Here is a 144,179-nt window from a genome sequence, read left to right as displayed (position 1 = left end):
CTCAAACTATAGGTTCTTCAATAGATTTGAGAAATCATAATTTGATTTGTTTATATCAGGATCTACAACTTAGTCTTTCTGACACACAAAGAATTCTAAGAAAATCTTATTACTACAAAAGCTCAAAAACAAGCACACAAAAGAAGTGGTGTGTTTTTTCTTATATGCGAAGAAACTAAGAATGGTTAATCACTTAGATATATAATGGAACAAAAGCACAATGAATATTAGAAACTTAGATCATAAAAAAGATATGATGGACGCACAGCGTAGGGATTCGATCAACCCCGATAGATCTAACCGAAAGGTGTATCCTAATTATACTAACCAATGTTAGCTATACTTTACAAATGATCAAGTTTTTTTATGCAATGTTTAGCTAAAATTCTAGGATGCAAAACAAAAGTTAAACGTGAAGCAAAAGGCTTTCGCTCATAGTGGGTGAGTTAATCTTCCTTTTACTTTATGCAAAGGCAAAGGTTTTTCACTCACACCTAGTGGATTATGCAGTCTTTCCATGAAATTTTAAAGGTGACTGTCACAATTATCAGGCGGCTAATTTTCCATCTGTATGCAAAATGCAAACAACGTGTCAACTGCCTTATGGGGTATAATTGGGATATTCTTTTAGATTTTTTTATTTTGTATTTTTATTTTACTATGATAAGAACAAAACCACTTGAATTAAACGAATAGTTATGAATTCAAGCAGGATGCAATACAAATTAACAGTTCAAATAAATTTTAATGCTAATTAATTCATAAGAATGCTAAAGCAATTATGATAAATAGGTTCACTAAAACCCTAAGCTCGGATACCACTTGATGTGGGAAGATATGGAAGTGATTATTTTGACTCTCGGAAACTCAACCCAATTTACGCAATATAAAAACTTAACTATATTTTTTAACCCCTCCCTCTACTTGAATCTACAACAAAAAATATGACATGCAAAAACAAGAAGTAGGGAATAAAAATGAGGAGAAGAAAGAGGCCACAGACTTATTCGGTAAGTCGATCCCAACTCTTCAGCTCAACAAGATTTTGGAAAGCTTCCTAACTTTGAAGAAATTGAAGAAAAAAAACTAACACAAAGCTAAATCTAAAGAAAAGTTCAAAACTTGTTACAAAACTTATATTAATTAATTTAATTCCAAAGTTATTACAAAACTTGAACTTAATCCTTTATATCGCCTTTTATTTTCTATTTCTATTTAGAATAGGATTTAAGATTCCTATTTAAACTCTATGATTTAATTTAACTAGAAATCAAATGCATAATTAATAAAATAATTAATTCTTATCCTAATCCTAATTTAAATACATAAAATAATTAAAATAATATTTTCAACTCATCCAAATCTTCAAGGATCTTTATCTTCTTTGGTCTTCAATTTTGAGTAGAAATCCTCCTCTAATTTTTAAATATTAATCTCATGGGATGATTGTAGAAGCTTAGCAAACCTTGTAAACTTAGGAAAAGGGTTATTGCTGCAATTGCGAGCTTGTGCACGCGCGGAGTGGCATATGGGTGTTGCTGCACACACACCGCACACATTTGCCTTATGCAGGAAACATTCCCGCATGTGCCAGTGACATGATCCTACATGATCCCGCTTGGAGCAGGCTATGCGCGTGGGAAAGCTTAAGTTGTGCGCAACAGGCAACAAATGTGCAAAATTGTCACACACGCACAGAAGTAAACTGTATGGTTGGGGCACACCCATGCAGATTGATTCTATCACGCCCGTGCATTGCCACGTGCGCACCTAGAAGCTGTCGTGCCTACCTCATGCAAACAACACCTATTAAGTTTGTTTTGGACTCTTATTTCTTCTTCTTTTTACAATCTGATTCACATGCAGATTCCTACTCAAATTCAAGGACAAAAGAAGCATGCTAGCAGCAAATTTAATCCGAAAAGGAGTCTTCTTTTTCCTAATTCAACATGTAATTTTATGACAAAATTTTCAAGAAAAATTATTCGTCAACTTAAAATCCACATGGAGATTAAAGGCAAATGGAAAATATGGAGACAACGAAAAGATTTATCTAATATTATTTAATTAATATTTTTATTAATATTTTAATGCTAAGCTTTATCCATATGATTAACTAATTATTAGTCTAAAATTAGGATGAAGATTTAATTATTTAAATTAAATTTAGGATAATATTTAATTATTTTAATATTTATATATTTGTTCCCTAGTTAGAATAAATTCTAAAGTTTGGATAGGAATCCTAAATTTTATTCCAAGTAGAAGTAGTAAATTAAAAGCCTATATAAAGGCTTTAACTCAAGCATTATAAAGATAACAATTTAAGAATTAATAAATTAAAGCTTTTAGCTTTTTTTAAATTAGCTTTGTACTAATTTTTCTCTTCAAGTTCTTCGAAGCTAGGTGAGCCTTCTGAAGTCTTAATTGAGCCGAGAGGTTGGGATCGGCTTATTGGGTAAGTCCGTAACGTCTTTCTTTTCCTTTTTTTTTATTTTCCTAGTTTTTGTTTTTGCATTCCCGTTAGGAATTGTATATTCAATTAGAGGGAGGAGTTTAATTACGTGGTTAAGTTTCAATATTGTATGTACTGGGTTGAGGTTTCGAGAGTCAAAACAATCCTTCCCATACCCTCCTGCACCAGCAGGTGATCCTTCCTACACATGTGGCTGCCCGCACATGTGCCGAAGGGGTGTCACATATGTGGCACTTGGTGTCTGTCATTCTCCTCAAGGCTTATTGGCCTTTCTTGGGCCTTCTCTTGGGCTAAATGTTGCCTTAGTTAAGAAGGCCTTGAACCTGTCTCTTCTCTGGCCAAAGGTCGATTTTTTGTTTCTCTTGGCAATTCATTGAGCCCACAGGTTCTCTCATGGGCCTCAAGCCCATTCTTTTCCCTTGCTTTGGGTCTTCAAGCCTAGTTGGATTTAACTTGGACCTTTTTTTTAGCAACTATTGGGCCTCCAAGGTTGTCCCCTTTTTTACGCACATTTGGTCACAAGATTTGGATCTTTGGGCGCTCATTGGGTCGGGTACTTGACCCCATGCACAAGAGCTTTAAGTTCTTCTCTTTTGGGCACTTTGATTACATTTCAAGTCCTTCCTTAGATGAATTTAGGACCTGAGCCGCTACTAAACTACTTCGTAGGCCTAGATTCTAGCCCTATTCAAGGGTAGACTCGGCTTTGACTTTCAAGATTATTTTTGGCCTAATTGGGATCACATCAATTTCTTTTTTCCTTCCTTTCTTTTCCAAATGCCTAAATATATCATCATGTTGCAACTATAACCATTAAAAGATGTTTCATCAATAAATGTTTTTTTTTTCATTAACCAAGATTGTCTTTTTTACTTTTTCTTTTTTTTTTTGGTTAATGAGATGCAACCAAGTCTCATTGTAAAGAATTTGCTTCCCTTAATGGAGATAAAATCCTTGGTAAAAAATGACTAAAATTTTTCAATAACAAACAAAATAAGATTTCACAATTACTATGATGAATTAACTTATATACTAAGTACTCATGCATGAATTAAAATTCAATTTTTTATTTTTTATTTTTCAAACACAACAATTTTGGATTTCCTAAATGCTATTTTATTTTTTTATTGACAAAAATAATTTTGCTTTCTCCCTCCTTTGAAAAATCTACTTTGGAGAAAAACATTATTTTCCTTCCTTTTTTTTGTTAATGACCCATGTGTGGAAATGAATAAAGAAAACATATTTTCATTTTTAATTTTTAGAGAACTATTTTTTCAATGATAAAAACAAAAAAAAAACCAAATTTTTTAAACCATGGTCGCCATTTTATTTTTTCAAAATTAGTTTTTTAAATTCATTAAAAATAAAATCAACTAATGAATAAACTTTCCTAGTTTATTACTCAAAAAGAAGTAAATTACTTTTCTCATCCAATAAAAAGGCAATAGGGGAAAATGCTTTAAGTTTTTCCACCTTAGTTTGTTTGTTTGCTCCTTTCCTCTTAATCCAGCAAAAAAAATTATAAAATTTCTATGCTTTCTCTTTAATTCATACTAAAGAAACATTAATTTCATCCAAAAAGTTTTTTTTTTTAGTTATTTCCATCTCTTCCAAAACAAAACAAAAACAAAAACAAACAATTCCTCAAAATCTCTCTTTTAACTTTCTCTCTTATGCTTTTTACCAAGGGCAATATTTTGACTTATGTTTTTTTTACATCTCAAATACACCATGAGCAAATGTGTGTGTGTGTGTGTGTGTGTGTGAGAGAGAGAGAGAGAGAGAGAGAGAGAGAGTGAGTGATGTGGAGCTTAGGGTTAACATTGCAATAAAAAACTCCACATATAATATTAGCATATAGAAAACTTAAACTTTTAATAAACCATCCCTATTTAACCCACATTCAACCTAAGGTAATTGAGAATTAAGATGAAATAGAAAAGACGCCACGAGCATACCTTGATAACTTAATCAAATACCTTGGTTCAACAAGACGGTCAAAGGATCTCACTTAATTGAATACTCACTCACAATTAACAAAAGCTAAAAATAAATAAACTAATATTTTATTTATCTGAAAGTTAAAGTGATTATAATTGAAGAGTGGTGCCTTTATATAGGCATTCACCTTACATATTCGAAAGAACTTCAAAACTCAAATCCTAATTAAACTCTTAATTTAATTACAACCAAAATTGTATTAAAATATTAATTAAGAGAAAGCAAAACTAAACTGGATAATTTCTCTTCTCTCTTAGTTGATTATTAAGTCTTAATTGGCTACGAATGTCCTTCATCTTCTCGACTTGTTCTTCTCATTAATTAACTCATCAAATAGCAGAACTTGAGTTAAGAAGAATGAACAAAGTGCGGTCTTTGAGTATGAATCATGAAAGAGAATTCAACTAGGAGAGAAATTCTTAGTCGAATTCAACATGTGTTCTTTATCTCTCTTTCTTGAATTTGTATCATTTTAAAAGTGAAAATTCAAATCAGTGTAGATAACTCCACCTAGAAAAGAATAAAAAAATAAGAAAAATATGTGAAAAAGGGCAAGGAGTCGGAATCCCTCTCGGGTAGGACTCTCTTACGCAGACAAGAGTCTTATTCCCTTAGGATTTGTTCTCGCGTGAATTATTCTTGCTTTAAAATTCTTCTTCAGATTCCTCTTAATTGTATCTTCTTCTTGCCGTGTCTTTAAGTCCTAATCCTGTAACTGATCCAAAAGAGGAGAAGTGACGGATGAGGACTCTTCCTCACTAGTGGGAGAATCCTGTGTGTGAGGATCATTTTCCTTCATTTGTCCTTTTCTAGACATGTGAGGTAGGACACTTATATGTGCCACATGCCTTTGTTACAACCTTCCCATAGTTTTTGGGCTTTCTCTTGCTAGTTCTTGGGCTAACTCGAAACCTCCCTTCTCGCTAAGTAATCTCCAAGCTCGCGAGTTAGCACGTGTCCCAAGGTCACTCCCTTGAATCACTTTTGGGATTTTGAACAATTTTAGACCTCCATTACAATTAGGCTGAGTTAAGAAGCCCCCTTAGGTCAAAAACCAAGTCAACCTTGGAGTTGGACTCACGGCGAGAAGAGGATTCCTGTTGGGTTTTAAATTTACAATGTGAGCTTATATGTGTAAATTACTGTGCATAAAAGACTATCAGGTTAATTGGGCCTAGTTAGAAGTGATATGATACGATTAAGGGTGTATTAGGTCTTAATACATCAAATTAAAGTATGAACTTTTTTTATGTGTAGAGATCAAATATATAATTCTTAATTTTGTGATAGGTCAAATAAATAATATAGAAAATTTACATACAGGATTGCCTATAAATAAGCAGTTATGGTCCCCAAATATCACATAGAATTTTTCTCTTCTAATATCCTATCACCAAAAATAGAGAGTGTAAGAACTCAAAAGGTTATGTGCTTATTTGAAAGATCTACTATAGGACGTGCAGATTTCTTCCGCTATAAATTCAAGTACATTTTCATTACATATCTAATTTTTTGATTTGATATGAGTTTGGTTATTTAGATTTCATATTTACTTTTGAAATCCCTACAATTTTATTTTCTGGCAGGAAAGATCCCCCTTCCCACAGGCCCACATTCTCTCATATTGTGCATATGTGTACGTGCAGCTATGTCTACGTGTTGGCATGTGCACGTGCGACCTCCGTACTATTGTATGCATGTGGGGTGTTTGTGCTGCGCATGAACTATGCGTGTTTTATGTCCTTCCCGTATGGGTGAGTATCTGCGAGTAGCTTTCATGTAGGTTCCCGACTTTCCACAGGATTCTAGCTTCTTATGGAAAACTTGTATCTTCTAAAAATGTTTCCTTCAACTATCCTTACTCACATCATCCCCCCTTCTTTATTTTGTCTTTGAATCTTTACTTGTATCAAAAAGATTAAGATTAGCAATATTAATAGTAGAAGACACATCATATTTACCTGCTAAGTTTGTATTCTGAATCAGCCCATCTTGGTTAATAATTTCCTACAAAAAAAGACAAATAAAGGTTAAGAAAAACCTCCTTGTACTAAGGTGAAATTAAGCCTTTCTTCTTATGAAAACACTCTTTTATCTCAAAGTCTCTCTTTAGGCCATAATTATTTTTATTTTTGGCATCTTTTCCACTCAGTGGACTATTCTTTTTCTTTTCGGCCTTTTTTTCACTCATTAGGTAATTCCTTTTCTTTTTAGCCATTTTTTTTTCTTTTTCTTTTTTTTTTCTTTTCTTACAAATTCATCAAAAGACTTTTTAATTTTGATCTAGTCTTCGAATACCTCTTTTCGGGATAACAGTGTAAGAACATAATTCAATCTATTTAGATATAAGGAGTATTGATTGTTCCGTCCATCATGACTGACCTTCATGTCGTACTCTCATGGTCGCCCAAGTAGTATATGACCTGCATGCATAAGCACAACATCATAGCATACCGCATATTCGTACTTATCGATGGAGAATGGTATTTTAGCTTATTTTGTAACTTTAGTGTCTCACAGTCATTCAATCAGTGTAACTTATAGGAATTAGGGTGTTATGTGTAAATTAACCCTAACATGTCCACAAGTAATATACTTATAACATTATTGCAACTTCCTCCATTAATAATCATGTTACATACCTTCCCATTAACAAGACATCTAGTATAGAAGATGTTTTCCCTTTGGTCATTGTCTTCTGCTTTGATTTATATGTTCAGGGTTTTTTAGATAATAAATACATCTCGTTATACTAGTGGAGCAATGTTTTATTTACAATCTTCTAATAGTGGCATGCCATTATGGTCACTAGCACAATCACTTTCGCTCACCACCTCACCATTATCTCACATCAACATGGCTTTCTGATTAGGACACTGATATACAATATGTGTAATCCTACAACACTTAAAGCATTTAATAGTACTATGTGTTTGAGTAGAATAAGGTGTTTTAGAATTACCTTTCTAGTCAGTGAAGAGTGGTATGTCTTTTTTTTCTTCAAACTTCTTACCCCCATCATTCTTTGACCATCTAGAATTGAACTAATGGGTGGAATTGGTCGTTCCCTTAGGAGCCCCCTTGAACTTTAACTATTTCTCAATCTTTGTGGCCATATGCACCATATTTTCTAAGTCGATGTAGTGTTGTAATTCAACGATGTTGGCAATATCTCTATTCAGGCCACTCAAGAATCAAGCCACGGTGGCTTTAGGATTCTCATATATACCTGCCCTAATCATAGTTACCTCTATTTTTTTGTGGTAATCTTCCACTCACTTGAATACCTTAGTCAAGCATTGTAACTTTTAGTGCATATCCCTGTTATAATAAAAGAGTACAAATATTTTCTCATGATGATCCATCTCTCTCCAAGTTGAAATGGATTCATCTTTATCACGTTTATGATAACAGTCAACTGATCCCACCATACAAGTGCATAGTCTGTGAACTCAAGAGCTGCAAACTTTATCTTTTTTTCTTCACTCGAAGATGTGCTCTACCTTCCATTCCCATTTGAGGTAGGCCTCAGCATCATTCCTCTCTTGGAATGGTGGCATATGCATCTTGATGGAATTGATGTCTCCATCTTCTTTTCGGTAATCTCTCTTATCACCTTGATTATCACCACAAGATTCAGTATCTTTCTAGGCTGGTCGACACTTGGTTGGGCTATTGTTCCTTCTTTAGTCTCGTTCATCCATCTTGGCGGCTAGGTCTCAAATGGCTAGACTAAGCTGGGTGAACATATCCTCTATTTTTTCCTCCAAGGTGGCGAGTCTACTGTTCTCACTTAGTTGAGACATAGTGAGATATATATAAAGAAAAAGGTTAGTGAAAAAAATTCTCTCCATTGCCATTCACTCAGGTTTACATCAAAATCTCTTGACACTTAATCTTTTTTTCTTTATTTGAGTGTTTAGAACTAGATCATATTGAATCAAGATATGCACGTTAGTCTTAAGACTCTAAAAAGAATCTTAAAGGGGATCTTGTTTATAGAAGCTCAGAAATAAAACACATAGATGAAGAAGATGTGATGTGTTTTTATTATTACTATACTAAGTAACTAGAATGCCATAAGTTATTTAGAATGTGTTATAAAACAAAAGAACAATTGAAGGAATAAAACTTGGACTATAAGGAAACAAATCTAGACTTAAAGTGTAATGGATTTGATTAAGCCCAATTGATATGACCGGAATGCTATTCATAGTTATCATACCCGATGATGGTTATGCTCTACAAATGATTTAAGTTCCCTATGCAAATGCATATGCAAAATAATGAATCCAATGGTAAAAGAATATAATAAGGGGAATCGCGCACCTTATTATTTTTTTGTAGTGGATGGGCAAATTCAATCTGATAGGCAATTGCTCGATTTTATGGTGAATGACGTATCAAGCAATAACACAAACAAGTTTTTTCGATTTTTATGCTTTCTTTGAGTAATTAATTTTTTATTTTTTACGAGAATAAACACAAAATCACTTGAATAATAAGGATGAATGAAATTTTAAGTGATATGCAAACAAACAGATTAACACTTTATGTAACGAGTGCTAATTATGCAAAATAAAGATGTAAGACAGAAAATAAAAAGATAGTAGATTTATTTAGAGTCCAAACTCTAATACCAAATAATCCGGAACTCATAATCAACATTGCAATCAAAAATCTCACATATAACATTGGCATGCAAAAAATTTAAATACCTAATAAACCATTCCTACTTAACCCATATTCAACCTATGAATGCAAACTAAGGTAACCATGAATCAAGATGGAATAGAAAAGACGCCACGAGCTTACCTCTATAAATCAATCCAATTCCTTAGTTCAACAAGATGGTCAAAGAGCCTCACTTAAATTTAACACTCACTCACGATTAGTATAAGCTAAAAACAAATAAAAGGATATTCTATTTATCTAAAAATTAAAGTGAATATAACTGAAGGGTGGTACCTTTATGGCATTCATCTTACATATTTAAATAGAACTTGAAATCTAAAATCCTAATTAAACTTTTAATATTAATTAAAAGAAAGCAAAACTAAATTAGATAGTTTATCCTCTCTCTTGGTTGATTCTCGAGTCCTATTCGGCCATAAATGTCCTTCATCTTCTCGACTTGTTCTTCTTATTAACCAATTAACTAAGTAATAGAATTTGAGTTGAAGAAAAATAAATAAAGTGCAGTCTTTGGGTAGGAATCATGAAGGAGAATTCAGCTAAGAGAGAAATTCTTAGCCGTATTCAACATTTGTTCTTTATCTACATTTCTTTCTTGAATTTATATCCTTTCAGAAGTGAGACTTCAAATAAGTGTAAAACTCTTTTGGCAGAAAAATCCACCTAAAAAATTTATAGAAAAAATAAGAAAAATATGTGAAAAATGGAGGGAATCAGAATCCCCTTCGAGTAGGATTCTCTCGTACAAGCGAGACTTATTCCCTTTGGATTTGCTCTCCTGCAAGTTCTTCTTACTATAGAATTCTTCTTCAAATTTTGTTTAGCCTTATCTTTTTTTTCACGTCTTCAAGTCCTAAACGACTTTTGGAACTAATCCAAATGAGGAGTGACGAGTTAGGACTCTTCCTCATAAGTGGGAGTATCCCGTATATGCGGGATCCTTTTCTCTCTCGTCATTGCCCGCACATTTTAGGTAGGATGCTCACATGCTCGACATGCCTTTGCATCCTCACATGGACTTTGGGCCTTCTCTTACTAGTTTTTCAGCTAAGTCAAAGCCTTCCTTCTTGCCAAGTAATCTCACAAGCCTATGGGTTCGCACATGTCTCCTAAGCCCCTTCCCTTGAAAACTTTTGGGCTTTTGAATAATCTTGAACCTCTCTTGTAGTTGGGATGGGTTAGGAAGCCTCCTTAGGTCATAAACCAAATCAACCTTCGAGTTAGACTCGCATGAGTCCTTGTGGCAAAAGGATTCCTTCTTCTTGCGGGAAAAGTCACCTTCTCGCAGGAGCGTGTTCTCTCCTAATGCACCTGTGTCTGAGTGTGACTATGTCTGGATGCTAGTGTATACGCGTATGGCTTTCATACTACGTGCGCATGTGTTGTGCAGGTTACATGCCCTTCATGTTTGAGTGAATATCCACAGGTACCTTTCCTGCAGGTTCTCAACTATCTATGGGATTCCTAATTCTTACGGGAATCTTGTGTTTTTTGAAAATATTTTTTCAGTTATCCATGCTGACATCGGAAAAAGAGAAATAGTGATAGAGAAAGAGAGAGAGAGAGAGAGAATACGGGTAAAAAGAAAAAATAGAATAAAAAAATAAAATCAAATAGGAAAAGAATGTTGTATAAGAGACAAAAAGGGAGGCATAGCTCAAGTAGTAATTCCTATAAAAGTTAAGAGAGGCAACAAGGTTTGAGTGTTTGTTGGTCCAAAATTAAACTGAACTGAAAAAATAACCAAATAAAGGAAAACTTTCAAATCGAAGATCAAACCAAAATGAATTGAATTTATTTTTCTTAATTTTGAATTTTAATTTTAATTTTTAAATTTTTTTAAATAATTAATATTTTTTAGTTTCAGTCTACTTTAGTTGGGACTGAGACTAGATCAAAAGAAATGGGTCAATTATTTAGGTGCATCACGGGGTTGGTGCCCCACACTTTCCTATCTATTGTCATTCTTTGACTTAGAGTATCTAGAATTAAATAAGTGGATCTTAATGTTTAATCTCTCTTCTAATAAGAATGGTGACAACTCTAAATTTTTTAAATTAATATTTTTATAAAGATTTTATTTTTATTACCGTATGGCAAACTTAAAGAGACCATGTTATTCTTCAAAATATATAAACCGAAAAGGATGGATTCAAAATACATATGATTCTATGTTTTTGTGGTAATGTTCATTGTGGATTCATGGCTACTCGTCTGAATATTAGATTTATTTTAATTATCTATAATTTTGATCTAATTTTGGGTTATTTGTTTTGTTGTTGTTAGGAGGCTCATTGATTGCAACTTTGTTAATTTATCTGTTTTGAAAAGGATTTTGAGCTTTGATTACATTTTTTTTATGGCTATTTAGCTTTATTTGTGTTTGCTATCTTGATGATTGTTACATTAGGATGAACTTATCATGGATCAATCTCAAATTATTAGACATTGAAAAAGCAAAGAGGTTATGCAACTTGTAGTTTGGTTTTAATTTTGAGGGTTGCGTGGTCCATTAATTTCTCTTCTTTTTTAGTGTTGTATATTATTATTATTTGCTTTATTTGTTTTGGTTTGTTAGAAGTATATGTTGGATATTAAATCAATCTTAAGCACAAGACACAAGCATAAAAAAATATAGCACAATAATACTCTCCTCAGACAATGTAAAAGAATAGAAAAGTGTGAAATTCATGTCCAAAGCTAGAGAGCAAGAGAAAAAGAATTTGATGAACTAAATTTCCATCATATTTTAATTTAAAGCTACAGCTATAAGTTAATGAGTTCATAATATGAATGTTGAAATTAGACAATAAATATAAAACATACTTAATCAATCTTTTAAAAGTGTCATACAACCATTACCATAAATAAGTCAAATGAATATGAAAATAAGTAACCTAAAAAAAAATGTTAGCAGGAGTTATCTGAACATCAACAGCAAACTAATTGATTCATAAGATGCAAAAAACTTGATTAAGATTATAAATCAAACATATACAAAAATATTTTTAGCACTTCAATTTAAGATTTAAATGGCTGAAATATTAATCATGAGCTAAAATTTAATTTATGCATGCCAAAATGGAATATTTAAAGCTACATTCATTCATTTACCTATATATATATATATATATATATATATATATTGAGTCATTATATTCCCACCATCTATCTCTTCCTCAATAGAACAAGCATGTTATCATCTATTAAATTGAAAAACTAAACATAGCATATTTAAAGCCTCGTTTTGTTGTGTCCTTCTCTTGTTTGCCCTCATCTGTTTAACAAATTTCATTTGCATCAGAAAGTTTCTAAAGTGTTTATTTTATTAATTAAAGGAAGTCAAGTCTGATCAAGATAAGTAAAGCAAATTCGGCCACAACACTTGAAGGATAAAGCCACCACTCCAATAGAGAAGAATTACGTTTATGTTAAATTATAAGTCTTTATTTTATTAGAGTTCTAAATAAGATTTTTAAAATGAGTATTACTAGAATTTAGTTTTCTATCCCTATTTTAATTCTAAGTTCTGTGACTGTAAAAAGTTCACACACCTTCCTTTGGTTGTAATCAACTTAAGTTTTCATCAACAAAATTCAACTCCTCAAACTTTTAGCTTTTGGTTTTTGAGTACTCTTTTGAAAGGTTGCTTCAACCGTCTTATTGAGTGAAGAATTGATTATACTTATCATGGTAACTCTTGTAACATTTTACTATTTTTTATTTTTTATTTTAATTACCTTAGTTGTCAATTATATGTTGATCGTGGGTTAAGTATGGTGGATGTATTTAGAAATTAAATTTTGTATGCTAAATATTATGTGGGTTTTTTATCGGATTAGTTGATCCTGGGTTCCACATCGTATACACAACTTATAGTTTGGTTTTAATTTTGAGGGTTTTGCAGTCCATTAATTTCTCTGCTTCTACAGTTTTGTTGCGTATTTTTTTAATATTATTATTTTTTTGCTTTAGTTATTTTGGTTTATTAGAAGTGTATGTTGAATATCAAATCAATCTTAAGCACAAGACACAAACATAAAAAATATAGCAGGAAAATAATCTCCTAAGCAATGTAAAAGAAGAGGAAAGTGTGAAGCTAGAGAACAAGAGAAAAAGAAATTAATGAACAAAATATTTTAATTTAAAGCTAAAGCTAGAAGTTAATGGGTTAATAACATGAATGTTGAAATTAGAGAATAACTATAAAACAGACTTAATCAATTTTCCACAAGTGTTATACAGGCATTACCCATGAATGTGTCAAAGGAATATGAAAATAATTAACCTAAAAAAATGTTATCCAAACATCAACAGCGAACTAATTGATTTGTAAGATGCCAAAAACTTGCTGAACAGTGTAAATTAAACATACACTGAAATCATTTTAAGCGCTTCAATTTAAGATGTACATCTCCCAATAATAATAATTATAGAAATAATAATAATAATTGTGAGAAATGAAATTACTGTTAAATTGAATTTGGGTTAATTTTTAAATATTAGACTATGTTATTACCTTTATTACAATCATTATTATTTTATTATTATGACTGTTCGTATTCTAATAGAAAAATTGACAGAAAGGAAGCAGAGCAAAATGAACCTAAGAGTGAGAAAAATGTTTTTATTCAATTCATACGTTTGCAGCTTACACAATATATATAGCCATCAGCAATGGCACCATAACAGAAGAAACAAAAATAAAACAGAATGCAGGGCATAGAGGTACCATAACAGAAGAAAACAAAAATGCAGGAAAACATACCGAAGCAGAAAAACGTACCTGGGTAATGGACAAAAAATAATAATAATAATAAAAACGGTTACAATTAAATATATTAATTATTCTTAATATATTCTCTCATCATTACTTTTATTATTATCAAATTATTATTATTCCGAATGGAATATAAACATCTCATTGAAAGGGTGAACCTGCATATTGAAAAAGAGAAATACACAGACTATAGATGGTAAAATAACACTTAAAGATGATAAGTTGAGTTTAGAGCAGATTTCACAAAAACTGAAATTGATTTTGGAACCCATATTATACATTTAAACATAATATAATAAATCAAATTAAACACTGTTATTATTCTAATTAAACTTAATGTCAAACTTGAACCTAACTACATGCAGTTGAAAAAAATAATAATAATTTGATCTGATTGGATGCCTCTAGTTTTTCTGTGGCAATAAATTATGTGGGCTTTGGTGGATTATGTTGAGTCCACCATATTTCCTTCTGGTTTTGCCATCGCTAACGACACCTAACAGATCATATATAAGAGCAACGTTAGAAGGAGAAATTATTGTAGAAGAAGAAAAAAGAGGAGAGATGTTCATCCGCTTCGAGTGCACGATATCGTAAATATATGATTATGATCAGACCGATGAGTCAATCAATTTTATCCGAAGAGCATTTAATAATTTTGGGTAAAAACAAAGCTTTCAAAAAAAAATCAAAATCAAAGGAGAAATGGGAACTTTTCTTTTGAGTTAATTTTCTTCTCTGGAGAATCATTGTTAGGGAGTAAAAGAAAGAAGACACTTGAAAAGAGAGAAGTAAATAGATTTTAAGAATAAGGTTTACATTTTCCTTTTTGGTTCATCATGAAGAAAATTTAATAGTGAAAAAATAGTGAGATATTTGTGATCTTATGGAAAACAGGCAGAGATTGTGAAAAATACTATGAGAAAGACTTCGATTATTGCCTTACGATCCATTCTCCAATTAGTGAAAAAATATACCTACTAATTTTTTCATTCATGTAATTATGAACTTTTTTAATATTATGGATGATAATCTTCTTATTTCCATGATGCTAATTAGTCCTCTCTTCTTTATTTCCAAAAAAAAAAAAAAAAAAAAAAAAAAGTCATCTCTTCTCATAAATGTTCATATTATAGTTCTTTTACTAAATTAATACGTCAATCAACTAACTAGTCGTTGTTCAATACATGTAATATGTTTAATGGTCTTTGTTACATTTTAAGATTGATTTGTTTTAAATCATCGCTATTTGTTTTTGGCTTACCAAATTTTTAATAAGAGGCATAAAAGGTATTGTTCACTTTTTATACTTCTATCCACCCTCAAGCTTAAATCAATCATTTTTATGTAAAGTAGTTATTTACTTATATTATATACACTTATTCTCATAATATTTTCACTATACTCCTTGAGAGATATTTGTCTGATAACTCTATAATTAAAAGTTAGGATATAAATTTAAATAAAAAATTTTAATATCATATAATAATTGATGGTTGAAAGATTTTAAATTCTTTATATAGGCTAAATTGGGAGAAATTCATATTGAAGATTAATAAATGAACGAGATGGTACTTTCATTTATTAAAAATTATTCAATGACTTGTTGGTGACTACATGCTTGATGAAAGACATGAAGGAATTTTTCTAGTAATCATGGTTAAATTCTTAACTATCATTTAATAACTAGAGATGTTCATAATACGAACCAAACAAGATGAAAAGACTGAATGTTTTAATATAAAAAAGAAGTTTTTGTCATTTTTTTATAGTGAAAAAGGCATTAATACTTATCTTGCCAAAAATCTTAAATAATGAACACCAAAACTGAGACATGTTCGAGAGCGTAAAGTGTTTAAATTTAGTCAACATATACAGATCTTTAAATTACTAAGATAAGACTATGATATAGTATATGAAAAAAAGAAAAAAAAAACCATTTAACAGATGTACTTTCAATGATTTAAGAAGTTGAATTGTTCACTCTCTTAATATCTTTAAAGAACACATAATGGTTAAAAGGATCCATGATATTTTGGATTGTGATTCATATGTATAGCTTACTGTTTCATATATAAATAGATGTTTCCACCCACTTCTATTATTCCTAACATAAATTCTTTAAGTGTAAGGACAAATTGATGGTAGGTAATGACACTTCCCTCAAAAGAGATGTCTTCTTTTAGTGCCAAACTAATCAAGTTAGTAGATATTTAAGTGTGTAAAGAATTATCAAAAAGGTTACCAATTTTATGTCGTAAAAAGTTTTAAAAGATATTAGAAACTTCATTAAACTTATTATAATTGTCTTGAAGAGAATACGTTTATTAAGGCCTATGCCAACACCACAATATTTGTTTTTTTTAAGTTCATATGTTAATGTATTTCATAAAAGGCCCCCCTCTATCTCAAAGTGAAATTAGTTATTCTTATGGCGATGGGTAAGTTAAAAAAAATAAACACACCTTATAGTCTCAGTCACAAGCAATAGCCTAAACATTTCTTACAAGAGTGTACAACCTCTAAAGAAATCCAATATCACTATATTTGATCATTTTATAGTGTTAGTAAATTTTGGAAGAAATTATTTTCCTTATAGGGAGTTGAGATTCATATTTTCTTAGCTTAGGATCCCTAAACAGACATACTAAAGGAATAAAGAAGAAAACAAGAAGGATATTTACCAATTATCATTTTTTATATTTACATTCTTATCCACTCGTTTCCTTCGCTACTTTTAAAAATCCAATTTATATCATTCTTAAATTTAAAAATAAAATAAAGCAAAGCCTCAAATTAATATTTTCGTACTTTTCTATTGAGTATATCAACAACACTAATAAGGAGTAATTACTTTTTTGTATTCGAATTTTACTTCTCTACTTTGTCTTTTTTGTTTTTTTGTCTAACCAGGACATTCTTCCTTTAACTCACAATTTCTTAATAATTTCTTCCACTCAAACTGTCTTGTTTCATCTCACTATTGCCCAAAAAATCTAAAAAAAAATGATACTTATAAAGTAAGAAGGAGAAGGCGTTGGATGATAAGAATTGAGAAAACACAAGGGTGAGTCTCATAAAGGAAAACATAAGAACCTAAAAAGAAAATTCATGGGCAAAATATAAAATATGAGCATTGCCTATGTACATGTGGGTGTTCATAAAGAAATAATGATTTTCTAATTGTTAATGAACTTCAATCATGTCTTTGTAATTTTTCTCATTTTTATTATTGCCATTATATGTATACATATACATATATGTCTATAGTAAATATTGATTATCGAATACCACATACATATGTGTATATTGTTACTATTATTAATAACAAGACCAGAAAAAGAAGACAACCAAATATAGTTGGGTGTGCATATGGCATATGCATTTCTTAAAAAGTAAAATGTAAAAAACATTCAATCTTAAATGTTACATGAAGATTGATATGGATTTTTTACATTACATTGAAACACCTTATAATTTCCATTAATCCCTACCTAAACGACAATTACTAAAATGGCTCAATGTTGTAATAAAACTCCAAACTTTGAAGTATTTGATGATCTAATTATAAACAATAAACGAAATATAAATCTTGCAATTTGATTAATTCATAATAACTAGACTACATACTTTTTCATCAATAAACTAACATCATACTTGGAATGTTCTCCGTAGATCATACCATCCCTTCTTAAAGAATCCGACGAATTTCCATCCACGTTTTGAGAGAGCTCTGGCAACTTTTTTATTGTCATTCTTATGCTGATTAGTGTGATTGTGATTATCATTATTTCTAGAATTATATAGTTCCTCTACTTCTCCCATTGAGAAATTGAGATTGTAAAATAGATGCTAAATCAACGTAGCAACTCCATTGATCATTGGTGTCTTTGAGCTTTTTTTTATATATGTATATATACATATATAAAATTAACATTGTCAAGTTCATTGCTCCATTAATTCTACCTGTAAAGTCACGGTATTTGGTAGATTTTCTATTAATAGAGTAAGACTCTCCTAAAATACATTTAGTTATAGAGTTGTTACATCAATTACTACTTTGTTGGAAAGATGCTAATAAATTTGTAGTTTGAATATTGATGCTTAAAATTTTAGAAATTTTGTTTTTTGGTTTTCAAATAAAATAACTAACCAAAATTTAGCCGGTTAAACAACTATTAGTTATTAGTTAATAATAAACAAAAAATCAATAAATAATTATTCATTGGTAACAAATAGTAAATAACTAACTAATTCTCAGGGTAGAGATTATAGAATGTGCTTTTACAATAACATTAATATATATATATATATATATATATATAAAAGACGCCAATAAGTAGTTACTCCTTAGGAACAAATAGCAAGTGAATAGTTGGCTCTAAGGATGAGGGATGTAGAGTGTGCTTTTACAATAACATTAGTGTGTATATTTTGGCTTATGTCAAAATCATTTTTGGTTTAGTTTCTATTTCATTTTCAATATAAATTATACATCAGTTTTTTCATATTATTGTATATACATTTAACCTTATCCCAATTCTTTTTTAAATTCTTATGAATGCATTCAAGGGTAGGAAGTTAATTTCTATGCCTAAAAATTTTAAGTTGAAAGCAATGGAAGAGAGGAAATGTATGATTTAGTCTAATTCTAAATACTAATAGTAATATATAAAAAGTAAAGATGAAAAAATAAGTAAAAAATAAAACAAAAAATTGAATACTTCACTTTCTAGTTCTATATAAGATGAAAAGAGAATGCAATACAAATAAATTAAAATTTTGAGTAGAAATATTACTCCAATTTCAAATTAATTATACCAAATAAAATTTATATATTTTTCTGATTCATTTTTTTTAAAATATGATAATACAAAATTTATAATCATATAATTGAAGATATAGATGAAATTACTCAAAATAAAAGAAGACGAACTTTAAAAAAACCTGAGCTACACGGGCACAGTTTTTGTTCCATCTTATCTATGGATCTTCTAAAATCACATTGAACCTTCAACTTCGTAGAACAATTCTCCCTCTACCCACAACATAATGGATCCTTTCATTTAACTACATTCTTTTTAGATACAAAAGTGTTGTGGCTATATTAAATCAAGTGAGTAGTCCACATCTTCTACTTGTAAGCTATTTGGAAAGAGTAAACTTTATGTTAGATATTGGACTTTTTTAATGTGATTAGCAAAGTTCCAAATTTAGTAGAGATATATTCACCACAAGAAAAAGAAGGGAAACCCTTTATTTTAATATAATCATGCATTAATATATATATGTATATTATGACTATCTTATATATATATATGTATATTAAATAATTGAATTTTAAAAAATTAAATGAAAACAAAACATATTTGAAGCAAACACAACATGTCTATATCATAATACATGTTAAAAATTAACGCAATTGTCTTTATTCAATTATAATTATCACCTTTTTTACTAGTTAAAGGTATTATGGAAATAATTTTTAATAAAATTAATAAATATTTTAGTCTATATATATTGTGAATCGTACTGATAGCATAGTTTTAAGTATTATTTGTTTAAAATTATAAAGAATAATTTATATGAGATAAAAATCTATGTTATATTGTGAAATAATAGTTAAAATATTTTGCAATAACATAATAACTAATCGATTATTTATCCTAACAAAAAATATACACTAATTGTTATATTTATTGAAAAGAATAGTTGTAATTAAAGAAAAAAATACTAAAATGTTAATAATTTTATAGTAAATTCATCATGAACCTTAAAAAATTAAAAAAAAAATTATTATTTTAAAACTTAAACAGTTATATATTCATTCTTTAGAAGAGAAAAATCCGTCCATTTATAATCAATTCTTTGTATGTTTTTGGCTAGCTTATGTACACCTCTTTTGTGTTTGCAGGTGTAATAGTATGGTGATACATATTGTCTTTATTATGACTCTTTTGTCTCTTTTTTCTCATTTAATTATTTGTTTTCTTATCTTTTGTTCGTATATCAAGTCTCCTTAATTCATATCTTCGAGTTTCTCGCATATAAAATGCTTACTTATAATTTTTTTTTCATATCTCTCTCTTTCTTTTATCTTCTATCAAAATTTCTAACAATCTCTAAATATATATTTTGTTTTTGCAACTTTTATTTTTAGAATTTATTTAAAGCTATAGTGAAATTAGCACAAATAAAATTAGTATAAATAGTTTAAAATTTTTTTAACCAAAATAGACATGTTCACAATCGGTTCTTTATTTGAAATTTTAAAAAGTAAAATTTTTGTTTCTTTTTATTATAGGTATAGCTTTATGAAAAGATGCAACAATGATAGTCCTAACTATTCTCATTTTATTATTGGTTATTATGTTAAAATATATTTTTCATCATTATACTTAGATTGCTCTTAAATTCTCTTATGAGAACTTCACCTCAATTAAACATTATCATTGACTAGATTTGGTACCAATAAGTTTACTATGGTTTTCCTTTTGATAATATCCAAATTCAATGCATAATATTAATTATCTAATAATACTTCACATAGATACTTATGTTAATCCATTGCATATACTTATATGATATAATAAGACTAAAAGTAATATCATGATTTTTTGTAACCATGTCATTATCAAATAAGTGTTCCACATTTTATTGTATTTTAACTCATATTCTTATAACTTTTTATTAAAGCAATAGATGATGTGTTTTGTATGTGTAACTCCTCTGGCTTCCTCTTTAATTGTTAGGTATAGGACCAAAGGGTTCTCAAGTTTTGAGCATCTTAATAATATTGGATTCACCAAATATGTTTTAATCTTTTCAAGAACTTTTAGCACTGCTCGTTTCAAATGATTAGTTAATGTTTTATTAATAACTTAAAAATAAGTGAATAAACTAATTAAACTAAGTTATGAATTGGCTAATATATTAAAGTTTACCTAGAAACTCTAGTTTTTTTTTTTTTTTTTCATTTTGGTTTATAGTTATTCTTTAAACATCGTAATCTTATATAGATATACACATATATCTTTTCTTTCTCTCATGCAAATAGTGATTATATGACTTAAAACTTTTTTAAACTTGTCTCAAATATATATTTTTGGGAATTTATCATAAGTTGTGTTTCTCTATTAGTCTTAAAAATTTATTTAAAGATTTAATATAATTTTTCGTATTTTCTAACTTGACCAACATGTAATGAATATATATCTTGATTTTTTTAATAATATTTTATCCTCAAGATATTTAAAATATTTATAGATGAGAGTATATAAATAGAAATAAAAAAATTACAATTTTAAAATATTACAAATGCTAAATACAAGAAAGTTGTAATTAAATTATGAATTTTGTAATACTAAAATGTAAGAATACATTTTGAAAAAAATATATATATATTCATGTCAAAAGTAATCAAATTTTATTTGTGTTATTTATTTATTTTCTCGACTTTTTAACTTGTAATTTTTAAAATTATTTAATTATGTAAAATTTATAAATTAAATATATATTAATTTATAAATAAAATTGTTAGTAAACTAAAAAGATAACCAAAGGAAATAAACACAAAATACCCGTCAAAATTAAAATGAAACAGAACGAAGACCATTGTCATCACCAATTGTAACCGTCACCGTCAAAGTTCAAACTAAAATTGTGGTGGCCCCCACTATATAGAAACATACAGACAAATATCTTATTTTTAATTTTTAATTTTTAAATTTTAATTTTATTTAAATATAGTTGGAATAATTTTGCCAGATGAACGAAACGGAAAGACTTCGAAGCTTGTGCAGGATGGACAAGTGTCAACTGCCATTCAAAAACTAAAGAAGAAAGATCGTATCATTTCTTCAGGTACTCGTCCCCACAAACCCTCTTCATGGACCTCGAGGTGGATGATTTAATCTCATCGTAACCCTCGCTCACTATTAAGGGTTCTTTTTTTTTCGTATATAATTTGTGTTCTTTTGCTTCGATCTTCACTTTCTCTGTCAATAACCGCACAACTAGGTTCATCCTCTTCACCTCCGCCCATGGATAGGGATTCTTCACCCAATGCTGCCTCACCATCATCCTCAATGGTGTCTTCCTCTTCTTCTTCTCCGCAGGTTTGCGAGCAGGATGGCTACCAACGGTTCGATCATCAACAGCATGCTAATGATGGTTATGATCGTGATTATCAGCCTCCGACCCCGTACCGACCAATTGGTGTTTCTTATGGAGGGAACTTCGCGGCGTTGGGTGATGCGTCCGATGACTCCTGGTCTTGCGTCACCGGCGTCATTACTTTCTGGTTCTTCGGTTTGTGCTCTTTTTAGTACCCTTTATTTCCTCTCCTTTAAAAAAAAATGAATGAGCATTTCTGGTTAAATGGTGTACGTTTTTCTACGTATCTGAGATCATTAATTTGAACGAGAGTCTAGAGGATTGGGAATTAGATCGGATTTTGGATAATTCTTGTTAATTATATTGTTTTATGTATATACATTGATCGTATCTGTATTTGAATGTCACAGTTTCGATGATTCTGATGTTGGGGTTTTATGGTTCTATGAATTTGCGGCTGGCACCAAATACTTCGATTCTCCTTCAACCTAATCCCCTCTTTGTGGAGAGTCTACAGGTGATGATAACCTTCCTTGTAATCTTGACTTTGTATTGACTATTATGTCATTTCAAACCTCTCGAATTGTGTTGATGCTTTATGGTAGGTTCAAGAGTTAGGCGATGCAAAGCCTGGGCTCGTACTGTATGGGTTTTATAAATCTCCATCTCTTAATGTTGTTTCTACCTGGTCTGAAACACATCGTCTCTCTATCCCGCCAGACTCTCACAAGGCAAGTAGATTTTTTTTTTCATTTTCAAAATATTTTCCTTTATTTTTCTTGTTACTTTTTTGTTTTGGAAGTTGCTTGTTGTTCTTTTGTTCTCATCACTCAGGTGGCATTTGCTGTGTTTCATTTTATATCCAGGAATGGCTGAAATATCTCAATAAGGGGTCTGTAATTAACATTTCATACAGACTCAAATCTGCAAACTCCTCTATTGTCCTCGCTATCGCCCAAGGTACACTCAAATCCTTGTTCAATGTAGATAATGTTTATTGTAGTTATCTCATCATCCTCTTTTCTTTCATCAGAATCTCTTTTTATGGAGAGGCTGTTGAGGTGCTTCCAAACAGTAGTGAATTCATGAAAACTGAATATGTCAATTGTATGGGCAGCATAAAATCATCTCTATGAAAAACCCATATAGGCCTTCAGGACAGTTGATTGTATTGTTGTCTAGTTTCACGCAATACCTTTCAAAAAAATGTAGTTTCATGCAACATAACCATTTTAAAGTAAAAGCAAGACACAGAAAAGGGAAGAAATGTTATTCATGTAGGTTCACAGCATGTCTGTTTAACTACAGCCAGGGAACCACCTGCATGTTCTCTTTTCCAAAGGCTTACGACAACTAGGGTTTTTTTCTTTTTCTTTGATAGTAAGAGTATAAAACCATCCATAATAAAAACTGCACTGCCTGGCGCTCTTTGTATTAAGTACTTTGAAATATGAGTCAGACCCAACAATTATATAAGTGGAATCCTTTTGCACCTTAAAAAAAAGAATTTATACGGACCTCATAGCATTATATTACCTTCCATATAGTAGCTTTTTCTGTGATTAAGGGATTCATGTCATAAATGCTACATTGCAGAACAGGAAGACATTAAGGAAGGATCCTTGGGAGCAACTTGCTTAATGTAGCAACATTTTGTAAAGCTAAATAGTTGCTCAATGAAGGGGCAACTGTATTAAGAATGTGTTTATTCCATCAGTTAAAAGCAACCTCAATATAAAAGATTGTACTAAATTTGTAATTATCTGATGATTTTTCTGGTATGTGCCTTAGACCATTAGCCAAGAAAAATTCAAAAGAGAACAGAAAGGAAACATAGGTTCTTATCATTGCTTGATCAGTTGCAGTTTGACCTTTATTTGCTCTATCTGTAGCGTGTTCTTTTCATCATACTTCGCTGCTCATATTAGGAAGTTATGATGGCACATTGCAGGGGATGATGACCTTGCCCGATGGCTTCTGGACCCTAAATATCCTAACACCACTTTGTCATGGAATGTCATTTATGGTAAAATGGAAGTGCACAATTAACATTTTGATTGTATAAAATGATAGGATAGTAACAACATCTTCTTGACAGGAAATGGCGTGATCGAGCAAGAACTATATAAATCTTCAACTTACTATATTGCAGTGGGTAACCTGAACTCAAAAGAAGTTGAGGTAATTGTGAACATTTAATGTCTTCTTGTTTAACTTGTTTCTTAGGTTTTTTCATAGGATCTTAGCGAAACTTCTAAGATAATTATCCGAAACTCCACTTTTTCTTTTCGTATCAACTTTGTCTTTAGCCTGTTGAAGATGATAGCAAGATAACAGAGGACTAGCACCAAATTATTTGTTCTTGCATTTAATTTGGTAATATTTGCATCTCTCGTTCTCTCTCATTAAGGTGTGTGAGTAGTTAGTTAGCTTAGGAGATTTTGAAGACTAGGTTTGGTTGTTTTGATACTTTCAGCTTTTGTTACCATGTTTTGTTTGCTGGAGTATTCTTTTAAACTGATTTAACAAAATCTTTTGGCATACACCTGAAAACAGTAATACTTTGTCATGGTTATTTGGCAAAGATTGTTCTTGGGTTATCTTTATGTAAATTACTTTAGGATACCCCACTAGGCGAGAAGGGCTTTAGTATTTTGCAAATATAAGTTACCATATTGAACCGAACATGCACACAGGCACATGCCATGTAGTACAAATAGTTTCTTATTATGTTGCGTGTATAAAGTTATCACTCTAAACGCTCAAATGACGTGTACATGCATGCATGTATGCATGCACATGGACACACACAGACACGTGCTACATTTGCACGAAGGGTTTCTCATTCTTTTGGTAATATAAAGAATCACTTTCACACATAGACATGAAATAGAACCTGTTAAGAGTATAAATGGAAAAACTGGTTATCTCAAAAGAAAAAATAAATGGAAAAACTGGGTTATTTCATATTGGTTTCAAGTTTTTTGGGTAATAGGTTTTGCAATCAATTATTAGCATGGCACTGAAGTAGCTCCTTTACAAAGATGGTTTTTGTTCTCACATATTTAAATTCCTTATTCTGCTTGTATATGGGGGAGAATTTAGAATATAAAAAGTGAAGTTGTGCTCTTTTTAACAGTTTAACCTTTTCATAATAAGTTTACTAAACAACTGAGAATTAAGTTGGACGAACTATAATATAAGAAGATTTTAATTGATAAAAAAAGGTTCAATTCCTCGTGCGTAAATCCACTCTGGCTGAAAGGATTGGAAAGCATAAGATACTATACCTTGAGGTGAAATTTAAATAGGATAGTCAAGATTAAAACTCTTAATTTCTGGCTACGATACTAAGTACAATTTTTAGATGATTGGTTGTCTCAAAAACTTGAAGCTAATAAGAAAGAACCTACTTTTATAGTTTATATTCTAGTATATTTCTTTGGGATAATTGACAATTCAACCAGTTATCAACAGAACTCAACAATTCAACCAGTTATCAACAGAACTCAACAGCTAGTAATTTAATGAACGTTTGTACACATCTTTCTGCATTTGTTTCTTTCTTCTTTCTTCTATTGAGGTAATTATTTTGTGAAAAGAAGGTTCAAATGCCCGTTCACTTGATAACATGCATTATTCCAAAGTATTTAAGGCTGATGTTTAATGTCTCTGAAAATTGAAAGATTGATGATGATGATGATGATGATGATGATGATGATGATGATGACACTTGTAGAAGCTGAATGAATTAAAATTATTATTATTATTTTTTTCATCACCATTTATTATACCGTTTCTTTTGTTTACTGTTCGCTGTACAGGTGAAACTGAATATCAGAATTAGGGGTATCTTGTATAATACTTCGGAAGCTTACTACAAGTGTACATTCATTAATGGCCGTTGTGGTTTGGGTGTTTTGTTACCCAAGGGAAATCCAGTTGTCTTAGCCTCATCTGCTCCAGAAAAGGCAAGTATTTGCTTTTTCTTGACAGCTATTCTCACCTCAAGTATCTGAAATTTTACCATGTTCCCTAATGAGAATAACCAAGAGAGGAAGAACTTTAAGCCACTAAAATCTACTCTACTTATCTGTCTAGATAGCCAGTATCCCCAAAGCTTTGCAAGAGGCAAGTTAGATAAAAAATAATAGCTGCATATTTTCATTCAAAGAAACCATCATGGATTACTCTGCTCATTGTTTCTAAACCGATTGTTGCTGACCACAAACTTGGTTAAATATAGAACCTAACTTTCCCTTCTCAGTCAAATGGCTTTTGATCCTTATGATTTCAGAATATGTCCAGTGAGTGGTATATCAGATTGTCATATGAGCCAAGGTGGACCACATATATCATTGGCATAGGTAACCTTCTTCCTCTTATTTTTTGTCCTGCAACCTTAATAAAAGATATTTATGCTTTACTTTCTTTGCTTGTAGGTGGATTGACTATTCTCATGTTGGTGGCCTTCCACTTGATAAAACAGTTCCGATCTAACCATGAAGATGAAGCTGCAGCTCAACATGGGGAAATGGGACCTGAAAGAGCTCCCCTGCTTTCAAACAAAGATGATGATAGCGCAAGTCAAGGTTCATCTTATGATTGTGCCTCGAATGACGACAACGATCTAGACAATCATCTGGTAGCAGGTTCCATTGATGGAAAGTTGGTACAAGATTGTGAAAATAGCAATAATACTCGACCTCTCTGTGCAATATGCTTTGATGCTCCCAGAGATTGCTTCTTTCTTCCTTGTGGGCATTGTGTGGCTTGTTTTAAATGTGGAACAAGGTAAAGTAACTAATCTCCAACATCTTATTCTTATGAATCACTTTTTTAAAAATAACATATTCTTATGAATCATGGTTTGTGAGATTGCTTGTTCACATTCGTTCTTGTGTGTTGGTTCTTCCATTGCGTAAAGTTAATTACAATTTATACATTATATAAATGAATAAAGTTTTTAAATATTTTCAGTTCTACAACCATAAATTCTGTGTTCGTGCTTGTTAAGGAAAGAATAACAAAAGCATCTAACTCGATTTGGACACGAAATTGCCTTGGATTTAAATTTTCTATTTTCTTGCAAGTTTGTATTTCATTTATATTGTATTTACCATTCCTATTTTATGGACTTGAAATTTGAACCAACTCAACCTTTCTCCTGGCTAAATCCTCTTAGTTTGTACATAAACAAAAGCTCTTATTCTACCTTAATGACCCCAGCATTCTTGGTCCTAGTTCGGCATTTTTGTCAACTTGACCCATAGGAAACTATTCAAAATTTGTACTAATACGATGCATGTTTTGATATAATCTGTGCAGGATAGCAGAGGCTGCTGGTACTTGTCCTATTTGTCGTAGGAAGATGAAGAAGGTTAGGAAGATTTTCACAGTTTGAGAATAACAGCTTTGTGCACCTTTGGTTTATAGTGCGGGATGTAGATTTTGTCTGCATCATTGCTTTGGTGCCCATGGATAGTTAATCATGTAAATTGCAGATCAATAATGAGCATCGGTTTACTTACTTTTTTGGGAGAACATATATCAGCATAGTTGTTAAAAGTAGAAGAATCAAAACCGTAGTCTTTTTGCATTTGGCCGTCTGCCATGCCATATACTCACAGAGTAGGACTCACAGGGCTGTACTATAAAGGTTTAAGGGTAATATTTTTCTGAGTTTATCTTCTTTAAGACGAGTATTTGGACTCTTAATTTGTTTAACTCCCTTCAATAGATTATTTGTTGATATTGATATTCCGTGGCCCATTTTGGTAGAATGCAGCATATGAATTCATAGGATAGTAGTATGTTAATTCCCTTCACGCTTCTTGCCTTCTGCATTATTGATAATCTGCTGTTGCATTGAGGATTCAGTGAATTTGACAGCTGATGATAGCGTGATAAATTAGCTGAGTTTTCTCAATGACTCCACCGTTCCTAGAAGAGTGAATTGAGAATGAGCTCCTTTGTTCTTGGAAGAGGACTTGCAAGGTATATGATGCAAAACCCATGATCAACTAATGTGATAAAAAATTCTGCATATAATGATGTAGAATTCGAGATCAAAATATGCAATCCAAAATCCTACATATAATATTAGTATGCAGAAACTTATCCCTAAATAAATTCTTCCTACTTGACCTGCATTCAACAGAAGAGTGAAAACCAAGATAATAAAAATAATTGAATTAATTAGAACACCACAAGGAAAACTTTAATAAGTTAAAATAAATTCAATGAAGAGATTGATGAAAATATCATAAATTACTTTAATAAGTAGACATCAATTACTCACTCAATAAAAAAGTTGAAGATACTTCCCTAAAGAGTAATTAGCCGACGACTAACTAAAACTAAAAGTTTAATTTTTATTAATCTCAAATTTCATTATTATAACTAGGAATTGATGACATATTTATAATGTAGGCAATGTGAATAATAAGAAAAAATAATCTTCTAAATTAATGGCAAAATAACATAAGAAAATAAAATAAGAAACTTGCAACAATTAAAAGAATTGCTTTTAAAATGTGATAGATATGATATTGCTTTTTAATTAGAGAATATCTTAATTAATTATGGAGATAATTGAGGGAAGAATTAAGGAAGATTATGATAAGTTTAGAAATGATCAATTGCTCCTATCCTCTCCCAAAATCCACGAGATTCAATCTCCTATTAAGCCATGAGATTTTTTTTTTCTCTTTCTCTTATTTCTCAGGCAATTTAGGGAGGAAATTTACTCTTTACCTAATTCTCCCTTTAAGAAGAAATTATTTTCCTTTTTCTTGCTCACATCAACCTCCCTAAGGAGCAACTTAGCCAACGACTAATCAAAATTAAAAGCTTAATTTTTATTGATCTCAATTTTTTTATTATTACAAGTTGAATGTCAGAATTGAATTTTTCTCGAATCAAGGTAATCAAGCTTTGTTTATGAACTTTAAATAATCCTAGGAAAGACAGTGGTGAACCAATTCTAGAAGTAGCGAGTTCAAATACATAAATGAAGATAATGTGTATTTTATGTAAAATACATGACACTAAGTAAGTAGAATGCAAATTAGCTACTTAAAGATGTAATGGAACAAAAACACAATAAAAGAAAGAAACTTAAAGGATAAAAAAGACAATACATATATGATTTTTTTTTTGTTTTTTTTTTTGTAAAAAATGATACAATGTATGTTTTTTTTAATATGAAGAATAAAAAAATATACAAGATAGTAAAATTTATTTTGAGTCTAAGTTTTGATACCAAATTATGCAGAACTCGTGATCAATTAACATGATAAAAAATCTTGTCTATAATGATGTGGAACCCGAGATCAAAATATGTAATTCAAAATCTCACATATAATATTAGCATGTAGAAATTTATCCCTAAATGAATCATCTCTATTTGACCCATACTCAACAAGGAAGTAAAAAGAAACTAGTATGGATAATTGAATTAATTAAAACGCCACAAAGAAAACCTTGATAAGTTAAAATTAACTCAAGAAAGAGATTGATGAAAACGTCACTAGTTAACTTGATAAGTAAATATCAATTCCCCACTCAATAAGAAAGTTGAAGACACCTCCCTAAGAGCAACTTAACCAACGGCTAATCAAAACTAAAAGCTTAATTTTTATTGATATCAATTTTTTATTATTACAACTAGAAATTGATGACCTATTTATAGTGTAGGCCATGTGAATAATAAAGAAAAATAATATCCTAAATTAATGGCAAAATTACATAAGAAAATAAATTTAAAATAGAATAAGAAAGTTGCAACAATTAAAAGAATTATTTTCTAAAATATGATAAATATGATCTTTTTTTTCAATTAGAGAAAATTTTAATTAATTGTGAAGATGATTGAGGGAAGAATTAAGGAAGATCATGATAGTTTGGGAAGGATTAATTAATCCCATAATCTACCAAAATTCATGAGATTCAATCTCCCATTAAAGCATGAGATTTTTTTCTTCTTTCTCTCGATTTCTCATGCAGTTTAGGAAGAAAATTTGTTCCTTAGCTGATTCTCCCTTTAAGAATAATTTTTTTCCCTTTCCTTGCTCACATAAGTATAAGTATGTTATGGGCTCTAATAGTTCATCTAGTGGAGAATTTATTGTTTAGGATCATAAATTTTGGTAGGATAGGGTGTTGGGTTATTTGGGTTGAGCAACCCAACTTTTAACATTAACCAATAGAAGTTTTAATGTGATTCCTTCTTAAAATTATTATTAAATTACTTGTTTAGAAAATCAAAGTTGATTTTCTCGAAAACTAAGAATGAAAATTAAAGGATGAATCAACTAGGTCAAACTTAAGATGTAGATGTAATAGTCCGAAACTTAAAAGGAAATAAATTATAAATTAAGTGCAGAAGCGAAATAACAGCGTTAAGGTTTATATTTCTTACACAATAATTCAGAATATCCAATAGGTTTATGGGAATGACCATTCTAAAAGAATAACTAATAATTAAAGAAATAATGAAAAGTAAACAAACTGAATATTCTATTCGCAACCCTCTTGTAGATTGGGATCTGGACCTTGGTCCTTTTGATCTGAAATGATTAATGAAAGAGTGAGCTACACTAACCCAGTAAGAATGTCACACTACTCACCGATACAGAAATGAAGGTTGGTAAAAGTCATAAAAATAACTAATGGACCTCTTATTTTAAATGAATTCATTTATCATAAGTAAAATTATTTATTATATACTTACCATAGTGAAATTTCTAAAACTGACTTATAGAGGTAATGGCACAAACAATCTCATAATCTCATGTACAATAAACCAAAACAACAAACTTTGCTTTTTATTTGCCTATTGGTATCTATGGGGGTCCATAAGGATGTTTCTACTACGCGTGAACCCTTATTCAACATTTTCAATTAACTGCCCGTCTTCATACTTCGTTTAGTATGAGCACCAAAAATTTCATCCTTCAATATCCCGTTTGGTATGAGGGTGAAACGGGTCGTCCCTATACCCCGTCCAGTATGAGTGTCAAATACCAATCCTCCATACCCCGTCCGGTATGAGGCAGCGTTCATGGTAGGGTTCCTTATGTACTTTGTCAATCCACTATCTCCTATGGTAGGGTTCCTTATGTACTTTGTCCATCCACTATCTCGTAGGATATCCAGTAAGACTACCATTCATTCACTTACTTAATCAAACAATTTTTTCGTTTACATTTAATTTCTAGTTTCATAATTTAACTGTAAATTACGCAAAACAAGCAATACATGCATCAAAGAAATACAACTAAATTATCTTATCAACTCCAGTGTATTATCATGCATTAAAAACTGTAAAATCAATCAAACAGGATAAACAGTGAATAATAACTAGTTTTGCCTCCATTAGTAAACTATGATTAATTATCGAGATTTTCTAAATTGTATAAAATACTAAATTATTTATAATTAAACTTCAATTCTATAATAAAAAATAGGGTGAGTGATTCTTACCCAAATTGGTGTCCAAATGTTAAACTTTTAGCTGCGCCTACTAGCAGTCCCCGAGTTCCCTGAATTTTTCTTCAGAGCTTAAAGTACGTTCTAAGTACCTAGAAATACCTCAAAAATCTAAAATCGATGTTATAAACACTTTCTAACCAATTTTGAGATTCTGGCATGGCAGCGCCACCATGCTCCAGGGATGGCACCGTCGCCGCAGGCGGTGGTTTGCCTCAGGCTGGCTGTTTTCAGCCAGTTTTGCCCAATCTCATCTGGTTTTACACTCATCCCTGCGAGAAAACACGTTAAGGGGCCTCGGTTAGTCAAAAAAATCAAAAAACAAAAGTTTATCGACTGCAGGTTTTCCGGTGCGACGGCTCTGCTGACTCACCTTCACAGTTGGATATTTTTCTTCGGTCAACCTATGGAAAACAAAATTGTGAATACAATGGTGGAAAATTTGCATAAAACGGGAATCAGAAATGGTCTCATCGGAAACATTTTTTTTTTCTTGTGGCGGTGCCGTTGGACTTTACCTGCGATTTTCGGCTCATCCGCCGGTCCTTTTGCGCCAATTTGGCTATGGTGGTGTTCAAAATTGAATTTCGAGCGAATAAATTTTTTTTTACCTCTTTTGGCGGTTAGAGGTGGCTTCGGCACGGCGGCGGGCGGCAGTCAGCTACCTTCCGGCAACTGGTTCTTCTTCTCTAGCTGAGGGGGTCTGGCGGCTAGGGTTAGGGTTTGGTGTGAAGTAAGACATTTATATCCGTCTCTTTTAATCTGGATTGTTTATCGCGTTCGATCTGAACCGTTCTATCGCGTTTAAATAGGAAATGAATTTGAACTGTTCATCACGATTTGGTATGGACCGTACGATCACGTTTAAAGAGGGAACGAATCCGGACTGTCCACACGTGCAAGAATCAATCCGGACCGTCCGATTGCAAGCATGCGGATTGCCAGTGTGGCCTCTTGCAAGACACTGCGCCAACATGTCTTGCCACGCGGCGGATTCTGCTTCGTCGGGACTGTTGACTGAGCAGTCCTACGTGGTACATTTTTTTTAAATTGCGTTTTGATCTTTATTTTCTGATTTTTAAAAAAAAAATATCTTCAGAATCTAAATTTTCATTTTTTTAAAAAAAAAATTATTTTTAATTTCATCATTCATATGTTTTTATTAAATAAAAATTTAAAAATTATATATTATATATTAATTTTAAGTATATTAAAATTAATTATTGGGTATTACATTAAGAAATAGAAGATGGTGAACAAGGACAAGGAAGATGCTACACCCTCCTCCCTGTGTGATTCAAACTTGAGTCAACAAAACTTTAGTCGGGTCAAAGGCAACGAGCATATATATATATATATATATATATATATAAATATTCAAGTAGAGAAGAGAAGAAAGATTTGTCTGGATTAAGGAAAGTGAAGGGAGTATAATAAACTTTACACTTCTGAAGCACATCCGCCAGCAAAGCCGATCGATCAAAAGAAGAGAAGTCCAATTCCAACACGGTTTTCCTTCACCACCGGAAATGAAAATTATTATTTATTCAGATTGGGAATGAGAGGTGCTCTTTTCTTCCTTCATTTCAGCCTCTTATATTATATTATATCTTTTTAATTGATTTTTTAATAACATAATTATTACACATAAATCCTACCACTCTCATCATGCACCGCATAATTTGCATTTTATAAAAAAAGAAATTATATTTTAATTAATATGATTGAACAAATATAAAAATTTAAATTCAATTACCCTAACAAAATATTTGTAAAACATTGGAATTAGTCAAATCCCATTATTATCTCTTTGCATAAATGGTGATTGTCTTTTTTTTTTTTTTTAGTATTCGGAATTTATCTTAATTTACTATCACTCACTCAGCTGCTATAATTCAATATATTTTTTTAAAAATAATAATAATAATAAATAAACTAACTATTGTTTTTTTTTGCTCTTGATCACAACCTCAATCTGCTGATTGTTCGGTATCACTCGGTTTGTACTTTTACTGATTAGTGGGATTATTTTAATCTCTAAAAACCCTAAAGGCCATGGCACAGTCCACAAACTTTCCTCTGACGCAGACCGCTGGAATCCTGTGTTGCCACGTAGCCAACTCCCCGCAAATCAATGCTCAATAAAGCTAGTCTGTAACTGAATCTACACTAATCAACCCAGACTCTTTTCTCGACCGTTGGATCAACTTACCAGATTCAGACATGAGCCAATCACAACCAGATCCACACCCTGCAATTCCGAGGGTTTCAACCACTTTCCTCTACTTAAATCCCCTCCTCGCCGCCTCTCTCTCGCCACCACTCCTCCTTCTTCCTCTATCTCTTCAACCTCGCATCTCTCACGTTTTGCCTATTCCTCTCTCCTTCTCTCTCTTTCTCTCGATACTAGCAAATGGCAGGAACTGGAGTAGTAGCAGTCTACGGAAATGGAGCCATAACCGAGACCAAGAAGTCCCCCTTCTCCGTCAAGGTCGGCCTCGCTCAGATGCTCCGTGGCGGTGTCATAATGGACGTCGTCACGCCGGAGCAGGCTCGCATCGCCGAGGAGGCTGGTGCCTGTGCCGTCATGGCGCTCGAGCGGGTCCCTGCGGATATCCGAGCTCAGGGGGGAGTGGCTCGTATGAGCGATCCTCAGCTAATCAAGGAGATCAAACAAGCCGTTACAATCCCTGTAATGGCCAAGGCTCGTATTGGCCACTTCGTTGAGGCTCAAATCCTCGAGGCCATCGGCATCGACTACGTCGACGAGAGCGAGGTCCTCACTCCCGCCGACGAGGAGAACCACATCAACAAGCATAACTTCCGAATCCCCTTCGTTTGTGGCTGCCGCAACCTCGGCGAGGCACTCCGGAGGATCCGGGAGGGCGCCGCCATGATTAGGACCAAGGGGGAGGCTGGTACCGGCAACGTCATCGAGGCCGTGAGGCACGTGAGGTCCGTCATGGGGGACATTAGGGTTCTGAGGAACATGGACGATGACGAGGTGTTCTCCTTCGCGAAGAAGATCGCTGCCCCGTACGACCTCGTGATGCAGACCAAGCAGCTGGGGAGGTTGCCCGTCGTGCAGTTCGCAGCCGGAGGGGTGGCTACTCCTGCCGATGCGGCGCTGATGATGCAGCTGGGCTGCGACGGCGTCTTCGTTGGTTCCGGGGTGTTCAAAAGCGGAGACCCAGAGAGGCGAGCCCGAGCCATCGTGCAAGCGGTGACTCATTACAGCGACCCGGACATGCTAGCGGAAGTGAGCTGCGGATTGGGCGAGGCCATGGTGGGTCTTAATTTGAAGGACGAGAAGGTAGAGAGGTTTGCGAGTCGATCGGATTAATAAGGGCATTTTATTTTGTCTGGTGTTGGTGTCTGTTTTCTGATTTGTTTTTGTAGTTTTGGGTTTTTTGTTTTAGTAGTGATGATGGTAGTGGTGGTCTTTTAGGATGTGAAAGGAATTCAATTATACACCCTTGTCCTGTGTAATATAAAACTCGTTGCTTACCACCAAAAATAAAATAAAATGAAATAAATTTTTTCTTCTATATTAGTATGAAGAATATGTTGCTCTTTGTCAAGATGGGTAATTTTGTTGTGTTTCAGTATCTTGTTTATTGTAATACTGCAATGGCTCAATGGGTTGCCTTCATGCTTGTTGCAGTTGAAAGAAATTGGTATCTGATGATTGATCTCTGATAATTGATTTATAGATTAGAGAATAGCCTCTGTTAGAAGAGGTTGGACAGTGTTGATCTGTTATTAATACTATGATTAGAAGGAATGAAATGTTCATGAGTTAGGTGTTAATGTAGGATTTGATCATCTTAGATCCCATGACTTGGGCAAAGTTTCCTTTGTAAGGTGAAATGTTATGTGGTATGAAGTTGATGAAGTGAAATTTTTAATGATGGCTGACGGAGTAACATTGCTAGTGTTGTTTTTTGTTCTTGGTCCGCACTAGAACCTCTGTAATCTCCAGGTAAGGGAGATTGAGAAATATCAAAGGCCATTTCTGGAGTAACAGCTACTAGAAGGAATGAAATGCTTATGAGTTAGGTGTTGATGTAGGATTTGATCTTCTTAGAGATATTATTCTTGCTTCCTGAAAGATCCCATGGGGTGGGTGATGGAGTAACTGGAATTTGTAATGTTGTTAGAATGCATTGTTTATTTTGCTTGGCGTACGGAGTAACATTTTTTTTTTTTTTTAGGTAAAAAGTGTATTAAGTATACGGCGCCACTCGTGTACAAATATTTACATTTTGATTAATACATCGCAGATCTTCCCAAAATCATCCCAGCCATTAAGGTCATGACTCAAAATTAGAGATCCAAAAACATTAACCCACCTATCTCTAATTCTGTCCATATCCACAACACACTCATCAAATGTTCTATTGTTCCTTTCTTTTCAGACCACCCAAAAAGTAGTAAGATGAATAAACTGTATTATTTTTGGCTTCTTACAAATCACACCCCACACCCATGGTTCATCCTTAACTGAACCAGCAATCACCCAACATATGCCCAGTAGACTATATACTACGGACAAAATATTATAAACATGAAAGGAGAATATGATTACAAGATTCAGCCGCCTTCAAGCATAAATAGCAATCATTCAACATGATGAGTAACATTATCACTGTTCTTTTTTCTTCTTGATCCACACTAGAAACTCTATGATCTTCAGATATGAAAGGCCATTTGTGGAGTAACTGCCACTAGTTATATATGTTTGAGATATTGGATTCGTTTCTGAAATTTGCCTGGAAATAAAAGGTAGAAAAATATATTATTCTGATAAAATGATTCAGTTGCAGAATTGGTGAATCAAGTCAAGTAGTTTTTGCAGGTTTTATTTGCGCAAAAACAGTGATGGGCTTTCTTGATGGAAGTCTTTAACACTGTAATGATTTTTTCAGTATGTTAGACTTCATACTTCTTGGGTGATGCCAGAAGATGATTGCATTTGATCAAAACCTGGAATTGAAATATAGTAACCCAAATAGACAAAATTGTACACAAAGAAAATGCAAAATTTGTAATTATACACTCGGAAATTCTAGACAAAATTTTCAAACCCCAAATTGGTTCAAAATTTTATGGGAGCCGACAGAATAGTTAACTAGCTTTGTTATAAACACCTCGTAGCAAGATGAGCGAGCGAAGGTAGTAAGTAGTATGAGAGAGCCTCCAGTAGTAGCAGATTGTAGCTTTTAATTTCTCTTCAACCTCTAAAAAAATTACCATCCGCATGGAAGAGTTGGTTGACAAAGAGTGGCATGTGTTTTAAGACTACAGACATCACCTGCTAGTTAACTATATTTTTGGGGGGTGAAAACGAGTGAGTTGGATTCTCTTTATTATTTCGGAGTTAAATCTGTAAAATTGATAAACCTCAATTGTCATTTGCATAATCTTCTTCTTCTATTACTTTAGATTGTTTCACAAATGTATATACATACATGATTTTTTAAAAATAAAATAAAATATTAAATACTTTTATCTGCCAAAAGAAATTCAATAAGACAGTATGCAATCTCAAAAGAACAAGTAAATCAAAATTTTAAAGTGCGTACATTGTGAATGAATTTAAGCTTCCAAACCTATAACACCCATATTTTTATTGCTGACATAAATTAACTTTATGCTAAAAAGTTGATTCATGGTACTTGAGAAGAAAAATAATAATAATAATAATAATGTGATGGTAAATTTCATTTTACATTTTATTTTATTTTTTGTAATCCATGATATTATTCAAATTAGTTGATTTCCTCGGTGGTAAAAATAAAAAACTACGCGACAACTCCTCAACTACACACACACACATATATATATATATATATATATATATATATATACACCAAAAATTAAAAACTAAAGAAAATAATTAATTAAAATTAAAAATAAATTAAGATTAAGATTAAAATAAGAGAAAGAAGATGATTTTGTTTTCTTTAGATTTTCATTTAATCTCTCTTCCCTTAACAATAGATTCTTCAAAAACGCAACAAGATCTCACTTAACTACACACATATACATACACGTAAATAACTAATCAATAGATTCTTCAAAAAAAAAAAAAAAAAAAAAAAAAAAAAAAAAAAAAACGCAACAAGATCTCCTTCTCTCTTCCCTTGGAAAAAATGGTGCTTCTTAGATTTCTTCTTCTCTTTTTTTTATTTGTATAAATGATGATACAATAAGTGTTATTTATTACCCAAGTTTTCTTAAAAACATAATTAAAGATGACAACAATATTTCAACTCAGAATTTCAGAGCATCATGATGTATGTTTTAATCCATAATCAAGAATAATATGAATGCTTATTATTTGATCCTTACCAAAAAAAGTTGAATTGATATAATCAAAAAACAAAAAGACAAACCATAATGCATTGAACAAGAATTATATTTTGCAATATAAACTCTTTGAAAATTTAAATTTCAGATTCATCTAGTTTTTATTATTTTTAATATTAGTTGAAGTGTTAATTTTGATGATTTTTTTTAGACTTTTAGTTCATACTTGATAGCATAATTTGATTTTCTTTTATATTGTTTTTATTCTCAATTTGAAAATTTTATATTTTAATTTTTTTATTTGGTCTAATATGATCCGATTCGATTTATTTTGAATAAATATTCATAAAAATTAGTATGAATAAATTATGAATTGAAGAGTAACGATTAGACAATTCAGTTGGATGGTACCAACGAAATCAACTGCTAACTCTTATTTCTTATTGAATTAACCGATTAACTTACTAATGAAGATTCTTTTATATTTGAGAAATTTTATAACAAATTTTGGCATATTATTATTATATTAGAAAATAATCAAGTTAGAGCTGTAGCTATGAGTGTTACTGTAAAGACTCAAAATTTAAGAAAATAGAAATATTGAATTATACCAACTATAAGCGAAAACAATTTAAAATTTAGGATTTACATTTCTTACACAGTAAATTAGAATACTTAAAAAGAATACGACAATGTCCCTTTATATAAGTTCAAAGTAACAGAATAAAAGTCCTATAAGGTTAACATCTGGGTAACTCTGATGTAGTTCAGGAAGTATATTTATTCACAACTCTCTTACTATTTAGGATCTGGATCTTGATCTTTCTGATATGAAATTGTTAAATAGGGAAATAAATTATACTAATCTAGTAAAAATATCACATTTAACACCGATACGGAAAATCAAATGTTGGTAAAAAAATCATAAAACAACCAATGCAGCCATTATTTTTTTATAAATTCATTTAACTCAAAAAGTATTATGTCATACTTACCTTTATGAGTTTCTAAACTAACTTATGAAGACAATAACCCAAATAATATTGTGATTTCATATTCAAATATGTAATAACAAAAAACTTACCCATTTACCAGTATCCCTGAGAGTACATAGGGATATCCCCTTACACGTGAACCCTATATCCAATTTATTAATCAATAGATCGTTCCCATACTCTGTCCGACAATGGGCGCCAAACGTGCCACCGCCTCAATACCCTATCCGGTACGAGGGTGAACTATACCTCCCAACCTCTTCCGGTATAAAACTTCTCAGCCCCGTTCGACTAAGATAATGTCTACGGTAAGGTTTTTCTTATGTACTTAGTCCGTCCATCCTTTCCTAGGGTACCTAGTAAGTCTTTCATACATAAATCTACATCGTCAACCAATTACCAATCATATACCAACATCTCATTTTTTTACCAATCAACAGTAAGTCATGCAAATAGACAACATGTAAATCAAAAAAATATGATAATGACATTTATTCTAGACCAATCAATAAATAGGGATATAACGGTTATGTAAACTAATAATTGAAAAGACAACTTCAATCAATAAATAAAAGCACCCGATACAACAATAAGCGATTAAGACAATATAAAAACCAATAGACAACATAGATAAACTATATACCAACCAGTTCTAGCTCTACTGGTGACCTGTAATAATTTTTAAGATTTTTCTAATTTTTACAAAACACAATGTTATTAATTATTAAGCTTCAATTTACCATAATAAGAAAAATGGCAAAGGATTCTTATCCCGGATCGGTGTTCGAAATATTGTACTTTTCACTGTGTTTCCTGGCAATCCACAGATTTCCTGAATTTTTCATGTGAAAATTAAAAATATGTGTCACGTATTCAAAAATATCTCAAAAGCCAAAATAGGTGTTTTTAAACTTTTCCGGCAAATTTAAGGCTCCGGCATGGCAGTCCCACCGTGCTCCGGCGTTGGCTCCGCCGCCCACAGCAACGGTTCTTCTCAACTAGCTAGTTTTGGCCGGTTTTGCATGAAAACCCGCAAAAAACCAAGTTAAGGGGCTTCTGTTGATTAAAAAATGGGAAAACCGAAAGCCTACCGGTGGAAGGGTTTTCGGGTGTGGTAGCTTCGCCATTCCTCCTTCGCGGTCGGGGTTTTCCTTATGCTCACTTGCACCAAAAAAGGACGAAGAATAAAATGGTAAAAAAATCGAGGGGAACAGGAAACAAGAAGGGGGTCATCAAAGAGGTTTTCAAGTTACGACCGCGGCGGCTCAGCTGAGCTCTACTCATGTTTTTCTACTCATCGACTGCCCTTTTTGCTTCGATATGAGTGTAGGGTGGCTCAGAATTCAATTTCGAGTGGAAGGGAAAATTTTTACCTCTTTCGGCATCAGTGGTGGCTCTAGTGCAGCAGCAATGGTGTCCCTCCGGCAGTTGGTCTTCCATCCGACCGTCCTCCTTCTTCTTCTTTGGCCAGGATCGTCGGCTAGGGTTTTGGGGCCGACTGAAAAGAGGTTTAAATACCTCTCTTCCCTCTGATCCTAGCCATTCGTTAGTGTCGACATGGAGCAAGGTGAACCGTCCGATTATTGCCTATTTAGGCCAATCACCTGTGCGAATCTGGGTCATCCATCATGATCAATCTCATATATTCGATCACATCTAAAGAGGAAATGCATTTGGCCCGTCTGCGCACGCTGGATGCGATTTCGCACGCTGGATGCGATTTAGATCGTTGGATTCGTTGGTACGCGGATCGCTTACATGGCCTCTCGCGTGGAATTGATGTTAGCGTGTCCGCCACGCAGCATGTTCTGACTCGCCAACGTTGCTAACGTGGTCGTCCCACGTGGCTGTATTTTTTCTTTTTATGATTTCACCCCATGTTTTAAATTTTTCTTTCAAAAATACCCCATATTCACAGTTTCACCACTTTTTCCAAAATTATTTTCAATTTCATCCCTAAATCCATTTTTGTCTCAACTATTTCATAAAAATAAAATGAAATAAAAAATTAAATTACTTTAATACATTACTTTTTTAATATGAAATTATCCATGGCCAAAGTTTTGGGCCCGGATGTTACAGCTACAGATGGTCTAACAAGAGGAATAGACCTAATTGATACGGGAGCTTCTTTAAGTGTTCCAGTCGGCGGAGCAACTCTAGGATGAATTTTTAACGTGCTTGGACAGCCAGTTGATAATTTAGGCCTATAGATACTTGCACAATATCTTATGTTCATAAAATTGTGTCTACCTTTATATAATTAGATACAAAATGATCTATTTTTGAAACAGGAATTAAAGTAATAGATCTTTTAGCCCCTTATCATCATGGAGGAAAGATTAGACTATTCGAAGAAGCTAGAGTCTTAATAAACAATAGGTTAAGATTAGAAAAAAAATTAATAAGCTTCCAGTTTTATTATTATTTTTTATTTACGTGCTTCATTAGTATTTTTGATAATCCAAACTTGGTTTGAAGTGAGTATAAGAAACTAATATACCTTTATTTTTATTTTATTTCATACATTTACACTATTTTGATAATATTAGAAAACAAATGAATGTGTATCCATTTTTTTTGCATTTTACCTATTTTCATAATATGAGAAAATGAGTAATGTCTTTATTTCATTTTCTTTACATATTTTCACTATTTTGAGAATAATTTTTTTTTTCTAGATTGAAGATAAGAAATTAACATGCATTTTTTTCCCTATGCATGTTCACTATTTTCTAGTGAAATTTTTTATTTGTAGTAAATGAAGATGGCTTCCAAGGAAGGCAATATTTATTTGGGAAAAACTAATTAACATAAAAATGAACATTTTTTTAACGTAACCAACAAATAAATAGAGTATTGACTTAATAATGAAACTTTTTAAAATGTAAAAAAAAAATAGAGAAAAGATGTTTATAGTTACTCTTTAAAATCAACAACCAATCACATAACAAAATGAACTTTTACAATGCACTTCTTTAAAAAAATATAAAATAAATAATAGTTATAGCGACGGTTGATAGTGATTATATTAATAATAATAGTAATGGTGTCATTAATGTTGGCAATAATAATAGTGACAATAGTGAGAATAGTAATGACAATGTTGGCAATAATAATATAACGATGATAATGATGATGATATAAGTTAATAGATGATATAGTTACATGGTATAAGTTAAAAGCAACAACATTAGAGGAGGTGGCAATGTGTGCAGCAACAACATAGGCGACAACGACAAGGAGTGATAATATTAGTTAATAGCAATAACAACAATGACAATGTTTATGCTGGTGATAGTGAAACATTTAGGGAATAAAACATATCTAAAATAAATCTGAATAAAACCAACATTCTCATATCAAACTAAAGGGATCTAGAACTGAAATGGAAGCGTGTCTAAACCTATATCGGAAGAAAATTGTACGTCATGCGGTAGATATTCTAAATTAGTACATAGTCCTTTGGAGTTATCTCACTCTCTCTATTTCTAATGATGAGATGTCATAATAGAAAAATTTATGTGTAATTTGGATACCATAACTGCATATTTACAGGCAAACCTGTAAGTTAATTTTTTTTTATTTTTAATTTGACATATTATAAAATTAAAAATTACATATTTGATCTCCACACATCAAAAGAAAATACACACTTTAATTTGATGCATTAAGGCCAATATTCTCTTAACTATATTAGATCACTTTTAACTAGACCTAATTAATTTAATAATTTTTATACACAATAATTTACAGATATAAATCCATATGGTAAATTTAAAACCCAACAATCTCCCACTTGGACAATATGTATCACCTCATAATTGTGCATTAAACAACTTTATGAGTACTTAGAATTTTGCTATTACTACCTGAATCCATCCTTAAATAATTCGATCCATCGCCATATCAACATAGGTGAAGGCAGTTTCGGTACATCTATTATAACTAAACTCATCAATAGTTACATATACCAATACAACTAAATGATATTGATCAAGCATGAATGTGTAGCATGGAAATTACATGCAATATGACCCAAGCATGCTTATTCCAACTGGTCCTACCTTAAACCTTAATGAGATTAACTTTAAGCAAGTTCAAAGATAAAATAAATCACATTCACTATAACTGAAAAATAACCATAAGACATGTCTAAATCATAAAAGTAGCTATAGTACAAAACTCACATTGAAACTATACATCCTTAAGAGATACAACACTCATATAGCAAGTGCTCATGAAAGACCTTAGGTGGTAATCCCTTAGTGAGAGAAGTTGTAACCATGGAGTTTGTCCTGATGTACTTTATTGATATATGTCCACTATGAACTCTTCCTTTAATAACTAAAAATTTGATACCTATATATTTTGAGTTCATTTAAGATCTTATTGTTGTTGAAATACATAACTGCAGACTTATTGTCACAAAATAATTTTAATAATTTTTTTATTCCATATACAATGAGCAACTTAGTGATAAAATTTTGTAGCCATATTCATGATTGGATACCTCATAACATGTTATAAACTATCCTACCATTGCGGAAGAGACTATGAGTGTTTGCTTAGCACTCTTACAAGAAATAGCTCCCCCAACATGTAAGTAAATATAGCCTACTATGGATCTCCTATTATCTTGGCATCTAGCAAAATCTAAATCAGAATAATCAATGATCTCTAACTAAAAGGGTGTAGAGGTCAATCTAGAGCCAAAACAAATGGAAGAAAAGGGTGTAGAGGTCAGAGGGGGGCATGGTGTCCTGGGCACCAAAATGTAGGGATAGCTCACAGATATGGTCTGCCATGCATGCATGCATGCATGCAAGGGACATTGCATGGGGCATAAAACTGTTGGGACAGGCCCTATATGTGGGCATGCAGGCTTGAGCCACGGGTGCGGACTCGCAAGATTCTTCGCTATTTGCGGGCTACTTTGTAACCTTTAGAATTTTGAGAGAAGAAATTGATAATTTGGAAAAATAAATGGGGTTGGAAAATAAATAAAAAAATAGGGGGACATAGAAATAAAAAGAAAAAGTTTACATAATTAATTATTTATAATTTAGGATTATAAATAAATAATTATCAGTATTTTATTTAATTAGAGAATTTGATCAATTCACCTAAAATAGAAATTAAATAAGAATTAATTAAAATTAAGAAATAAATAAAAAGAAACAGAAAATAAAAACAGTAAAAGGAATAATTAAGATGAGATCACCTTGATGAGAAATTATAAACAGATGAAATTAAAATAAAATTGGGATAAATAATTTATTATAAATTAGGAAACCAAAATGGAATTTGGTGAAAAAATAAAAACCAAAAAAAATTATAATTAATAAAATTTTCATTTTTATTAATTATAAACAACTAAATTAAGAAAAGTAATTAATTAAAAAGGGGGATTTAGCAAAATAGCCTAAAATATATATTTAGTAAATTAAGAAATAAACTTAATTTAAATAATATTTAGAATAATGAAAATTAAAAGAAAATAAGGTAATAAAAAACAAAAGGAATAAACTAGGAAATTAAAATAATTGATATTAATACTATTAAATAAGGAAAATTAGAATAGAATATAAATAGGTTGAAAATATAATAAGATGGAAAATTAAGTAAGTAGATTAAATCAACTAGATAAAATTAGGATTTAATTAAAAAGGGTATGGTTGTAGTTATGTTTCTTTATATATGTTGTATCTATATTATTTTCTAATTGAATTGTAAAGTGTTATTATTGCTAAAGAAATTAAAATGGATTGTAGTGGAATGCATAAGTTGTAAATGGAAAATGTAGAAGAGTTATATTGTGATCTGGTGAAAGATAAGTAAGGGTGGAAATAACAAGAGAAGGGAAATAGGGAAACTAAAGTAGAGTTAGGATTAATCAGATCTAGGGTAGCTAGGACAGCTATCTAAAAAGACAGGCAAGTCAAGAGTCTAATAAAACGTACTCAACTAACCAGTCTGGTAAACTCTAATTCGTCTCATTTTCTTGGAGCACTTGATTGTATTATCTTGGAACTTGATTAAATACGGGTATTGGTATTTGGGTTTTAGGTTGGAACCGGTGTTTAGTATTTTTGTGATGGAGAACTGAACTATTGGATTCATGTATGGTGATCAGAAAGATTGAGTGGTTGCATTCATTATTATTTGATTGAAGTTTCCACTTGTGACTTTGGTCGATATTCAGATTGTCTCTTTAGAAATAGGTGTGAACAGTCATGCGTGTGGACAATGTGAACCTAAGTAAAGATATAAATGAATGCAAAAGATTTAATAAAAAAAAGAGTTAGTGAATTAGTCTAGTGTCAGAGTCAGTCCCAAGTGCGTGTGTAGAGGTTTGCATGTGTTTGATTGGTATAAAATTGTATGAGATATTGGGGGTTGAAAGATGGGTGCAAGTATGGTAATGGGGATTGTATGTATCGATTATAGAGTAATGAATTGCAGGGTATGGATTTATGGGATTAAGAATGATAAATTGATTGTATGACATTAATTAATTGACTGTTTTTATTTTATTAATAAAAATATTTTCTAAAGGATTGCATTTTGTAAAGGATTTTTACTGAAAATATGTAAAAGATGTTTTCAAACCTTATTGGTGATTTGCTTATATTGCATTTCTTACTAATTATCTATAACTCACCCAAATCTAGATTGTCTTTTCAGGCTATAAAATCCTGATAGGGTCAATAGCCAGTAACATTGTGAGAAGAGTCTCATAACTTTGGGTTTAAAATTATTCAGTAGGAGTTATTATAAATTTATATATTTAAATTTGTGTGACTCAACTGTCTCATATAATAGAATTTTATATTTAAAATTTTAATTTAACGGATATTTATTTTTATGTCATCCGCTACATTTGAATAAAATTTTATAGCTGCATGTTGTGATTCGATTGGTTGGGGAATGTTTTTAAAATCTGTAAATGGGATGTCACAATTGGTATTAGAGTATTAAAGTTAGAAACATCCTTATACATGAGATTTAGACTCTTTAGGATGTCAAAGATTTTGAAAAATTTAGGATACTCACCTAAGTGATCTATCGGATTTTAGGGAATTGAGGGTACCAGCCTACTGATGTTTAAGGTTGTCTTCCTAGATTACATAGGAGAGTGAAAACCTAAGCTTTTGTTTCAACTCTAACACCATGTAATCCCTATCGCATAGAGTAAATATGATAAGTTTGTTATCAAAGTGGTTGTATTTCGTTGTGAAGCCAACTAGCCTTGCTAAATACTTGATAATTATTACTCTGCTCAGTGAATACTAAGAGAAATCATTGGAAAATATGTTTTCTCAAGTGGGAAATAATTTAATTTTCTTTAATCCATGGTGTTATGCATTAGTACTTCTTAAGTCTAACTGGGATTGGGAAGGAAATGTGAAACTTAGACAAACAGGTTCATAGTACAACCTGGCTTTGATATGATAACTTAGAGATGGAATTTCACCATCTATCCACTATGAGCCCCATCGAACCTCTTATATAGTAATATTTGTATATTCAACAAGAAAACCATCATCTGAAGATGGATTTGGATGATAATCGTTGGGGTCCGTAGTATGAAATTTGGAGGACCAAATTTTTTAAGGGGGAAATATTGTAACACCCCACTAACAGGGGCAAATCTTCTTCTTTCAGTCTGCACCTCTTGTGCATGACTAGGCAAAAGGAAAGACGAGTTTTTTCCTCATCTGCAAACGTGGGCAAAACTGCAAAATAGCTCGCAGGTGGTCAAACCGCAAACTGCACAGCAAGTTGTTCGCGCTTAGGCGTGAGGTGGCAGCTTGCTATTCCATCACTTGGTGGAAATTCTAGGCAGTCGTGGTGCTGCTAACTTGCCAGCCAACTGGCAAGTCCACCTTTTCCTCCTCTCCAGGTAGTGACTCCCAGTTGGCAGCATTGTTGTTTAAATGCTCTCCATAGTGTCTTTTGTTCTTCATTCTGCCCGAGGGAGAGAGAGAGAGAGAGAATTGGAGAGAGTAGGGAGAGAAAATTAGAAAACATAGAGAGAGGAGAATAAACGGAAAACAGAGCATGCGTCACATATGCCTCTACCGTGAGGAATACAACTTCCTTCGCGAGAAAGGTGAGCTCCTTTCCTTCTGTTACATTATTCTGCCCTTCCCCTTACTTCTCATGGCCTTCTTTAGCTAAGTTCACCTGCCCAAAACACGGAGCAAGCTTTAAAACAAAGTTATTCCTTCTATTGTTATTAACTTGAGCGGCTGCTGCAGGTAAGCCGTCTTCTTCTGCCTTTCCCGACTTTCTGTTGTTGTTTTCTTTCATTTAGAAAGTGTTTAGGGACTCATTTATGAGTTAGGATGATTGCCAACTGATTTCATGCAGCTGATTATTTCCTGAACGTCGTAGAAGTCGCTGTAAACCAACTCAGCTCTGCACGCGTTGTAGAATGGGTTACAGAGAGTTCATGGACAATTGGGGGCGATCCACTCGTGCGCTTGGTCCTAAATTTGGTCTCCATTGAGGTAAGTATTGCAGTACTCTCTTGCATGCTTTTAATGATTTTTTATATGCATTTAGAGGGTGTATTTTCGATGAAAACAGAAAACAAAAATGGGTTTAAGTTAATGTAGATGGGTGTTTGTGTGTTAATAAGTTTTGATGAATTAAATTGATGTTTTCTGGAGTGTTTATTGTTTATTGCTATTTGCTAATATGTGTAGATGTAGTAAGGTAGGGTAGAATCAATCTAGAGGCTAAAAAATGAAAGAAAATGGCATAGAGGTCAGAAGGGGTCACTGTGCTTCTGTCCGCATTGTGTCCTGGGCACCAAAGTGCAGGGAAGACATGGTCTACCGTGCGTGCAGGCGTGCAAGGGACACTACCTGGGCACACAAAACCGTTGGGACAGGCCCTCTACACGAGCAAACGAGCTTGAGCGGCGGGTGTGGAATTGCGGGATTCTTCCCCATTCACGGCCTACTTCCTAACCTTGGGAATCTTGAGAGAAGAAATTGATAATTTGGGAAAATAAATAAAAATAATATGGGGAATTAAAAATAAAAAGAAAAATAATACATAATTAATTGTTTTTAATTTAGGATTATAAATAATTAATTATTATTAATTTATTTAATTAGAGAATTTGGTAAATTCACCTAAAATATAAATTAAATAAGTATTAATTAAAATTAAGAAATAAATAAAAAGGAATAGAAAATAAAAAGAGTAAAAGGAATAATTAAGATGAGAGCACCTAGATGAGAAATTATAAAAAGATGAAATTAAAATAAAATTGGATAAATAATTTAATAGAAATTAGGAAACAAAAATGGAATTTGGTACAAAAATAAAAACAAAGAAGATTATAATTAATAAATTGTTCATAATTTATTTATTATAAATAATTAAATATAGAAATGTAATTAATTGAAAAGGAATAGCCTAAAATAAATATTTAGTAAATTGAGAATTAATTTAATTTAAATAATCTAATTTAAAATAATGGAAATTAAAAGAAAATAAGTTAATAGAAAATAGAAGGAATAAATAAGGAAATCAAAATAATTTATATTAATACTATTAAATAGGGAAAATTAGAATAGAATATAAATAGGTTGAAAATATAATAAGATGGAAAATTATGTAAATAGATTAAATCAACTAGATAACATTAGGATTTAATTAAAAAGGGTATGTTTGTAGTTATTGTAACATCCAAATGAAAATAAATATTTTATTTATTTATTTATTTATTTATTTGAATTTTTATTTAATTTATTTTAATTTAATTTAATGAAAATAAAAATAATTATAATGATAAAATTGGGTAAAAATATTATTTGAATTTAATTGAAATTGATTTTGGGAAAAATGGGTGAAAATTTGGATTCTAGGGTTATTTTTTAAAAGAAAATCAGAAACCGGGGGTCAAAAAGTAATTTAGAAAAGTTGTGTCACGTCAGCACCACGTCAGCAACCACATCAGCGGCCCGGTCAGCAGCCCCGGCCAACCAGGACGCGCCGCGTGGTAAGGACACGCTGACCAGGGGACGGGCCATAGGGGCGATCCGCGTGCGTGCGATCGGACGGCCCAGATCCGTTCCCGCGCGCATGGACGGCCCAGATTCACGCGCAGGGACGGCCCAGATTCACGCGCACGGACGGCCCAGATTCAATCAGGCACGGACAGCCCAGATTGCATCGCAATGAACGGCCTAGATTTAATCCCAGCTAAATCGCAATCGAACGATCCAGATTCAATCTTGATGGACGGTCAAGATTAAAAGGCAAAGGATATAAATACCCCCACCCACACCTGACCAAAGAAACCCTAGCCGCCAGTGCTCGCCGGAGAAGAAGAACCAGACGCCGGAGGAGCCGGCCGCCGCCACCCACCGCCGCACCGGAGAAGTTTTCGACCGCCGATCGAGGTAATTTTTCTCCTCCTTGCTCGTTTTTCGATGCTGAGTCTGTCTATGGCCAAACTGGAGCCAAACCACCAGCCAAACGGCCAGAAAACTCAGCCGAAACCCAGCGGCGCCGCCGCACCCCTCCTCGATTTTTGCCTTCGATGAGGCCTTTCGCGGCCTCCGTTTGATGCAAATTTTATACCACTGTGATCACCGTTCTTTTCTCTACAGGTTGATCGGAGCCAAACATCAAAACGCGACTCACACCGGAGGAGCCGCCACACCCGAGAGCACTGCCGCCGGTAAGTTTCGGTTTTTCGTGATATTTCGGCCCACCGAGGGTCTTAGGGTTGTTCTATCGCAGGGACCGATGCAAGCGTGGCCGAAAACGGCCAACTCGAGGCGAATCGCCGTCGCGTCGCCAGAGGCGGAATTGCGATATTGTCCGAAAGGGGCCCTAGGTCTAATTTGGAATTTTTTGGGACACGTGCAGGTACTAGTAGTGCGTTTCAGATCCCCGGAAAAAATTCAGAAAAAATTAGGGACAGCCTGTAGGCGCACTGTAGAGCCGTATTCAGATCCCGAAACAAGTAAGGACCCCTCACCCTATTTCCTATCACGGTATTAAAGTTTAATAAATGATAAAACGGTATTTCATGAATCAATAGATGTGTGAAATTGTTTAAGGTCGCTAATGGAGTCCGAGTCTGGTGTATTTGTCGGTCAGTTGTTATTTGTTCTATTTTACAATTTTAAATGCAGTATGATATTTGATGTTTTCATTTCATAGTTTCGTGTGCATATATTACTGTTTTATTTATTATGGGTTGAATGACTGAGAACCCGATGTTGTGTGTTGTCTTGTTGGCATAATCTACTGGTTTGCATGTTTGTGTGTGATTTGATGATGGTGACTGAGGAAAAAAAAGAATAAAAGGTTACGTGAATTGGTAAATGGATATGTGGACAGTCTGACTAGATATCTTGGGAGATTGTGGACGGACCGGGTCCGTGGGGAACCCTACTGGGAACGTGGTCTCTCATACCGAACGGGGTATGGAGACCTTCTGTATTTTGGCGCCCATACCGGACTGGGTATGGGGACGGCCCGTTTCACCCTCATACCGGATGGGGTATTGAGGTTCATAGTTTTGGTGCCCATACCGGACGGGGTATGGGGACGACTCTGGAATCAGGTTATAAATGTTAAGGGTTCACGGGTAGCGGGACCCCTATAGATCCCCATGGATACTAGTAGGCTGGTAAATAAGGAAAATGTGTTGTTTAATGATTGAAATGCAAAGGCGTGGTAAGTATTATGTTATGCAGTTTATATGATTTCATGATGATGATAATGTTATTGCTTTCATATGTTATTTTATGGATCTTACCGAGGTAAGTGGACAGTAAAGAATTTTATTACTGATAAAAAAATTTGTTATAAATTATGCTCCATTGGTCTTTTTGTATTTTCTACCCACCTTTACCTCCGTGACAATGAGATAGTGTGATGTCTTTACTGGGCTGGTGTAGCTCACTCCTTATTTAACTATTTCAGATCAGGAAGACATTGTTCCCGAGCCCGTTCCGCAGGAAGACGGCGAAGGGGACGCCTAAAGATTCCGTAGTTATATTTGTAGTTCTTATTTTCGGGTATATCTTTTAGTTAGTTTGTTCTTTTATATTTTGAGCACGTTTTTGGTTTTGTGTAAGGGATGTTAAACAAAATTTTTGTTACGCTTCTGCATTTGACATTTTTAATACACACATTTCATTCTAAATTTCCGGGGCCGTTATAGTTATGTTCTTTATATATGTTGTATGTATATTGTCTTCTGATTGAATTATAAAGTGTTATTATTGCTAAAGGAATTAAAATGGATTATATTGGAATGCACGAGTTATAAATGGAAAATGATATAAGGGTTAGGTTGTGATCCGGTGAAAGACAGGTAATGGTAAAAAGAACAAGATAATGGAAATAGGGGAACCAAAGTAGAGTTAGCATTGATCAGGTCTAGGGTAGCTAGGAGTTGTTTCTAAAAATATAGGCAAGTCAAGAGTCCAATAATACATACTCAACCAAGCAGTCTGATAAATCCAATTCACCTAATTTTTTTGGAGTGCCTAATTGTATTATTTTACGACTCGATCAGAGTGCAAAAGCTAGTATTTGGGTTTCAAGTTGGAACTGGTGTGTAGTGTTTCAGGAATGGAGAACTGACCTATTGGATTCATGTATGACAACTGAATAGATTGAGTGATTGCATTCATTTTTATTTAATTAACGTCCCCACCCGTTGTGATACCCAAACCCAAAATTTGGTCCGAAATCAATTTTAACATTTCTAAATATATAAAAATTTATTTTTAAATTAATTTATTTTAATTTTTGAAAGGTTAGAGATGAAATCGAAAATAATTTTGAAAAAAATGGGTGAAAATTTGGGGTCGGAAAGTATTTTTGAAAAAAAAAATAGAAATAGGAGGTCATAATATAAATAAAAAAAATTGTGTCACGTAGGACCGCCCAGTTAACAGCCCTGACGAACTGGAGCACGCCGTGTGGTGAGGCACGCTGATATTGGTGCCACGCAAGTGATCTGCATGCCCCCTGATCGGATAGCCCAGGATTAATCCGACGCACGTGGACATCCCGGATTTGTTCCCCCCTTAAATACGATCGGACGGCTGACGTCAAATTATAATGGACGGTCCAGATTTATTTTCTCTTTAAGTGCGATAGGATGGTCGAGATCAAATTGCGATGGACGGTCCGGATTCATTTTCTCCTTAGGCTCGATCGAATGGACGAGATCGATTACGATAGACAGTCTAGATCAACGCATGATGGATATAAATATCTCGCACAACACGGGAATCCAAACTCTAGCCACCAGCCCCTGCTAGAGAATAAAATCCAGACGCCGGATAATGAGGTTGACCGCCAACCGCCATTGCACCCCACTGTCGACCTCTATAAAAGGTAAAAATTCCCCATACTCGCTCGGAATTCGATTTTGAGCAACCCTTCTAGCTAAATCGGAGCAAAATAGACGGCAGGTGAGCTAGAAACCGCGGGCGAAGCCCAACGGAGCCACTGCAGTCAAAACTCCAAAACCTCTCCGATGAGCCCCTTTCCAATTCTCTTTTTACGTGATTTTTCGATCATTGTATTCATTGTCCTTTTCTGTACAGGTTAGTTAAAGAAAGAATCTCAATTGTGAAGGAGAACCAGTAAAGCCACTGCACCCAAAGGTCCCCTCACTGGTAGGTTCGGTTTTTTGGCCAACCGAGGTCCCTAACATGTTTTTCTACAAGGTTATGGCTAAAATCGCCCAAAAACTGGCTAAAACCAATCAAAATAGGCTTGGCCGAGGTGAACCACCATTGTGGGCGACGGAGCCGACGTCGAAGCACGACGGTGGCGTCGTGCCGGATCCCCAAAATTTGTTAGAATGAGTTTTGGACAGCAAATTTGGATTTCTAGGGTATTTTTAGGTACGTGACAAGTGTTTTGGATTCCGCATGAAAAATTTTAAAAATTCGGTACCCATTAGGAAGCGTAGTAGATAGTGCAACGCCCCGAAATACCGATCCGGGTAAAGATCCATCACCCAATTCTCTGTTACGGTAAATTGAAGCTTAATAATCGATAATTATGCTTTTTTATAAAAAATTAGAGAATCTTAAAAATAATTACAGGTAACTAATGGAGTTGGAATCGACTAGTTTATTATTATTCCGATTTCTTGTTTATTTTCTTATACTGCTCTATTGGCTTGTTATTATATGGTGCATGTTTTAAATTTATATTTTCTATAGCCTTATCGATTGATCTAGTTTATTTGGTTGTACATTATCAGCATGAATGTAGTTTAATTAATATGTGAATATAAAATGAGTTATTGGTATTTGTGTGATTGAGTATTATGTTGATAAAAATCTGTATGTGAAAGACTCACTGGGTACCCTAGAAATGGTGGATGGACCTAGTACATAGGGAACCCGACCGTGAACGTTACCTCAGTCACACGGGGCTGAGAAGTCCCTTACCAGTAAGGTTTTAAAGATATGGTTCACCTTCATACCAGACGAGATATCCAGTTAGTGAAATGTTTGACGCCCATTACCCGACGGGGTATGAGAATGACCAGTTAATTGTTAATTAGATATTGGGTTCAAGAGTAAGAGGACATTCATAGGGACCCTCAAGGGTATCCGTAAGCAGGTAAAAATGAAAAGTGATCGTCTCTTATTATCTTATAAGTGAAAATAAAAAGTGTATGGATATTGGTCTTCATAGATTATTTTTGAAAAAACTTGTTACGTAAATACGGAATAAATGACTTTCTTTATAGTAAATAAATTTACATTAAATTAATGGCTCAATTAGTTATTTTTCTTATTTTTACAAATTTTTGGTTTTTTGTATCTGTGATTAATATGATATTCTTACTAGGTTAGTGTAGCTCACCTTTTCATTAACTATTTACTAGATCTTCTTAATGATATCGATTCTTGAGGTTGTGCAGTTTGTTCTTCTAAAACAACTTCTTGAGCATGAACATGAGGTATATCCACATTGTCTAAATTTGAAATTGCTTCTTGAGTAATGTCAAGTATAAGAGTCTGATTCTAATCATTGTAATGTGAGCATAGACATGGATCAAGTTGGTGAAAATGATATCTTAATACCAAGTGGACCCATTACAAAGGAAAGAGCTAAAAGATTACAACAAGTCTTCTAATTTTTTATCAAAACGTGAACCAATGAGGAAGATGGGTTTGGACCAATTAAAAAAGCCCAAAAAAGAAGACAACATGGTCGTTAACCTAAAGATATAATAGCATATACTATTTACCAGAAGTGCAAGAGAAAAACAAGTAAGAAATTGAAAAAATTCTGCAAGACATGAAGAAAAAAAAAATTCCATGGAATTTTATTTCCTAATCATGTGGGAAATTTTCACAATTAAAGATCAGCCACTAAGAGAAAGTGCTCTTAAATTGCAAGCTATCTTGAGAAAGATGAAACTCCTTAAATATCAAATTTCATAGAAAAAAAAATATACTTGAGAAAGAAAAAAATATCCTGACTAAATCTATTCCCCTAAATCAACCACAATTAATTAAGATATTCCATATTTAAAAAGTTTTCCTCAAAGAAAAATAATATCTATCATATTTTAGTTGTAATTTTCTTAATTTTTGCTAGTTTTTCATTCTATTCTAGATTTAATTTCTTATTTAATTTTTACCATTAATTATGAGATTATTTTTTCCTTATTATTCATCTGGACTGCACTATAAATAGACTTTTAATTTAGAGTTGTGATTCAATTCATAATTTTTAACATATTAATAAAATTCAACTATTTTTTTTAAGCTTTCAAGCTTACAAGAGTGAGTGAGTGTGTTTTTGACTGACTTGTTGTGCTAGGAATCAGGATTACTTATTGAGGTAAGTCTTATAGTATCTTTTCAATTATAATTCTTTATTTCTTTCCCAGTTACCTTAGTTTTCACTCCTATATTGAGTGGGGGTCAACTAGGGAGGGTTTGCCTAGGGTTTTGAGTTTCTGATTTCTGATGTATATGCGGGATTTTGGATTCTATTGTTGATCCTGGGTTCTGCATCACTTGATATCAGAGCTTAAACTCTGGTAAATCTATTATCTTTCTTGTAGCTATTTACATTTATTCTCTTATATAAAATTATGACTCGTTACATAAAGTACTAACTCATTTAGTTTGTATTCAATAATTTTTTTATGTTGTTATTATAATTAAAAAAAAAGAGATTTTGAAAAAAAAAATCTATGAAAAAAAATAGAGAGCAAAAAGAAGAGAGAGGTGTGTGACTCCCTGGTTTTCTTTTTACAACATTACATTCAATATTTTATATTAGCATCTATATTATAGAAACTCAAGTAAGTCATAGAGTGCAGCTGTCATTAAGGTAGAATAATTAGGCACAACATTTCGGTTATATCCATAGAGATTAATCAGATCCTTAACACTTTAAGTTTATAATTGTCTTTTTCTACACCTAGTTTCATTCTTTCTTAAGTGCTTTAGTTCCATTATACATCTAAGTAGTTATTTGCATCCTAACTACTTAGCTATAAGCATAAGAGCATCACATATTTTTCTTTTGTGTGTTTACTTCTGAACTTTTAGAGAACAATATCATTTTTTAGGATTCATTGCAGAGTCTTAAAAGATAACCTTGCTTGTCTTAATTCAAGAGATCCAATTCTAACACTCAACTTAACGGAAGAAAATATGAGAGGTAAACACGAGTGATTGAGAGGGAGTGATTTTTTCTTTTTTTGATTAACATCTTTTTGCACATATATCATTATTTAGTGAAACTAACCGACCTATGAGCTTAGAAGAATTTATGGAGACTAGGATGGATGACATATACAATAGACTGAGCTTAGCCATTGAAGGTATTACAACAAGAATGAATGAGAGAGATGGAAGAAGGAACTGTAGTAATCCTAGACACAGATGCTAGGATGATGATGAGTCACATGGTGATAATAGTGATGTCGGTAGAAAAGAAATCGGGAGGGAAGATGATGACATCAAATCCATCAAAATGCATATACCCCCGTTCAGAGGAAGGAATGATGCAAAGACCTATCTTGAGTGAGAATGGAAGATAGAGTTGATTTTTTACTGCCATAACTATAGTGAAGCCAAGAAAATAAAGCTAGAGCAATCGAGTTCACAGATTATGTACTTATTTTGTGGGATTAAATGACCATCCTTAGGAAAAGAGATAGAGACCATCCTGCATCCACCTAGAGAGAAATAAAGTATATTATGATAAATAGATTTGTTCCATCTTATTATGATAGAAAATTGCACCAGAAGCTCTAAAGATTGATCCAGGGATCCCTTTCAATAGAAGATTATCATAAGAAGATGGAGATGGCAATGGCTAAGGCTAAAGTTTATAAGAGTTTAGAAGCCACTGGCTAGATTTCTGAGTGTTCTAAACATGAAAATTGCCAATGTTGTGGAACTGCATCACTACATAAATCTGGATGAGATGGTACACATGGTTATGAAATTTGAGAAACATCTAGAGTATAAAGGTTACTTCATAAGTAATTCTTAGTCTACCCCTCAGTTTAGTTCCAGATGACATAAAAAGGAATAAACAAAGAAACTTAAAAAAATGAAGGACTTACTCAACTCTATTGAATTTAAAGGTAACTTTAAACCAGCTACTACTACTCAAAGACCAAGTTCTATTAAATATTTTAGGTGCCTTGGAGTTGAACACATCACATCACAATGTTCCAACAAAAATCTCACATTATTGCAAGATGCAGTGAGATAAAGACTGTCAGTGAGTACAACAGTGATGATAATAGTAAAACATTACTAAATGATTGTGAAAACAATTTAGTAGCCCCAGTATAGGATGAGATATTGTTTATTCAGAGAATCTTAAATATACAATCCAAAGAGACAGACAACGATCAAAGAGAGAATATTTTCCACACTAGATGTCATGTAAATGAAAAGGTATGCAGTCTGATCATAGACGGAGACAGTTGTACCAATATCACTAGTACTTTGCTAGTTGATAAGTTAGGGTTATCTTATACTAAACACCCTAACCCTTATATACTACAATGGCTCAATGAGTGTGGAAAAGTCATTGTACACAAGCAAGTCAAGATTCCCTTCTCCATAGATAAGTACAAAGATGATGTATGTTGTGATGTCGTTCTAATGTACACCAATCGTATCCTACTTAGACTACCATGGTAGTATGATAGACAGGTACATCACGACGGGTTCAAGAATCAATACTCTTCACGCCTAGATGGCCTAAAATATATTTTGACACTTCAATCTCCAAAAGAGTTCTATGTTGATCAAATCAAAATCAAGAAATCTTTTGAGGAATATTCAAAAAAAGAAAAAAAAATAAGAAAAAGAAAGAAAAGAGACCGAAAAGAAAAAAAATGGCCCACTAAGAGAAAAAGAGGCTGAAAAAAATAAAGAAAGCTCAGTTAGTGTAAAAGATGCCTAAAAGGACAAAAAAAAGGCCCAATGAAAGAAAGTGATAGAGAGAAAAGAAAAGAATGTTTATATGTGAGGGAAATAGAAGTGAGGAGAGTGATTTGTGAGAAATAAAGCTTAATTATACTTCAGTATAAGGAAGCCTATCTAACTTTTCTGACCTTGACACTTCTTTACTTAGTTCTATTTTTTCTCTTTTGTGGGAATATGAAGATGTGTTCCCAGAGGAGATTCTGGATGGTCTACCACCACTATGAAGGATTGAACATAAGATTGACTTTATCTTTAGAGCTTCAATTCCCAACCGTCAAGCTTATCAAAGTAATGCTAAGAAGACAAAGGAACTTCAGTGGCAAGTGGAGGAGTTGTTAGGTAAGGGACATGTAAAAGAAAGCTTGAGTCTTTGTACTGTTCCAATGTTACTTGTGCCTACGAAATATGGCTCTTGGAGGATGTGTGTGGATTACCGAGCCGTCAACAAAATTACAATAAAGTATAGACACCTTATCTCTAGGTTAGATGATATATTGGATGATCTGATTAGATATACTATTTTCATTAAGATAGATCTTAAGAGTAGATACCACCAAATTAGGTTGAAACATGGAGATGAGTGGAAAACTACCTTTAAAACCAAGTATGAGTTTTATGAGTGGTTAGTAATGTCTTTTGGGTTATCAAATGCCCCTAGCACCTTCATGAGACTTATAAAACATGTTTTACAATCTTTTCTAGGTAAATTTGTGGTAGTTTACTTTGATAACATCCTGATTTACAGCAATTCTTTAAAGGATCACCTTCAATATATCAAATATATCTTTGAGGTCCTTAGAAAAGAACACTTGTATGCAAATGCCAAGAAGTGTACCTTCTACAGTGAAAAATTAATTTTAGGATTTGTAGTTAGTGCACAGGGCTTTGAGGTAGAAGAAGATAATGTGAAAGCAATTAGAGAATGGCTTACTCTATCAGCCAGCGAAGTAATGAGTTTCCATAGTTTGGCGAGCTTCTATCGTAAGTTTGTTAGAGATTTTAGTTCTATAGCAACACCATTGAATGAACTGGTAAAAAAAAATATAAAATTTGTATGAACTGAAAAACAAGAGTATGTTTTTACTTCATTGAAAGATAAATTATGTTATGCACCTATTTTAGCTTTATCTGACTTTAACAAAACTTTAAGCTTGAATGTGATGCTTCAAGTATTAATATAAGAGCAGTTCTGATGTAGAAAGGAAGTCCCATGACTTATTTCAGTGAGAAACTTAGTGGTGCACTGTTGAACTACTCAACATAGGATAAGAAGTTGTATACCTTAGTGAGAGCATTAGAGGTATGGTAACACTATTTATTGCTAAAGGAGTTCGTGATCCTTGCAGACTATAAATCCCTAAAATATCTTAAAGGTCAAAGTAAACTCAACCATCATCACGATAAGTAGGTTGAGTTCATAGAATATTTGCCCTATATAATCAAGTATAAATAAAGTAATGATAATATTGTTGTTGATGCATTATCTCGCAGGTATGCTTTGATTCTACACTTACCTCTAAGTTGTTAGGATTTAAACATATTAAAGAGATATATGCTAATAATAATTATTTTTTCATTATTTATCATATATGTGAGCATTCTGCATTCCAGAAACTTTATAAGCATGATAGTTTTCTCATTAGGGATGGTAAGTTATGTGTGTCTAACTATTCACTCAGGGAATTACTGGTGCGTAAGGCTCATAGTAAGGGATTAATGGGGCACTTAGGGGTATCTAAAACTCTATATATATTGATGAACATTTTTATTGCCATAACATAAGGAAAGATGTTGAGTGCATTTGTAGAAGGTGCGTTGCATATAAGCAAACCAAATTTAGAGTTCTACCTCATGGATTGTACACACTTTTACCTGTGCCTACAACACCTTGTATAGATATATTTATCGATTTTGTATTAGGATTGCCTAGGAGTAGGAGAGGTAGTGATAACATATTTGTCGTCGTTCATAGATTTAGTTAGATGACACACTTCATTGCATGTCATAAGACTGATGATGCGACAAATATTGCAAATTTATTTTTCAAGGATGTTGTGAGACTTCATGGCATTCGTAAGACAATTGTAAGTGATAGAGATGTGAAATTCCTTAGTCACTTTTGAAAAGTTCTGTGGGGTAAACTAGGAACTAAGTTGTTATTCTCTACTACATGTCACCCTCAGACTGATGGTCAGATAGAGGTCGGTAATAGGACTTTAGGATCCTTATTGAGAGTTATAGTTGATCGAAACTTGAAAACATGAGAGGATTGTCTGCCTATGGTAGAATTTGAATATAATAGGAGCATTCATACATCTAAATTATTTTCACCTTTTGAGATTGTTTATGGTTTTAATCCTTTAACTCCTTTGTATCTCACACCTTTATTTTTGCACGAAATTCAGGATGTCGATGATCAACTGAAAATAAAATTTATAAAGCCATACATGAGAGGGCCAGACAGCGTATCCAGAAGAATAATGAATCTTAGGCATGACACATCAATAAAGGAAGAAAACGAGTAGTGTTTCAACCCGACAATTGGGTATGGTTCATATGCGAAAGGAAAGATTTTTCAATTAGAAAAAATCTAGGTTGGACCTCGAATGAGACGAACCTTTTTAAGTTCTAGAGCATATCAATGACAATGCGTAACAAATTGATCTCCTAGATGAGTACGGTGTGTCTACTATATTTAATATTTTTTACCTTTCTTTTTTTGAGATAGGTCCAAATTCGAGGACGAATCTTTTTGAAGAGGGAGGGGATGATGCGAGCATGGACATAGATCAAGTTAGTGGAAAATATATCTCAATGCTAACTAGGCCCATTACAAGGGGGAGAGCTAAAATATTACCACAAGCCTTTTAACTTTTTACCCAAACGTGGACTAATGAGAAAGATAGGTTGGACCAATTAAAGAAGCCTAAGAAAAGAAGACAACATAACCATTAACCTAATGATATAATAATATATACTATTTATCCCAAGTGCAATAGGGAAATAAGTAAAAAAGGAAAAATTCTGCAAGACATGAAAAAGAAAAATTCTCATGGAAGTTTATTTCCTAATCATGTGAGAAATTTTCACAATTAAAGATCAGCCAATAGGTGAAATTGCTCATAAATTTCAAGTTATCTAAAAAAAGAGGAAACTCCTTAACTACCAAATCTCGCTGAAAAAGAAAATACTTGAAAAAGAGAAAAATATCTTGGCAGAATCTATTCCCCTAAATCAGTCATAATTAATTAAGATATTCCCTATTTAAAAAGTTTTCCTCATAGAAAAATCATATTTATTTTATTTTAGTTGTAATTTTTTTACTTTTTGATAGTTTTTCATTCTAGTTTAGATTTAATTTTTTTTAATGTAATTTCTACCGTTAATTAAAAGATTATTTTTTTTATTATTCACGTGACTACACTAGAAGTAGACTTTCAATTCAAAGTTTTAATTCAATTCAGAATTTTTAACTTAATAAAATTGAGGTATTCTTGTTTTAAGCTTTCAAGCTTGCAAGAGTGAGTGAGTGGGTCTTTGACCAACTTCTTGTGCTAAGAATTGGAATCACTTATCGAAGTAAATCTCGTGGTGTCTTTTCAATTCTAATTCTTTATTTCTTTCTCAATTACCTTAGTTTTTCACTCCCCTGTTGAGTGTGGGTCAAGTATGGAGGGTTTGTTTAGGGTTTTCAGTTTCTAATTAATGATATATATGCATGATTTAGGATTCCATTATTGATCCCGGATTCCGCATCACATTGTCAATAGTAGTTGAGGGAATATCAATGTATTCATCTTCAAATAAAAAGTCCTAAAATCTTTCTCCCCCCGTAAACTCAACATCCTCAAAGAACCAAACATTTTTTATCTTAAAAATTGACTTAGTTGTGAGATCATAAAACTTATAACCCTCGAATTTTTCAGAATATCTAATAAAATACCAACTAACAGTTTTTGAGTCCAATTTCTTTTTATTCTGTCTATAAGGTCTTGCATCAGCTGAACATCCCCAAATGTATAAATATTTTAAACTAGGTTTCTTACCCGTCCAAAACTCAAAAAAAGCCTTTGCAGTCATTTTAGTTGGAACTCTATTGAGTATATATGTTATAGTCTTTAATGCTTCTCCTAGAGAGATTCAGACAAGGTAGAATAATTAATCATGCTCATCACCATATCCTTAAGCATTTTGTTTCTCTTTTCAGTAACACCATTCATACTAGGCAAATTTAGCATAGTGTACTATGGGACAATATCGCATTCCTCTAGGAATTTAGCAAACGATCATGAACATTGTTCACTTAATCCATCATATTTATCATAATATTTACCATTACAATCAGATTTGACAACTTTAATTCTTTTATTGAGTTGGTTATCAACTTTAGGTTTATAATTTTTTAACATATCAGTGATTGTGACTCTCATAAATGAGATAAAAGTAGCTATATCGAGAAAAGTCATCTATGAATGTTATAAAATATTATTGACTATTTCAAAAAATCGTAGGAAACGGTCCACAAATGTTTATATGTATAAGTTCTAATTACATCTATAGTCCTGTTGGCACTTAATCTCTTGATGTTTGCATGTTTCTCTTTTATGTAATTAACACACATGTCAAAATCTACAAAATCAAGAAGATTGAGAATTTCATCTGATACAAGTATCTCAATTCTCTTTTTGGAGATATGTCATAATCTCTTGTGTCATAATAAGGTAAAATTCTCATGAGTTGATTTATACTTCGCATTTGTGTACTCACATGCAAGAATTCACTAAAAAAACAATTGTATCAAGCTAATATTGATTATCATAACATGATAAATAACCAGTACCAACCAATTTTGAATTATGAAAAAGGCTAAACTTTCTATTTCTAGATGAACAACAATATCAAAATTTGTCAAAAGTAGAGAAATAAATCAAATTCCGTCAAATTATAGCACAATAAAAGTCTCATTTAAATCTAAATAAATACCAATTCTTAATAATAATCTAAACGTTATAAGCATTTTAACTTTGATTGACTTCTCGTCCCCAGCATAGATATAGTTGACACCATCACTTAGTTTTTAGTAATTCAAATAGCTCTGCATAGAAACACTGATATGAGTTATTGCACAAAAATTTATCCACCACGTGTGTCTAGGTATCAAAGTTAAATTAACCTAAAAATAAAGTTAAGAAGCATAAATTCTTTACATGCCATGTTTAATAGCTAGTGCAATATTTCTTCTGATGTCCTAGAGCTTTATAAAAAAAACAAACACACTCATTTTTTACATTTTGTTGTTTCTTATATGGTGCTGGAACGACAACATTCTGATCTTTTTTTTCTCTTCTTGTTCCTGTTGTCCTTTGAGATAGTGGCTAAGTGAACACTTTCTACCTTCTCATGCTTCAACCTTTCATCTTTTTAAACTAGTGAAAGATAAGTTCATTAAGGGACCAATAGTCATTTTGATAGCTCTAACTCACCTTAAATTTACTGAACTGTGGCATAAGAGATATTAGAACCAAATGCATTAACAAGTCTTCAAATAATTCTAACTTGAACGCTTTTAATTTTGAAGCAGTGTGATACATTTCCATAATGTACTTCATGATATTTCCTCTCCCTTTGTACCTCATCGAGAAAAGGTTTGCTAATACTATACTAGTTTTAGCCTTCTCATTCTTAGCAAATCATTTCTCTAGGTCCTTAAAGAGACCCTTAGTCATGGTGATCTTATAAGACATAATGCTCCGAAAAAATTTTAGAATGACACGTTTCATAATCATCAAACTTATATGGTTTGATCGTTCGCGCCTATCAAACTCCCTCTTGGCCTTAGAAGTACTCCCATCAGTAAGTCCAGCAGATTCATCGGCTCGTAAAGAAAGGTCAAAGTCCATGACTCTGAGAACAATTAAAACATTCTCTTGTCACGCCTTGAAATTTATGTCATTCAACATAGGGATTGAATTCACATTCATAAAGATATTTACAGTAGAATTAGAAACTGAATAAAGAACAAACAATAAACAAAACAACCAATACTCACATAAATTTTTAAACCATAAACAATAATAATGAATTCAAATAATGGTAAATCTTATTTCAAGATACCGAACATTCTATTAATTTTTTAGCTTTGGACACAAAATGAATTTAGAAGTGATATCTTGACGTAGTAATTATATACTGATACTAAGAAGGTGCCAAATAATAAATCTCTTTTTAGGTTGATTTATAGTTCACATATAAAATCGAATAACTATCACATATTTATTACCACAAGTAGAAATGTAATTATGTTAAATATTAACTTTTCTTTGAACCAATTAACATTAAAATAAATTGCACTCATATGACTATTTACATTATAAAATAAATCAATTTAACACAAGAGATGTCACTTTGGTGACATGTTGGATAAATTGATTTATTTCAGAATGTATAGAGATACGTCAATCTTTAAATTCAAATTACACTAAAATAATTCCTTACAAGAAAGACAAAAGTCTAAAATATCCTTAAAATATATCAAAAATTATCCTCAAAATTATAATAAAAAATTAAGCTCTTAATTGTTATTTTTTTATGTCTGGTCAATGTTCACAATTGATCGATTAAAGTTAACGTTGACTATTGACCGGTTAAAGTCAACATTGACGAGTCTGGTCTGGACCAACTCGAGTCTGAATCAAGTCGGGTACTTGGGTCGAGTGACTGAGTCCATATTTGGGCCCACTTAGATGCAAGCCTCCTCTATCCGTCCATGGGCTCATGCGGATGCAAGCCTCCCCTTTCCCTTCCCTATTTTTTTTTCTTTCTACTTCAGCCTCGAGCTTGAATCCGAAGCTCAACCTAGCATTGGTTCGTTGGGCCCGTGCTGGTCGCTTGGTTCCAACTAGGATCTGAGCCCAGACAAAAAACCCACGTTTAGACACTATTTTCGAGGCTTTTTTTTTTAGTGTTGCAGCCAATTGACTCTAACATTTGTTTTAGTCTGAAAATAACGAGTGTTATGATGCCTTTTGCGTCTGAAACGGAGCCGAAAGACGATCGGCTTGTTATCCTCTTTCTCTTTATATAAAGACTTTTGGTTGCCGCTTTCCTTTTTCTCCTCGCAACCACTAGGTTGTGACAGGACAACCGACGTAACCATGAGGCTGCACCTCACTACCCGACCAATCGCGAACCGTGCGACCTTGCGGCTGTGAGGCCATGCCCCAAAAATTTTTAAAGCAAAAACCTAGATTAAAAAAATTGTTTTTTGAATCCTAAATCCATAATTTTTTTTAGTTTTGTTTTAAAAAAATCCAAAAATAAAAACAAAAAAGCCATATATTTCCATACACTGAATCCAAAAAATTTACCATAAAAATTCGTGTACCAAATTCGAAAAAAAAATTCAATCCCAATTATCTAATATGAGGTGGCTCTAATATTATTTGTAGATAATAAAACATATCTAAAATGATTTTGAATAAAATCAACATTCTCATATCAAATCAAAGGGATCTAAAACTAAAATAGAAGCATACCTGAATCTATAACAGAAGAAAACTGCACGTCCTATAGTAAATCTTCCAATTTAGCACGCAGTCATTTGAAATTCTCTTATTATCTCTATTTCTAGTGATGAGACATAGAATACAAAATTTTACTTGTAATTTAGGGACTATAGTAATAGATAAACATGTCTGTTAATTTTTTTTTATTTCTAATTTGACCAATTACAAAATTAAAAATTATAAATTTTATCTCTACACATAAAAAAAACTCACACTTTATACACATAAAAAGAAAGTTCACACTTTAATTTGATTCATTAATACTCAATATACCATTAATCATATTAGATTACTTTTAATCGAACCCACGTAATTTGATAATTTTTTATGTATAATAATTTATACATATAAGCTCATATGGTAAATTTAAAATTCAATAAAACAATGTTGGTATAATGATGGTGTTGGTAGTATGAACAATAATAATATTGGTACCAATGATGATGATAGTGGCAAGCAAAAAAAATAAACAAAAAATAATAATAATATGAGTTGTTGTAACATAAGTGAGAGTGACAATGACAACGACATTACGATAGTTGATTTCGTATATTTATGAAGAGATATATTTAAAAGATAATAACTAGAAACGGTAATTTTAACATTTTTGAAGTATTAACTATGAGAACAATATTTATTTAGTTATAATAAGGTGAATAAGACTATTCATCCTAATATTTATAAAGTATCTCTATATTTTATAAAAATAACCATAAAATACTACAGGATAAAAAACTTCATTTATCATACGTTAATTGATGTACCAAACATAAGTTTATGTTATTTACATTCTTGATGCTTTCTCTTACTATATTAGTTATTTTTTTTTGTAATTTATCAAATAAAGTTGTTTATTGGATAATTATTTTTTTATTATATGATGTTATGTGACTTATGTAATGCACACCAACTATTATTTAATGTATATAAGACAATGTCTTTCTTTTATATAGATTACATTATTATATTTTAAAAAGTATTAACAAAACTTTAGTTACATTCAAACTTTATATTCTAATTTATCTTTATTTTTTTTAAATTTTAAAAATAAAATATTATAGAGATTTATTCGTTTACATATAGTTTTTAAATTTTATTATGACAAAGAAGTATAATTTCATTTTTTTTCCAAAGTTAGTGTTCATAAAAATTTTCTAAAATTTTTATCAAATTTACTTGTAAATTTATTTTATTTTAAGAAGAAAATGATAAAAAAATATATACAGTTAAATATTAAGTATTTATAGAATATTATGTAAAATATTTTATTAAATCACATCAATTTTAATAAAATTCAAACATTATTTTATATAACTAAATATTTTTCTGTCATCTAAATAAAATTACCTATTTTTCTGATTTTCCATGTATAAATTTAAATGAAATGGAAAACATTTTCTCATGTTAATTACCAGAACCGAACCCTATTCACGACTGTGCCTTCTCACAAAGCTTCCAGCTTTCTCCCTCCCAGTTTCATTCTCTATTCAAATCCCGACCCTACACGCGTTCGCTAACATATTGCTATCATGCTTTCTTAGTTGAACTGTGAAAGCCTTTTTCTTTCTCAAAAAACAATGGTGGGAATCATGAATTCGAATTCGAGGGAAAAGCTGGCGAGTCTGGTGAACTCGGTTAAGAGGGCCATGGACTTGCATTCGAAGCTTGAATATTTGCGTCTATTGAAGCAAGGTTTGCCGCATGAGGGAACCATTTTTCCTTCTGAGTTTCTACCTCTTCTCTTCAACCTCCTCGCCGACGAATTCGCTCCGGTTCGCAAGTTTGTCACTGAGTACGCTTCTCGGAAAACCCTAATGGGCATAGCTATGATTTCACTTTCTTTTTCTTGTGGTGATCTTTTTTATTTCTATTGCTAATACGGTTTTGTTGACAACTTTGCGGGGATAAATGGAGTGTTTGATCTCCTTTAATTTTGAATGGCAGCTCCTGGGTTTTATTCTTGTTATTTTATTTTCTTGACAACTTTAGTCTTCTTCATGTTTGATTTGTCATATTTAATGTTGATGCAGTTTGATTAAAGAAGGGCCACTTTGGAATTAGAAGATAGAAATTACGGGCATTACTGTTTATTGCGTCTAGGAATTCACGTGGTTGCTCTTCCATGGTGGATAATAGAAAACAGTGAGTTGAACAGAATAGAGAGAAACATATGGCTTTATTCTTCATTCGATAATGGATCCGCTTGCTGGTCTAGATTCTTCATATTGGCTTAGTTAAGCCTGTTTATACTCCTCTTCACCCCTTTTAAAGACCCTTGAAATTGTTTTTGGAGGTTATAGAAGTACCAGTTTATAGGCTGTGCCAAGCTGGTTTGTAAGGAGTAAACTTTTCAAACATGTATTAGATGATCTTTCCCCTGCCTGTTGCTGTATACCTGGTATTTCCAAATGCAAATATTCCTTATCACCAGTTAATTGCTGTTTACTTGCAGTGCTCCATCCAATTCTCTAGCTGTTGAGTTTGAGCCGTCACTTGAAGATTATATGGATGAAATTTGTTATACACCCAATACATCAGTCATGGTGGTTCCCAGAATCATCTCTTGCCTGTTTTATTTTCTCTAGCTAGAAGACAGGAGGTTACACTGAGTGATCTTGCTTCAATCTTATTTGCACATGTGGTTTGGTATGTGGAGCTCATTATGCTTAATGGTGGGGAGTCGATGAAAATGTTAGATTCCTTCATTATCTTTCAAGGTGTGGCGTTCCTCTTATTAGGGATGATAGTCTACTTGGAACCTGAGTTCAAATGGTTCTTTTTCAGTTAAATCCTTTTATTCTCACCTCAATAACCTTCCACCAATTATTTCCCATGGAGTTTTTCTTTGGAGGCTTGTTTGGAACATAAATATGTATCCTAAAATTGCTTTATTTATTTATTTTTCTTGGGAGGTAGTTAGAGGGATAATTGTGACATTCCGATATCCGTTGGGATAAAGGTGTCCGATAGCTGAAAATATATGAGTGCATAAAAGAATTATACAGCAGAAGAAAGGTCATCCCTTACAAAAATTTGATGTTCAAATACACCTGAGGCCAAGAAGTTAGCTAAGTAAAATATATACAACGCTTGTTCTAGCCACTTCTTTTATTACAAATTAATTATTCATTAGAGTACAATCATTCATATGCACTTAAATGTCACTAAATCACAGATCCAAACAAGCTTTAAGGGGCAGCTCGGGGAGCGATTCTTCACTTTTTACATCGTTTGGGGGTAAATGGATTGGGATGAGTTTCATAAAATTTAGTAAAAGAAATAGTATTTAAACTACGTTACTAAAGTTTCAAAAGTTATTCATTTTCAAAACGTGTTGTTAACTTTGAAATAAGTGAACTTACCGTTGGGGGGACCATCTCAAAATAGGTTCATTTACAATATTTTCAAAAATACTATACTTTTAATTAATCAAAATACTTTTTGAAATACCAGTCTCAAATATAAGCAATAAACACGGAACAATGAGAAACATAGTAGAAACTAGTAAAATCAATAATAGCATGCCATGAGAAGACGAAATAGTGAGAAACATATTCAATTCAATAGACAATCTAAGTATGAGTAACCAATCAACAGTCCTAGCTAGATAGTCAAACGATTCGATTCAATTATGAATTTTATAGATGTTCGTGCGAAACCGTTTTAACTTATATTAGTAGAAGGCAGAAGAGATCCATGACTACTACTGTGAATGAGAAATAGTTCAGTTCGATATACGGTAAAACAGTTAGAAACTATGACTATGACCTTTATAATTAGTCGCAAACCACTCTCGTAAGAGGGAACGCTGGTGCCACTCACAGGGAGCGGTTCACTAATAGTTGATTTCAGTCATATTCAGTTACCCCTCAATGAAAATAGTCAAACAGATTTTAATCTTTTCACTTTTCTTAACGGTTCTAAAGTCACAGTCAAATTCACAGTTTTGAACATTCAATTTGACCCATTGGGTCCATCATTGGTCCTAATACCTGGCCGTTCCCTAATCATGCTGATCTACTAAATCCTATCATTGGATCGGGACCAATTGGGGTCCGCTAAACAACCTAGATCCCACAAGGGCCCATTAACCAAAACCCAGTCCAGAAGGGGGTCCATTAACTTACTCGGTTTGATAGTTGCCCAACATGCTTAAGCCAGACCTAGTGGGGTCTACTAGCCAAACCCGACCCATTTGGGCGCATCAACCTGACCCAGACCTGATGGGGGTCTGTTGAACCAAACCGGAGCCGACCGGATGGCCACTAAAACTAACCCAGACCCAGTGGGGATCCATACCTCAACCCGACCCGACAAGCGCTCACATACATGGACTGGGCCATCGAGTTATCTTCTTGGGCCAAGGCCCAATCGAGTAACTCTCTCGGCCATCGCCCAAAGGCAACACGGAGGGCCTAGCCCGCACACACGACGTACCGTGCGAGCTGCATAGCAGCAACCCGTAACCCCTTCGAACCTTAGTGCCCCAAACCATTTCCGAACTCATTTTTATGTTCAAAACAATTCTTTTCCATTTTCACAACTCAATTTAAACATGCACATATCCACACATGGTATAAAGACAAAACACTTAAATTCCATCAAACACTTGACAAAATACGATCTTTAAAACAATACTCATTGCATGCATGAAACCAAACCAAACAATCATGAATTTCATTACCTTTAAATGTTTTCAAAGTTTAGAAAACACAATAGATGAGTAAGTGAAAATACCAAGACCCTTAAACTTTCAAGATTTCGGGTTTCCAAAATAAAGTTGCTTGTGGTTTGAAGGAGAAAGAAAGTTGCTCAACAACTCGTAGAATTTTGGAAGGATTTCTTGAAATTTAAGGAAAGGAAGAGCTTAAGGGTGAGTTCTTGGAAGTCTTAGCGAAGAAAGAAAATCAAGAAGAAAAGAAGAAAGCTTACCGGGTGAAGGAGGAAAGCTCTCAGGTCTCCTTGGTTTCGTTTCTCTTTCAAGCTTCTCTCTCTCTCTCTCTCTCTCTCTCTCGGCCAAGTGAAGAAGAAGGAAAATGAAGAAATGGAGGAGAGGAGAGGAGAGGAGAGGAAAATGGACTTTAAATAGCCAAGTGGTGTGCATTTGATCTGTTGGATCACATGCAACGGCCGAGGGCCATTGATCGGCCCCTTGGCCGATCGGCCATCGCCTCATGGTGTGCATGCATGCAATGTGGTGGCCGGGCAGGCGGGGCTTGCAACAGGCGGATGTCAGTAGACAGTAGGTGGACGTGTGCTGCAGGCGCGCGCACTGTTCAGCGTGCGCTGTAGGTGCGCGGTGATGGGATGTGCACTGCAGGCGTGCGCATTGTGGCGCATGGGCTTGTGGGCTTGCGGGCATGCGGGCTCGCGTGTCCGTGCGCATGCCTGCTGTCATTTCCTACAAGGCTTGCCCGCGGGTTCCTTCTCCGTTTCGCTTTAATTTTTCTTTTTGATTTAAAAAATTTTAAACATTCTTTTTGATAAAATAACTATTTAAAATATGTTTACAATATTTTTAACACAAAATTTAAAATAAAATAAAATAAAAAACAGAGCAAATTACAACATTAAGTATTAAAATGTTTAGGGGTATCACAATAATTTTTAATGCTTGTAATCTAAGGAAGAGGAAAAATATAATGGTAAATAGGTACTACCAGTATAAAAGGGCTGCAGAATTTCCTGATAACCTCCTTTGGTGGTGTTCATTCTCTTATTGCATTATTGCATCGAGTTTGAGTTCTTGGGGTTGAGTTGGGGTGACAATAAATTCTTTGTGGATGAGATTTGAGCTTGACAGGGTATCAGGGGTGATAAGAAAATGAGAGATCGTTTTTCTTGTATCCCCTTGGCTACTTAAGGCATATTTAGAAAGAGAGATAATAATCCATATATTGTTTTGACCTAAGAGACTAAAGAAAGAAAGGAAATTACACAACCAGAGGACAAGAGATCATTCTCAAAAGAAACATCGGAAAAGCAAAAAAAAGAAAAATTACATCAAAATAGCAAAGAATTCCAATCCATTTGCAAGGTAGATAAAGGAGCATATTTATTTTAAAAAATGGTAGATAAAGGAGCATCCATTAAAAAGAAATGAGCCTCAGCCCATAAAGTACAGAAAACCAGTGTAACCCACAGAAAGGACAGTTGATTTAAAGAAAAAATTTCAGCATTTTGTGGGATTCCTACCGATGCTGTACTGGTTCTTATCCCTTTCTATAACCAATTTTGCTATGATGTAGATTATTTTTCTTCTTTATTTTAGAATGGAGATTAGATTTCTTGCATGTCATGGGAGATGTCCGGAGGTTAAGAATCGAATGAATGTTTTTTTTTTCCAAAAAATAAACAACATTATTTTAGTTTGAATTATCCCCATTCATCTTGAATTCTTTGGAGCAGGAATTCAACCCCTTCTTTGAAAACTAGGATTAGACTGTGGTCTGGAATTGTGAATAAGGGAATTTATACATTTGGTTTGAACTGGATAAAACCTTAGTCCCTGAAATGTTTTCTGAACTCTAATATTTAAGGCTCCTAGGTAATGAAAAAGAGCTATAACTTCAAGTGTTCTGTTTACAGGCTTATGGACAATATTTAGTTAGCAAGAAATCATCAGATTTCCACAATAGATCCCTCTCAATGGATTTTCAATGGGAGAAGATGTCGCGTTTGGCCTCCCTATGGATGGGCAAAGGCCCATGAGAATTTTTCAGATATCTCCGTTTGTAAGTACAGACTACCTCTTTAACAAACATCTCTATTCAGTTAAGAAACATCACAATGTTGTGAATGCTCGACAAGAGTAACACAGCAAAGTGAAGACCAAAATCTTCAAATTATGTTTCTGGAAGAGGCAGATTGTGATGAAGAAACAATACAAGAAAATCCAAGAGCAATTAAAGCCATGAACAAAGTTTTGGTTAATTCTTTTGAAGAAATCATCTTTGAAACAGTGGTATCTTCTGAAGAAACAACACAAGAAAATCCAAAAGCAAATTAAAGCCACGAACAAAGTTTTGGTTAATTCTTTAAAAGAAATCATCTCTGAAACAGTGTTGTGTTCTGAAATCATGACAGAAACTATAGAAGGAGATGTGAAAGTAGAGTGTCAAGAAATTTAATGAAGGAAAATTGCAAGAAAATCCAAGAAGAAATTACAGCCATAAATAAACATTTGGCTAGTTCTTTAGAGGAAATTATCTCTGGAACAATCTAGTGTTTTGAAACCATGAGAGAAACTATGGAAGGAGATCTGAAGGTGTTTGTCCAGAAAATCTAGAAAATGTTGTGGTTGAGGATGATTCTGGACTCTTCTTTCTGACCAGACTGATAGGGGAAATGGAGACACAGAGAAACAACCGACTTTATTGTTCATTGTGTAATGGATCTGCTTGCAGGTTTACACTCTTTTAAACTTGGCCTTGCTACAGCCAGGCTCTTATTTTGTTGTTTGTTGAGTTCACTTATCTTTTCATTATTTATTTATTTAAATCTTAATTGAAAATGGAGAGAAAGAAAACGTCAAATATTCCTTTTTTTTAATATGGTTTTTATTGTACCATTTGTAGTCTGTCTTAGGCTTGTGGAAGTGATGCCTTATAGTCTGTATTGATCTTGCAAGATCACTTGCATTTGCTTGGTTCTCATTCAATTGTTTTGTGTTCCAATGCAGGATAATTGGTGAAGTTGGAGTGAAGCACCTTGAATATTTACCTGAAATAGTGCCTGTTTTGATAAATGTCCTTAAAGATGATACACCAGCTGTTGCTCGGCAGGCCATCACTTGTGGAGCTGATTTATTTCACTGCACTCTAGAAAAAGTTGCGATTCAGGTTGGTCTTTTTGCTTTCGGATTTAGAAGTAGGCATTGTGTAGTTTCCATAAATATGTCATTCACTATGATTTAGAGCAAAAATGGTCTTCCAATTTTATTTTTAGTTAACTTGGTTGAAGAATATTTTGTTATCGAGTGTGAGAACTTTTGTAGAGTTATTATTATTATTTTTTAATTCTTGCAATGATGTGTTTTCTTTTGGAGCAATGAGATGGAACCATTTCATGAATAATACTTCTTTATCCATGTTATTTCCCTTTTGTGATTCTTGTCAGCAAGAATCATAGACTCTTTCAGTACATGCATGTTTTTAATTTCATTTTCTAAATTTATATTTATTTCATTACCAAAGCCATCCAATTTATTTAATAATGAAGAGAGTGACAGCAAAAATGATAATGGAGTTAAAATTTTAAAATGTTGTTTTTAATGTTTTCTAGAAAAATTATTTTTTCTGTGTTTTGATTATTGTACAAATTCGTAATTGTTACATAAATTCATGAAATAATTGCATGCATAAGCACGTTGTAAATTCTGAAAATGAAAAGTATAAAATATTTTCATATAACAAATGAAGTCTTAATCTTCACCTGCAGATCTTTATTAATTTATTGCGATGTCTCTTCTGAAGTTGAAAAGTTATCAGTTTTTTCTGATATTTGTGCTATCTTTTGTGCTGGTCTTCCGTAGTTACTACTAGTGTCTCCTCGTCCTTTTAAATCCCTATTTTAGACATATTCGTAGATCTAAATGTGTCTCATGTTGCCAACTTGACCTCTTAAAACTTGATGGTTCAAACTTGAGTTATTCCCATATCACATGATTAGAATAGGCTTCTGGAGCTTACAAGTTGGTTGGTGGACTTGCAGTGGCCACAAATAGTTTAAACTTGCTAGAAAACTGTTTTCTTGCTTATACTCCACAAAATGAAAAAGATGTTTGACTGCAGAATATGTTAAACAAGTGCGAGTTTTATTAAGTCATACCTGAGGCCCATGCTTATTTTACTAATATGCCAGGGTCTGCACTCCAGCGAGTTGGACAATTCTCTTGAATCATCATGGGCGTGGATGTTAAAGTTCAAGGACGAAATATTCTCCATAGCTTTTCAGGTAAGAAGTTATTTATATGATTAGATATAGTTGGATACCATCTGCAGTCTAATTCCTTTTAACCTGTTAACAAGCCCGGGAGTGGTGGCGTAAGACTGCTGGCGCTGAAATTTGTTGAAGCAGTTATTCTTGTATATACACCTGATCCAAATGGCTCTTTAGAGCCCCCTTATGAAGGTAATATAATTTAGATTTCCCTTCCGGTTTATGCATTCATGGAGAAACAAAGGGTGCTATTTTATTGTTGAATCATTTGTATCTGGTCATACAGCTTAGACTTCTGTTTTGCAGGAAATCCTGTAGGGTTTAATATATCTAGTCTTCGTGGAGGCCATCCTGTACTAAACATTGGAGATTTGTCAGTTGAGGCAAGCCAAAGATTGGGTTTACTAGTTGATCAGCTTAGGTTCCCAACAGTGAAATCTCTTGGTAGCTCAGTGATCATTGTTCTTATTAATAGGTGTGTGATCAATTTTGTTAATTTGTATGATCAGTTTATTGGTTTTCTTGTGATTTTGTGATTCATTAATTAATTGTCTGTGCTGGATATAGTGGGGCCTGCATGTGTACTTGCTGTTCTCTTGTCTACTTATGAATTCTCCACTATAAGTTTTATTATTAGGTGATTAGTGTGCGAATGAAGTTGTACATGGACTTGTAAGACATGGTGGAATCTATAAATTTTCTTTTGTACTGGGAGAGAAACAGAATTATGATTGAAAGAACAGAAGAACAGAGTATGTTTTTGTTCATTTCTTTAGGCTCTATTTCAAAGAAGTCATATGCTTCACTACTATACTTTCTTTTGAGAGAAACTTTATTTTTTTTTGAAATAAAAATAAGAGTAGTGTTAATATGAAAAGGTGCTAAGGGAGCATCCTCCATGTACAAAATTTACATCTCAATTAGTATATCTATAGTATCACCTAAATCGTCAAAACAATCAAGATTATGCATTAAAACATATGAGACAAAATAGTTAAACCAGTTATCCTTGATGATGTTAAAATCAGATTCGACTCCTTCGAAAGCCCGGTAGTTTCTTTCCTCCCAGATAACCCAAAAATAGTAAGAGAAATGAGTCTGGTGAACTTATTGCTGCTGCCTAGACCCTTCCAAGCCATCAATTACGAGTTAACATTTTCAGACATTACCCAAGAAACCCCCAACAGTCCTAGGATCATGTTCCAAAGATTCTGAGTAGTGAGACATTTCAAAAAGAGATGATTACAAGTTTCCAAGTCTTCCTTACAAAGGAAGCATCTTTTAACAATAGTGTGGCCTCTTTTCATCATATTATCAACTGTGAGTATCTTCTCATTTGCAGCTTCCCAAGCAAAGAATGATATCCTTGGAGGATCACCAGATTTCCATATTATCTTGGATAGAAAAGTTCTTTGGATATTCTGTTTTTGACCGTCCAGAAAGCAATACAACAAATTGACAGAAAATAATCCATTCTTTTTAGGTTCCAAATTAATATGTCATTTCTATTAATAAGAGTAATGCTGGCCAATGTAAGAAGCAGAGATTCATAATCTCTTAGCTCCCAATCATTAAGATTTCTCGTGACTGGGACATTCGAAGAAGCTTGGCAGGCTGAACTCGCAACGTCCCAAACAGATGTATGCTTGTTCTTAGCGATAGCGTAGCTATGAGGAAATGTGTCTTTGCATTTTTCAATTATGCACCAAATGTCATCCTAAAAATGGATTTTTTGTCCATTCCCAATAGACCACTTAGAACAATGAAAAACAGTATCATTCAAATTAATTATGTTCTTCCACATCCTAATACCATAGTTGCTGTTCTGAATGTGTGAAAGATCATGAGGATTGCCTTTAAACCATTTGCAGTTGCTAACTAATTTTCATGAACTGTTGTTGTTCCAAAATCTCCAAATCCATTTCCCAAGTAAGGCCTTGTTTAATTTAGTCAAGGATCTTAGCCCCAATTCCCCTTCCCTCAAGGATTTTTTAATATCCGACCACTTAAGCAGATGATATTTCTTCTTCTTTTCACTGTCCCACCATAGAAAATTGCGTTGGATGACTTCCAATTTTTTGGCAACATTTAAGGCAATATTAATAACAGATAGATAGTAGATAGGCAGATTTGAGAGAGTGCTCTTTATGAGTGTTAATCGACCTCCTTTAGACATAAATTTCTTCTTCCAAGTGGCTAATTTGTTGTTGAACGTTTCAATCATCGGTTTCCAGCATCTTTTGTTGTTTTTCTTGGTTCCCAAATGTACACTTTCAAGGGAAACTTTATTAGAGAGAGAAAGCTACAAAAGATGCTTTTATTTCCTTTCTTAATTAAGAGGCTCTGTGATGCGAGCACAGACGACTTGGAATATTCAAGAAACCAATCAAGCTTAAGAAGTCATGGATTAGGTTGTTTTGTTAAAGGTCAAAGTGGTTTGGGTCATGAACAACGCCCACATGGAGGAAAACAAAGCTTGGACATATCATTCGATGGACTTGGAACATATGAAAAGAGTATTCTAATGAAAAGTAGGCCAAGCACAAGAACATGGGGTAAGAAACTTAAGGAAGACTTTCTTATTTATATTAAAGAATGGATCCATGAGAGAAGAAGTATTGGGCCAAACTTTGAAGGCCTTGGAAGGGGGAGGTAGAGCGCACCAAGTCAAGAAAGGAAGAGGTCCCTAAAGAACTTAAAAAGTCTATGGGATATCTATCCCCACCTATAAGAGATTTTTTCCCACTTAAGAGAGATTTTTTTCTCAAGAAGGAAAGTTTTCTTTTGCGCTCCATATCTTTCTCTAATGGCAAAAAGGAAACCAAGATCAAAGAATTATGGAAATCTATCAATAGAGAATTAAAATCATATCTTTTCAAGTTTTCTAGTCAAGATCATATCTTTTTAAAAGAGTATATTCACATATAGGAAAAATCAAGAAAGATCATGTACATATTCTAAAAATTTATCACAAGATCACGAACAAATTTACTTTTCTAAGGAATCAAAAGATCTTTAAATTAATAAATTTTCAAGAGATCTTCTTAAAAGTAAGATATTTTAAAGAGATTTTTCTACATTTTAAGTGCATATCATATTTAATTTAAGAATCTTTCCATGGATGCCGACATTTCAACAATATTGGAAAGAAATCTTTTTTAATTCAAGATAGACAACGGTATCTACATTGATTAGTATTATTTTTTTAATTGTGTAATTTATTATTTTCTTAATCACGTTTGTACAATTAATTAAGAGATTTTATTTTCTTCTATTTCATTTGGCCTTCAACTACAAATAGGTTTTAAGAATTTGATTATAAATATTCAAGATTCAAGGATTCAAGTCATAAAATACAAAGCTTTCTACCATGTCAACTTGTGAGGTTTTTTCAACCTCCTGTTGAGTGAGGAATTGGTATCTATTTATCAAGGTATTTGTAGCATTTTCATCAATCTCTTTCTTGAATTGATTTTAATTTATCAAGGTTTTTCTTATGACATTCTATTCAATTTATTTATCCATATTCAGAAAAAACCCCCACTCTCAGGTGTCGGTATTCAGAAACTTATAAGATTGGGAGTTAGATGAATATTTATTCTTGCTACAGACTCTGTCTTCAATTTAAGTCTATGATAGGAAGGACAATCTAAAATGACTACTCTCTAAAAATGGTACTTTTACTGTCAGATCTCTTTACAATCACTTGGCGGACAATGTTAATCAGAATAACATTAGCTTCCCTTCCAACAAAATCTGGAAATCGGGTGCAATTCCAAGTATTTCATTTTTAGCTTGAGAAGCTGCAAAAGACCGCATTCTTACCCTTGACAACATAATGAAAAGAGGCTTCATGATCGCCAATAGATATTTCCTATCTAAAAACAATTTTGAAACATGTAACTACCTGCTTTTAGGCTGTTCGGTTTCACAGTACCTATGGAACACCATTATTAGTCTTATGGGGTTGTCTTGGGTCATGAACAATAACATTCATGTTGAACTCCTAGCATGAGAAAGTTTCAACAGCAAAAGAAAAATGTTAAGATTAATCTCACTCACCATAATATGGGTCTTTTGGAAAAAGAGAAACAATCTCGCTTTTGAAGGAATAGAACTTGATTTTAACAAACTCACTGATTGTTGGTTTCACTATTTTGGTTCCATTATTTTGGTACATAACATCGAAAGGATTTATTTAGGGATTAAATTTTTGTAGCTCACTGTGTATGTGTGAGTTGTTGATTACGTTGTTGATTTGGCCTCTGCACCACTTTGTTTGAGAAAAGTCATGTGGTTTATGACTACTTTTTTTTTATTAAAGAACAAACTTTATTAGGGAGAAAGAGAACTGTTGCAAATAGAATACATAAAGCAAAATAGTGACCAAGGTGGATAAGGGTTTACCCGTAAGAAACCTTGAGCCCTTGCTCAAAGAGAAGTAAAGAAGATAATTTTGTCACAAATCACATCTTGTGGTTCAATTTGTCCCTTAAACATTCTAGCATTTTGTTCCAACCAAATGACCCATTGTCTATTAAGCAGCAGCCTCAACAAATTCTTTTTATATTTAGGCCTTCCAATACCATGTAATTTAATAGAGATAAAAGTTTCCAAGTAGGGAACAAAGATCTATGCTTCCCAAATGTGAAAAACAATTCAAATCAAAACTTTGACATTGCATGATACTAAAGAAACTTGGAGCTAGTACTCTTTGGACTCTAGAACCTATGTCCTTGGACATTGCATTTATGTGCCATACTTGTGTTGACATGACATGACTTTGACAAGGGTATGGAATATGTGCATGACACTTGGTGTGCATCTTGAACATGTAATTGTTTGGTGAGAAGAAGAGGTTTTATCATGGCGGAATCATGTCATGCCAACAATGATAGATATTTACTAATTTGTCAAGAGAGGGAAAAGGAAGAGACTGGTGGGTACTCCTTGATAGAGGGCTACAATTTGGAAGGTTTAAGTGAGTATATCAAATAGAGAGAGAGAGAGAGAGAGAGAGAGTAATAAAAAATAAAAACAACTAACTTATTGTTGCATACAGATGGAAATTAATAGAGAAGATGTGATGTGCTTAGTGTAAGGTTGTTGAATGAGGTTTATAGCCTGAGCATATTATCGGTCTTAATCTTGATCAGAATAGCTTTCCATAGGTAAACTCTTACTTTAGATGGAACTTTCTCTTCCTAAAGATAAAACATTACTATGGGTAGTAGGGTGATGAGTGAGAAATATTAAAAAGGGTCATAGTTATAAACTCTTGAACACTTGAGCCTCCAAATTCTACTATGAGGTCTATGAGGTGATGAAACATTAGGTAGGTTTTTTAAGGATTTGGATCTATTATTTCTTTACTATTAGGGTTGTAGGGAAGTATAAGAAGTTCCAAGGTATTTGGCAATCCAGGTGAATTTAGCAAAAAGAGATATGGGTGAAATGTCTAGGGGAGGGTCTGTAAAGGTCAGAAATACTAGAAGATAAGTCTTCCTTACCTGTTGATCCTCCCAGAGGGAAACGAGAGCCATTCTAACCCTGAAATGTAGTACAGGGTGAAGGGGACCATAACTTGAGAAATAAATTTCCAACTTGAGTCTCCTAATTTTTCTGGAGCATCTCAAACTTGCTCTTTGCCACAACCCAAATCATAGAAATCCTTTATAATTTTCTTAGATCTCTTTTCTATTTTTGGAAGAGATAATATTGATAGTTCTCTTAGTTACACAAAGATTATAAACATAGGCAATAGGAGGATACTCAATAGATACGCTTGAAGGAGAGTGATCAACCCCTAAAGAGAAAAGAGCGCCTCTCCCTTGTACTTCCCAAATTGCTTCTGCTAGATCAGAATATTCTCTTTCTTGTTTGGTCACTCTTCGCAAAATTTGATGTTTGACTGGTTGTTTTGGGAAGACAACAGGCTGTTTGAGAAGACAACAGATTGTTCGAGAGAGGTTGTCTGAGTGAGGATGGCCGTTCGAGACAATGGTTTGGCCAAAGGTACAGCAAAAGTGTGTGGCCGTCGTCACCGCACTAGGAGATGGTAAAAACGATCCCCATTCCTTTGAAGTTCCTGGTTATTGAAATTAAATCTTATGATATTGTATGTAAAGGGAGGAAGGCAAAGGGGTTAAGGCCGAGTGAGAATGGTAGATTGTTTTAGGGTATCAATCTCGTATTGAGAAGATGAAGTGGAATGGTTGGTAAGGGTGCTGAAAGAATTTTACTAGAACAAAGGTGAGAGGTTCTGGGGACAAAATAAGAATGGAAAGGGTAATAACTTGTGGGTGGCTCTAGGGAGGATTAAGAGGGGAAGGAGGAAGCCGCTCGATCTCTGGTGGTGGTTCTAATGGAGGAAAAAGTTAATGAAGAGGGTCTGGAGGGAGAAGAAAAAATGATGAGCTAGAGTGGGGAAAATCAGATAGAGGAGGAGGGATGAGAGAAAATAGGGGACTTAATTGGAATGAGAAATTCTAGTTCGATATTACAATATATCCAATGGATCAGTTGTATGTTGGGGGTCTCTTTTGATTGGAGGAAAGGGCTATGGACCTGTTTAAGAAGATAGAGAGAAGAAGGAAGGAGAAGGCGGAAAGAGAGAGACAGTCAATGAAAAGTAAGAATAAACAGGAAATGAAGGTATCTAGGGAGTTGAGAAGGCTGCATGCCAGCATAAACTATGACAACTTGAGGATAAACTATGAGAGCTTGAGGAAAGAGGGAAAAAAGGGTGGGGGGTGTTGGCCAACACTTAATCCATGTTTGGCCGGACCATCTCATAAAATATTAAGGATTTAAATGATCACAAGAAGTGACAATTGATTGGAAGGTGTATGAGCAGATGAAAACTAGACGTCATCTGTTTGTAGGAATCCAAAATAGAAACCATTCACGATAGGATTATACAAAGCTTATGGAAGATAAAAGAAATTGGTTAGAAGAATTGTCCTGTTAGAGGAGCATCGGGTGGAATTTTGATGCTATGGAAGGAGGAAACTAGTAGATGTGTGGAGTACATAAGGGGAGAGTGCTTTATATCGGCAAAGTCACGTAAAGGACTTGGTGTTGAATGGTGGAAATTAGGAGATGTCTTTCTTTAGTATCTCGGTGTCATTGTTAATAGTGAGCCTAATCTTCATACATCTGTTCATGGTTATAGTTATATCCTAACCCTTTCTCTCTCTAAAAATCTCTCTACACTCATTACCTGCACATCTCACCCAAACCCTATTCAAGACCCCACCCCACCTCTTGTCTGACCATTCCAACATGCCTTTGGGGTTCATCCCTCGGTTGGCCGATCGAATCCCCTGTGCTGCCAATATGTCCCACGAAAACTCGAAGTGCTTTATCCTCATAGGGAGGAAATCGTTTGACATCGTCTGTGAAGGAAAAAATCTCGACGGACTAAGAATATTTGCAAGTGGAAGAGGAAACAAAATTTCTATCGGTCTCAACAAGAAAGAAGTAGAGTGGTTAGTCGAATGCCATAGTGACTTTTATTGGAATAAAGGTGGTAAAACTTGGGGGAGAAATTTCACGGGACACCTTCGCCATATCTTCCTTGCTTTGGTAAGGAACAGACGAGGTCACAACCTCGTGCTTTCAGAGGAAAAAAGTCACTCTGTTAAAAGAATCTTCTTTCCTGACGGCCATGATGCGGGTGGGTGGTGGTGAACCTTGAAAGCTATCTTTGAGCTAACAGAGACCCCACTAAAAAATCCTTTCACTCATAAACGTGTACAAGTGGCCCCTATTATCGATGACGCATGTACTCATCAGGGCCAAGCTAAACCCACACACTTCTCCTTATTTTGCCCGAAATGTCAGTACAAAGTCCGCATTGTTCTCACAACTTTACTTGAGAAGTCGTTCGCTGAGGTCTTGGCTTCTTCCTCGATCAACCCTAGCTGGGCGAGGAAGAAGACTCCTGACCTATCAGTGGCCGCAAAAAACTCAACTTTTGAATTTCAAATCTGCAATGGATTTCATGGGCACCCACCACCCAAACTGGGCCTGAATAAGTCCACCATTATTCAAAAACCCAGATATTCGAGGGAGGAAAAAGGAAGATGGGTTGATCACATTGGACCCAGCAAGGAGGCCTCTAAATTGTTTGTCTGTCCAAAGCTCAAACATCAGAAAAACTTATGGCAGTGGAGACCCAAAAAGAAAGCTGCTCCATCCTCGACCCGAACAAAATTCACTGACCCGGAACCACTTATGGATAAAACCACTCGAAATTCAGACTCTCCTCAAAACCTCTCGCAATCCGAATCCCTAATCTCTAATGCCACTGTTTCCTCCCCACTCAAGCAAGCTATCTATCCTGTTTCGGTCGCCAAACCCGCCGTGGTGCTCAACACTCTCCCATCAAACTTTGCTTCTATACCTAGTTTGGAGTTGGCCCTTGTTCCTAAAAGCTCCCCTTTGGACATATGCCTCCCTTCAGATATCTCTTTTCCTGACGACATGGACGCAGAGTCTTTCTACTCCTCATGGGTGCGAAGAAACATTCTTAGAGTTAGCAAATTGTTGGGTATCACTTTCGAAGGCTATGAATTCCAGGCCATGGCTCTGTTCGCTGAACTTGAAAATAGAATGCTTGAGAAGAAAAAAATGACGGAATCTGAAAAGAAGATGACGAAGAAGAAGACAACAAGTGGCTCCAAAGAACTAAAAAGATTGCAATTTGATATCAATTATGATGGTAAGCAGAGGCACAATAAGGGTTGTGGGGACTCTCTAGCCATTGATTTATGATTGATAAAACCATATCATGGAACGTTAGAGGCGTGAATGATTCGAAGAAAAAGAACATCATCAGGAGCTATCTCAGTCGATGGAAGCCTGATCTTATTTGTTTCCAGGAATTAAAATTGGATTCTATTAAATGACCATTTGGTGAAAAACTTATGGAATTATAAAGAGATTGGCTGATTATCTCTTCTAGTAGACAACACTGCGGGTGGCATATTGATCATGTGGAAGAAGGACATTTTGACCTGCATTGACCATCTTCCGGGTTCCTGCACTCTGTCCTGCCACTTTTCAAACACAAATAACAGCAAAAGATGGTTCTTCACAGGTGTTTATTGCAAAAGTGCCAATGACAGACACTCAGTACGGGCAGAGCTTTCTCAATGTCATGCGTTGGTCCAAATGGTGTGATTGGTGGTGACTTCAACATGGTCCTTAGTGTGAAAGATCGGCAAGCCAGTTCTCGGCTCTCATTTCTTAGGAATTCAAAGAGGGTATTGACAATCTCGGTTTGGAAGACCTACCTTTATGTTGTGGTTAATGGACCCGGAGTAACCAGAGGGAAGTTCCTTAATTCTCCCGCATTGACCGTTTCCTTCTTTCCTCCGATCTACTTCACTCCCTATCAGATATGCAACAACAGATACTTCCCCGCCCTCTCTCTGATCATTTTCCAATTTGTTTGGCTTTTAATGGTATTAAGTGGGGGCCGGTCCCATTCAACATCAACAATAAATGGTTAAAAATGTCCCAACTTTAGAGCTATGGTTTCTAAAGTCTGGATGGAAGCTGCTTTTTAGGGGACGGCAAGCTATCGTCTTCACTCCAAACTCCATCTTCTGAAAATTGAAATCAAAAGCTGGATCAAAGAGGTGGGAATGAAGGCGCAGACCCGGATTAATGATCTATTAGATGAGTTGGCGAAACTGGATCACTCTGAGGCTACAAAGGGTTTGGACTTTGATGACAGAGACAAATGAAATGTTCTCAAAGTGGAACTTGCTAACAGAATGCATTGGGAAGCTATCTCTTGGAAACAGAAAGCAAGGGAGAAATGGATCCGCAAGGGTGATAAAAACTCCAAATTCTTCCACTGTTTGGCCTGCCATCGAAGAAGAGCCAATTACATTGAAAGTCTGGTGGTCAACAATAAAACCATCACTGGAAACGAGGTTATACAGGAAGCTGCCAAATCACATTTCCAATCCCTCTACACTGAAAATGTATGTAACAGGCCAACACTGGATCACATTAGTTTTGACAAAATTGGGGATCAAGAGAGGTTACACTTGGAAGCTGAGTTTACCGAAGAGGAAATTTTTTCTTCCTTAAAGGATTGTGATGGCGATAAAGCCCCAGACCCTGACGACTTTAACATGACTTTTTTCAAGAATTTTTGGCATGGAATTAAATCGTATGTGCTTATGTTCTTCAATGACTTCCACAGGCATGACTCTTTTGTGAAACCATTAAACTCCACTTTCATCGTTTTGATTGCCAAGAAAGACGGTGCCAATTGTATCACTGATTTTAGGCCGATTAGCTTAATCAGTTATGCTTACAAACTACTATCAAATGTTTTGGCAAAAGGGTTTTCTAAGTCACTTAAATATATTATTGGTAACAACCAACACTCTTTCATCGATGGAAGGCAAATCACCGACGCAATTATGATTGCAAACGAGGTGGTCGATGGTCTGTCTCGTAATAAGAATAGCGGACTTTTATGTAAATTGGATATAGAGAAAGCCTTTGATAATGTCAGCTGAGAATTTATTGACTACATGCTCGAAAGAATCAAATAGAGGAGATGGATAAGAACTTGCATCTCCTCTACGAGCTTTGCTATTTTGGTTAATGGTTGCCCTTCTTCTTTTTTCACTGCCTCCAATGGTTTAAGACAGGGTGACCCTCTTTCCCATTTGCTTTTTATTTTAACAATGGAAGCTTTAAATAAATTACTATTGCAAGCCAGAACACTCAATCTCATCAAAGGTATCACGGTTGGACATGAGGGAAAAATGAAGATCTCACATCTATTTTTTGTTGACGATACTTCACTTTTCTGCCAACTTGATATCAGTACTCTCATTCACTTAAGATGCATACTTTTATGCTTCCAAGCGGTGTCCAGTCTAGGCATCAATTTGGCAAAATTTGAGATGGTTGGTTTGGGCACTAACACCGATACAATGGCATTAGCCCGGATATTAAATTGCAATGTGTCACAGCTGCCTATTAAATACCTTGGTGTCCCACTTGGTGCTAACTACAAAGATGGGGTTTCATGGGATTCGGTCATCAATATTTTCAAAAAGAAATTTGCAATATGGAAGAGGAAATTCCTTTCCAAAGGTGGGAGACTTACCCTCATAAAAAGTACACTTGCCAACCTCCCAACATACTACCTCTCTGTCCTCACTATTCCGGCCAATATTGCTAGCAATTACATTGCCATGCTATGTTTTCAAGCCATTTAAGGCCTTCACATCAACCTTTCAAAGTCTGAACTGGCAAGCTTGGGAAATGGGAGTGATACTACTAGGACGCCTTACTAGTGTTGTTAAGAAACTGGAAGCAATTTAATATGGATTTCTATGGAGTGATTGGAGGAGAAAAGGAAATATCATTTGGTGGTGTGGAAGGTGGTTAGAAAACCTTTGAATCAGGTGGATTGGGTTTGAGGTCTGTGGACATGAATAAGGCCATGGGAAGTTGATGTGGCGATTTATGAAAGAAAGATACATACTATGGAGGAGGATTATAGAAGCTAAGGTACGAAGACTGCATGGGGGTTTTAGAAAAAAATATACATGAGAAGGAATAAATTTCGGGAATGTATCAAATGGAGAATTGGTGATGGGGGGAGAATTGGTTTCTGGATGTTTTTGGCTTGAAGGGGGAGTGTGAAGGACAAGTTCCTCCATATATTTGCTATTGTTCATTATAAAGATATCTTTGTTGATGAGTCATATAGAGACAGATGTAAGGGTTGGCACGTTAAGGTCTTGAGAAACCTTGAGTTCACTATTTTTCGTATATCTAAACAAGAATTATGACCAACTGGTTTGGATCCTTAGTTTCAACAGGGATTTTCACGGTTGGGTCTATAAACATTTGGCCAAGAAAGAGCCCACCGAGAACAATTTCTGTTCAAGCAAATTTGGAAGGTAATTCACCTCCTAGGATCACTTTCTTTGCTTGGGAAGCAGGTTGTGAATGTATCTAGACCATCGACAAGTTGATGAGAAAGGGGAAGATCATGGTACCTTGGTACTGTTTGTTTAAGAGGGCAGAGGAGACTTGTGGCCATATTTTAGTTTGGTGTCCCATATCTATGGTCTATGATATATGGAATTCTGGGGTTCAATTGGGTAATGACTGGGACTATAAGGGATGCGACTTGGGCATGGAAGGGTATTGCTGGTTAGAGAAAACATTTGAGGATCATTCCTCTTGCAAACTTTTGGGTAGTGTGGAAAGAAAGAAATAGGAGAATATTTGATGGAGTAGAAGTGAATATTGATAAAATTAGAGCGAGATAGTTCCAAACCCTAAACTTTTTGGTTGAGTCAATCTTTGTACTTCGTGGAGGATTTAGGAGAATTAATTGATATCCTAGTTGACATGCAAATATTTTATACATGGGGTGGCAGTACCCGTTTGGTACTTCTACTTAATGATATTTATACTTTTTATTTCAGAAAAAGAGAAAAGAGCACCTCTTTTATATCCGGATGCTTGTAGATTTTCACAGAAAAGGGGATTCTAAAGAGAGTTTATGCATGGTTAACCCCCAGTTGAACACTTATAAATAGGTTATAGAACTTTGCAAGATTATTCTCCCTAAAGCATATGCTAGGTCATCATAAATTATCCTCTACATTTATGCCAATCAGATTTTTCCTTGAATTAATATCTAAACCAAAAACAACCTCACATACCTGCACAGTGGACATAACATTAAGCAGGCATGATTTATTGTACATGTCAAGAATTACTATATTCACTTTGTTTTGTTGACTAATAAGGATGAAAATACTAGTAGTATGCAGTTGGCATGTATTTGTTGGAAGTTTGATGCTTTTGTGATTGGTTATTATTCTTGTTAATTCTTTGTTGTTCATTCTTTTTTTTCCCCCTTCTTCAGTCTTTCAGCAATAGCAAAAAAACGCCCTGCATATTACGGGCGTATTCTACCAGTTTTGCTTGGTTTGGATCCCTCAAGCTTTATGATAAAAGGGATGCATGTTTGTGGGGCACAACGTGCTTTAAAGAATGCCTTCCTCTCCTGCTTGACATGTACTCACCCGGCTGCTGCACCGGTATTTCTTTTTGTTACTAGATATCAAGAACAATTGTGACTGCTTTGTTTTTTTTTTTTTGAGAAGGATTGCTTTGTTGTTTGAACTGGTAGTAATTTGCATTTCCTTTCCATTATTTTATGCGCTCTTCTTTGCTTCCCTGTACTCTTGGGTTGCAATCATCTTCACGTTTTATTTGTTTTATTTTCTAACCCCAAAACCTTTAATGGGTTATCAAAACAAAGAAAATTTAGAAAGAAAATAGAGGAAAGAGAAAAGGTGCATATTGCTTACACCTCAAGCATAGGTTCTTTCTTTTTTCTTTTTTGGAAAGTAGAAGCAGAGGTTCTTTCTATCTTTGAAAGTTTTAGATTTTTGTTGACTTGAGCTTTCCCTGGGAAAATAAGCATAACGAAGAATATTATTTAAGTTTTTCTTTCAATTAAATCTCTAGCCTATAGTGTTGAGTGATTGGACCTGGTAAGATGTTTTTGTTTTCCTTTTTTGTTATTGCCAGGACAATATATATATGTTTATATATATATACTCTTTTCTTCTATTATTATCTTATAAGTAGGAAAGCAAGATTCCGCTGGTTTATCAACCCCAAAGAAGAAGGGAAAATTCAAGGGAATGATGATATTAGGATTTCATTTCAGATTATCTAAGTTCAGTTCTTATTTAATTATTGTGGAATTGGTTTTATGTAATTAACTGTGTTGGCTGTATGCGTAATAAACTTTTAGGCTGTATAGGATAAGAATGAACCTAGTTTTCATCTAGATGTGAGAGATAGTTATTCTGTTGAGGGAGTGCTATTCCTTTGGGGGATTTGTAGTTCTGGTATAAAGATCACACCAGTTGACTGTTTTATCAAGGAAATTTTCTAGGAGTGACAAAAAATTCCATGATTTGGTAAATCCAAACCGACCTGTGTAAGTCCATCCCAAACTGCAAATCAGTGTTTAGGTGTTTGAATTTGGGGTCAGATTTTTTATTTTATCATGCAGGGTATTGGCCCCATTAATTGGTATTTTACTTGCATGAAGATGTCTTTTAAGGACCGGACAACGAGTAGAAGTATTAGGGGTTCAGGTTTGGGTTTGAAAGGGAAAAATTTTAGCATCGGAGCAATTGTTATGGGTAAATCATGTTCTTTGCAACAACAATTTTGAGTCCTTCCTCAAATTAAACCAAGCAATTTTGAGACCTTCCTCAAATTAAACTAAGAGGATCCAGTTAGGGATAGAACGGGACAAGAAACATACAATTGGGCGAGGTCATGAAATAGATTGTTCAAGCAACTAAACACCATGCTTTGGTGATTCAGTTATAGGTTCTTACCTGTGGTTGGTCTAGCCTACAAGTGAAACATACAACCACAGTGACGACAGTGTAAATTGTGGCCATTGAGGACCTCGTCATGACCCCATTGAGCTTGGCACTTTCATTTTGCATTTCTCCAAATTCTTCCCTGCTATGATGGAACAGTGATTTTATTAGCGTAGTTGAATAGTTGCAACCACTACTTTGGGTATCTATATACAGCCATGGAGGAAAACGTTACCCTTGTCTCTTTCCACCTGTAAGGAGACATTTTAGTCTAGTTTTTGAATCTAGAAACTGATTGTGTATATTTATGTTGGGAAGAGTCCAAATAACATTATATTTTGTGTTTCATCCCTCGACTTGTTAATAAGAAAAATAGGCAAACTATTATTTCAAAAACAAAATAAAAATGGCAAACTATCCAAGCTGCAACAAGATGGATTTGTGGCCAACTAATAGCACCTATTTGAAGAATGGGCTATATGGATTAGGGCATAATTTGTTTCAAACATTGGCCCCATTAATTGGTATTTTACTTGCATGAAGATGTCTTTTAAGGACCGGACAACGAGTAGAAGTATTAGGAGTGCAGGATAAGTCTCTGAGCCCAAGTCTGCTGAGATCTGCTGCATTAGTTCATATTTATTGCCAAGCAGAATTATACTGCCTCTTTGAAGGTTTTTCTTCTGTATTTGCTGATCATTCTGGTCTTCACCTCCACAATGACATGGCCACTGAATTTCAATGTTGTCAGGTAGCAGGAGTTATAGCATTTAGGGCAAATCAGTATCTTTACAGAAGGATAAGATAGAAAACAATATGTGCAGATGCATTGACTACCGAGCAAAATCATTATAGTGAATTTCCAATTCCAGTCAACAAGGAATCCTTTAAAGGATTGTGTGGTTCAGGTTTTCGAGAAAACTGGATCTTCTTTCCAATTTTATATTCATACTGCCGTTGCTGAAAAAAACCTCTTGAACTCACCATAGCCATTTTGAGTTCCTTGTCACACAGTTCTGATTGACCAGTGCCCCTTCCACTCTTCAGGTATTATTGAAGAAGTGATAATCCCTTAGACTTTGTCGCCTTATGTGGGTCATGCACATGAAGCACTTGCAGATGCTTCCCAAGCTCCTGTGAATTCATTCTTTTTCTTAGAAAAATTAAATGTTCGTTTGTGGAGAAAAGTTCTTTCCTTGGTCATGTTACCTCAGCTGAAACATTTTCTGCAGATTCCAATAAAGTATTTGCTATGCTGCAGTGGGCCATTCCCTCAGTTTTGCACGACTTCCTCAGATTAATAGGATATTATCACAAGTGCTTTATTTTTTTTTTTAATTTTTTGTTTTGATTTCTTTTTGTTTCAGCTGGATAACTTATCTGCTGTTCTCTTTGTAATGCTTTCTTCCTCTTATCTTAAGAAAATTTCTTTCCTACCAAAGAAAAAACAGGGTTTTTCAGGATTATTCCGTTCCTCTTTCCAATATGTTGAAAAATTCCTTTCTAAGGTGGATGATTTTAACTGCTTTTGAGCAATTAAAAGCACCAAGGAGAGGATACAAATTTTTTTTTTCTGAAATAAAAATGTGAAGTGTATTAATTACATGCATCAAGGGGGTGCAAAAATCCATGTACAAAAAAAATTACATATGTGTAAGCATATCAATTAGTTCACGTAAGTTCTCTATGGAATACAATTCTTGTTTCAAAATAAACACACCAAGGGTTTGGAACCATCTCTGCCTAAGTTTCTTGATGCTCTCCTTCATGCCCTCAAAAACTCTTATTCCTTTCCTTTCAGACCACCCAGATAACTACCAAGGGGACTATAATATTAATGAGATAAAAGTCAAGCAAAAATCTCTCCTCTCTTCTCTCTAACACTCTCGAAAATCCTCTCTACTCTCTCCTCTCTCCTCTCTCCTCTTGAGCTCATCAAAATCAAATCTTTCTTTTTCTACCTCCCTTTTCTTCTTTTCCAATAACACAAAATCTATTAAACTACGTAAGTTTATCCGGTGTATGATGAACGACCGGGTTCCTCTCCTTTAATCTAGTGTGTATAAAATGTTGATTTGTCGCACACTTCTGTTGCTCTTTCTCCGCTAAAGGGGTGGTCGTATGCTTGTCGGAAAACATAAATTTCTTACAATCGGAAGCAAGTCGTTCGATGTGGTGGCCGAAGGGTAGGGTTTAAGGATCTTTGAAAATAGAAGAGGCTTCCGAAAGTCTATCTTCTACAATAAGGAAGAGGTGGAATGGTTGAAGGAATGTTTTAGGTAATTCCGATGGGAGAAGGAGGAGGGTTATTGGGGAAGGAGTCGGGGAAACAAGGGTCACATCATGTGGATGGCTATGTGCGGGAACGGAAAAGGAAAAGTTGTGGTCTTGTCCCATATGAAAAGTGGTCATAAGAACAGTGGTACTCGTATTTTCATCTTGGAGGGTGAAACTGCACACGGATGGTTGCAAATGATGGAGGCTATCTACGAGGTTAGTGGGGTCAAAGTAAAGGCACCAGATTGGGTGACAAAACAAGATAAAAAAACTCATTCCGGCTTTTTTTCCAGCCACTACTACTAGTCAAAGCGCCATATTTGCTAATAATAGGTGCCCATGCTGCAATGCGGAACTGGTGGTCTGTTTGGGAAGGAAAACAAGTGCATCCTTTGCGGAGATCGTGTTAACCGACTTGCAAATCTTGAATCAGGTGGAGATATGATATCCAAACCCGTTTCTCAACCTGAATAGTTCAAAATTCAAAATCCCCAAAAGCCTCATATCACAGCAGGAATGACTCAATATAGGCTTGACAAAAACGACATTCTCCCTAGTCGTTTCAGCAAACTTTTGGGAAGGAATGCGCCAAAGGATCCGGTCTCAAGTGAAGGAGTTTCTTTGAAATTTGGGCCTAAATTGGGCCGAAGATTTACTTGGGTTGAAAAGGAAAAATGGCCAATTGGAGCGAATTAGGCTGGCCCATCAAATAGGCCTTCAAGTTTGGACGATTCAAAAGGATTGCGGTCAGTCCGTTCAAAAGAGTTGGTGGAAAAATTAAAAGGAGAACGAAACAAGACACAAGAGTCGTGCCCTAAATAGGGTTTCTTCGACTGGGTGGGAGCCTTCGGGTTTGTTGTAGGTTGTGGGCAGAGAAAAATAATTTATGGAAGTGATTATTAGCTCTGCCATGCCAGAACGAGAAGGTGAAGGTTTTCACTCAACAATTGTTTGTTCGAGTGAAGCGGAGATGATGGGTCTTTTGAAGGTTCGGTTCGATGAAGAAAACTCCCTCGGCTTGGTCGAAAGTAAGGTTGGAGATTTTAATGATTTTTGTTTCCCATGTCCTTTGTTGTTCAATGATGGACAGGACCAACTGCTGCAAATGTTAGATGCCTCGACATACGGGCCTAGCATGGATAGCGTGGAGGAGGTTGAGAATGATCATCTTCAGCTGACTCTTTAGGTTAGAGAGGCCTCTATTATGGGGGGATTCAGAGTTCGTTGTTGGTGAAACGCCCTCGGACGACAGCTCTGACTGGGTTCTTGAAAATGTTCAGAGAGTTAATGAGCTGGTTGGAGTGGCGTTTGACGGTGTCAAATATAGAGTAACGGGGCTTTTCAAAGACATGGAGAGGAGCCGCTTAGAGAAAGAACAAGCAGAGGTGTTGAAAAATAAAGGGAAAGGGAAAACTGGAAGTGTGGTTTCAAGGGAATTAAATAGACCCATTTCTTCTATCAATTATGATGGAACCAAAAGGGAGAAGGGGAGAGAAGCGGATTTGGAAGTGAAAAATTTAAGTGTATAGAAGGATTATCTCTTGGAATGTACGGGGTATAAACGATGGTAACAAAAGGAAGATAATTAAAGGTGGTCTATTAAGGTGGAAACCAGAAGTTGTTTGTCTTCAGGAGACAAAGATGGAAGTGCTTGATGAAAAGGCGGTAAGAAGCCTATGGAATATGAAGGATACTGGGTGGCGGGTCCTCCCCTCTTTTAGTGCATCGGGGGGCATTCTCATTATGTGGGATGATCGCATAATGAATTGTGTAAACTGCACGCAAGGATCTTTTACTTTGACTTGCATTTTCAGAGATATCAGAAAAGGTATGGATTGGATGTTCACGGGTGTTTACAATCACGGTGAAGGGAGGGACAGTGCTTTGTTATGGAGGGACTTTATGCAGTGCAAAACAAGTTGGAACGAGCCTTGGGTAATTGGGGGTGACTTCAATATGGTTCTGAGCAGATTGGAACAGTCTGGAGACCATTTCAACCAAAAATATGCCGATGAATTCAAAGACATCTTGGACAAACTAGACCTTATCGATCTTTCGTTAACTGCAGGTAAATGGACCTGGACCGACCACCGCACAGGGCTTGCTAGTTCTAGAATCGACAGGTTCTTGGTTTTTATTGATGTACAATATTATTTTCCTAAGTTATATAAAAAAAAGCTTAGCAGGTTAACCTCAGACCACTTCTCTATTTGCCTAGAGACGGATGGTATATTGTGGGGCCCCTGCCCGTTCAGATTCGATGTTAAATGGATGTATGTTCTAGAATTTAGAGAGAATATTAAGGTTTGGTGGGAGAGCTCAAGTCCCGCAGGTACGCCCAACTTTATTATTGTTCAAAAGCTTATACTCAAAAATGTGATAAAGCAGTGGTGCAGTTATGAGGGCAAGAATAACGAGCAGCAAATGAACTTCCTGATGAAGGAATTAAATAAGCTTGGATGAGAAAGAGGAGAATAATTCTCTGGGAGCCGAGAAATGGTCTCTCAGGGAGACTTTAAAAGAAAAAATTGGCGCTTTCCTACAAATGGAGGAGGCCAGTTGGAGGCAGAAATTTAGGGAAAAATGGGCTAAGGAGTGGGACAGAAATACCAAATATTTCCACTGCCTCATTAGCCACCATAGAAGAAGTAACATCATTAGCTCTTTGAGGTTCGGGGATGTTCTGATTGAAGGTAATCAGGAGTTGAGGAAAAAGCCAAGTGAATATTTTGCTGAACTATTTACAGAACCGATGAATTTGAGACCCACTCTGGATGGGCTTTCCTTCAACAGTCTTGATAGGGAGAGTAGCCTGAAATTGGAGAAGCCTTTTACGAAAGATGAGGTTTTTAAGGGACTGAAGGATTACAACAGAGATAAAGCACCTGGGCCAGACAGTTTTCCCATTATTTCTGGCCGGTGATTAAATCTGATGTGATGAAAATGTTTGATGACTTCAACAGAACTGGAAAATTCATTAAAGCACTTAACTCCACTTTCATTGTTCTCATCCCGAAGGTTAGTGGGACCAACACAGTCAAATACTACAGACCTATTAGTCTGGTTGGGAGTGTGTATAAATTAATGCTAAAGTTCTTGCTAGAAGGATGACAAGGGTACTGGATAGCATCGTTCGGGTCCTCAACATGACTTTGTTGGTGGCAAACAAATTTTGAATGCTGCACTTATAGCTAATGAGTTAGTGGATGAGATGATCAATAAGAAAAAAGATGGAGTTTTGTGTAAATTAGATATGGAGAAAGCCTACGAAAATGTTAATTGGGCCGTTATTGATTATACGCTCATGAGGCTCGGATTCAGTATTAGATCGAGGAAATGGATCATCACTTGCATTAAATCGGTGTCATATGCAGTCATCCTCAACAGTGGCCCATTCAAGTTTTTTCATCCCTCAAAGGGTTTGAGACAAGGTGATCCCCTTTTGCCTTTCCTGTTCATCATAATGATGGAAGCCCTTAACAGAATGATCGCAAAGGTCAGAGGGCACAATCTGTTTCAGGGGCTGTTGGTGGGAAAAGGTAACCGCAGGGAAGAGATAGCACACTTATTTTTTGCAGATGATGTTCTGTTATTCTGTGAACTTGATCTGAAAACTCTAATGAACATTAGATGTATTTTAATGGGGTTTCAAGCGGTCTCTGGTTTAAAGATTAATTTGTCCAAGTCAAAATTTGTTGGGTTAGGTGAAGCGGAGGATAAAGTACAACTGGCTGAGGCTCTGGGCTACAAAAAGTTACTCTTCCGTTAAAATACCTTGACCTACTGTTGGGGGCAAACTACAAGGATCGTGGGACTTGGGAGCCGATGATCAGTAGAGTTAAAAGAAGGTTAGCTGGTTGGAAGAAGAGCCTTCTATCAAAAGGGAGCCGACTCACACTTGTGAAGAGCACCTTGAACAACTTGCCAATCTGTTATCTCTCCTTATTGTCTATCCCATGTAGTGTGGCTAAGAGATTGGAGTCTTTTCAAAGTAATTTTCTGTGGGGGGATAAGGACGATGACAGGAAATTTCACCTAGTTGCATGGAATGAGTTGAAAAATCCCATGCAGAGTGGCGGCCTTGGGATTCGGTCTTTGCTGGAGATGAATAACGCTTTTCAAGGGAAATGGTTATGTCGTTACATCACTGAGGAGCACGCTTTGTGGAGGAGAGCTATGGCCTCAAAGTATGGTCTCGATGAGATGAGTTGGGTGTCATGTGGTAATCTTAGATTCCACAGAAAAGGCCTATGGAAAAGCATATGGGATGGAAAAGATAATTTTGTTAAACAGATTAGATGGAAAGTGGGGTGTGGGGACAGGATCAGATTCTGGGAAGATGATTGGTTGGAGGGGGGCCCTCTAAGAGACAGATTTCCTGCTGTTTTTGATATTGTTGTGAATAAAAATATCCGGGTGCAAGATTGTTTCAGAAGCAGCCGAGATGGTGAGGGGTTTTGTGCAGGTGGTGTTAACTAGAAACTTAAATGATTGGGAGATTACTGAATATGAAGTTGCTGAGAGTGTTGGCTGAGATAAGATTAGGCAACAACGAGGACAAACCTGAATGGAGACAACAAAAATGATTCCTTCTCTGTCAAATCTTGGTACAAAAAGCTCAGGCAGGTTCCTCTTTTCCAGTTTCATAGGGCAGATGTATTGCCACATTTCCCTTACAAATTGATTTGGAAGATCAAGGTACCCCCAAGAATTTCTTTTTTTCTTTCGCTTGCGAAGCTTGCTGAGAGTGCATTTTGATCATTGATAAACACAAAAGGAGTTTAATTTTGGTAAATGCTTGCTACCTATGCAAGCAGGCAGAGGAAAGCTGCTGTCGTCTACTGTTACATATCTGTGTTGTCTACAAATTATGGTGTACGGTCTATTCTCGTTTGGGTATCAATTGGGTTGGCTTGGGTTCTGTCAAAGATGAGATTTGGGCTTGAAAGTACCTCAATGGACACTGCATTCTTGCTGATTTAATCCCTAATTACACTTATGTGGTCTGTGTGGAAAGTGACGAATTATAAAGCTTTCGAGGGGCTTGGTGACACTATGGGTTTTGATGTTTTGAAGATTTGAAGAATAGATGGCTTAGTACCCTTGATTTTTTGCTTACGTGTCATCCTCCTGTTTATCTTGAGTCTTTCAGGAAAATTTTTGTTATGGAGGACTAAACTGTAAGTAACTTGTACATGTTTCTTTTCTTCTGCACTCCTGGTGCTTATAGCAATACATCTTACTACTTTTCATTAAAAAAAAATATTAACAAGTCTTTGAGTGATTAACTTGTTATTCTTGTTAGTTGTTTGGGATTATGGCACCGTCTACATGATGTCACTAATTTGGCTGATCTTATTGATGCGTTTTTGTTGAGGAATTTATAAGTTCCTATATTTTTTAATTACTGGGTACCTTTCTAGGAGAGTCTCCTTTGTCTGATACTGTTCACGACTTTTCTGCTTGCTTCTCGGAATTGTCTTTGTCTCATGATTTCTCAGGTGTAATCTATTTGATTGCCTTATTAATAAGCATTGTTGTGTGTTTGACTTTCTGTTTCCAACTTGGTATACTCAGTGGCGGGATCGATTAGCTACTGCCCTGCATAAACTGAAGGTTGGAAGGTCGGCAGAGCAAGTCCTACACCCAGTTTCCAAGACTAATGGAAGTGTAGATGATAAAGATGAGCTTCCAGTTATTAAGGTACTTGTTTATTCCTGTGTATTTTGATTTCTGGGAACATTAATTGGAGCTTTTGGTAATGGCTTTAACAACTTACAGGACAAGGAACCTGCAGTTAAAGAGTCTGATGCTGAGCACCGGAATGTAGGAAGGAAAAGATCTGGGGTTGAGGAAAGTAGTGATCTGCCTGGAGGTGATGATGTGTGTGGGAAGCGTTCCAGATCAATGCCTAGTGTTTCTGAGGAATCAACGAAAGAGTCAAATAGGAATGTCATTGTGTCTCAAGATGGTAGTCGTTCAACTGGATCTCCTAATAATAAAGCAGATAGTGATACAGGACCTGTACAGCAACTCGTTGCCATGTTTGGTGCCTTGGTTGCTCAGGGTGAAAGGGCTATTGGATCTTTGGAGATTCTTATTTCTAGCATCTCTGCTGACTTGCTGGCTGAGGTTGTCATGGCTAATATGCATTACCTTTCTCCTAACCGCCCTCTAGCTGAAGGAGATGAAGAATTGGTGTTGGACATGAGTATAGTTGGCAGCGAATCGCAAGTCAAGTATCCACCATCCTTTTTAGCTGGTGTGCTCTCACTTTCTACTACTTTTCCCCCGATAGCTTCGTTAATAGATTCTCATCAGTCGGTTTCGGATGATTCAGTGGTAATGACTTTCCCTTCATTTTCTTCTTCCTTTTTAAGATCTTTTCCTGTTCCTGGTCAATAGTTGTAATGTCACATGGTAGAATTTCAAGGCTCCTTTCGAACTTTCTCTCTATATAGAGAAAAAATATTTTTAAATTGGAATTGTTTTCTTTGAAATTTTCTATATCACTGTCATGTTTGCTGAAATGGTAGAAATCACGGGCCGAGGAGGAATTGCATACTAGTAATGCTGATGACACAACTTTTGGGGCTGAAGATACAATATTGCCGCCTGATTTACTCACATCTTTTAATGTTGTTTCCTCTGGGATGGAGCTGGGTGATTTGGCAATTCCATCTGATATCCATGAGGATCTGGGGAATGAGATACCTGGCTTGGATTCCTCTGCTCAGCAGGATGGGCTCTCAGAAACCCTGGTTACTACTTCATCAGCCTTCACTGACACGGAGGATGGTGGTCAAGAGCAGGCTATGGTTTTGGGAGGAAAATCAGCCGTAGATGTGATTGTTTCAGTATCAACTGATAGATCTGAGGAATTAAGTCCAAAAGGGGCTGCAGTGGATTCCAACAGCCTGGTCTCATCAACAGCAACTTCAGCAAGTTTGCCTTCTCCACTTGTCCTGCCCAAGATATTGGCACCTGTCATTGAGCTTCCTGAGCAGCAGAAAGATAATTTGCAAAAATTGACTTTCATACACATTATAGAGGCACAGAAGCAAATTACAGTATCTGGAGCTTCACAAGTCCGGTTCTCTCTACTTGCTCACTTAGGAGTGGAGGTAGTAATTCTGATTAGTTGCATTTATATCATATTTTTCTAGGCGGCATGACGTGTTGCTACATCTTGGTTTGTTGTATGAAAGTTCATTGCTTAATGTTTATTTTGTTAGGAGTTTACTTGCCAACATTCTTCATCACGTGGAACAATGATAATATCTGTCAATTGTTTCTTTAGTTTTTGTGGAATCTGTAGTTACTATTTTATTTTGTCTGGAACAAATGAATTCTACAAAAATTTCGGAATTTATTTCTAAATATTAGTTATTTTTTAAGTTGTTTCAAGAATAAAAATGTAATGCCAAATAAATTCTAAATGGAATTGAAAAAGTCAATTCATAATTTTATTAAAATTATGAAGTTTAAAAATGACACATGCTGATTTGAAAGAGAAGTAAGAACTATTATCTCAAAAAAAAAAAGAGAAGTATGAACTATAAAAATATATTTTGAAATACAAAGAGAACTTCCAAAACACTGTTTTTGGGCTAAGAATGCACATTAAAAAATATGTTGAGTTTTATAAATTCTTTTATGAGTTTATGATTTATTTCAAGCATAAAAGTTCATGTACTAATAAATTTCTTGTAGAATTCATTTGACAATGAAATAAATGTCATTGTTCATTTGTTCCAAATTGAGCCTTCATAACACAACATAGCCTTTTCTGCACTTGCTTACAATATATTGTCAGAATCTCTGTCATGTCTTACAAGGATTTGTCTACTGGACACTGTATACTGCAACATTCTGATCAGTGGGCCTGTACTTGTGGAAGAAAGCTTCATGTTAATGGATGGAAATCTTATTCTTTCTCTTTTTACTTCCTTGTTTACCTCTATTAATCACTTGGACTCGTCAGCTATTCATCTTGGAGTGCTTCAAAAGCTTAGGTTTAATTCAGTAAGCATTCATTTTGGAATGTCTAATGGCTTACTATAAGTAATATTTTCTCATTGTTCCATTAGAAACTGAGTTTGTTCTCTTCGTTCTTCCTTTCTTGTCTTATTATTTATCTATATGAATACCCTCATGTGGCTTGGTTGCAACATGTTCTTCTTAAATGCCTTCATAATTTTTGTTTTGCCATGGAGGATGGTTTTGTTAATCTTATGCATAATATTAATTTGTCATTTTGTTTAATACACAAGTAAGAAAAAGATTGTTTAATCTTTTGTCAGATGGGGTTACCTGAAAATTATCTCATTTCAGCAAGTTGGATACCAATTGTCGGTGCGATAATTGGTAGCAATCTGTGTTGTAATATTAATCTGTAAATTCTTTTTCCCTTCTATTTTTTGCAGTTTCCTTTGGAGTTGGATCCATGGAAACCACTGCAGAAGCACATCTTGTCAGATTATGTAAATCATGAGGTGAATGAAGCACTCATATAATCTTTTCAAAAGAAGAAAAATTACTCTGTAAAAGAATTCATTTTATGAATATGGCTTTACCTGCTGGCTGGATGTTGAAATTGTAACCACGGTCATGGAGCTTAAAATCACTAGATAAAATTAATTTGCTTTGGATGCTTCTTTATTTCAATGTCATATTTGGTCTCACTAAATTTCTGGTGAATGTTGGCTTTACCAAAAAGGAATTTATTAAAATGCTATATGGGGCGGGCCCTAAAATTCTTTGTGAAAGAGCTTTCTGGTTAGCAATGTTAGATGATGTAGAAGCCTCTAATATGATGATGGCAACAGGCATTTCAAGGTCATAATTTTCCATATTATGAGGCAAGGAAATTTTCTCAGCGTGGAAAGTACAAAATTTTAAGATTTTGGATGAATTTATCTGCAATCTTGGCTGGTATAGGCTTTTGTGAATAGCAAGTTGTTTCAATTCCTGTTTGGAGAATCTCAGACTGGAAGGAACAAATAATGCCAGTCGAAGTATCGAGTCTAGGACCTTGAAAAAATTTTGACCTCTCCTAGACCTGGGCTGGAAATGGAGCCTGAAAATGCCAATAGCCCAAGCCTTCTTCTTCCATTTTTTCCAAGCCAGCCATTCTAGACCAAACCTGATTTCCCATACATACCATCCCACTTGAGCAAGCCGATTGGCTGACCACATCTATCAAATCCCTATCTCTCTCTCCTCCCTCTCTCTCTCTTGTTCTATGCTGAACTAGTCCTGATTTTGAAGACCATTGGCTAGTGAAGCCTGGTGCCACTGGTTTGGTCCTGCACTTCAGTATTACATTTTCTGAAATTCTGGTCTGGTTTGTCGTAGTTTTAGACTGATGAACATCCCAATGCGACACTCGGAGTGGGGGTCTGTTACTTTCTGTGGTGGCCAGGCAAATAGTTAGAGGGGATTTGGATCAACTTACTTAGTTGTTTAAACTCATAAGGCTCTAAGTCCTAGGGCACTTTAAGTTGGAAAAAGTGTTTGGATATACGATGATCTTTTGGTCTTTAGATTCTGATAAATTATTAAGGTTTTAGTGAAATTAGAGCTTAAAACTGAAGGTTTGGTGAAAGAATAAAAAATAATTTGTTGGTCTTCTAGTTAAAAAAGGTTTGGAATGTTAAATTTCAAGTTTAATTTGTGTATTATGGTCCATGAAGTTGGTCGAACAAGCTTTTAATTTTTCACTTACATCCTTGAGAAAAAGGCTGTTCTTATATTGTTTTACTAAAAGTCACGTCCCTTTTTGTCAATTTAGGGTGCATTTGAACACTAATGAACTTTTTTTCTTTTCATCAAAATCAGCTTTAAATTCACCAGCAAAAGATGCCAATCAACAGCCCTCTATCTTCAAATTTCATGTTGTTTGCATATACTTGTGCTAATTATTGTTATTTAATTTCTAAAGAGAGGATTTCCATTTCTTACTACATATTAGATTGATCTAAATGCTCTGGTAGCTGATGGTAACCATTTATGTCTCCAGGGACATGAGTTGACATTGCGTGTCCTCTACAGGTTATATGGGGAGGCAGAGGAGGAAAATGATTTCTTTTCTTCAACGACTGCTACTTCTGCCTATGAGACTTTCCTCCTGAATGTGGTTTGTATCCATCCTTCTGCAACTTAGTCATGTCTTATTTCATAATGCAACCTTTGAAGGAACTTTTGTGCTCATTCAGGTTGAAGCACTCAGAGATTCTTTCCCACCATCTGACAAATCTTTGAGTAGATTGCTTGGTGACGCTCCTTATCTCCCAAAGTCTGTATTGAAATTGTTGGAGTGCTTGTGTTGCCCTGGACCCTGTGAGAAATCTGAAAAGGAGGTGCAAAGTGGAGATCGAGTGACTCAAGGCCTCAGTGCTGTGTGGAGCCTGATTTTGCTGCGGCCCAATATTCGAGATGTCTGCTTGAAAATTGCTTTGCAGGTTTCTTCCATTTATAATTGCACTTACTGTCACCATGTTGGTGTTTTCTTGCAGATTGCAGTCATTTTTCTCTAATTGTTTTCATCTTGTAATTAAAGATATATATTATTGTAATTAAAGATATGTATTCTTCTGAAATCTGAAATTGGTGAATATCTTACTGCTAATGTTATGTTCATGCACCTGTAAGACTCGAATATTTCCTTCTGTTTCATTTTGTGCGTCGTATATTGCTTCCTCATTTATCTTTGAGTATCAGCACATGTTTATTGTGTTATATCTTTTGTTGCGTTTGTTTGACTTTGTTTTTTTCACCTTGGAAAGAGTGCAGTTAACTGCCTGGAGGAAGTTCGCATGAAAGCAATTCGATTGGTATGCTGCAGGAGTTTGTTATATAAACATGATTCAATTCCTTGGTATAATTATTCTTACGGCTGTGGATGTCTTACATTTTACAGGTTGCAAATAAGCTTTATCCTTTACCAGCTATTGCACAACAAATAGAAGATTTTGCAAAGGACATGTTATTTTCTACCGTAAAGGGTGGTATTACAGAAAGAACAGATGCTGTGGCATTAGTAACTCGATCACAAATGGTATTGGATTTATGTGTCAATTATCACAAGTTTCTGGGTGAATTAAAATTTGATTGAGGTGCACCAGATTATGTACTATCGGGTATTAATTTTATTTATAAAAGCTGTTTAAGTCATCTATGAAGGAACAATCTAGGTTGCATATTTGTTCTCCCCTGTTTGGAAGGATATAGAAATGCACATTTAAAAGTATTGGGACAGTGATGTGGTAGGGTGGCTAACGAAGATTTCCTTTTTTATGAACAAAGTTATGTATGCATAGAGTGCATACTGCATGCTATGTTATGTTGGATTTTCTGTTCTCTTTATGTTTTTCTTGTTTGAGTCGAAGCTGCAAGCAGGTGTTGGTGTTTTTGGAAAATGATGGAAAGTATTGGGCCTTGACTTCTGGTAAATGGCTTAGTTATGCCCAGATATTTTATTTTAACAGGATATTGACTCAGAAAAACCAACAAACGAACATCAGGCAGGGGGAATGGTTGGTAAAGACAGCTCCTCAGACACAGATCAATCGTGCATGTCTGAAAGTGCGTCGTCCTCAATTTCTGAGGCCCAACGGTGCATGTCATTATATTTTGCACTTTGTACAAAGGTGTTGCTTGATTTGATTAAAGTCCTTTTCTTCTTTTTTACTGGTTGAGGTTCTTATCATCAACTTATTTGTCAAAAACTGGTTGACAGAAGCATTATCTTTTCCGCGAAGTATTTATTATATATAAAAGTGCATCAAAGTCAGTTAAGCAGGTTAGCATAATTAAATCAGGATTTGAAGATACAATTTTCTTGATTCTTCCAACTCTATCTGTGACCTTTTCTTTTTAATGGCTGTTTTGTGCAGGCAATCCATCGTCACATTCCAATACTGGTTCGTACTATGGGATCATCATCCGAGCTTCTTGAAATTATTTCAGACCCACCAAGTGGAAGTGAGAACCTTCTGATGCAGGTCTCAGTGACCAATCATCTACCTAATTCTTAGTTCACATAAAAGTTAAAAGATCAGAGCAACTGGGGCTGATTTAATAGTTCTTTTTCTTATTTCTTCTCTACTACTTCAGGTTCTTCATACACTGACTGATGGGACTGTTCCTTCTCCTGAGTTAGTATCTAACGTTAGGAGGCTATTTGATGCAAAATTTAAGGTAAGAGGTGACCAAATGTTCTCTTGGGAGTTAAAAAAGGTGAGTATATACTAATATTTTTTTAATGTTTTTGATTGATCACAGGATGTAGAAATTCTGTTTCCAATATTACCGTTCCTACCCAGAGATGAGGTTTTTCCTATTGATTTTTGTTTTTAGTTGCATATTCTCAGGGCTTGGCTATTTAACAGTATTTTTGAATCGGTTGATTGATCCATAATTAGATTTCTCACTTTTTATTTTTGATTTGGGAACTAGTTTAGACAATTACTGAAATGCACACTTTGGGACCTCTGCCTCTGGTGATCATTTTTTTTCTTCGCGAAGAATGTGTGGTTGTCCATCTGCAAGAACCTATCAATTGGATTCTCACAAAAAAAAAAAAAAAAAAAAAAAGCTTATTGAAGCCTGAAGAGTTTTGTGAATGGAGATTATTGTGAAGGAATTCTCCCTTCTTTTTCTCTTATCAATTTTAGGCACCAAAGGGTACTAGAAGAAAAACAGGCATCTTTTCAGGAACATGAGGAAGGGGTGATAACAGATTTCTGTTGTTACCATGTCACCTCACCTTCTAGAAGAATGACTCCTCACCTAGTAGGAATATTCCACTCTGTGTAACATAATGGAGAATAAGAAGTACCTAATTTATTACAACATTTTCTACACTTCCCCTCAATCTAGTTTACATATATATATTGAGTAAATTTAGATTGGATACAATATTATCAAATATCTGTTTTGGTAGTGCCTTTGTTAGGATGTCAACAATTTGTTGATTTGAAGGGATGTGCATAAGATCTATGGTTCCATCTTCAATATTTTCTTTGATGAAATATTGATCTATCTCTACATGCTTCGTCCTATCATGATGTACTAGATTTTTTGTCATGTTGATCGTTGATTGATTGTCACACCACACTTTCATAGAAGTATCAATAGATTCCTTTAATTCTAGTAGTATTCTTCTCAACTATATCCCTCCACAAATTCCATGTGTAAGTGCTCGAAATCCATATTTTGCATTGCTACAGGATACTACAAACTGCTTCTTGTTGCGCTGTGTGACCAGATTTTCCCACACATGTGCAGTAGCCAGAAGTGGATCTCCTGTCGGTTATTGATCCTTCCCAATCAGCATCAGTAAAGACTTCAATATCCATGTTTATTTTCTTGACCCGGTGTCTATTTTAGGTACCTAAAAATTCTGTACACGACCTTCATATGTATTTCTGACGGTTGATTCATGAATTGACTTATTGTACTGACTGCAAAGCTGATGTCTGGTTTGTGTGTGCCAGATATATTAGTTTCTCGACCAGTTTCTGATACCTCTCTTTATCAACAGTGTTCTCACATTTTGTAGATTCCAGTTTCATTGTTGGATCCATAGGCATATCTGCAGGTTTACAACCAAACATACCTGTTTCCTTCAGGAGATCCAGGACATATTTCCGTTGTGATATAAAAATTCCTTTCTTTGACCGGGCAATTTTCATACCTAGGAAGTACTTGAACATTCCAAGATTTTTAATTTTGAATTCTTTGGCTAGAAACTCTTTGAGTATTTGAATTTTCTCAATATGATCTCCTGTGAGGATAACATCTACATGCACAATCAGAATTGATCTTTTACCTGAGATACAGTGTTTGACAAATAAAGTGTGACATTGCTCATACCCAATATGTTTTACAGCTCTTGTGAATCCGTCAAATCAAGCTCTTGGGGATTGCTTGAGTCTATACAACGATTTCTTGAGTCTGCAAACCTTGTGAGACTGATCTTCCACTTCCAAACCTGGTGGGATATCTATGTACACTTCTTGTAGATCATCATTTAGAAATGCATTTTTTACATCTAGTTGACAACTGAGCCAATCAAAATTTGATGCAAGAGAGAGTAGTACCCGTATCGTGTTGTGCTTGGTGATTGAAGCAAAGGTCTCCTGATAGTCTATACCATAGGATTGAGTAAAACCTTTGGCTACAAAGCGTACTTTGAGTCGATTTACACTCCCATCTGGGTTGTACTTGTCGTGAATATCCGTTTACATCCAACTGGTCGTTTCTCTGGAGGTAGCTCAGACAATTTACATGTCCCATTTTTTTTAAGAGCACTAATCTCTTCTTGAATAGTTGTACTCCACTCTGGTATTTGAAGAGCTTGATGGACTGTCTTCGGTTCTGGAGAACTGCTATCTAATTTGCTCACAAATACACGATGTTTGAGAGATAGATTGCCGAATGATACATAATCTTGTATGAGATATTTTGTGCATAATCTGATACATAGCAGAGTTAGTAACAAGTACCTCATTACCTGTTGATTCCTTAACCATTGGAGTGGGTACGGATTCATGGCAAGTCCTAGTTGATTTCAGTACTTGTTCCCCACGAACTTTGTTCCTTCTAGTATAGACACATAGTTTATTTACTGCAGGTAGTGTACACTTAGTTTCTGCTACTGGTTCTAGTTCAGGATCAAACTTTAGAGGAGGTGAATTTTGTGGTTAGATGGAAGGGATGTTGACATCCCAAACTTGATATTCCTGAGTAGAATGCTCCCTCTGAATAGTGGGATAAAAAAACTAGTTCTCAAAGAAAGTGACATTTATTGTATTATAGAATCGTCGTGTATCCGAAAAAAAAAACATTTGTATCCTTTTTTATTCGACGAGTATCCAACAAAAATACACTTAAGAGCTCTTGGGTTAAGTTTCCCCCAAAGATGTGAGTGGATATGAACGAGGGCAGAACACCCGAAAACTTCAAGTGGCAATGAGTATAAGATATGTGAATCAGGAAAATTCTAAGAGAGAAGATCATAGGGCGTTTGAAAATACAAAATACGGGAAGACATTCGGTTTATCAGATAAGTCGCAGTGAGTATTCATCTCTCCAAAGAAACATAGGAATATGGGTAGTGAACATAATGGATCTGGCGGCTTTAAGAACATGTTTGTTTTTTCGTTCGACTATGCCATTTTGCTGAGGGGTGTATAGACAAGAACTTTGGTGAATAATGTCATTTTTCTCAAAGTATTTCCCAAGAATGGTTTCAAAATATTCACAGGCATCATCAGTTTTAAATACCTGTATAGTGGTATAAAATTAGGTTTGAATCATAGTATTGAATCTTTTGAAAATGACTCCTACTTCGGATTTTTCTTTCATCAGGAAGACCCAAGTGATTTTAGTGTGATCATCAAAAAAGGATACAAACTTCTTATTTTCGGATATGTTGGTAATCCTGAAAGGTCCCCAAACATCACTGCAATTAATGCAAACGGTTTGGAAGACTTATATGACAAACTTGCAAAAGAGTTTCGATTATGTTTAGAGATTTGACGTACTTTACATTGAAACAAAAGTGGATTTTTATTTTTGAACAATAAGGGAAACATTTTTTGTAAATACAAAAAGTTTAGATGACCTACGTGATAATGCTATAATATGATATTATGATCATTATTTGATTGGCTCTCAAGAACAAAGTTTATACATACTGGTGTTTGAGTTTGTCTTCCAGAAGGGTCTGTTTGAAGGAGATAAAGTCTGAGTGCATCCTAGCATTGCCAATCATCCTCTCCGATTTCAAGTCCTGAAATTCACACATTTTTGAACTAAATTTAGCAACACAGTTTAGATCACCAGAAAGTTTGCTAACTGATAGTAAATTCCAGTCCAATTTTGGTACATAAAGTATTGAATGAATGGTGAACTGTAGTGTTAAACAATGGAACCAATTCCAGCCACTCTAGAGATTGACCCGTCTGCAATTTTAATTGTGAAATTCGTATATGATGTTTTGTAATTCTGAAATAGGGATACATTACCTGTCATATGGCCTGATGCTCTAGAAGCAACTACCTATGTGTCTTGTTTTGAAGAACATGCTGTCAAACCAATTGTTGTTTTGCCTTTTTGTGCCACCAAAGCATGCACGGGCTGAGTAGGTAAACAATTCTATTTGAATAATTATTGAAGGACCTCCATTTGTGCAGCATTGAACGGATTGCTTTCTGCAACATTTTCTTCAACAGTGGAAGCAACAATATTTCCTTGACGGTTTCCATTGCTCTCTGTTCTTTCGGCCTTATTCTCGCTGGGTTTCCCATGCAACTTCCAGCATTTCTCGCGGACATGACCGAGTCTCCTGCAGTGATCACAGTACGGCCTTCCCTTCTTTCCACGAGAATTAGGCCGCGTGGTGAGTGCAGAGGCACTTTCGACAGAGTAGATAGGCTGAGCTTTTCCCATCATCACCTGCCTTCTGCTCTCTTCTCTTCGGCTTTCCGCGAACACTTCTCGGATGTTGGGTAGTGATTTCATTCCCTGCACCTGTCCACGAACCTCATCCAAACTTTTTTTGAGCCCCATCAAGAATTTGAAGATTTTTTTTTTGCTCAACAAAGAGTCTGAATGTCCGAGCATCATTTGGACAACTCCATTGATGCTCCTCGAAGGTATCCAGTTGCTACCAGCTTCGGGTTAATAAATTAAAGTATTGGGTAACAGAAAGCTCACTCTGACGCAGTTCATGGAGAGTCAACTCCACCTCGAAGATGGCGGAGACTTTATCTTTGCTGGAGTACGATTTGCGAGCTGCTTCCCAGATTTCCTTCACTGTTTCATATAGCATGAAGTTCTCACCAATGTCGGACACCATTGAGTTAATAAGCCACGACATTACTATGCTATTCTCTATTTTCCAGATGCGGAAACTTGGGTTGCTGGTTGCGGGAGGGATAGTTTCACCTGTGAGGTAATTGTCATGGCCCTTGCTGCGAATAAACAGTAAGACAGAGGTTGACCATTGAAGGTAGTTTTGTCCGTTTAGTTTGTGCCCTGTAATGCACAATGATGCCTGCTCAACTAGGCCGTGGTTCAGAGTCGCGGGGAGGTAGGAATCCGAAGAGACTTTGGGAGGAGAGGAATTGAGCTCGTTTGTGGCCATTTGAATTCTGGCTCAGTCGAAGGAAGCTCTCAAATCAGAACGCTGATATCATGAAGAATTTTGTGAATGGAGATTTTTGTGAAGGAATTCTCCCCTCTTTTTCTCTTATCAATTTTAGGCACCAACGGGTGACATTTATAGAAGAAAAACATATATCTTTTCAGGAATGTGAGGAAAGGGTGATAATAGATTTCTGTTGCTACTGTGCCGCCTCACCTTCTAGAAGAATGACACATCACCTACTAAAAATATTCCACTCTATATAACAGAATGGAGAATAAGAAGTACCTAATTTATTACAATATTTTCTACAAAGTCTTTTATAATGTTGAGATATTTGAATCATATTCTAGTGCGACAAGATTATATTATTTATAATAAAGAATGGCTGCTTGAGTGTCTAGGTTTCAATCTCCATGAGTTTAGAGGGGATAACATACTTGCTATGCAAGTCAATCATCCTCTCATATGGCTCAGCTGGGATGATTGAGTGAAATGACAAAGCAACAGCAATATCCTACAATTGTACTACTAGATAGCAGGTCCTTGGTGGTTGTTAAGAGCTATGATGATTAGTAAAATCAAGAATCAACCTTATTGACCATGTTAACTTTTTCTGTGAAAACTTCTTATGACTGGAGTTTCCCATTTAGGAACAGCTGATGGCTCTCAACTTTCTTTCTGCTTACATTTTTTGTCTTTTTTCTTTTTGGTTGGATCTGTTTTTGGTAGTTGTTTTGGTATGAGATGTTACTTGTATTGATTATCTGCATGTCTGTGATACTGATAACGTCTTCTGTTAGGTTTTACTAATTTTCCCCCAGCTTGTGAATCTTCCCCTTGATAAGTTTCAATTGGCACTTCCTCGATTATTGCAGGTACATTTTTCTTTCCTTATTCTCTTTATGTTGCGTTTGGTTCGATTTCCAGAAAATTGTTAGTCAATTTTTAATTTTGATATTATTGATTTATATTTACTAATTAAAACATAATTATTCTGTTTAAGTTACCACTACTACTCTCTTGAATTCTTTGATGGTGGGAATTCAACGCCTAAGTCCTATCTTGAAAGGTGAAAACTGAATTCCAATTATCAAGGAATTCAAGCTGTGGTTATTCCAACTCAAAAATAATAAGTTATGTCTTAATTATGCATGTTAAGACTGATTCATAAAATTCGGAAATTTATAAATAATTGAATCAAATATAATCTTAGTCAACTGGTGTTAGTGTGAATAAAAGTGAAAAGTGACAATAATTGAATATTGATCCCTGAATTTATATCAGTTGGAGCCACTTCTATCTTTTTGACATTTTCTTTGCTATTTATGATTTCCTCTTGTACATATTTCATCTAGCCATATCTCTTTCCTCTTGAATATTGATCCCTAAATTTATATCAGTTGGAGCCACTTCTATCTTTTTGACATTTTCTTTGCTATTTATGATTTCCTCTTGTACATATTTCATCTAGCCATATCTCTTTAGAGGAAAATATTCAAATTCTCCCCAGTTCCAAGTTTTGGGCCAGTGTTTTCTGGTAAATTTAATTTAAATGAAGACAAATGTTTACTTCTGATAAAATGCATAATGTGCTATTTCTGCATTTGAATTTTCCTTTTAAGTGTTAATTGAGCTGTCTATATGCTGTCAATCATCTTTATTCAGGCATCATCTCATTCTGGTCAAGGGCTCTCGCCAGCTGAAGTGTTAATAGCCATCCATGCAATTGATCCTGATAGAGATGCAATTCCCCTCAAGAAGGTAGGTCTCTCCTGTGTATGCCTATCTAGCTTCAGTCCTCGTTTACAAAGGAATGCTTTTTCTCCTTTCTAAACTTTTCTTGCATGAGTGCTCAAATTGGCATTTTATTCTCTGACCAGGTCACAGATGCATGCAATGCATGTTTTGAACAGAGGCAGATATTTACCCAACAAGTTCTTGCTAAGGTCTTGAACCAATTGGTCTGTTCCATTCCCTACCTTCCTCTTCATCTTCTTCCCTTATATTATCAAGCTATCAAGCTTTTCAATTTTCTGGTTTCTTCCCTGTAGGTTGAGCAGATTCCTCTTCCTTTGTTGTTCATGCGAACTGTATTACAAGCTATCGGTGCCTTTCCATCATTGGTAAGTAATTAAATGCATGCTTTTCTTTCTAGAGGTATCATTAATCAATAATTATGCCTATTATCACGTTTATGTTTCTTTTCTTTGGTACAAATTACTGTTTTAAACATTGATTGATTGTTCAGAGAAAAGTCATTCGCCAGTTGAGAAAATCGATGTTGCTTACTGAAGTGCTTTTGTTAGTTTTTAGAAGCTATCTTAAGTTGGGTGCTTCACCATGACTACTAGTTGAGGGAAATCACTTGACCTATTGCAGGTAGAATTTATCATGGAGATCTTGTCTCGTCTTGTTAGCAAGCAGGTGAGGGTCTTCTCGCAGTTAGCCTACTGTAGGTCTTTGGTGGTTCATGCTTCTGATTGATTTAATAAGTTGTTGCAGATATGGAAATACCCAAAGTTGTGGGTTGGGTTTTTGAAATGTGCACAGTTGACAAAGCCTCAGTCATTTGGTGTGTTGCTTCAGGTGCGTAGTGCTTAGTTGCTGCTTCTGGTGTTATTTAATATTTATGTTCACAAGACCTGCTAATGTTATGGTACTTGCTGCTTCTCTATTTGTTTCTAAGATGGTTAAGATCTGGCTTTGAGATAATTGGACTTTTCCAGTCTGTTCAAAGAGCTTTTTTATTATTAGGGTTCTTAGTCGATAGAAAATTAGATGTTGCCATCAATTCTTTAAGTGCAAAGTTTATTTCTCAAGATAATAGGGATTTTCTTCTATTAATGTTTATGAACTGATTAAAGTGTTTTGTAAATGATTTTCAGTTAAAAACAGTTTTAAGGTGAAAAACATCATAATGTTTGGTAAAACATGTTACAAAAAATGCTTTGAATATACAATGTGATATTATCTTTAATTATGTTTTAAAATTAATAATAAATGCTGAAATTATAAAAATTACATAACAATAAAAATTAATTATTATAATTATTTAAATAACATTTTTTTTGAAATTTATTCTAATAACTTAAATTATTCAAAATATTTATTTTGATTTAATCATTTTATTTATTTGATTTAATATGGATATTAATTTTAAACTATTATTATTTAATTTTAGAATAAATATTATTTATCATTGATGATGAATTAATATATATTTTATTTTAAAAGTACTAAATTTATCAATTAATAAAATATAAAATTTATATATATACTCATTAAAAATATTATTCAGTCCTTACAAATATAAGTCATTTATCAAAACTATCTATTTTCAGCCTTTTGTTTTATTTTTATCAAAACCAAGAACAAGTATTTTTTTGTTTTTTTTACTTAAAAAAACTTATGTTTTTGTATTGTTTTTGTTAAGAATGGTTAAAAGTGTATTTTATTTAATATCATAGTTCTATATATACAGGTTTTCTAATATAGAAAAGGAAGTGGATGATTAATTTCATAGAGGCGTAATTTACCCTAAAGCCCTATAACCCAACTACATATAGTACACTCTCTTTAACACTCTATTCTTGTTTTGTCAATGATAGTTTGGAATCATGGATTAATCAGACTTTTGGTCAATACATTTGCAAGCTGTGAGCTGGTTGACATATATGTATTAAACTATTGTCTAGCTTCTTGTTGAGGAAGTGCTTGTCAACCTCAATATTTTTGGTCCTATCATGTTGTATCAGGTTATGAGCAATATTTATAATCGATTTATTGTTACAGTATAAGTATATAGGACTACGCACTTGATTTTTAGATTTAGTAGAATTTTATTTAGCATTAGTAGCTCACATACCCCTTGAGTCATTGTTCGAAACTTTGATTTGCACTACCTTACAACTATATTTTGCTTCTTATTTCTTCAAGTGAGTAAGTTAACCCTAAGGAAGGTACAACAATATGTGGTAGATTTTCTGTCCACCACTGATTCTACATAGTCTGTATTGTATAGGCTTATAGGAGCAACCTGTCATTCTTTTTGAATATGTTCCCCTTTTTCAGGTGTCCTTTTTAGTAATATAACACTCTATAACTTGCCTGTAAGTGCACTTCGTTAGAGTTATACATGAACTAACTTATAATACTTACTGCATAAGGAGTATCCGGCCTTGTGTTAATAGGTATGTTGTCTTCCAACTAACCTATGACACGTCTTCTTATCTACCAGCTTATCTTCTCCTACCAGTCCTAGTTTACGATTGGGATCAAAAGAAGTACTAGCTTATTTATATACTAGCTTGCCGATATCTCTTAAGAGATCATGAATATATTTTAATAGGGAGATGAAGATCCTGAACTTTGAGTGGTAACTTCAATTTCAGCGATGTACTTTAATTTTCCTAATGGCTTAATTTCAAATTCATTTGCTTTCAGGTATCAGTTTTTTTTTTCATCATTTTCTGTTACAATAATATCATCAACATATATTAGGAGAACTGTAACTTCTCCTGACTTTGAGTGCTTGATAAATTGGTCGTGGTTTCTCTTAGCCTGTTTATACCAAAGCCTATTATCACCTCTACACTAAAATCATGCTCTAAGCAATTGTTTGAGTCCGTAGAATGCCTTCTTCAGCTTATCTTCTCCTACCAGTGTAGGTTTTCTCTAGTGCCTATGTTATTTCAACATTCATGACATTTTTCCAATTCTCAGAGGATAATATCTCAGATGCATTGTTAAGAAAAAACCCGATATTCAAATTTGTAAAAAAAGTTTTATAAGACTCGGACATTTATCAAATAACAAAAATTGTGAGATAGGATAAAGAGGAATTTAGTGTATTCCTTGGTTTCTTTATAAATTAAAATGGGTATATTAGTATTAAATTGTGTGAGGATCTTCAAGACTTTGGTTCCAGAACTTGTGTTTGATGCTTCAACTTGCTTTGATCAAGGTCAGATTTTTCTTCCTTGTATACACCTTAGTGAATCTAAGATTAGGTATAGTTTCTTGATTGGGTGGGTTCTCTGGTGGTCTCTGAGGGTTTTCTTGTAGTGGTACCAATGCTTTTGAGTATGTGGTAAGGATGGTGAGGGTGGGAAGTTAGGGTCAATCAAGAAAGTTATGGTGCTTCATGGAAGTGAGAGACTAGAGGATCATTTCTCTTGTAGTTGTGTTGATGAATTCAAAGATACGATTGATCGGCTTGAGTTGATGAATTTACCATTAATCGGTGGTAAATGGACTTGGTTCAAATAGAGGATCACTTCGGCGTGTTCCATAATTGATAGATTCTTGGTTTTATTATTTTGTCATATTTAGGTGTTGAATTCTTGTAAACAATGCATGCAAAGAATCATTCTTTACCGTTTCCCCATATATTTGGTGTTAGATGGTATTAAGTAGTTGGAAAATGATGATTTACGGGACAAGGTTAAGGAGTGGTAGGTAGCCATGAACCTAGTTGGAAAGGCAAGCTTCAGAGTTGCACATTGGTTAAAAATCATAAAACTGGAGATCAAGAAATGGTACAAGGAGGAGGGGATCAGAAATGAAAGGGAGGCAAAACCATTGATGATGAGATTGAGGAGATTGACAGAAGGGAAGGGATGGGGTATCAACTTCTGAAGATATAGTTGAGGGTCTCAACTTACAATCATGTGAGTTGGGGCCTCGTGGATTACATACTCATGAGGATGGGTTTTGGGGAGAAATGTCAATGTTGGATCAAGTCGTGTATTACTATAATGTCATTCGTGGTTATTGTTAATGTAGGCCTGACGTCCTTCTTCCAAACTTCTAGTGGGTTAAAGCAAGGTGATTCTTTATCTCCTTTGCTCTTCGTTGTGGTTATGGAAGGTGTAGGGGATCATGTTGAGGGGGTTACACTTAATTTTTGCTTATGATGTTATGCTTTTTTGTGAACTGAAAAGGAGTCCTATGCTCAATCCTTTCTAAAGGCAGGAGACTCAAGCTCATTAAGAGCATGCTGGGTAGTTTACCTATTTATTGCATGTCCTTGTTAATTATCCCAGGGAGTGTGACCAAGAAGTTAGAAGTTATTCAAAGAAGGTTCTTAATGGGGTGATGCAGAGGGTAGAAGAAGATATAATTAAGTGGCATAGTACGACCTCAAAAAGCCACTATCCCTAGGTAGCTTTGGATTGCGGTTCTTGATGGAAGTGAGCGAGGCTTTGAAGGATAAGTGGTTGTGGGGGTTTTTGAAAAAAGGTGTGCTTTGGAGAAAAGTGATGGTAGCAAAATTTGGTATTGATGAGAGAGGGTGGTTCACCAGAGTGGGATTAAGACCACATGGGAAAGGTGTGTGGAGAAAGGCAGGTATAGACCGAGATGAGTTCCAGGCATTCATAAGGTAAAAGGTTGGCAAGGGAGACAAAGTCATATTATGGGAAGATCAGTAGTTGGAAGGTGACACCCTCAAAGATTAGTTTCCTCAGATTTTCGTCATTGTCCAACAAAAAGATATTAAGATCTGTAACTCTTTCGTAGAAGTGGAGGGGAGGGAAAGGAATGACATCTTTTCTTATTGAGAAATCTCAACGGCTGGGAGATTGGTGAATATGAGAAATTGTTAAGCACTCTATTCCTTATGGCTTTGGATGAGAGCAATGACAATCCTCAATGGTGTCTTACAAAGAATGAGTTTTTCATGATCAAGCCTTTCTATAAGCAGTTGTTCAAGCATGAAGATAATGGTTTTACATTCCCGTTCAAACAGAGTTAGAATGTTAGAGTTCTAACCCGTGTATCGTTTTTTGCATGGGATGCTGGCCGGGAGTGTACTTTGATAATTGACAAACTAAGGAGACAGCAAAATAATTTGGTAAATGCTTGTTATCTCTGCAAGAGAGCAGAGGAGACTTGTAACCACATGTTGTTCTAGTGTCCTGTGGTGTACAAGATTTGGATTATGATTTATGGGTTTTAGGCATCAAATGAATGATGACAAGATCGGTGAGAGACGAAATTCAGGCATGGAAGGGCATTAGAAGATAGAGGAAACCAGTGGACTTAATACTAACCATCTTTTAGGTGGTGTAGGAGAGAAACAAAATGATTTTTGATGGGGTTGACGGCGTGAAAGGTTTTAATAGCTGGTCATCCTCTTCATATTAGGTAGTGTGGAATGGTTTTGATAGACGGTTCTAAACCATTGGATTTTTGTTGCTGGGTCATGCTCTTTATACAATGAAGGATTTAGGGGATTTCGTTAATACTTTGGTAGACTTATATATTTTTTGTATATGGGTTGACACCTACTCGGTGTCAATATTAATATACATTTTAAACTTTGTATGTAAAAAAATGGTATATGTCATTAAATATAAGTAAGTACTAATGAGGTGCTAACCCGTAAATAAAAATATTTACATATAAATCAAAAAGTCAATAAGGTCTCCAAATCCTCCAAAGAAAACAAAGAATGACCCATAGCTAAAACATCAAAGGTCAATTAAGAAATTTATCTTTATCTTCTAGTATAGACTCCATTTGAAGATAAGTTTGAAAACAATTAGAGTCTTTTGCTACAAAGGTGACATCTGTAGACACATGAAATTTTTGTATAAGTGGATGATAACATTTGTACCCCTTTTGAGAAGAGGAGTATCCCACAGATACACACTTTACGGCTCTTGTATCAAGTCTTCCTCATTGATGCGAATGAACATGAATAAAGGATACACACCCGAATATTTATGGAACCAGATTGTTTGTGAAACTTAGTTTTAAGTAGAATGTGGAAAGAGCTTTTAGAAAACTTCTAAAATGTAGAAAACTTAAAGGTAAGCGATTAATAACGCATGTGGCTATAAGAATTGCTTTACCCCTATATTTTGTGGGATGTGGTTTTAGTTGCAAAAAAGGTGACTATTCTTGTACTCTACCACTTTGTTTTCTTGTGGAGTGTGGATGTATGGTGGTTCAAGAATAATTTCTTCTTAGTGGAAAAAGAATGAGAGTATGTGATTAAAAAGGTCTTTTGCATTATCAGTATGAAACTGTTTTATGTGAGTTCCAAATTGGGTTTTAATCGTATTGTAAAACTAAGATATTATATGGTTAACATGACATGAGTAAGAAAAGTCATGTAATTTTAGTGCGATCATCAATAAATAACAGAAATCATCGAGTTACAGAAATTTTGGAAATGTGGAATGGTCTCCAAATTACTATGAACTAACGAAAATAAAAAACATACTTCTTTTACTGTTAATAGAAAATATTATACGTTTATGTTTGGCAAACTCACATATATAGCAATTTATATTCATAATCACCACTTTTAAATAATAGTGGAAACATAACTTCAAAATTTAGAAGGATGATGTCCAAGTTATTTATAATGGAGCCAAAGCTTTTCGTTAGGATTGGTAGAGATAGTAAAGAGAGATCCACCAGGTGCATCCAAGCCATACAACCCATTTCTGGACTTAGTACATCCAATCATTTTCCTTGAGCTCTAGTTTTGAAAGTCGCAATGAGAAAAAAAATGTTACTTTACAGTTCAAATCTTACGATAATTTACTAATTGATACAAGGTTTGTACAGAGTTTATGAACATGTAATACATTTCACCAGAATTAGGTAGGAGTTTGATGTTGCTCTTGCCTATAATGGTGTTTAACGAACCATTTAAGATGACAATTTTCTTCCCACTAGGATATGGAATATAAGTGCCAAAGTATTTGGAAAAATTGGTCATATAATCGGCAACCTCTGAGTCTACTATCCATGAATTTTCAAATGCTCTCTATCCAGGATAATTAAACATGTAGGAAAGGAAGTATACTTGAGTGTTTTATTAAACCTATACTTGTGGGTTTCTCAGGATCTTGTAAACTGCTTTGTAGTCATTCAATCTCAGCTTTGAATTCATTAAGATCAGTGGGCTTATCTTCCTCTTTCTGGTTGGCCACATGGACCTATTTGTAAGACTTATATGGAGTGTTCTTGTATCCCACTCCTTACTTGAGGTATTGAGCTTGCCATGAAGCTTCCAACATTTGCTTATGATGTATCTGAGCTTCTTAGAAAAAGTACACTAAAGATTACCCATGTTGTCCGAACTAGGTCATGAGTTTTCAGCTTGGCTTAGTTCCTTTGCTTGTTGGTGTAGCTTGGAGTCTTTTTAGATCAATGCTGAGCTATAAGTGGAACAGGATTTGGCATGATCTTTCTATCTTCTCTTCTGCAGATATAATAGCATCTACCTCATCTAATGATGAATTCCATCTTTTCCCAATATTTCTATGCTTGAGTGAACTCTAGGTTGAGTTCTGCTAGAAACTAATAGGCATGATCTTTATCCACAAACTGCTTGAGGCAGGATGCAATCCATAGTAAGACCATAATGCTAGTCCAATTCCTGCTACCAACCTTTTAACAAATTAGAATATTCAATGATTGATACGTTTTCTTGCTTTGTCGACCATGCCTTAATGTTCAGGTCATAAATTTGGTTTGCATCTTTGACTTTAGAATGGGTTTTCCTGATTATATTCCATATTTCTTTTGCTGTAAACAGAAAAATAACCATTTTACTTATCTTTGGCGACATAGAATTCTAGAGCCAAGTTATAATCGTTGAGTCTTCCTCATTCCAAGCATCTTGGATCTCCTGGTTTTGATCCAGTGCTGGAAGGTGACTGAGTTTTCCTTTTCCTTTGAGAATGGTCCTAACTAGTTTTAACCAATTCAAATAGTCCTTCCCAGTGCAATGATAAGTAGTCTGGATTGACTGACATTTGCTGGTTTTTTCTGTACAATTTTTCATATGGGAGTTTGTACTGGTAATTTGGGATGTTACTTTCAAAATAATTTACGACTTCTTAGGACAATTAAAGCCAAATAAGAGATAATAGGAAGGAGATTACTGGCTTGAATTTCCAAGCTGTTTTGCGGCAAAAGCTGAGTGCAAGAGGCTATGCGGTCTGGTGGCTGGCTGTGCAAGGAGGCCTCGGGTGTGCAGTAGCAGTGGCAGACACAGAGACGGCCAAGGACAGAGGTGCAAGGGGGCAGCGGATGTACTATGTGGACAGAACCTAGACATGTGGCTGGAGGAATCTAGACGCGCGGCTGAGGCGCTGGAACCGGCTATTAAGGCTGGTTTTGGTGGCTGGATGTTGATCTGTGGTAGCCGACTGTTTTGGTGATAGAGGCAGGCAGCAATGAAGGTTGCCCTCCTAGGGTTTTCTTATTTCTACAATGAAAGCCAAATAGGATTTGTAAAAAAGTTTAGTTCTTTTACATAAAATTCTAATATCATATTAAAAATGGTTAAATTTGTATTTTATTGAATATTATAGTGGTATATATTATAAGTTTTCTATTATAGAAAAGGAATAAATAATTAATTACAGAAAGCGTAATTTACCTTAAAACCCTTTAACTTAATTGTATATACTACACTCTCAGACATTTTTCTGGGCTTCTGTTTTTCTAGAGGAGAAGCAGAAACCCAATTGAACAGACACTAAGAACATGTTTCTTCAGAAGACAAAAGTATCCTACTTTGCACTCAAAACTAAGTTTTTAGTTCAGTTGTTTGATCAAAATGTGAATTATGTATCTTAAATGGAAAGCATTTTAGGCTCTTTCTGACTGTTTTCTCGTGTCTCAGCTACCTCCTCCACAGCTGGAAAATGCATTGAATAGAGTAGCGTCCCTCAAGGCTCCTTTGGTTGCTCATGCTAGCCAGTCGAACATACGGTCTTCACTTCCAAGGTTTGTTGGAAAAGAAAGAAGATATAAGGAAAGCTGCAAAGACAATTATGTACTTGCGGTTGTCTTAATTAGCACTATACTTTTAGTTGATAGAATTTCATCATGCACTTTTGAGTTTGTCTCGATAAACATCTAATTTTTTAATTGAGTTTATCATGTATTTTATGCATGTTGCAAAAGTAGGACTTTCCATTAAAACTTAAGTATTAGTTTTAAGTCAGATATAGAGATTTATAAGTTTTGTAGAGAAAATTATTAGTACTAATTCAACGTGCATAAAACGTGGGGTAGAAGTGGTCTTAGTTGAAAATGCAAGACCCTATTTTAGATAGCCCAAAGGTACACGATGAAAAATGTGAAGTATAAATTTTCTTGGCCAAACATTTGCATTCTTTCACATTGGAAGATGAAACTTTGTCCAAAACTAGTTCTTCTATGTTTCCAATTATGGGATTTGGATGTGCAGGTCTGTTCTGGTAGTTCTGGGTATTGCTCCCGATTCTCAAACTTCAAATCAGGCACAGTCAAGTCAGGCACAGACAGGCGATATAGCTGACTCCAATAATGATGTGGTAACAGATAAATCTAAAGAATCATCTACTGCTAGCTGATGCCTCAACAAATCTTATGCTTTATGGAGATGTGCTGAGGCTCCTAATGCGTTGATGGCTTAGCAATCGGAATCACTGGTCTTGAGACCCAGGACATATGTGCAACATTTTTGGCCATGTAAATGTGAGGAATTACAATTTAAGGATGGCCCTATGTTGTACTGACAGATAAATCTGGATGCCATGGTGCTGGAATCTAGATCCCCGTTACAGGAGGATTCACTTACAGAATTTAAAATGTGAAATATAGGTGATTTTAATTTTTGTAAGTAAATATTGTAGTTGTAAGTTCCATGTACCAGTAGGATTCGTCTAGGATGTGCCAAGCAACTACAGGTGATGTACATTTTTTTTTTTTATAAAGTTGTATATTTCGTTTCTTGTCAGCTTCTACAACGTGGTTGGACTGTAATTGGACATTTTTCAATTTGTTTCTAAACATCAAGTTTTATATGTAATACTGTAGTTTTGGATCTGAGTGGAGATGATTTTTTGGGTAAAGCAGGTTTGATTGGCACCAGAATGATGCTCTGCATTCATTGATGTGGAGTTTCTATGTAATTTGCTCCCCTGTTTAGTTTTAATTTTGATCATCAGACATAGTCGTCATCTTGAATTTGTAAGAGGTGGGAATTCAATTTCAAGTGCCAAAGGAGTCGGGATGAGATGATAATTATTTTATTCTAGTGCAACTAATGATTATCGGACTATTGAATTCTTTTTCTTTTCAATTTCGTCATTGACTTGTAAATTTAACAATTCAAGTTTTTGATTTTTGATTTGGAATTAGCATTTACTTAATTTATCTATACAAGGGAATAGATATATTTTAATACGTTTTTGTCATTGAGAAAATAAGTTAGTAATACAGCTATTATGTACAATTAGTATATTTCAGTTAAAATATTACTAAAATTTAAAAATTCATAGTAATAAGCGAATTGGTTCAGAGATTTTTTTTAAAAAAAAATATTCATTTTCTGAAAAAATAAAAATAAAAAGGCAGATGATAACCCTGACATGGTGACAAATTGATACTGTTAGGAAGGGAAAAAAAAAAGAAAGGTAATATAGTCAGATATAATATAGCAGAGGATATAAATTTAGTGACATTCTTCCCACAAGATTTATTTGGAGAAAAATATAATATGCAACTTTAAGTTATCAAATTATAGAAATGATAAACTAGTTGGAAAAGTTTTGACACCTGAGTACTCAATTGTGTTCGAATTTATTTAGTTTTAAATTGAGATTAAATTATAAATAAAAAATTAATTTAGTAATCACACCATATTTTTTTTTTAGCTTTTCTCTCCTTATTTTAAAACTGAAACTGTATAAATATGTTTTATTAAAATTTCTTGTAAATTTAATTCAAGATGATAATTATTTTTAATGATATGACTGCCGCATGGTAATTGAAATATTCTTAATTTTATTCATTCTAACAATATAAACATTATAAAGAAATAACTGATTTGAGGGGGGAAAAAAAAAAAAGAAAAAGATGAGAAACTTAATTGCGACATTTAAACATTATGAAATAAATTAATTACATATTAAGATGAATGAATTGTTCATGTGTTGTCATTAACCATGAGACTTAAATGCATATTAAGGTATTTAATGACAGACATCTTGTTCTCTAGTAAGGGTTTGATAAATTACAAGTCATCTAATTCGTAGTATGATAAATTACAACTAATCCAGTTTAGAGTAATTAATTAATAAAAATATTTTAAGAAAGATAAGCTAACAAACTCAATAAATAAATATGATAAGTACATTTTGTATTCACTTAAATTTTTTTTTGACATAAATTAAAAAATAATAATAATTCCGTTATTTATAGAAAATATGATCGATTGCCTTACAAGAATTATAATTACTTACAAAGAATCCATCTCTTCCAGTCTTTCTTTTTCTTAGCGCTTCGACAAAACCAGAAGCCGCATTTGATAGACGAATGGCATTGCGTTCAATGGTTGAAGCAGAAAACTATAGGGATTGTTATCAACAATTACAAGTTTAGAGAGATCTCTTGATAAACAGGAGAGGTCCGTCCTTCACATGTTCTCGATATTCCCTGCAATTTTATTGGGTTTACTTCTGGACACCACGCAAAAATGAACTTAAAATTCTTACCAGCTAAAGCTAATAACTGGAGGAAGCAAATGTCACCTGACCCCAAAATAATTGTATTTATAGAATAATGAAAACACTCCTGTGCTTTTATTTCAAATTATATCACAACAAAAAAAATAACAGAGGAAATGAGAGAACAAGGGTAAAATCAAATAACCGAGTAGCCAGGCCAAATTAGCACTGATTAATACATAATCATTCTTAGATAGGAACATAAATCCTATGGTTGTTCTATAACCACAGACACTTTGCCCATCTTCAAAAGTAAAGTTCAGTAGCAAACTTTGATGGTTCAAATTGATATTTTAGCTGATAAAATTACATTTTGCAATGATTAGACGTAAATCTCCAATTCAGTAGAATGCCGAAACATAAAGCAATAACGAAAGCAATTCCATATCAACAGCCGACTCTTTCCCAAGAAACTTTTTTATTACACTGACAAAACTAGGCTAACAATTTTGCAAACGTCTTAGGATTGACTCCCAAGTTTCCACAAAAAAAAAAAAATCATTTTAATCTTTTCACTACAACTATGTACTAACAGTTGAAGGTCGACAAGTGGCCTTGCATAATCTGCATGATATGCAGAAATAAAAAGACTGAAAATGATGTTATTAAACACAGATTGTGAACATGATGTAATATCAAACCTTCAAGGCCAGCGATGAACAAAACAAGATCTACAAATTCCCCAATCTGTTTGAGAAACTCCTGCAAACCAGGTCGTTCAAACACTATAACATAACTGATCTTTGGTTTGCCTTCACATCTCTTCAAACCAGAAACATCAGTGTCAATCAGAAGTTGGTGAGTGATAAATATCGAATAGTAGATATCAGAGAGGGAGAGAGACCTTGTCTGAAGACATATTCCAATTCAAACCACTTCAACCCAGCTTTTGTCGCCTGAGCATGAAGAACCACAGACAAACTAGAGGTTTCATACGCACATATTAAAGTCTCATCGAAGTCAAGAATAACCTGCACGCCAACTCCTAATATTGAACCCATCACCTTATTATTCTGCCATGAACGAGTACTTCAACCACAAAGTCTATAATATTGTGGCCTATAGAAATTTCAGATAAAGTATGAATCCATTATCAGCTAATTTCCACAATGGAGACACCTGAATCAACCAAAACCTCCAACCAGAAATTTTAGAAAGAGGTAAAAATTAGAAGTGATCCAATTTCAGACATCACTACTCAAGACAGTAGAACAAAGCAACAAACTAATTCAATTACATTCAGCTACAGAGGATAACTGTGACACACTTGAACCTTTTATTTATCGGATGTAGTATTTATTGTATTTTAAATTTTTAATTTAATATTTAAAATATTAAAGGCGCTTTTAACATTGGATGTTGTATTTTAAATTTGGCATTCTAAAATTTAAATTCAGCATAATTTAAAATTATTATTTTAAAACAAAAACAAAAAAAGATGAAAAACGGACCTGTGGGCAGGCCTCGCGGGAAATACCCGCGGGCATGCGCGCGGACATGTGACTCGAGAGCCCACGAGCTCGTGCGCATGTACGCGCACGTCCCATCGCTGTGTGCCTGCAGCGCCTGCAGAACAGTGCTTGTGCCTGCAGCACACGTCCCATCGCCGTGCTCCTACAGCGCATGCGGAATAGTGCGTGCGCCTGAAGCGCATGTCCCATCACCGCGTGCTTGCAGCACAGGCGGGACAGTCGCGTGTCTGCAGCGCACGTCCCATAGCGGACGGGCCACGTCCACTGCTGTCTGCTGCCGTCCGCCTGCTGCACACCCTGCCTACACTGCCTGGTCGCAACATGGTGTGCATGCACGCCATTAGGCGATGGCCGAACGGCCACTTGGCCAATCAACGGCCATCGGCTGTTGCAAGTGATCCAACAGTCACAATCACCCCACTTGGCTATTTAAAGGCTATTCTTCCTCTCCTCTCCTCCATTTCTTCATTATCCATCTTCTTAGAGAGAGAGAGAGAGAGAGAGAGAGAGAAATAGAACCAAGGAGACCCGAGAAGCTTTTCTCCTCCGCATGATAAGCTTTCTTCTTTTCCTCTTGATTTCCTTTCTTCACTAAGGCTTCCAAGAGCGCACCCTTAAGCTTTTTATGTTCTTAAATTACTAGAAATCCTTCCAAAAATTCACGGATTGCCGAGCAACCTTCCTTCTCCTTCGAAGCGCAAGGAACTTTATTTTGGGAGCCCGAAAGCTTGAAAGATTAGGTAAAGGTCTTAGTATTTTCACGTACTCTTCTATTATGTTTTATAGACTTTGAAAACATTTAAAGGTAATGAAATTTGTGATTGTTTGATTTGGTTTCATGCATGCACCGAGTATTATTTTAAAGATCGTATTTTTTTGAGTGTTTGATGGAATTTGAGTGTTTTGTCTTCATACCATGTGTGGACATGATTTTGTATGTTTAGTCGAGTTATAGAAATGGAAGAGAAGTGTTTTGAATGAAAAAATGAGTTCGTAAATGGTTTTGGGCACGAAGGTGTCAAACAGGTTACAGGTTGTGGCTATGCCATGAGCTCGCGTAGTACGTCATGTGCGGGCTAGGCACTTTGCCTCGCCTTTGGGCGATGATCGAGAGAGTTACCCAATTGGGCCTTGACCCGAAAAGGTAACTTGATAGCCCAATCTAGATATGTGGGACTTTGTCTGGTCGGGTTGAGGTATGAACCCCCACTGGGTTCAGGTTAGTTTTAGTGGACCCTCAGTCCGGTCCGAACTGAACGGACCCCATCGAGTCTCAGTCCAGCTGATAGACCCAAACAGACCGAGTTTGGCTAGTGAGTCCCACTGGGTCTGGTTTAAGTGTATTGGGGCCCTATCGGGCCGATTCAGTTAATGAACGCTTCCGGATTGGGTTTTAGTTAATGGGCCCTTATCGGATGTGGATTTGATTGCTTTTAAGATCAAGGAGTTTGTATCCTTTATAGCCTAAGGGGTAGCCAAGAAAGACACAAGCACGAGAGCGGGGTGAAAATTTATGTCTGTGACTCTCGAGTGTGGAACTGTAGCATAAACAACCGAAAGTGCGTAAGTGGTCATAAGAAGGTTTCTTATTATTTAGTAACTCAAAATGTATTTTATTGGAGAGTACAGGTGATGGAGTGCGATTGATGATGTATACGGCAGTGATGACACAATCCCCCCAATAAATTAGTGGGACATTAGATTGAAAGAGCAAAGCACGTGCAACATTCAGAATATGCTGGTGTTTATATTCAACAACAGAGTTCTGCTGTGGAGTTTCAACACAGGAATGGAAAGAAAGGATTCATTTGGATTTGAAGAAAGACTGGAAGCTTAGTTCATGTGCATTGTCAGACCTCACTGATTTAATTAGAATTTTATATTATGTGAGGATAAAAGTGTAAAAATAAGAAAATGTGGTGTGAACATCGGATTTATTTCGAAGAAGGTATACCTGTGTAGCCTGAGTGCAGTCATCAACTATGGTGAGAAAATAATTATGTCATTCCGTAGTGGGAACGAAAAAAAGACTCCAGATATCAATGTGAATTAAATCGAAATGATTATCAGACAATTTATTTGTGAAAATAAAAGGTAAACGTTTTTGTTTTGCAAGATGACAAACTTTACAATGATAAGGAACATTTCTTGAAACATCATAAACTTGTAATTTTTTATTTAAATATTGAAGTTTAACAAGAGATGGATGACCCATTCTAAAATGTCAAATGCGACTTTTACCATTAACATGATTAAAGTTAACTGAATTACAAGCAAAATTCTCAGTAATTAAGTAGTAAAGATTGCCAACACGGCTACCATTCCCAATCGACAATTCCCGAGTGAGGTCCTGAATGACACATGAATTAAGGAAAAAATTAACAGTGTAGGAATGAGTTGTGATCAAACTACTAACACTTATGAGATTAAAAGTAAATTCAGGAATATACAGGACATCGGATAAGGTTATGGATTTTGTCAAGACCACACTACCGACTTGATTGACTATCACGAAACTACCATTAGGTAAATTAATATGGAGGGGTTCAACATGCTTAAGGGTTGTAAAGGAGGATTCAAGGCAGTAAGTGTGATGTGTGGCTCCTGTGTCAAGAAGCCACATTGCTGAGATGGGTGTGCGTGTAGAAAGAGATAAGCAATAGGGAGGTATACCTGATCTTGGCAGATTGAAGATGTCAATGGAGACAGAGGTGGAGACAACTTCCGGAGCCAGTATGACAGAGGCAGAGAACAGAGCATGGAGGCGTGCGCTTAGATGAGCTATTATGTTCTGTATCTGCGATGGGTTGAGTGCGGCAATGGAAGCGGCAGAGCTGAAGTCAGAGGCTGGAGACGCAGTGAAAATAGGGGCAGTCACAGACGTGACCGAGGAATAAGACCCCGAGCTGTGCCCTTTCACGTGGGCCTGAGAAGATTTGGGAATGGGCTGTGGTTGCTGCTGCTGCTTATGGGTTTCAGTAGTGGGCTGAGGGAAATAATGGACTACAGGCCCTTCAGGCCCATTTCCATGTCGAGTTGAACTATTGTGAAAGGATGTGGCACGGGCCTCAAATTGACCTTGAACTTCAGTAAGTGGGCTCCTAGATTTGGGCTTGTAACCAATGGGTAACCGTGGAGCTTATAACAACGGTCCACAAGATGGCCCATGAGCCCACAATGAGAGCACAAGGGCCTTCGTCTTCCACCTTGTGCTAGGGCAACAGTGCCTGCGCCTACAGCTGCTTCTGAACCAAAAGGCGCCCTTTCGATTCCTATGGAGCGATGCCGCTCCTCCTGCACTACCAAGCTAAAGGCCTTTGCAATCGGAGGAGAAGATTCCACCATCAGAATCTAGTTGCGTATTCCGGCGTATGATTCGTTGAGTCCCATCATAAAGAGCATCACTTGCTCTTGTTCCTGATAATCGTTCCAAGCCCTCATTCCACCACAATGACATACGGGTGCGGGCTTATAGGCTTTTAATTCATCCCACATAGTCTTCATTCTGGTATAGTATGCATTCACGGTGAGGGAGCCTTGCGTGAAAGCATTCATGGATTTCTTCACTGGAATATTCTTGGTGCATTGCTTTGTTGAAATCTATGCTGTAAATCGAACCAAATAGCTTGAGCATTTTCAAGATAAAGCAGATTATCCCCGATGTCCTTCGCGACTGCATTGAGAAGCCATGAAATCACAATGGAGTTGCAGCGAGACCATGCCCCTGCCATGGAGTCTTTACTGTCGGGTTGTGGCACCGAACCATCTATGAAGCCCAGCTTGTTCTTCGCGTTCAACGCAATCCGCATCGCACGCTTCCAAGTGTTGTAGTTGTTTCCATTCAAGACGTGGGTGACCAGGATTAATCCCGGATGATCACCACTGTGGAGGAAGAAGGGGTTATGAATGTTGTCACTCATTGCAGCTTGATCAGCTTGCGGATTGTGAGCGGTGGAAGAATCTAATTGGGGGTTGCTAGAATCACCACCTCTAGCCATTTGGCGAGATAAATCGCAGCGCGATTTGATAGCGAATCAAGAGCAGTATTGCTCTGATACCATATTAGAAAATAGAGAATGAAACAGAGAATGATTTTGGAAAATGAATAATCTACTAATTTTCTCATTAATAAATGATGTAATGAAAAATATAAATACCTGTACAAAAAAGCAAAAAAGACAAAAACGATTATAATAGAATGTACAACCAAAAATATCACAAATTCTAATTCTGATCTTAATAGAGTGGATTTTCATAAAAATTTTCATAAATCGCGGCACGATTTGACAGCGAATCAATAGCAATATTGCTCTGATACCATATTATAAAACAGAGAATGAAACAGAAATTTTGAAAAATGAATAATCTACTGATTTTTTCATTGATAAATGATGTAATGAAAAATATAAATACCTGTACAAAAAAGCAAAAAAGACAAAAACGGTTATAATAGAATGTACAACCAAAGATATCACAAATTCTAATTCTGATCTTAATAGAGTGGATTTTCATAAAAATTTTCAAATAAGAAGCCAGTAAGAAAATAAAAATTTAGTGGAAAATCAGGATTCCAACATCAAATCATAAGCTACTTCATGCAGTAACCTTGATTTGGCTATTCCCATTCTGCACATCTGTTGAATTCCAAGTTATAAATGTTCACAGGTTCACCACCAGGACCGAGTATTACGTTATAATGATCTGGAAACTCAATGGGCAATTCCTTCCAGTAAAGACTTGGCTTCCAGTCAGCCTCTTTGATCGTCTTCAATACTTCTTTTGCCACTATCTTGCTCCCCTCTGATGTAAAATGGATTCCATCTCTGTAAAAAGTATTGCCAATAACTAATTTTCTAAGCTCAGCAGTCAAAAAAGACAATCTCAAATTTCCTGATTTCGTATTATATAAAAAGTAAAAGCAAATGACTTACTTAAAGCAGGATTCCAACCAGTCATCCCTCTGCTGGATTGCACTCCAAACATCAACTCCCTTCACGTTAATCTCCTGGCACAGCTCTAAACAAGCTTCTGAATATATTCGACACGATTCATTTGTTCGTACTGTACCTCCAAGTTTCCCACTTGTTTCACAGGAAAGTGAGGAATCTTACTAAAACTAAGTTTGGGTGCCTAAATCATGTGGAAATGAAGTGGAAAAAAAAGAGAAAGTGGTAGGGATGGAGGGATGTTCTAGTAGTAAAGCATGTCAGCGTACCTCAGTGATTCCTTAATTTGTTTTTCATTAATAGGAGGAGCACTAAGAAAGATGACATGAGTCTCCTTGGAAAGGCTCTGTCAAGAAAAAAGGCTTCACTTAATCATATTGCAATAAAATAGCAGAGAAGTTCAGATAGAGTTAAGGCTACTGGAAGTCCTGGTACTTTGAATCAAATTTACTAGGACATCCAAGCTATTAGTATATATTTTACATAGGAAAAGATGAGTTGATTTTGTAGGTTTGAAAGATTACCTTGAGATGCATGGCAATCTTCCTCATGTTATCAACATATTCTGGCAATGGAACATGAGGACCAAGCCCAGACGGGAGGGGGTGAATTGAATCATTCCCGCCAAAATAAACGATTACTAATGAAGGTTGCCTAGAAGCATCCTTTGTTCAGAAACAAATATCAGAATATCAGGATCAAGTAATGAGTAAATGGTGCCCATATATCAGAAGACGGCCAAACAAAACCAGGTCAAAATATATCATTTACCAAGGAAGTGTTTTGTCACATCACTAATTTCATATTTGAATATAGGTAAGCAAAGTGAGACACACTTGATACCTTTGGAAAAACTTGATCTAAAACCTGTACGGCAAGTCTTGAATTCCAACCAGCATATCCTCGCAACACTATATCAGCCTATAATATATTAAACCACATTGCAAAAAGTATCAGAGTGTCACGGGAGTAGTAAGGAATTCGTACAAGTAACAAGATGTTTATGAAACTTGATCAAAATACAGTCAATTAAGGTCAGAATCTTTTGGCCGTGTATGTAAACTTAATTCAATCATTTTCTCTTCATTAAATATTTAGTTTAACTTCAATTCTTAGACTTCTTACATTTGATATTCGGAATTATACTTAGATTTGTGTATATATAGATATAGAGTAATTTTTTCGCTACAATTAAAGGCTGGAATAGCAGCCAAAGTTTGAAGTTCAGTCTCCAGGAGTGGAGAAGAAGACAAAAAAACTTTGACAAGCTGCTCCCACACATCACATTCGAGATGCTTGCTCATTAGTGATGCAAATATTAAATCTATATATCCTTTTAGTGCTCAAACAAATATTCGAGACACTAGCTCTTTCAATACACAAATATAATATTACTATTACACTGGAGGCCAAAAAAAAAGGAATTTGAAATATCTGCAATTAGGATATTCAAGTCTATAACATAGAGTTAACAGTGACATAAAGCAGAAGAAAACAAACCAAAAATGAATAATACTGAAAAAGGTTGTTGAAAGTTAACAAAGAAAGATTAAAGAGATGCAACCAGACCACCACTCCGAAAGCTATAACCATTTCTCCTTTCGTAAAAAATAAATGGCAATAAGTTAGGAAAGCACAAGTCTATGGCGAGTTTTTCTTTTGTTTGATTAGATCCATGGTGGGTCCTATTATTGAAGAGTTTCTTTTCTTGAGCAATTTACAGAGAGGTTGGGTGCGCTGTCGCTTTAACTTTTTCATTAGCTTATATTATAAAAACAGCAGTGGGCCTGATGGTCAATGGCTAATCCAAAAATATCATACTGCAAGCATAGCCCTTTTGCCTAATTTATGGTAGAAAGATTAGTGTATTATCTATTATATTCTCATTTGTGTTAATTATTTAATAAGTTAAATTTAACTAAAATATACACTTTTTTCCTGCGTAACTAGCTAAAGCTTCATCACTGGGTGGAGCAAAGAGTTGAGACAGTTACAGCAGAAAGTTTATGGTGGTCACCGCCACTTGAAGTCACACATAAATTGAACTCAAATACATCAAATCCAAGTATTATATGTAGAGACAGGATGAATCCAGTAATTTTTGCAGGAAGTGCGGAGTTTCATCTTCATATTCATAGCATATGAATTGGAGTTTGATAGCAAAAATATTCATAGCATACTTATGGAGAAATACTGACGTCTTGTTTTTAATTCTATGTTTTCTAGCATGTCTTATTTTTCTGAGTTTAGAACAATAAAGTTTCAGCCTAAAAGCCTTTCGTCTTTTACTAGTTTTTTCCAATTACTGGATATTGCAATCGCAGAAAACTTTATCCGTACCTGATAACATTACATTTTTGCAGTACCTTCTCATTTTATGATATCGCTGCTGGATGATCATCTTCCTATCTAATTTTTTGTCTCAAAGAAAAAAAAAACCTTCAATCGAATCAATTCATTCAATTCTGATATGATATGAAAGACGTAGAGTGGATGATAATCTGAAAGACATTAAACATACATATCTATATTTATGAAGTTTAGTGAATTCTCTATCCTAAAATCACCAGAATCAGAAAGTGAATACGAAGAGAATTACAGAGGAAGAAATGAAAGAAGAAGAAGAAGAAATAGAATACCTTGCGGGAGTAAAGATCGGAGAGAATAGCGGCCCATCCTTGACTGGAGAAACCAAACTGAACAATGGAGGAACCAAAGAGAACGAAGAGAGGTCTCTCTGGTCCTACCATTTTCTGTAGTTTTCTCCTGCTCTTCTTCCTCTGCGGAGATTTTTATCTTCCATATTCAGAACCGAACGGACAAAAAGACAACAAAAGTGAAAAGTTTTCAAAATTAAGTCACGTGCTGCACGTGCTTATCCCACGTGCTCTGAAATAGGAAAAGAATTTACATTACCGCAGCCATTGATGTTTTTATATAAAAAGTTAAAAATCAATATTCTAAAATTTCTTTATTAGGTTTTAAAATTCCTAATTATTCATTTATATATCCCTTAGAAAGTCTTTTATTATTATAATTATTAATGAAAGAATCTAAATAATTTGGGGCTCAAATTTTTTCCGGAGTTGTGAATATGTATATAGAGAGAAAATGTACTAAAATAATATTCATAATTAATTAAAAAAATATTTATTAACATTTAAAATTAAAGAATATACAATTTTACAAAAAATAGAACTTAATTTTTTTTAGAGATGATAATAAAAAAGTTGACAGATAAATTACTCTTATTATCACTTTAATTCTTTTAAAGTTATTGGATCATTTTTCTCGTTACATAATCTCCTCCCTTCTTTTACTCCATCCCAAAGAGTAATTAAAATAAATTCAATCACATTTTTATGTTTTAATTGAATATTTTTTTTTTATTATTTTTAAAATAAAAAATTATATTTTTTATTAAATTCTGCAGATCACACAATCTTATAATAAGAATAAGATATCTTTTTCGATCAATTTTATTATTCTTTATTTTTTGAAAATTAAAAATATATTTTTTAAAATTTGAATTTATTATGATCACGTTTAAATTTTTTAATATTTGTTGATGTTTAAAATAAAAATAAAAAAAAAAGTATTATGATAGAAAAAATAAAAAATGTTGATTGTGTCTAGAATCTCCAATACTCCTTTCTGAGTTGGAGCATGAAGATGTTGAACGCTCAACTTCTAAATAATTAAACATGTGATAATTAAAGAATAATATAAATATCTATTAATTAAGTTAATTATATATTATTTAAGTATATATCAAGTTGATTATATGCTATCAATATATTTAATATTCATTAAATCGTATTAATCGAACATCATTGAAATTCCCAATATTAAAAAATAATTAAATTAATTTTTCATTAAAAATAATTAATTAATTTTTTCTGATGATGACAATAATTTAGAATATATATATATGAAAATTATTCTAAATTATTTGGTAGAAAATTATACGTGATTTTCTCTCACACTTAATTTTTTTTATTTAACCATATTAATTTTCATTCTGATAAGAAAATTAACAACACTAATTTCTCACCAATGAGTTTAATTTAATAATAATTATATTATTTTAATGTAATTTAATAATAATTATCTATTTTATTTTTTAAAAAAAATATAAAATAAAATTTAATTTTTAATTGATTGCAAATATATATAATTTATTTATTTAAAATTCGTCATAGGGTTACTGGTTGCTGTGGCCTTGGATTTGCCTGCTCTTCTGTTCCCGTCTTTTTTATCACGGTGGAAATCTTGAACTGAAGCAGAAAAAGGAAATTGAGGAGAAATGGACATAGCTCTCTTCTCTCCATCTTCGCTTTTCGCTGGGGACGATGATGATTCCTCTGCTGGTACTCCCTTCTCTCTCTGTTTCGTTCACTTCAAGTGTCTCTTGCTTTATGTCGCAATTTGATTTGAATTATCAATACATGACGAAGCTGCCTTCTCTATCAGATGAGCAAACGACGGAGACCAGTCTGAGCTACGTCGAGAGGAGGCATCAGTTTCCTGGAATGGTACACTTACTATAAACAAACACTATGCTTCATTTCTTTTAATCTCTGCATATCCTGCATGTACTTCTATTTGATAATAATTTGTGGATAAATTATAGTTATATCGCTATTAATATTGAATTAAGCTGGGAGTAATGCAATTCCATTTGTGTATGAAACAACAGTTAATTGTTAGAAAGGTATTATTTAAAAAAGAAAAAACTAGAAAGATCTTGCTTTTTAGGTATTATAGAGTACCATGTGTGCTTTGTTTTTTGTGGATTTGACTTTTTTGCTTGTTCTGGGGTCCTTCAATGCTAACCTCTTGATGTTGGTATTTGTTATTCCCCTCCTTTATTTTATCCCCTTTCGTACTAACAACTTGATTATCTATGTGATTTGGGTTGTGGGCAGGAGCTGATAATCCAAGAATTTTCTTTTCATCAGCTGAATGCTAACTTACTCTGGCCTGGTACATTTGCATTTGCAGAATGGTTAGTTCAAAATCCATCATGCATAAAAGGACGGAGATGCATTGAGTTGGGCAGGTAAATTTGCCTTTAATTTTTGTTTTCCTCTTTCTTTTCTTGTTTTAAAGTCATAGTGAGTTTGGGGTTAGCATTTAATTTTCTTCTATTCCTTGATTGCATTGTAGAGCCCTTCTTTTCAGCTGTTTGTAATATTTGCAATAGAATTCTACTCTCTCTATCTTGTACTTTTTATCTTCAGCTTTATATTTCCATTTAGATATCTGTCATTTGGAATTAATATTTTGATTCTTGGAACTGTATTTATTGCGAAATATTGTGTGTGCTTCATTGGTGCTCTAGCCTTGTAACTTTCATTCTGTATGAAATGCAAGTTTGGCAAGCAAAACAGATGAACCTGAGACCATCCTGACTTTTAGGCAAGTTAGTTTTGAAAAGTGTAACCCACAGTTTCAGATTTCTTTGGGCTGTCATTAGAGTTTGAATCCCCGTCCAATACATAATGTATGTAGGATATATATGTGTGCACATGTGAGTGTGAGTGTATTCATGCACATGCAATTTGTATTATATTTTTCGAACAAAATTTCAACTCAATTGAGATGAAGAAATCATAGTTGTTAAAGTAGGAACGTAACTTGGACAGATCAGAAATGATATCTTATTTTTTACAAGCCAATCAAACCCAAGTTAACCCATGCAAATCCATAATTTTACACGAGGTTCACCTGTAAGATATACTAGGGAAAAACCAAAGAAGGAAATTTGGATTTTTTAGGTTTGATTCTCACAGTTATCATTTCACATCTTGAAATTGTCTGGGTAGCCATATCAGGTGAGATTTATTTTGGATGTAAATTGTCTCAGGTATCAAGTTATCTTTGTCTATAAGTCATGTTCAGATAAAATCTATCAGGTTTGCTTGCTTCTACTGAGTTAAAAAAGGAGTTTAAGTTAGGTTTTCTTTTTTCTTTCTTTTTTTTTTATGGTCTGGCTGGGTCCAGATTATTTTGAACCTCAGTTTATTTTGGGTTTGAGTTGCACTGAGATAACTAGATCAGAGTCAGTTTGGATTTGAATGACATTGTTTTTTAAATGTTTTTGGGGTTCGAATTGGATCAAATTCTGCCTCCTTTGTCACATTTTTTCCACTCAATTCAGTATCATAAATTTGTTGACCTTGAACATTCCTTTTGCAAATCAGTCCATGTTAATTTTCAGGTAGTTGCATTTGGTATTTGCCTACTGATGTTGGTCATTCTTTCCATCAATGGCAGTGGAACTGGAGCTTTGGCTATTTTTCTCAGAAAGTCATTTGACCTTGACATCACAACATCAGATTATGATGATCAAGAAATTGAAGAGAACATAGCGCATAACTGCAGAGCCAATGGAATAACACCTGTCCTTCCTCATGTCAAGCGTGAGTTTCCTATCCTTCCACATAGTTTGCCTAGTTCTTTTCTTGGTGACTGTCAATGACAAGTGCAATGTGATCGTTGCATACTCCTTTCAGATTGCTTCAGAGATGATTAATCAACAATAAGTTGGAAAGTTCCTTTGATATATGCATTTAACGAGCTTCCTACATCAAAGATATTGACTAATAGGTAGCATATAGATGCTTCATGTGATTTATACATATCAGATTCTGAAAGCAGTCTCCATATTTTCGATAGGTTTTACTCATGGTTAGAAGTGAATATAAGACTTCTTGACTTTATTATTAGTTTATGTTTACTATTTATGTCAAATAGCATAACACAAAAGTAACATAATTTTTTTTGACAGATTCATGGGGTGATACCTTTCCAATTGCAGACCCAGACTGGGACTTGGTTGTAGCAAGTGATATCTTATTGTGTAAGATTCTGCTTAATTAGCTTCCACAAATTTATTGGATTGGCAGTTACAAATTTATGGATGTATTTACTGCTTAAAAGAAAGGACAGCTATAGCTCTATGAATTATGCTTGTGTAGGTAACTATATAGCGGCTTTCGAATAAATTATATTATGATCGGATATTCTTTAACTTATTTCATTTTTTTCCTTGGCAACTTGCAGATGTAAAACAGTATACAAACTTAACAAAATCTCTTTCATTTCTTCTCAAGGCATACAAGCCAAGCGATAACAAATCAGTTCTTCTCATGGAGAGTGAAGAGAATCCTGGTAATATCTAGCGGAGACTCGAGCACACTCATAGAAGTAATTGATAGTTTATCGTAGTCATCATTCTTTCATTTAACTTGTCAGGAATTTGGATGAATTTGCCTAAGCCGGCATTTTTGATGAGTTGGAGACGTAGAATTGGAAAGGAAGACGAGTCTCTCTTCTTTGCTGGATGTGAGAAGGCTGGTCTTGAAGTGAAGCATATCGGATCCCGTGTTTATTGCATCAACCTGATAGAATCAAAATCTACCTGATTAAACAAATACAATATTTGGAAACTGATTTTTCAGAATTGCTGCTGGATGCTGATCAGTTCCCATTATAGTGCAGGAATTTGAAGGACATATACTTATTTGTATCTCAACAATCTCGACTCTTCTGATCCTGCATATAAAGTGTAGGGAATTAGAAGGAAAGCTTTAAGATATAAATATTTGAAGTTGGATATTTCCTCACAGCTTTAAATTTTTGAGAGAATTTCTTTTACTGGGTGCTTGAGTGTGAAAGTTTTATTTTGTGGCTTTCATATTTGTAATTAATTATTTACAATTTTAAACATAATTATATAAATTTTTATAAATAATTATTTGTTATATATAAGCAAAAGAGATGGAGGAGATTGACTAAAGGAATTCTTAAAGTTGGATATATTATTGCTCACTAATATAATTAGCCAACTTTCAATACTGGATCGTTGTATTAATTAATTTAATTGGTAACAACATTAATTAATAATAATCTCTAAAAACTAAGTAATTTAAAAGTACAGTTTATTGAGGATAAATTAAATCTTCTTTCTTTTAATTACTATTTTTTTTAAAAAAAAAAAAAAAAACATTTAATTTTTTTGTACACAGGTATAAATGTAATGGTTAAATATAGGACAGGTATAAATATGATGGGAACCAACCCTTGGATTTTACACGCCAGGCTCAAGTACAGTTTGTACGTATTTGATATTTAATTTCTTTAGGTGCGCATTCCACCACCACATTAATTTATGTGTGAATTTCATTTGTCATTCATTGTAATTTTTTGAATAAATTTATGTGTTTTATGAATTTGTAATTTGTATATATTCTGTTTGTTCAATTGAGTCTGAACTACATTAAATGGGTTCTGATTAAATGTGACTGGTTCGATGTTTAGTATGTAGTTCTGATCTAATCAAGAGCTCTATGTTTTATAAACAATGTGAATTCTATCATGATTAAAAAATATTAAGATATTTTTATTTAATTTTAAGATATATTTTTTTTTTAACATCTCTCTTAATTTTGGTATCTTTTAAAACCTCTGATTATGTCAATATTATTATTCTCGAAAAAGAAAATTGTATGTAATCTTTTGATGTTTTTATTACATTATGTAAAGACAAGTTATAAGAAAGTTGTTGGATTTTAAATCTAATTGCAACTCGGTTATAATTCAAAGAAATTGAAATTCTTCTATCCAAATGACCCAAAAAAAAAAATGCCTAATTGTTATGGTTTAGGTATTGCAAAATGTAATTAGATGCTAAACTTGTTTTTATAAACTTAATTAAAAGTTATTAGAAATCATAAAGTTATAAATAATAAAAAATATATATATATATGGTGTATGGTGCATGAATTCGTCTAACAAGGTGGACTGTCATGGGCAGGCAAAGCTAGATTTTTAAATTTTTTGATAAGTTCAATTCAATGAAGAATAAATTAAATTATTAATTTATACATATATATATATATATATATTATACTACTGCTTTAATTGTAGGTCCTAATCGTGTAAGTACAAGTATTTTTCACCAATACGTATATACATATATAGATTTTGTTAATATGGTTTTCTTGAGGTCCTCATAATTATAAACGTTTAAAGAAATATTGAATGAACCCTAAGCCTCGTATCTCAATTGTCATCATGACATTTCCCTCTCCAAAAAGCAAGACGACAAATGCCACCGCCCCCAACCAGTGGTACTACGTCGTTTTACACCACATCTCTCCCCACCCCCCATAATAACCTCAAATCCATTTGATACAGACTTTGCATGTACACATTCTGTGAAAGCTTATAATACATATTCGTACTCACACGCGCATATATATAGCAACACCAACAATGCAAACAAAAAAAGGAATGGCAGGGATATTTTTACATATAGGACACCTTATGATTGTCTTCATATATATATATATATATATGTATATACATGCACACGAAAGTTCGAGGAAACTGCTTGCTCAGTTGCATCCCTAATTAAACTTTCTGCATGATTGATGTCTTAGGATCATAATTAAGCAGGTAGCAAAGCTTGATTCGAGTTTTAAGTTTCTATTATTAATACTACGCCAAACGTTATGTATGTATATGTAGTAGTTGATATGCTGAGTATATGTTATATATGTACATATACTAGTTGATTTGCAATTGCGGCAAAAAGTGAAAGATGATTAATGCGACGTTGTTTCGTTAGGTTACTAATTATGGAGATTAGATGGTAATTAGAGTGAAAAAGATGATTAGGTTTAGAGAAAGGGATTATGCAGAAGGAAACTTCGAGGAAGGCGAGTTGGGTTTGATAACACATGGTTGTGGGGGCAGATTTTGGATGAGTCTGCAACTGATAGAAGATGAGAACCATTATAGGAAACCTTTTTTGGATTTGCATTGGCCAAGATTGATGAAGACAAGTTTCTATTTCTGTTTTTTTGGTTTCCTAAAATCATCATCCTTTTGTTTAATTATATTTTACAAGCACATGCATTGGTGAAAGTTACATAGGTAGAGAGTGGCTTTTTTTGAAATTATTATTTCATATTGTTAATTACTGATTTGTTATATTCAAATTTAGAAGGAAATGAATGAGTTAAATTAATTAAGAAAGAAAAAAATAAAAAAGCAAAATGGTATACCAAGAATCACTACGGAAATTTCTAATTTTGTAAATTTCCCAAATTCAAAGTTTTAAATTAAAATTCTTTCGCCCTCTTTAAGTGTTTTATACGGGAATGAACTAATTTTCTTTATAGATTTTATATTAAAAATATATAAAATTTAAATATGAAAAAAAATTCCAACAATTAATGATTCATATAATCAATCCAAAATTCGGAGATCAATAAATCATCACGAACATAAATTTAATTTAATTAATGTCTATTAGAATGAGAGAAGTTTATAAGGTTCATGGAGAAAAAAATCCAAACAATCAATAAATGATTTATATAATCCATCCAAAACTCAGGAAATCAATGATTCATCACAAACACAAATTATTATTCTTACTTGAAAATAATTACCGAGAAAGATGGTTGTTCTTTAAATTTGAAAATTTTCGTGGGTTTTAGATTTGAAGGGTAAAATGTAAAAAATAAAAAATCCCATTTTACAATCCATTATACATACATAAATACATATATATATATATATATACAAAATCACAGGGATTACCAAGTGAGTTAGGCGGATCTCCGCCATAAGAAAAAAGAAAAAAAAAACAAAAAAAAAAAAACAGAAAACGAGAGACTTTCCAATCGCCAAAATGTTTAGTATAGCTTCTCTGAAAAACAGAATAATAATGATAATAGTAAATATATATATATATGTATGTATTATGGACTTCAAAGTTCAAACTTCATCGAAATACGTTAAGAACTTCAGAAGAAATCCAACTTTAAGCAATGGAAAGTACCTGGGGTATCCAGAATAATCTTCTTCCTCAGATAAAATCATTTAGAAAAAGTTTCAAGTATATATACATGTATATATATATATTATCCATGAAAGATTTCGTGCCTGATATATATTTGACAATGGGTGAGTGGATATATAGGACACTACATTTACAAAATGCTTTGTTGAATACCCCAGAAATTTCCCTCTGCCTTCCTTAACTTGGCTTTTTTCTTTACTCAACACAAGATATATAAATACAAATGAAGATTTACCCACATCCAAACTAATAATTTATGTTTTATTTATTATAAAGTGTGTTCTTGTAGATATATTATTATTTTGATTATTATTTTTAAATATCAATATCTGTCTATCAAAAAATTAAAAAAAAAAAAAATCAATGTCTATAATTTAATTTTTTTGAACTTTTAGCGTAAAATAAAAAACTTAATTATATCATTTATAATATATATCATCAACATTTTATCAAATTAAAGTAAAATATTATGTGGTTAAGTTTTAAAGAAATTATTATATTTATGAATATTGTATAAAAAATATTATCAACATTTTTTCTACTTTCTTGGAAGTTTCAACTTTTGAAATCCTTACCGTCTGCTCGCCCGCATGGGGCAACTGTACGGTCTTTTTTTAACTTTTAAGCCACTTATTCCACTTTAACTCTTTAATTCTCTATATTTTCCTTTTCCATAATACTTAAACTAGACTATTTTTGTTTTTTAATTACTTTTATTTGAGTTTATCATTATTCTGAATAAAATAATTAATTAGAATTCATAAATAGAATTGAAATTGATACTTTTATTTATCATAATGAATACATTACTTTTAGTAATAACAAATACATAATTTCCTCCAATAATTAAGTCTATCCTAATAATTAATACATTATTTTCACTTTAATCTATATTTGACACAATCAAACATAACATTTTGATTTATATTATAGTCTAATAGTTATATTACCGTATTAATATTGTTAAAATATGAGCCCAATATGTAGACAATGCTACCTCATTGCTATTTACCAATACCATAAACTCAACTAACTCCTCATTTTCTTAAACTTTGAATTCTCCTCATTCTTGCAAAAACTACTGCATCTATCTATAGATCACACCTAATCCAACCATACATTACTGCCACTAAAACATTCATATTCAGTTTATAAATTTTAAATGGGGGCGAAGGCTAATCCAAAAAAAAATCTCCAATATGTGATAATTATAAGAGATTTTAAGATTTTAAGACTTAAGATCTCAGATAATAAATCAGTAGCAATTTACGATTATTAAACTAGTTTTGGAGTATACTTCAATAACATAAAATATTTTGTCTCAACTCTCAATAGTAAGTGGTTAACATAATATATAAGGTATCAAAGATTGTTCCTTTAATGAGTATTGAGCTAATAAATGTATTAAAGATTCTTATATAAAAGATTTTTTTAGCATTAGTTTGCTGGAAAAAAAAAATAATAATTAGGCTAAATGCTCCTTGAGATACTAAAATGCATATGCACTAGTTTTATATTATTAGAACTACTGGGCATTTTGCAATTGCTTAGAGAACGATACTTTTTTTTTCTATTGATATTGATAGGAATGTATAAACAGCGCAAATCATCTTCTCAATTATTGCATATTGTTTGCCATTCTTAAAGACTTCATTTTAAGAATAACTTTTATTAATATTTGCTTCAGTGCCTTGATTCTCAATAAGGAAGCTTTAAAAGGTTTCTTGATTTTTATTCCGAAAACAAACTTTTCTAAATTTAGCTTCATACTTCGAAAATTTTATAAGTGTAGTTGTAGAGTGAGGATCTTAACCAACATATCATGGTTTCTATCCTTATAAGTTTTTTTTTACTGCAAGTTGAAGACAATATTTATCAATGTATGGCATATTGCTCCAAAATTTTTAATTCAAAAGGGCATCACTATATAGTAATAGGTTCTTATTAATGTCATGAAGGTATTACGGTAGTTTTCGGGGTGCATAAGAATTTGATAGTACTAAAGAAAACATCTAAAAAGCTGAAGTGGGTATGCCAACTATTGAATTCACTAGCTGGTCAATGAAGTCAATATATGTGCTTCTTTCCAATTAGCTTTTTTAACAAGGACCTTGTTGGATAACAATTTTTGCTACTTGATTTTCCTTATAAATCTTGCCTTTATAAGTTTGATGATCTTTTTTTTTTCGATGTTTGGTATTTTATTTAAATAGATCATTTTTTTTTTGCTTTAATGTGTTGTAATTCTTTAATAAAAGATAATTTGCATGAGAAGTTAGGTCGCGCTATGCATTTCATGGGGAATCTATATAGAAGTGGCTTTCTAGTACTTGTACATTATTTGCTCATTTAATTTTGACTATTCTAAATAGTTTTTTCAGACCAATTACTTGATTTGATAAAGAGGTATTTCTTCTATTGGTTATATTAGTCTTGAAGATTTTTTTGCTCACACATGTATAAACAAAAGGTCTTAATTATAAAATAGTGTTATTTAGTTAGTGATACTAGGTAACACTTTTTGCTCCTCTTTTGTTTCCTCTAACTTGTCTAACTATTGTTTTCTTTTTAAGAATCTTCATCATGAGGTAAATAAAAGATATTATTACTTTCAAAACATTTAAGGGCATCATTTAATAATAAATTATATGTTAAGGACATGTTAGTTACCAAGAATCTGCAATTATGATACTTGTGCATAGTTATTTATTTATTTATTAGTAACAAAGAAATAGAGCCTTCAAATGATATAGTTGAGAGTTGCATAATTTGATTAGGTCGAAAACTCCATTTGGAGTAAAGAGAAATCAATTTAAACAAGTTGTTTGAATGCTCTTTATAAGAGAATTCCATGAAACTCCTATTTTTGCCAATATCCTCTAGACTTTAAAGTTTTTTATGGTCATAATAATGAAAAAAATGTCATCATGATGGAGAATTATTCCTATTAGATCTTTATATAAAAATACTATATGAAGTGTCTAGATTTGAGGAGAGCAAAAATTGCCAAAATAACTTAATTGGTTTAAACTGAACTGGTTATGGAAATCATTTCGGTTGAATTGGTTAACCAATTTAATTGGCTAGGAATCAAAAATAATAATTTCTTAATCGGTCAGGTCCAAATTTTTAAATCTAGAAATTAAAATTGACCAAAAAATTGAATCTCTGTTTATATATTATAATTATATAAATATAAATTAGTAGCTAAATTTAAAATATTAAGAAAAAGATAAAGAAAAAACCTCACGTGCCTCACATCTCAAGTCTCATATGTTCTCATTTTTTGAACAAGAAAAGAGTAAAGAAGAAGAAGAATAAGAATAAACAAAGGAAGAAGAAACTTCGTGACTTTATTGTTCAACTTCCCTCCTCATTGTTGTTTAGCCTCTCCCCATGGTCTTTCTTTCTCTATCATCCAATAGCTCTAACCTCACTAGTAAGTTATTTAATTTTCAATTGTCTATAACTTTATGGTTAATGGATCATGTATATTAATGTGTGTGTGTGTGTGTGTGTGTGTATATATATATATTAAAACAGATTGATAAGAATGGACGTATAATGTAGGAAATATCAAATATATATAGAGGGGTGTCATTTGAAATGGGAGACAACTAATACCTAATCTTTATTTTATTTCATTTTTTTTAAAGAAACAAATAACCAATTTTTATTTAGTCACTCCCACTTTTTTTCTAAAAGAATTAAATAATCAGTTATTTGATCTAAAATTGAACCAACTTATAAGATTATTTATTAATGACATGTAAAGTTTGTTGTATTTGTTGATTATATGTATAGTTGTTATATTTATTTTCTATTCATTTATGATGTTGTCATTTGATCGAAGGTGATTAACTGTTTTATACATATACTAATGGTAAAACCCTTTTGTAATGGTGTGGAAGGCAACTAATAAATTTTTTTTCTCTTTTTCTCCCATATTTTCTTTTCTGCTTTATTTTACTCGATTATTTGTTTGTCTTCTTCTTTTTTCATTTTTTGCTCATTTATACTTTGTTATGCATTCCATTTGTACATAGGATCAGAGCAATCGATCAAAAGATTTAAATATGCAGTATTTTAAGTTTTATTTCCTTTTGTTTTACTAATTTTATTGGTTCTATTACTCAACATGGAGGAAGGACTTGCTGCTTATTTGCAATCAACATAAACTCAGGTTGTTAAAGCATGAAATAATTATCACCTTTTATTCTTACAAGGATCAGATCATCCAGGTATGAATCTTGTTACTATACCTCTACAAAAAAATAATTATTTGTCATGGAGTAGATATGAGGATTGCTTTAGGAGCCAAGCATGAATGATTGTAATAAACAAACTATGACCATTTTTGCAACTGGTGAAAAACTCTCTGAATAATCAATGCCAGCAATCTGATTATGCCTACTCCATGACAAATAATTATTTCCCTTCAGAGCTATGGTAACAAGGATCAGATCATCCAGGAATGAATCTTGCACACAACCAATTTTTTCTCGCATCGATCCAATTTTAATTTTAAATATTCATTGAGTTGATTCAGTTCGGTTAATAAATTTTGGTAGATTTTTGCGGTTATGATAATTTTTTACTGAACTTACCGAATACTCACCTGTAGTCATAATTTTTTATTTCTTTAATTTAATGTTTACTAAACCCACTAGTTTTTCGTACTTTTCACTAAAGGTGAAGGATTTGAGGCTCTTAATAATTGTTTCGGTGAACTTTAATACTTGATTATTTTGTTATTTTTTAACTATCCAATGGATGTCATATATTTTTAAATGGTTTTCACATTCATGATCCTATTAGAGTGCCTCGATGTATTAGTTAAAGGTTTTAGACTGTTATGAGCTTAAGTTCATATTTGTAGAACAATTTGGGATAGGTGGACTTAGTGAATTGATCTTTTATTTCATTATTGAGTTTGTAGCATTTTTTAGTGTCATATGCCTCTTTCTTAATATAGTCAATATTTTCAAGGATTCATATTGACTAGTCACGTTTAATTTTATTAAGTTGTTTTAGGAATTATCAATATGAAAATATCTAATTCCACTCAACTTGTCAATTTGTCTTTTCCTGCTCATGTAAAGAATTGACTGTCATAGAGAAATTCTGAATAAATTTCTTTAAATACTGACAAGTTCTTATAAAACTTCAAATTTGAGTGACATCTATTTGTTGATGCTAATCTCTAACAGCCTTCAGTTTTTGTTGTTATATTTCCAATTCACTATTACCCATAATGGATCTAAGGTATAATGATGATCTCTATCCAAACTCACATTTTTTTTATTAAGGTAGAGCTCATATTTTTGTAACAACTCAAATACCTTTCTTAAAGATCTAGGTATTCCTCCCAAATACGATTATAGATGAAAATGTCATCAAGATAGACAATGACAAATTGATCGATGAAATGTTGCAAGACATCATTCATTAACTGCATAAATATAGCAGGAGCATTATAAAGTCCATATAACATGAATAGCCACTCAAACAAAAGTTACTTTATCTTAAAAGGTGTTTTACAAGAATTTTTTTCTTATTGGATTTGTACTTAATGATAATCATATTTTAAATCTAACTTTGAAAAATAATAGACATGCTTCAATTGATCTAGAAGATCATCTATCTTAGGAAGA

At 34.1% G+C, this 144,179-nt stretch overlaps 5 protein-coding genes, 2 long non-coding RNA genes and 1 pseudogene across 11 annotated transcripts; 5 read left to right on the top strand and 3 right to left on the bottom strand.

The window, feature by feature from the left end:
* Nucleotides 1-21,708: 21,708 nt before the first annotated feature.
* On the top strand, nucleotides 21,709-27,830 carry APD2 (RING/U-box superfamily protein). 2 transcript variants are annotated; one of them, XM_022050629.2, is made up of 11 exons: nucleotides 21,709-21,818; nucleotides 21,975-22,265; nucleotides 22,481-22,587; nucleotides 22,676-22,801; nucleotides 22,937-23,030; nucleotides 24,022-24,096; nucleotides 24,169-24,251; nucleotides 25,895-26,041; nucleotides 26,368-26,437; nucleotides 26,513-26,864; nucleotides 27,399-27,830. In XM_022050629.2, exons 2-11 carry the CDS (start codon nucleotides 21,998-22,000, stop codon nucleotides 27,472-27,474), a joined length of 1,398 nt encoding a protein of 465 aa, XP_021906321.1. In that variant the 5' UTR covers nucleotides 21,709-21,818; nucleotides 21,975-21,997; the 3' UTR covers nucleotides 27,475-27,830. The 2 variants fall into 2 exon arrangements, with proteins under 2 accessions (XP_021906321.1, XP_021906322.1); XM_022050630.2 differs by having other exon boundaries at nucleotides 21,729-21,818; nucleotides 22,073-22,265.
* A 6,028-nt stretch (nucleotides 27,831-33,858) lies between these two features.
* RSR4 (Aldolase-type TIM barrel family protein) lies at nucleotides 33,859-35,110 on the top strand. Its single transcript, XM_022050620.2, has one exon. It carries the CDS (start codon nucleotides 33,976-33,978, stop codon nucleotides 34,903-34,905), a length of 930 nt encoding a protein of 309 aa, XP_021906312.1. The 5' UTR covers nucleotides 33,859-33,975; the 3' UTR covers nucleotides 34,906-35,110.
* Nucleotides 35,111-46,631: 11,521 nt separating this feature from the next.
* On the top strand, nucleotides 46,632-51,026 carry LOC148252732 (uncharacterized). Its single transcript, XR_015813969.1, has 3 exons — nucleotides 46,632-47,133; nucleotides 47,246-47,385; nucleotides 50,831-51,026. It is a non-coding gene; the product is annotated as an uncharacterized LOC148252732 (long non-coding RNA).
* A 15,295-nt stretch (nucleotides 51,027-66,321) lies between these two features.
* ESP4 (HEAT repeat-containing protein) lies at nucleotides 66,322-119,575 on the top strand. 3 transcript variants are annotated; one of them, XR_015813963.1, is made up of 29 exons: nucleotides 66,322-66,714; nucleotides 72,604-72,763; nucleotides 73,785-73,877; nucleotides 73,952-74,054; nucleotides 74,169-74,337; nucleotides 86,788-86,962; nucleotides 96,128-96,253; nucleotides 96,332-96,892; nucleotides 97,087-97,674; nucleotides 98,977-99,045; nucleotides 100,572-100,688; nucleotides 100,768-101,013; nucleotides 101,338-101,385; nucleotides 101,472-101,609; nucleotides 102,040-102,201; nucleotides 102,291-102,353; nucleotides 102,448-102,555; nucleotides 102,668-102,751; nucleotides 102,836-102,883; nucleotides 108,509-108,583; nucleotides 109,180-109,245; nucleotides 109,374-109,469; nucleotides 109,589-109,669; nucleotides 109,760-109,831; nucleotides 110,088-110,132; nucleotides 110,211-110,294; nucleotides 118,183-118,241; nucleotides 118,360-118,463; nucleotides 118,930-119,068. XR_015813963.1 is itself a non-coding variant. In XM_088209497.1 (28 exons), the coding sequence occupies exons 1-28, from the start codon at nucleotides 66,500-66,502 to the stop codon at nucleotides 119,072-119,074; spliced, it is 4,041 nt and encodes a 1,346-aa protein (XP_088065623.1). In that variant the 5' UTR covers nucleotides 66,323-66,499; the 3' UTR covers nucleotides 119,075-119,575. The 3 variants fall into 3 exon arrangements, 2 of the variants coding, with proteins under 2 accessions (XP_088065623.1, XP_088065624.1); XM_088209497.1 differs by lacking the exon at nucleotides 118,183-118,241 and having other exon boundaries at nucleotides 66,323-66,714; nucleotides 118,930-119,575; XM_088209498.1 differs by lacking the exons at nucleotides 109,180-109,245; nucleotides 118,183-118,241 and having other exon boundaries at nucleotides 66,323-66,714; nucleotides 118,930-119,575.
* A 1,268-nt stretch (nucleotides 119,576-120,843) lies between these two features.
* Nucleotides 120,844-123,256, bottom strand: LOC148252731 (uncharacterized). Its single transcript, XR_015813943.1, has 2 exons — nucleotides 121,873-123,256; nucleotides 120,844-121,160 (listed from the first exon to the last, which is right to left on the bottom strand). It is a non-coding gene; the product is annotated as an uncharacterized LOC148252731 (long non-coding RNA).
* A 1,365-nt stretch (nucleotides 123,257-124,621) lies between these two features.
* On the bottom strand, nucleotides 124,622-127,040 carry LOC110820924 (uncharacterized; annotated as a pseudogene).
* A 132-nt stretch (nucleotides 127,041-127,172) lies between these two features.
* LOC110820983 (GDSL esterase/lipase WDL1-like) lies at nucleotides 127,173-130,460 on the bottom strand. 2 transcript variants are annotated; one of them, XM_022050633.2, is made up of 6 exons: nucleotides 130,289-130,460; nucleotides 128,493-128,570; nucleotides 128,174-128,314; nucleotides 127,919-127,995; nucleotides 127,635-127,784; nucleotides 127,173-127,548 (listed from the first exon to the last, which is right to left on the bottom strand). In XM_022050633.2, the coding sequence occupies exons 1-6, from the start codon at nucleotides 130,397-130,399 to the stop codon at nucleotides 127,452-127,454; spliced, it is 654 nt and encodes a 217-aa protein (XP_021906325.1). In that variant the 5' UTR covers nucleotides 130,400-130,460; the 3' UTR covers nucleotides 127,173-127,451. The 2 variants fall into 2 exon arrangements, with proteins under 2 accessions (XP_021906325.1, XP_021906323.1); XM_022050631.2 differs by having other exon boundaries at nucleotides 127,173-127,526; nucleotides 130,289-130,457.
* Nucleotides 130,461-131,847: 1,387 nt separating this feature from the next.
* LOC110820987 (S-adenosyl-L-methionine-dependent methyltransferases superfamily protein) lies at nucleotides 131,848-135,311 on the top strand. Its single transcript, XM_088209685.1, has 7 exons — nucleotides 131,848-132,019; nucleotides 132,123-132,184; nucleotides 132,578-132,711; nucleotides 133,929-134,074; nucleotides 134,443-134,514; nucleotides 134,718-134,825; nucleotides 134,910-135,311. Exons 1-7 carry the CDS (start codon nucleotides 131,956-131,958, stop codon nucleotides 135,077-135,079), a joined length of 756 nt encoding a protein of 251 aa, XP_088065811.1. The 5' UTR covers nucleotides 131,848-131,955; the 3' UTR covers nucleotides 135,080-135,311.
* Nucleotides 135,312-144,179: the final 8,868 nt, after the last annotated feature.

Source organism: Carica papaya, chromosome 8 (assembly GCF_054855325.1).
Source record: "Carica papaya isolate Zhongbai chromosome 8, ASM5485532v1, whole genome shotgun sequence".
Taxonomy (NCBI): domain Eukaryota; kingdom Viridiplantae; phylum Streptophyta; class Magnoliopsida; order Brassicales; family Caricaceae; genus Carica; species Carica papaya.
Note: the sequence above shows the minus strand (reverse complement) of the source record. Positions and strands in the feature narration are given on the sequence as shown.

What these genes read in the sequence shown, in the direction of transcription:
- APD2 (XM_022050629.2), top strand. Translation starts at nt 21,998, where the DNA reads ATGGATAGGGATTCTTCACCCAATGCTGCCTCACCATCATCCTCAATG. An exon ending in TCCCGCCAGACTCTCACAAG is followed by an intron (nt 22,802 to 22,936) that starts GCAAGTAGATTT and finishes TTTTATATCCAG; the next exon opens with GAATGGCTGAAATATCTCAA. An exon ending in TGAACTCAAAAGAAGTTGAG is followed by an intron (nt 24,252 to 25,894) that starts GTAATTGTGAAC and finishes TTCGCTGTACAG; the next exon opens with GTGAAACTGAATATCAGAAT.
- RSR4 (XM_022050620.2), top strand. Translation starts at nt 33,976, where the DNA reads ATGGCAGGAACTGGAGTAGTAGCAGTCTACGGAAATGGAGCCATAACC.
- ESP4 (XM_088209497.1), top strand. Translation starts at nt 66,500, where the DNA reads ATGGTGGGAATCATGAATTCGAATTCGAGGGAAAAGCTGGCGAGTCTG. An exon ending in ATGAGCTTCCAGTTATTAAG is followed by an intron (nt 96,254 to 96,331) that starts GTACTTGTTTAT and finishes AACAACTTACAG; the next exon opens with GACAAGGAACCTGCAGTTAA. An exon ending in CATTTGGTGTGTTGCTTCAG is followed by an intron (nt 110,295 to 118,359) that starts GTGCGTAGTGCT and finishes CTCGTGTCTCAG; the next exon opens with CTACCTCCTCCACAGCTGGA.
- LOC110820983 (XM_022050631.2), bottom strand. Translation starts at nt 130,399, where the DNA reads ATGGTAGGACCAGAGAGACCTCTCTTCGTTCTCTTTGGTTCCTCCATT. An exon ending in TAGATCAAGTTTTTCCAAAG is followed by an intron (nt 128,315 to 128,492) that starts GTATCAAGTGTG and finishes TTCTGAACAAAG; the next exon opens with GATGCTTCTAGGCAACCTTC. An exon ending in AGATTGCCATGCATCTCAAG is followed by an intron (nt 127,996 to 128,173) that starts GTAATCTTTCAA and finishes TTTTCTTGACAG; the next exon opens with AGCCTTTCCAAGGAGACTCA.
- LOC110820987 (XM_088209685.1), top strand. Translation starts at nt 131,956, where the DNA reads ATGGACATAGCTCTCTTCTCTCCATCTTCGCTTTTCGCTGGGGACGAT. An exon ending in CGATGATGATTCCTCTGCTG is followed by an intron (nt 132,020 to 132,122) that starts GTACTCCCTTCT and finishes CTTCTCTATCAG; the next exon opens with ATGAGCAAACGACGGAGACC. An exon ending in GGAGAGTGAAGAGAATCCTG is followed by an intron (nt 134,826 to 134,909) that starts GTAATATCTAGC and finishes TTAACTTGTCAG; the next exon opens with GAATTTGGATGAATTTGCCT.